General features: G+C 51.3%; 9 protein-coding genes across 29 annotated transcripts; 5 read left to right on the top strand and 4 right to left on the bottom strand.

Annotated features, from left to right (window-relative positions):
• Positions 1-21454: 21454 nt before the first annotated feature.
• On the bottom strand, positions 21455-30648 carry NFATC4 (nuclear factor of activated T cells 4). 2 transcript variants are annotated; one of them, XM_014868617.3, is made up of 10 exons: positions 30398-30648; positions 28205-29300; positions 26596-26758; positions 25815-26014; positions 25320-25492; positions 24694-24834; positions 23734-23789; positions 23333-23459; positions 22602-23183; positions 21455-21878 (listed from the first exon to the last, which is right to left on the bottom strand). In XM_014868617.3, the coding sequence occupies exons 1-10, from the start codon at positions 30495-30497 to the stop codon at positions 21811-21813; spliced, it is 2706 nt and encodes a 901-aa protein (XP_014724103.1). In that variant the 5' UTR covers positions 30498-30648; the 3' UTR covers positions 21455-21810. The 2 variants fall into 2 exon arrangements, with proteins under 2 accessions (XP_014724103.1, XP_014724104.1); XM_014868618.3 differs by having other exon boundaries at positions 25815-25924; positions 30398-30635.
• Positions 30649-63869: 33221 nt separating this feature from the next.
• On the top strand, positions 63870-67951 carry RIPK3 (receptor interacting serine/threonine kinase 3). 2 transcript variants are annotated; one of them, XR_011501529.1, is made up of 10 exons: positions 63870-64132; positions 64359-64499; positions 64631-64940; positions 65431-65576; positions 65702-65748; positions 65956-66123; positions 66235-66302; positions 66601-66893; positions 67037-67097; positions 67609-67938. XR_011501529.1 is itself a non-coding variant. In XM_014868621.3 (10 exons), exons 1-10 carry the CDS (start codon positions 64113-64115, stop codon positions 67833-67835), a joined length of 1542 nt encoding a protein of 513 aa, XP_014724107.1. In that variant the 5' UTR covers positions 63870-64112; the 3' UTR covers positions 67836-67951. The 2 variants fall into 2 exon arrangements, 1 of the variants encoding a protein (XP_014724107.1); XM_014868621.3 differs by having other exon boundaries at positions 66540-66893; positions 67609-67951.
• A 798-nt stretch (positions 67952-68749) lies between these two features.
• ADCY4 (adenylate cyclase 4) lies at positions 68750-83859 on the top strand. 5 transcript variants are annotated; one of them, XM_070504155.1, is made up of 27 exons: positions 68936-69025; positions 69106-69178; positions 69313-69539; positions 70778-70975; positions 71101-71262; positions 71882-72031; positions 72469-72617; positions 72695-72806; positions 73778-73905; positions 74059-74217; positions 74457-74589; positions 74792-74965; positions 76954-76997; positions 77133-77219; positions 77435-77504; positions 77849-77946; positions 78595-78679; positions 78789-78926; positions 79563-79673; positions 79939-80123; positions 80328-80412; positions 80872-81030; positions 82318-82464; positions 82768-82875; positions 82993-83107; positions 83437-83561; positions 83644-83859. In XM_070504155.1, exons 3-27 carry the CDS (start codon positions 69381-69383, stop codon positions 83794-83796), a joined length of 3234 nt encoding a protein of 1077 aa, XP_070360256.1. In that variant the 5' UTR covers positions 68936-69025; positions 69106-69178; positions 69313-69380; the 3' UTR covers positions 83797-83859. The 5 variants fall into 5 exon arrangements, with proteins under 5 accessions (XP_014724099.1, XP_044621311.1, XP_014724100.1 ...); XM_014868613.3 differs by lacking the exon at positions 69106-69178 and having other exon boundaries at positions 68750-69025; XM_044765376.2 differs by lacking the exon at positions 69106-69178 and having other exon boundaries at positions 68887-69025; positions 77133-77193; positions 77439-77504.
• A 1668-nt stretch (positions 83860-85527) lies between these two features.
• On the bottom strand, positions 85528-93306 carry LTB4R2 (leukotriene B4 receptor 2). Of its 5 annotated transcripts, none has more exons than XM_070504147.1 (5): positions 92876-93306; positions 91711-91790; positions 89777-91355; positions 88597-88657; positions 86649-86786 (listed from the first exon to the last, which is right to left on the bottom strand). In XM_070504147.1, exons 1-3 carry the CDS (start codon positions 93304-93306, stop codon positions 90259-90261), a joined length of 1608 nt encoding a protein of 535 aa, XP_070360248.1. In that variant the 3' UTR covers positions 86649-86786; positions 88597-88657; positions 89777-90258. The 5 variants fall into 5 exon arrangements, with proteins under 5 accessions (XP_070360250.1, XP_070360248.1, XP_070360249.1 ...); XM_014868580.3 differs by lacking the exon at positions 86649-86786 and adding an exon at positions 87394-87532; XM_070504149.1 differs by lacking the exons at positions 88597-88657; positions 92876-93306 and adding an exon at positions 87385-87532 and having other exon boundaries at positions 85528-86786; positions 91711-91812.
• On the bottom strand, positions 85722-87390 carry LTB4R (leukotriene B4 receptor). Its single transcript, XM_070504150.1, has one exon. It carries the CDS (start codon positions 86811-86813, stop codon positions 85722-85724), a length of 1092 nt encoding a protein of 363 aa, XP_070360251.1. The 5' UTR covers positions 86814-87390.
• On the top strand, positions 90967-96553 carry CIDEB (cell death inducing DFFA like effector b). Of its 4 annotated transcripts, none has more exons than XM_070504153.1 (5): positions 90967-91273; positions 94208-94352; positions 95226-95375; positions 95607-95797; positions 95959-96553. In XM_070504153.1, exons 2-5 carry the CDS (start codon positions 94221-94223, stop codon positions 96095-96097), a joined length of 612 nt encoding a protein of 203 aa, XP_070360254.1. In that variant the 5' UTR covers positions 90967-91273; positions 94208-94220; the 3' UTR covers positions 96098-96553. The 4 variants fall into 4 exon arrangements, with proteins under 4 accessions (XP_070360254.1, XP_070360255.1, XP_070360253.1 ...); XM_070504154.1 differs by having other exon boundaries at positions 91143-91273; positions 95226-95339; positions 95959-96511; XM_070504152.1 differs by lacking the exon at positions 90967-91273 and adding an exon at positions 93450-93913 and having other exon boundaries at positions 95226-95339; positions 95959-96552.
• Positions 96526-102094, bottom strand: NOP9 (NOP9 nucleolar protein). 2 transcript variants are annotated; one of them, XM_014868577.3, is made up of 10 exons: positions 101694-102094; positions 101026-101481; positions 100124-100234; positions 99744-99885; positions 99430-99622; positions 98651-98791; positions 97861-97986; positions 97467-97703; positions 97153-97258; positions 96526-96805 (listed from the first exon to the last, which is right to left on the bottom strand). In XM_014868577.3, exons 1-10 carry the CDS (start codon positions 102055-102057, stop codon positions 96648-96650), a joined length of 2034 nt encoding a protein of 677 aa, XP_014724063.2. In that variant the 5' UTR covers positions 102058-102094; the 3' UTR covers positions 96526-96647. The 2 variants fall into 2 exon arrangements, with proteins under 2 accessions (XP_014724063.2, XP_014724062.2); XM_014868576.3 differs by having other exon boundaries at positions 100124-100276; positions 101694-102059.
• A 15-nt stretch (positions 102095-102109) lies between these two features.
• Positions 102110-109339, top strand: DHRS1 (dehydrogenase/reductase 1). Its single transcript, XM_014868583.3, has 9 exons — positions 102110-102370; positions 102799-102971; positions 104516-104656; positions 104801-104880; positions 107133-107265; positions 107588-107734; positions 108273-108342; positions 108678-108758; positions 108943-109339. The coding sequence occupies exons 2-9, from the start codon at positions 102822-102824 to the stop codon at positions 109077-109079; spliced, it is 939 nt and encodes a 312-aa protein (XP_014724069.1). The 5' UTR covers positions 102110-102370; positions 102799-102821; the 3' UTR covers positions 109080-109339.
• A 13083-nt stretch (positions 109340-122422) lies between these two features.
• RABGGTA (Rab geranylgeranyltransferase subunit alpha) lies at positions 122423-131395 on the top strand. Of its 7 annotated transcripts, XM_014868615.3 has the most exons (19): positions 122423-122567; positions 122870-123007; positions 124577-125160; positions 125479-125535; positions 125700-125810; positions 126184-126308; positions 126500-126687; positions 126941-127144; positions 127448-127531; positions 127620-127702; positions 127793-127888; positions 127995-128100; positions 128196-128247; positions 128419-128507; positions 128650-128738; positions 128832-128948; positions 129602-129715; positions 129983-130070; positions 130743-131395. In XM_014868615.3, exons 4-19 carry the CDS (start codon positions 125533-125535, stop codon positions 130889-130891), a joined length of 1698 nt encoding a protein of 565 aa, XP_014724101.1. In that variant the 5' UTR covers positions 122423-122567; positions 122870-123007; positions 124577-125160; positions 125479-125532; the 3' UTR covers positions 130892-131395. The 7 variants fall into 7 exon arrangements, 5 of the variants coding, with proteins under 5 accessions (XP_014724101.1, XP_070360246.1, XP_070360244.1 ...); XR_011501528.1 differs by lacking the exons at positions 122423-122567; positions 122870-123007 and adding an exon at positions 129009-129462 and having other exon boundaries at positions 124942-125160; positions 128832-128921; XR_011501526.1 differs by lacking the exons at positions 122423-122567; positions 122870-123007 and having other exon boundaries at positions 124942-125160; positions 129496-129715.
• The last annotated feature ends 632 nt before the right edge of the window (positions 131396-132027 follow it).

Here is a 132027-nt window from a genome sequence, read left to right as displayed (position 1 = left end):
TGCAGGGGCGCGGAGGGAGGAGGAGGGGGAGGGGGAGCGGGGCGGGGGAGGGGTAAGGAGGGGCGAGGAGGGTCCTGGAAACCTTTGCCTTCCACACGAGTGTTAGGCTCACAGCCAGAATCCAGGGGTCAAAGTTAATTTCCTTCCACGTTCCCCTTTCCCCAGTGGAAGGAGAGGAAGGGGAAGGAGGACCATTCGGCTGGGGGACAGGGGGTTGGTTCAGGGACCAGGCTTGTCTCCCGGTTCCTCCCTCCCACCCGCCCCTCCCAGGCCTCCCTGGAGACGGGGACCGGTGCCACTCCTTCCCTGGGAGGAAGGGGCTGAGGGAGAGCAGGGTGGGGAGCTGGGGCCTGAGGAAACTCCGGGCTGGAAACCGAGCCGGAAGGAGAGGGTCACAGCGCAGCCTCCCCACCCCGGAGTCTGGGGACAGCGGGGCTGGCAGGCAGCCCAGACCCTCCCGGAGCCCCCAGGGCAGGAGCGGCGGGGGAGCTGCTGAGTTTCCAGACTTGCATAGTTCATGAAAGCCCTGTTTAGTCAGTTTGAGTTATGCCGCGAGGGGAGGCTTCAGCATGGGGGTGAGGGTCTGGTTCTTGACAACCCCTGAGGGTTCCCTCAACCGCTGACCCACAGCCAGCCGCTGGGCATCAGTGGTCAGGGACCAGCCCCAGGCTGGGGGGCTGCCTCCAACACCGGCCCTGGAGGCGTCCCCAGCACAAAGAATACCTTATGCAGCCCTGTGGGCTGAACAGAACCTGGCCGTGGAGGGCAGAGTCTGCATCCGGGGCCTCAGAGACTTTATTTTCCAGACGGGAACCCAGAGCCAGGGTCTGACAGCCACAAGTGTACTTATGGGGACAAAGGGCAGTGGACTTTAAATTAGGCCTTCTCTGGAGCATCTGGGCTGTGGGGCCATCACTTGTTTGTGTGCCTCCGGGCCAGGGGCCAGGAGCGCCCCACGGCAAGGAAGGGGCCCAGCTGGGGGAGGGGAGAGGGCAGCACTGCTCCTAGTCTGGACTGGACTCAGGCCGTCTGTTCCACCCCACCCCCTCCCTGCTGCTTCTCCCTAGATTGGAATCCAGAAAAGGAGAGGGTGCTCTGTGTCACCTCTGGCTCCATGGCCTCTTGCTCGGCCTGTCTGATGTCCCTGCGCTGTCCCTCTCTGCAGGGCCTGGAAGCAAAAGACCCTCAGGGCAAACTTCCTCTCTCTCCTCTCTTCCCACCTCTAACTGCTCTCCCTTTATGGGAAGAAGCTCCTGCCTAATTGTGCTAGTTTCTCATCTGAAGCAAGGTGGGGCCTTATCCGCTGCTCCCCCAGGCTTCCCCCCCCCAATACATACTTAACCCTTGTTGCCCTCTTCCGACTGACCGGACCCCCAAGTGCAGTGGCATCTTAAAGGAGAACTCCCAGGGTTAATCCTATGTTCAAAGATGCCGTGTGGAAGGTGGGAGGGGGCCAGATTTAGGAGTCGGGAACTTGATAAATGGGTAAAAGAGGGTATTTTATTTGAACCCTTGTGCCTCCATTTCCTTAGTTCATAAAAATGAGGACAATAATACCTACAGCACAGGTTGTAAATCAGACCACATAAGTACCACACCTGGCACATTGCCTGGCACAGAGTAGACACGCAATATATTTTAATTTTCCCTTTCTAGATCTTGTCTCTTCTCCCCCACCTCAGCTCTGGCCAGGATGTCACCATACCTTCCCAGAGATCCCCTCCTTCCCATCCCTTCACATCTTACTGCCACCAGCCCCACTCCCAGACCAGGCTCCTCACCTGGATGTAGCAGATTTAGTTAGATAGGCTTGGTTCTAGTCCCAGCTTTGCCAGTGATGTTGTGCACAGTTCAGCAGGTAACTAAGTCCCTTGACCTCTCTGGGCTTCCTCATCTGAATTCATTCTTTGAGCCAAATTCATTCACTCATTCAACAAATTCAACACATATTTATTAAGTGTCTACTATGAGCCAGACCCTGGGAGTATAGCATTGACTAAGAGAGCTATCTCCCTGCCCTCATGGAAGGGGAGAAGAAAGAAGAAAACAGCCGAGATTTCATAGAATGAGAAATACCCTACTGGAATAAAATGAGGTGTGACAATGGAGAGTGTCCTGATGGGGCCTCTCAGGTGAGGCGATGTTTCAGCTAAAGGGAGAGCAAGAACACATGCACTGAGATGGCAACACAATGAGCTCTCAACAACTGTTCATCTAAATCTCTCCCCAGCTCAAATACATTTAGTGATTCCTTGCCTAGAATATTAGGTTAAAACTTGTTTGATTATGTTGGAGGCCCTGGCCCAAATCTACCTTCCCAACCTGTGTGGAAGGATCCCAGCTCAAGTCTAAGTAGAATTAGGTGTGTCTAGGCATGTCTGACAACAGGGGAGCACACCCTGCCAGGATCCTGCTTGCATAAGGAATGAGAAGCCTCCAAGCAGAAAACTGGTCTTGCTTTAAGGAGGGGCCGGCCGGGTGCACCTGACAGAGCAAGAGATCCTTATCCCTCCAAGGCTTCAGAGGGAGAGGCAGTTCTGTCACTCAAATACCTGCCTGCCTACCCCAGTTCCTGGAGATGGGGGTGGGGAACCTGGGACCCAGGCAGCCTGCTTGGGACCTTTGTGTGGAGTAACCCAGACGGGAGACAAGCTTCTCCCTGACTTTGCCAGAGTCCCTGAGCAGCTTGCATTCCTGCAGAGCTCTCATCAGAATAGACATGGCTTCCCAGGGGCACATAGAAGGGTCAGGACTTAAGGTAGTTCCAAGTGAGCAGGCGGAGGCAAGAGCCGAGGGAACTGGGGTGACTCCAGCAGGGAGTGGTGGCTCCCCCGTGTTGGTCGGGATCTGGGGAGGAAACATGGTCGTCTCACAAGGGATGACTGATGAAGTTAAAAGAATGGATCGTTTGTGGAGATGCGAGCAGGATTAAGGAAAACCGATAAGAGACTGCTGTAGTTCTCCGGGGCTGGGGTAGAGGAGGCTGTTACCCACCTGCAGACCTTAGGGAAAAGGGAAGAAGTGCTTCCTGCAACCAGCCAACAGACCAGAGCTGGAGCCATAGAAGACCACGAAACAGGGGCTGTGGCCACAGGGGAAGGTGCACAGCCACTGACGAGCTGTGGCTCAGCATGGAGGGGCTGCCCTCCAGTTTCCTGCCAGTGCCTTGCATTGGCCAAACTCGATCAGAAGCCAAAGGGCAAGGAAGTGGGATTGAGGCCCACTGAGGTCAGCCTCCTGGAGGCAGGGCAAGGTGGACAAGAACAAAGAGAACTGGAAAGGCCATAAGATAGTCAGCATACCCCTTCAGCCCTTAACACCCACAGGCTGAGGATGCCCAAGGAAGTTGGAATTATACTCACTTCCTCATAGCAGGAAACAGGGATGAATATCCTCGTGCTCACATTCAGAACGCAGGACCTACAGTCAAAGACTTGTGTTCAGATCCCAGCTCTGTCACTGTGTTGGCTTCCTGGGGCTGCCATTACAAATGCCCACGAAGTGGTGGCTTACAACACCAGAAATGTATTCTCTAACAGTTCTGGAAGCCAAAAGTCCGAAATCAAAACATATGAAGCTCCTGGTGCATGAATAGAGAGACTGTTCAGTGGAACAGACCAAGATTCCAGAAAAGGAGAGCAACTACATACCAAAATTTAGCATGTGACAGAGGCAGTGTTTCAGTCAGTGGAGATAAGATGTAGTTTTCAATAAATGATCTTGGGACAATAGGGTAGCCTTCAGATAAAACAGATTATCCACACTTCACCCCATACACCAAAGCAAATTCCTGAAGAATCAAGTATTTAAATATTAAAAACGAAATCGTAAAAATACTACAGCAAACCATGGAAGAATTATTTTTATTATTATATCTGGGAGAGGCAGGACTTTCTAAGAATCACCGTATCAGAAGTCATTAAAAACTTGTTTAATGCATGCAGTTACATAAATATAGAATTTTTTTCCATGGGAAAATAAACACCATAAATAGTGTCAAGAGACTAATGAAAAGCTGGGAAAATACGTTTGCCAGTTATATCACAGAGCAAGAGCTGATTTCCCTAATACGGTATTTAAACAGCTTTTATAAAACAAAAAGAAAAAAAACTAACTCAATAGAAAAATGGACAAAGGATATAAAGAGTCCACAAAAAAGAAATACAAACGCTTCTTAAATGTATGAAAAGATACTCCTCTTCACCGTCAATAGGAGAAATGCAAATTAAAACTACAGCAAGATAGCATTTTTCACCTGCAGAGTGGCCAGAATCAGCACTGCTTGCTAACACACATTGTCGACCTCTCTCAGACCCTGCCTTCATGTCCTCCTAACCTCCAGGGACAGCAATTAGCAAGATCCATCTCAATTTTAACTGGAGATACTCTGTGACCCAGCAGTCACACTCTAAGAATGTGTTTTACAAGTAGATTCTCACATGTGCTGTAAAAAAACATAGGAGAAAGGATATTCTTTGCAGCATTGTTTATTATGGTAGATTGGAAATAATCTAAGTGTGGCTGTTCCTATGATGAGATACTATCATTCAAAAACAGTGGGAGGTAGAGTTAGGCTCCTCCATTTGTCCTAATATGGAACTATGCCCAAGACGCGTAAAGGTGAACTTTATAAAGCCAAGAGCAAGGGAGGGGTGGCTGGGGGAGCCGTCTAGCTGCCAGCAGCCCCAGTGCAGCAGCCAGCACCCACATCCAGAGGCACATTTACCTCGAGCCTCAGGGAGCTGAGGCTGGGGGCCCTGCCTTCCCACAGGCCCTGACAGGCCCCAGCTGTATGTTCACAGGGTCCTGTGTTTTTGTAAAATTTGCAAAAGATATTTTAACCCCAACCACCGTGTCTTTCCCTTCAGGCTTCTCTCTGTCACACTTCCCTTGTGTCAGGTGGCATTGGCGTACCCAAGGGCAGTTTCGGGATCTGGCTAAGGGAAAGTGGGTTGGAGACACATTAATTGTAATTTATGTGGCCTGCAGTAACTTCCATGCAGAGTTGAATTGTTGCTTGCCATCCCTGTGCTGAAAGGACTTCCAGAAATAGTCCTTTTGCCCACTTTTGCCACCTCACCTGGGATCACACAAAGGTATAGGTCACACACATAAGCAGCTAATAATTTTTTTTTTTTAGATTTTTTTTTTCCTTTTTCTCCCCGAAGCCCCCCAGTACATAGTTGTATATTCTTCATTGTGGGTCCTTCTAGTTGTGGCATGTGGGACGCTGCCTCAGCGTGGTTTGATGAGCAGTGCCATGTCCGCGCCCAGGATTCGAACCAACGAAACACTGGGCCACCACCAGCAGAGCACGAGAACTTAACCACTCGGCCACGGGGCCAGCCCCTGCAAATAATTTTTTTTAATGCCATGCTATTCTTCTGGGTTTTAGAGTGTTTGTGGTATTTATCAGTTTTTTATTCTTTTTTTTTTTTTTTTGAGGAAGATTAGCCCTGAGCTAACTACTGCCAGTCCTCCTCTTTTTACTGAGGAAGGCTGGCCCTGAGCTAACATCATGCCCATCCTCCTCTACTTTATATGTGGGATGCCTACCACAGCATGGCGTGCCAAGCGGTGCCATGTCCACACCTGGGATCCAAACTGGAGAACCCCAGGCCGCCGAGGTGCAGAACGTGCGAACTTAACCACTGTGCCACCGGGCCGGCCCTATCAGTTTTTAAAATGTGTATTTAGTTTGATTTTTCTGTGTTTTGCACCAAAAAATAAAAGCAAATGCAGAATACCTTGCTAATCTCTGTCTTTAGTAAAAAAAATAATTAATAAAAAAAAGAGAGAGCAAGCTACTGTCAGGAGTGTCCCTCCTACTGGCTTAGACCTCAGGGGCCCAGGAAGCCCAGTACCACCCCGTTTGTCACCCCAAAATAGAACCTTTTATTAGCAGGAAACGCATGTCCTCTATTGGACAATGGCTCTTTGTCTCCCCAACAGAGTCCAAAAGCCAGAGTTTCTCATACTAAGTGGTTTGCTCCCTGACTGTCCTCAATTATATTACAAATGACCAGACTGTCTCCAGTGTGTCACTGCTGGCGAACATTCAGGTCATACAGTCTTTCATGCGGGCCCAGGCGTTTATGTAAGACACATTCCTAGAAGCACAACTGTCATATTAAAGGCTGTGCATGTTTAATTGTTCTCCAGAATTACAGTGCACCCATACTGTGGAAAATAAAAATAATGAGGTTGATGATTGCTCACTTCCTTAAAGTGGGGAAGTGGGCACAGGCTGCAAAACAAGAAATATGACATGATTTTGAAGTGAGGAGGGGAGGAGTGGAGAGGGAGTGTGGAAAGAAATTTCTACTTTCTGCTTCATAGTCCTTTACATTTTTAATATTTTTTAAATAAGCAGGTACTGCCCTTATAATTTTCTAATATTAACAGGAGGAAGGTACACCTGTTGTTATACAGGTATATCGGTACCTAAGGGGAGTTCCTCCTTCTGTTATGTATTTGGAATGTTCTAACTGACATGAAGTTACTATTTCCACCTCACTCACAGCCCCGGTTCTGAAACAGAGATCTTCCCTAGGACTTTGGGATGACTGTTCATCTTGGCTTGAGCTGGCAGAGAGAGTCTCTGTCCCCGATATCACACCAGATATCGTGACTTCCGCCTTGCCTCAGTCCGGGCATATCTCCAGCCCTTCCTAGAACAAGCCTGGGGTCCAGCTCACGAGGATCTACTCCCTGGCTGCCCAGGGACACCAGAGGACCCTGGTGGATCTCACATTTACCCCATATTTACTGCCATGAGACACTGGTGCACTTTGGGTAATAGTTGGAATAAACCAAGAGCAACAATGTTTTAGAGCTCTGTTGCTGCTGGGCTGGGGCTTTGAGGCTGGTTGGAAGGACTTTTCAGGTGAGTAGCTTCGGGGAGCCTGGAGTTTTGGTGGGGGGACAGTGAGCACACTGTGTGCTGGGGATGTACAGACACTTGCCTGGAGGGCCAGGCTGGTCAAATAGGGGCTGCAGAGGTCAGAGGCCAACACATGTCAAGCAATGCAGGGCACGCAGTGGGGAGCTTTCGGGAGGTGGGGAGTGTCTAGCTTCTGACTAATTAAAGCCACTCTGTGGTTATGGCCCTCCTCCTGCTCCCTCACCTCTCTCATCCAATCAATCATCAAGTCTTTCAGGGGCCTGCCCGGTGGTGCAGCGGTTAAGTGCGCACGTTCCGCTTCAGCGGCCCAGGGTTCGCCGGTTCGGATCCCCAGTGAGGACATGGCACCATTTGGCAAGCCATGCTGTGGTAGGCATCCCACATATAAAATAGAGGAAGATGAGCATGGATGTTAACTCAGGGCCAGTCTTCCTCAGCAAAAAGAGGAGGATTGACAGCAGATGTTAGCTCAGGGCTAATCTTCCTCAAAAAAAAAAATCGTCAAGTCTTGTAGATAGATTTCTCTTCCCTTCAACCAGTGAGTGCTGACTGCCTACCACCTGCCAGCCTCTGTCTAGGTGCTGGGGATACATCGGTGATCATGGTCCCTGCTCTCATGGAGCCCATGGCTGCAGCTAAACAAATAATTGCCTAATTATTTCATTATGATTGTATTAAGTGTTGTGAAGGAAAAGTAGCACCATATTACCCTTATTTACCTTTGTTTTCTCAACTCACCTCAGAAACCACCACCTCCCCGCCCCTTTTTGTACATATAGACTTTATTTTTAGAGCAGTTTTAGGTTCATAGCAAGTTGAGCGGCAAGCACAGAGCTCCCCCGCGCGTCCCTCCACACGTGCGCAGCCTCCCTCGCTAGCAGCATCCAGCACCAATGCGGGCTGTATTTTTGTTACAACAGATGAGCCAACGTTGACACATCATTACCAAAGTCCACAGTTTACATTAGACCGCCCCCCCCCCCCCGTTTTTTAAATGTAACAATGTATTAACACCAAGACTCACAGCTACAGGCAGTAGGGAGCCTACACAGTTTCTAAGAGGGAAGCGGCACACTTAAACTAGTGTTTTGCACAAGCAATTCACTCACTGCTTCTCCTTATCTGACCCATGAATGTGTCCTTATCTTCTCAAATTTATTTGGTTCAGGTACCACAGACACCACCCTTGCCCATGCTGCTGAAATGACCTTCAAAGTGGTCTGCCAGCCATCAGACCATCCCTCTCCTCCCGTTCGACTCTGAATCCAGATCCCCACTTAATTGAAGAACACCACTGTCTCTGTGGCATGAGCTTGCTCAGACATTTCCAGGAATTCCCCAGCAGCGGTTTCCACCATCATTATCCGTGGAACCTATTTGGCAATGGCAGTTGAGTGTAGGGATTAAAAGCATAGGCTCTGATATCTGTAGCCCAGAAACTACATCCTAGCTCCAGGAATCCCAACGTCCTCATCTTTAAAGAGGCTGATAACACTACCTAGGTGGGAGCCTGGGGGACGTTAAATGAGATCAAGCACATAAAGCACTTACTTTAGTGCATAATAAACACCTGATAATCATGGGCTCTTAGTGGTGTTGTTGTTATTACTATTATTACTCCTCAAAGAAAGTCCAAAATACAAGATATAAAATCAGTTGATATGATTCAAATACCGTGGTTCTACTAAATTACATCTAACCTCTGAGCCCAGTCTGATGTGCGCCGTCCCCCACCCCAATTCGCTGTTCACCTTTACAACAGACCCTACTGATCATTTACTTTGCTCCAATATGTCATGGAATCTCTGAACTTTCGTCCACGCTGTTCTTTCACTTCCTCTCTGCTTGTCTAAACCCTATCTGCGGTCTAAGAACTCAATCAAAAACCACTTCCCACTTCCTTCCGAAGCCTCTCTTGGCCATTCCGATCTCTTCTCTGACCAAGTAGCACTCAGCATCCTCACCAGCTGTTCCCAGCCTTTCCCTTCCTGTTCCTCCTCCTCCCACCCTGGAGAATTCACATGCCAGATACACTCTCCGAGTATTACCACAGTTGTGCAAAATGCTGGTTATAATGCCACTGGTCTCTCACTCTATAAAGTATATTAGAATGCACGTGAGTGTGCGTGACAATTATTATAGGCAAACACTTAAAGATGCTCTGTTTCGTCAAGAAGAATCACTCACAAGAGCACTAGAGTAATGGGTTGAACGGTGTCCTCCTCAAATTCATGTCCACCTGGAACCTCAGAATGTGACATTATTTGGAAACAGTCTTTGCAGATGTAATCAATTAAGATGAGGTCGTACTGAATTAGAATGGGCTCTGAATCCAACGGCCGGTGTCCTTATGAGATAAGGAGACACACAGAGGCACAGAGGAGACTCACAGAGGAGAAGAAGACCATCTGAAGATGGAGATAGAGATTGGCGTGATGCAGGCAAGGAACGAGCCAGTATCACTGGGAGTCATCAGAAGCTCGAGGAGGCAAGGAAGGCTGCTTCCCTTGAGCCTTCAGGGGTAGGGCCCCTGCTGACACCCTGATATTGGACTTCTGGCCTCCAGAACTGTGCAAGAATAAATTGCCGTTGTTTTAAGCCACTCGATTTGTGGCAATTTGTTATGGCAGCCCTAGGAAACTAATACGACTAGCTTCAACATTTAAACTATTTTTAGTAAAATGTTCACCACTTTATACTGCCTCAGATCACCCCACAGTGGCAAGTGGTTGAGTGACCTATAGGACACATGTGACCTCATCATATACCGTCCTCCACGGTTATCACCTAAAATTCAGTGGTCACAAACAGTAGCCAGGCAGGAGACATACTGGGTGAGTAGAGCCTGGGATAAGCAATAGCCAGTGAGTGGTGGAGACTCTGATGAGCTGGAGATGGAATGTCCGGTCTAAATGGACCAGTAGTTACTCAGCTCCAACAGCTTATTGCCAAATCTCATTTTCCAAGAAAAAATAGTAAATCTGATCTTTACGTGAAATCTAATTTTGTTATTATTTTGGCAACTGCGGTGGCCTGCAAAACATGGCCACAAATTCCTCCCATCCCTCTATGCACACCCTTTGCTGCTCCTCTCATCAGAGGGGGAGTCTATTCCTCCACCCTCCCCACCCCCCGATTCTGGCCAGGCCTGTGTCTTGTGTTGACCAGTCAGATACAGTGGGAGTGACATTTACAACATTGAGCAAGACCACAAGAGTCCTCGTGACTTTGGCTTTTGCCACCGTGGAATGCTCTGTCATGATGTAAAGGAGTCCAGGACAGCCTGAAGGAAGGGGAGCTCCCACACGGAGAGAGGCCACGTGGTCAGAGAGAAGCAAAGTCATCCCACCCATTCCAGCCATCCCAGCTGAGGCCTCAGACGTGGGAGTGAGGCCATTTAGGACCAACTAACCGAACCATCCACTGAATGCAGACGCCTAAGTGCACCTAGGTGAGACCAATGGAAGAACCACCGGGGTAAACCACAGAATTGTGAGGAAAAGTAAATCATTGTTGTTTTCAGCCACTAAGTTGGGATGATCTGTTACACAGCAATAGATAACAGGCAGAAATTGTTAAAGTGCCATACCAACCAAACACCTCATGTCACAGTTAGTGACCTCTTCAATGTGAAGCCCTGGAGGACAGGAATCACATTTTATTGATCTTGGTATCCCTGTGCCTAACATTGCCTGGTCCTTGCTCCATAATAAATCCTCTGTGAACAAATAAATATGGCTATATGACAGACTCCTACCTCAGCTGCAGCATCCATGAGGCATGTCATACACGCCTGTTTGATCCCAACAGAGACTAACACTTTTCCCTGCAGTTCTTCAGTCCTCATCAAAGAAATGTTTGTTAAATGATGAATTAGTAGTGCAAATTGCATAACAGAATGGAATTTTGGATGGCTAATGAACAATTAAGCCAATAAGAATTTTGGTGACAGCGTGTTACGTCTTGAAAGAGCAAGAGAAGGTCACCCTGACCAACAAGACCTCAGAGAAACAATGGGGAGTCTGGATGGTGGCAGGATGTGGAGGGTAGCCAGATCCACCAGAATTGGGAAACTCCAAAACCAGGCGAGACTATGGTCAGCCACCAACAGAGTGCTAAAGTTAGGAAGTGTTAGAATTTTCAGGATGGAGCAAATAATAGAAAATGGAATTGAAATAATCTCCTCTGCCTTGGAAAAACCTTTCATTTTCTCCATCATCACTCCTGTTAGGAGTAATAAAGTATTTCAACACCTGTTGAATCTAAGTGCTACAGGTTAGGCTGCACAGCCAGGGTGTGGGCTGTCCAGGTACCAAGGCCCACTTTCTTTCTCTTTCCTTTGCCACCACGGGGACAAGGAATGAAGAAGACTTCTCCTTGAGGCTGAGCAACATCCTTAAAGAACCTAAAGAATAAAGGAGAAAGGGATTCAGTGGGGCTCAAAACAAGTTCTGCCCCTCATCTCCACATACAACCAGCCCGTGGATCCCTTCCACATGCCCCGTTTCAGCAGGAGACTAGGGGCTGAAGCTTGGACATCCTGTATTTTATCTAACAACCTGTTCCTGTGGGAGGGTCCTGTGCACAATGCCATTTGTGACAAACCCCTGAAGTGTTAAGAACTGGGAGGGGTCTCAGACATTGTCTGGACAAGTCCAACCCCTGCATTTTACTGCTTGTCAAGTGGCCGACATCCAAACAGGAGCATGAATCCCAGGCCTTTGGTTAAAAGTTTGAAGTTCAGTCCCTGGGCTCTCTGGCTGCCTCATCTGAAGGCAGCCCTGGATGATTACTTTCGATCTGATTTTGGCTGTGGGATAAGGAATTGGCTGCAGTAACGTGGAAAATATTGCTGGACCTGGAGTTAGAAGATAGCCTTTAAATTCCGCTCTGTCCCTGGAGAGCCGTGTGACCCTAGACATTCCTTAGGCCCTCTGTGCCTCAGTTTCCTCATCTATGAAATGGGGAGGCAGTAATAGGAACGACTCCCCGGGATTGTTGGGAGAGGATTACGTGAGATGAGCTACGTAAAGGGCTTGACGAGGTGCTAGGAGCAGAATGAGGACTCCCGAAGTGTTATCTACTTCTGCTGCCGCTGTTCTGCAGTAAAGCACTTCCCTAAGACACATCACAAAAAAGGCAGCCATTGTTAGTCACCGCACAGGGAGGTACAGAGTTACAAATAGAAACACCTTCTCTGCTCTTTAGGACCTTGCAATCTAGCAGGGGAGGCAGGGAAAGCTCCCTAAAAATACAATTAACAAGGCAAATCTATGGTTACTAAGGGCCAAATGACTGATGATTCTGAGAAGGGGGAACCAGCCTGCAGGGTGTGTTCTGAGAAAATGCAGAGGATCTGGGATGTGAAGTTCACCAGGACCTGAGCAATGCTTTTTCTGATGTTTCTCCTCCTCCCGCTGCCCACCGCATGCTCCATCTTGTTACTGCTGCCCCCTGGTGTCGGTCACCTTCCTCGCACTCCTGGGTGAGAGCCCAGGACTGCTCACCCTGGGGCAGTGTGGGGGGGAGGGGCGCCACCTCCCCCAGGGCACAACGAAAAGGACTGGAAGCTCAGCCAGGTCCCAACAGGAAGGAAGAGGTCTCTCTTCTTCAGATTCTCCAGCTTGGACAAGGACACAAGCAGCAACTACATGTATGGAGGGAAAAGAAGAAACCAAGAATTACTATCCAGTGGAAGAAAGTGCTTGCAAAGTGACACATCCAAGTGGATGCAGGGTCTGAAAGCCGCAGATACAAGGGCTGTGCCTCTAAAAATCACAGAATCACAAAGCTTTAGAATGGACTGCTCTTCCTTCTACTACAGCTTCCACTTCACTCCCTTGCTGGCACCAAAATATAAATAGACTTGTGTTTTTCCTCATAACAAAAATTAAAATCTCAACTCTTTACAAGATTTGTGGTTAGGTATTTTGTAGAATGTCCCTCACTTTGGGTTTGTTTGGTGATTTCTCATGAACAGACTGAGGTTATGGGTTTTGGGAAAGAGTATCCCGGAAGTGATGTGTGCTTCTCAATGCATCAGATCAGTGATACCGGATATCAACATGAATTATTGCTGGTATGCTAACCTTGATCGCTTGGTTAAGGTGGTGTTTGCCTGGTTTCTCTACTGTCAAGTTGCCATTTTTCCCTTTCCATACTCTATTTGTTAGAAGCAAGTCGCTAAGTCCAGACCACATTCAAGGCGAGAGGAATTAAGTTCTATCTCGTAGAGAAAAGGGTATCAAAAATTTGAGGTTGAATTTTAAAACCTGCACAGTGGTAAGTATATTTTGGAGCAGATACTTTGAGGCTTTGCAAACATCCTGTTCTGCCTTAAAGTTTTATCTCCTGATTTTAGCATTCATTGACCGTCTCCCATAGCAATTATGACTATGATGGTCTGATGGTGATTTTCTGTTTCCCTCATTCCTTCTATATTTATTAATTGGAATTCTTGAATTGAAATTGAAATTGGAATTGAAATTTTTTCCTTCTCTCCCAGTGAGTTATATTCAATCATTATTTATATCACTATGGACATATATTTATTTTATTCTTCGAGTTATAATCTAATATTATCATTATTTATAATATTGCTCAAATTGTTTCAGCTTTGGCCACTGGGACATCTTTTGAGTTGGCTCCTGTATCCTTTCGATATGCCCTCCCCCCATTTTTTAGCACTTACTTTCCGGCAATGCAAGTTGCTCCAGGATTATCTTGTATTTGTCCTGCCCTAGTCTTAGAATTAGCCATTTTTCCAAGGAACCCTGGTTCCTTTTATTGAAGAATGGTATTTAGAAACCAACATGTGGATGCCAGGTGTGCTCATTGCTAATGGGGTGCCCCTTCTTTTAGATCCTTTTAGCAGATAAGGCTTGCAAATATATGCGTGTATCTTAACCCATATTTACACACCATATCTATATTTACCTCTGTGTCTATTTGAATGTGCATACAAACACATGTATGTACATTATACAGACATCTATGGATGATAGGTCTATATATAAAGATATCTATGTAAATTTATTACATATATTCTGTAATATATTACACATATTCCATAAAATTATGTATATATATGCAGATCTTCCTCGACTTACAATGAGGTTATATCCCAATAAACCCATCATAAGTTGACAATAACTCAAAAATGCATTTAATACACCTAACCTACTGAACATCCTAGCTTATCCTAGCCACCTCAAACACGCTCAGAGCACTTACATTAGCCTACACTTGGGCAAAATCATCTAACACAAAGCCTGTTTTATAATTAAGTGTTGAATATCTCATGTAATTTATTGAATACTGTACTGAAAGTGAAAAGCAGAATGGTTGTATGTGTACAGAATGGTTGTAAGTACACGGGTTGTTTACTCTCACGATCGTGTGGCTGCCTGGGAGCTGCAGCTCACTGCATCATAAGAGAGTATCGCACTGCATTATCACTTGCCTGGGAAAAGATCCAATTTCAAAATTCGAAGTATGGTTTCTACTGAATGTGTATCACTGTTGCACCATCATAAATTCGAAAAATGGTAAGTCAAACTACATAAGTCGGGGGCCGTGTGTATGTATATAAAATAAGCATGAGTTCATACTGTTATCTCTGACTCCACCCCGCTAGGGTTTATCCTAGCCTTCCTCTTCCCATACCAAAACAGCCACGCTCCTCTTTCTCTGACAGTGAGAAACCTACCTCCCATTAGCTACAATTTAACTACTTGTTTGTTATATGTACCAACTATAATGTTTATGTAGGTTCCTTTTGTCTTTTGCCTTACAGTATCCAGTCAAAACATTGTTTTCCAAAATTGTTTATTTTAGCTCCTTCCCCCCACCACCAACTTTTTCATATATATTTGTAATATAGTTAGATTCATATGTCTCATTCTGCATTCTACCTTGGGATTGAATGGAGTTTTTTTCTACTTGTATTTCTCTGTAGAGTTCTGTGGGCTTTGACAATGGCATGGAGTCATGTATTTACCACTGTGATACCACACAGAACTGTCCCATCACACTGAAAATTCCCATTTGTAGTCAACCTCTCTTTGTTCTCTAATCAGTTCCCTGGCAACCACTCATCTGTTTTCCATCACTATCATTTTGCCTTTTCCAGAATGTCAAGCCTGTGTCAGGAGCCCCAGTGCCCATGGTATTGTGAGTTTCCCCTGTATTACCATTTAACATTCTATCTGCACACTTCTCAGTTACTCTTCTAAGTTCCTGTGAAGCAGTATTTCCTAAACTGTCTCAAGCAGTGAGGCGTCACTAGAACGTGAGCTCCACAAGGACAGGGATGTGTCTGTGTCTTCACAGGTTTATCTTCAGTGTCTAGAACAGTGCCTGGATTAGAACAGGCACCAGTAAATATTTACTTTGTGAATATTCATATTTGTGGTACATACCCTCTCAGATGGCCCCATATGACCTTCACCTGCTGGTGTTCCCCCACTAAATCAGGGCTGGTAACCAACAGAGTACAATGGAGATGACATTGTGCAACTTCCAAGGCTAGGTTATAGTTTCCACCGTAGCTTCCTGGATAGCTGGCACTGGGGAACCAGCTGCCGTGTCATGAGGACACTCAAGCAGCTTGTGGAGAGGCCCATGAAACGAAGATGTGAGACCTCCCACCAATAGCCAGATCAACCTGCCAGCCATGTAAAGGAGCCACCTAGAAAATGGATCCCCCAGTTCCAGCAAAGCCTTCAGATGACTTGCAGACCCATGAAAGACTCCAAGCCTAAACCGCTCAGCCACACCATTCCCAACTCTCTGGCACTCAGACACTGGGAGAGGTAACTTTTTTTTTTTTGAGGAAGATTAGCCCTGAGCTAACTACTGCCAGTCCTCCTCTTTTTTGCTGAGGAAGCCTGGCCCTGAGCTAACATCCTTGCCCATCTTCCTCTACTTTATATGTGGGATGCCTACCACAGCATGGCGTGCCAAGCGGTGCCATGTCCGCACCCGGGAACGGAACCAGTGAACCCCAGGCCACCGAAGCGGAACGTGCGAACTTAACCGCTGCGCCACCGGGCCGTCCCCGAGAGGTAACTTTTTATTGTTGTTTTAAGCCACTAAGTTTTGGGATAATACGTTACCCAGTAATAGATAACTAATATAGTATTGTCCTACAGAAAACAGCTTCATGGTTAAGTACATTTAGGAAACACTGAATTACACAGTTAAAGGGGTTTCTTTACTGGAAGAATCTTCAGAGCTTTTAATATACTAATGCCCTTTGACAGTTTATTCCTTTTTCATCTTAACTCCTTCCAGTTTGGAAATGTAGTTGTAAGTAAATCCACAATCTCCCAGCACCCCATCTAATACAACACTGAGGTTGTCCAAGACAGCAGGAGACAGAGATCTCCTGAGGAGTGAGGGAGCTGGCCTTCAAATTCCTGCTCTTCCCTGCTTCAAAAGTCCCCTTTCCCTTGGGAATCCCACACATCATGGCTGCGTCCACCAAGCTGGCATCAGAGGACACCGCTTTCCCCTGCATCGCTTGGGCCCAAACATGGGTACCTTTACTCAACTTTCCATAACACAACTGAGATCAGAACGATTGACAAAACTTTGCAAGAAATTCAGTGTAGTAAGTTGAATTGGGTCCCCAAAAGAGATACGGTCAAGTCCTCGTCTCCGGTACCCTTGAATGTGACCTTATTTGGAAATAGAGTCTTTGAAGATGTAATCAAGTTAGGGTGAGCCCTAAATGATGTCTTTTGACTGGTGTCTTTATAATGGAAATCTGGACAAAGAGACACAGAGGAGACACAGGGAGAATGCCATGTGAATTCTCTGTGGAGAATTCCTCTCCACAGAGGCAGAGACTGGAGTGACGCTTCTACAAGTAGAGGACCACCAAAGACTGCCAGCTACCATCAGAAACTAGGAGAGAAGACTGGAACAGATTCTCCCTGAGAGCCTCCGGAAGGAACCAACTCTGCCAACGACTTGATTTTCGACTTCCGGCCTCCTGAACTATAAGAGAACAAGTTTCTATTGTTTTAAGTCACCCAGTGTGTGGTGCTTCATTCAAAGACATCCAAAAAGGGCTAAAAGGAATTACTCAGGGGAACATAAAATGGAATGCCATGTAGTGATGGAGCCACCACCTTGCCCACCCTTGGTCCCTGGCTTCCTGCCCTGCCAGGATCCTGCCTCACTGTGCTAGAGGCCACTTGGAGACACTCAGGACTAACTAGATCCCTCAGAGTTGAGGCCCAAAAGAGAGAAGCGCAGAGAGATGCTCCTTCAACTCTACCCAAGGCCTGAATGACAAATCCACATTTCCTGGCCCTGATACTCTTCACCCAGGATAACTGACTGGGAATGTCCATTCCTTTCAGAGAATGTCTTGTTCGCCCCTACAGGGATACATCCAATAGATTCTCTCAAAACACAGTCATGCACCATTTCTACAAGAGATACACAAGCAGCAGGAGAAGACAGCTTCAGTGGCCTTTTGATAAGGTCCCAAAGCCCCCAGTACTTCCCCACAGTTACACGCTTTTCTGTAATCGAGTTCCATGGACAAAGGAACCGTGTTTGTCTCATGTGTTGTATTCTATCCCCAGTAGCTACCACAGAGGCTGGCACACAGTAGGAGCTCAATAAACATTTCCAGATGAGGCAGCTGGGGCCCAGTTAGGTCTGAAACATGCTAGAGATCACACAGACAGTTGATGGCTGAGCTAGGACTTCAGCTCAGCACTTTGTCTATTCCCTGACACCCCACCTTAGCTTGCCCTGTCTAGCTGAGCTCAGCAGTAGGTAGAGCCCAGACTTCTCTTTCCTGAACTACTGCAAAACCCTTCCTTCTGTTCTCCCTACCGCTCTCTCTCCATACAGCTTCTATATCTTAAATCTCTCTCTCGTATACACACACAACCACACACTCTGGGAGACCCTCTGACCGAATGAGTGAATGACTCCCTGTTGTCCACACTCTTTAGCATGCCCTGTTAAAGCATCCTGAGTCTGATTCCTTCCCACCTGTCTGGTCTTGACCTCATACGCTTTAACCCCCAGGCATGACCCCCTCTCTCATTGTCCATCTTGTTCACCCAGAAAACTCCCCCTCCTCCTTGAAGACCTAGCTCAGAATCACCCGCCTTTGTGAAATGTTCTTTGGCCCTCCCCCTTGCACTCGGTTCCCACTGTTTCTATAGCAACATATCACTTCTGCCTCTCAGACAGCTCAGATGGAACCATCTCACCCTCATCTCCAGGCAGGCAGTTCTCCTCCACTAGTGACTGACTGTCCACGCCCCCAGGGCGAGGCCCAAGTGTGATATCCACATCCCTCGTGCGTAGCACAGGGCTTGGCACAGAGCAGGGGCCCTGGAGGACTTTGTGGGGAGTGGCTAAGTGAGTAATCAGACACGGAGGCCACTAAAACCAGCTCACAAAAGGGCAGCCAAACCCTTAGGCACGTCCCACATCTGGAACTTCCAGAAAGTGCACAGGATGCTGCTTCTGGTCAGCCTTCTTCACAACTTAGAAAGTCAGGTGGCAGGTTCCAGCGCATCACAAAACTCGCTCCAAGCAGCGCCCAAAACCCAGCTGGAACTCAGTGTGCCCTCCCCAGAGTTCCAGCCAGAGGAGGAGACTGGGTAAGTTCTGGGGGCAGCTGCTCCTGCACTAGAATTCCAGGCTCTCCCTGAAACCATCCTCAGATTATCTAAGGAGCAAGGCAGAGCCAGGCGAGGGGAGAAAAGAGTTGCATGTCAGGAAGGTGTGTGCCCTTACTCCTCCAAGTACACTTTTCCAGGTGACCCTCCACCCAGGGCAGCCCAGACAAGATGAGTGAGAAGGGGGCAGGGAGCTATTTTAGAGTCTTGAGGGGGACGGAGTGACACCTAATTGTCAAATGACTCTAGTTCTCAAACTTTCCCCGTGCTGAAGAATCACCTAGTGTACTCATCAAAGTGCAGATACCTGGGCCCTGCCCCCAGAGAATACAATTGAGGAGGTTGAGGTTGCCTAGGAATCTACATTACAACCCAAAACAAAAAACAACAAAAAAACCCCAATGATTCAAATGCAAGTAATCCTCAGACCACACTTTGAGAAACCCTGGCCAAGAAAGTCTTTTCTGGCACCAGCTGAGGATCCAGCCTCCTTCTCTTCTCTCCCAACTCCAGCCTCAGGGAGCTGGATGTCTGTAGGGATCCTGGGAAGAGACAATGACCCTGGGAGGGCAACCCGCATCGAGATTTCAATGGGAAGAGGGGACAGGCCTGGAAAGTGTGGGCCTAGAGGGCAGGACCAGGCCCTGGCAGAGCTGTCACAGGAAGGCAGATGTCAGCTGAACTCGAGGAAGAACTTTACGGCAAATTTATTGTATCACTCCCAGCTTGAGGTCTACCGTTTAGCAGGAAAGCTTGCATCATCCTTGGATAACTCTAGATTCCCCAGCATGGCTACGAGGCCCCTCAGAATCCAGCCCCTGCTTCCCTCCCCAATCCCTCCTCATAGCCCCCCACCTCTACTTCCCAGAACTTCACCTGTCCTCCACCCCCACCACACAGAACCTCTCACGGTCCCCTAAGTGTGCCAAGCCCTTCATCCGTCTGCCAGCCTCATTCGCCTCTCTCCCCCAGGACTTGGCCCATCTGGTGGCTCCGCGTGGCCTGCCCACCCCCTGCTCAGCCTGCTCAATTCCATCATGCCTCAGGTCTCAGTCTAGCAGTCACCCTTTAGAGCCCCGTCTAACTCCACAGCTGGATAGAGTGCCCAGCTCTCTGCTCCTTCTGTACCCCATATTAAAATGGCTCACTGACCCCCGACCCAGACCTGATGTAGAAATATTTACTGAGTTGAATTGTTGAATTATAATGAGCCGGGTACTTACTGTTGCCCTGGGAGGTTAAGAGGCCCTCCAGGGCCCGTGGGCTGGCACTTAGTAGCTGCTCAATAAATGTCTGGCAGTGCGTGAATAGCAGTGCCCTGGCAGAAAATGAAACTGGCTGCCTTGGGAGGCAGCGACCTGCCCTGATCAGAGAGCTGGGGGGGAGCTGGATGCTGGATCTGACACCCGTGCCCCAGGACCACTCCTGACAGGGAGGTTACAGGGTGATGGCTGCCTCCTGCTGGAGAGTATCTCTGAACAGTAGCCAAGGCCCAGCGAGCTGATCAGTTGATGTCAGTTTGGTTCACAACAGTTTTTGTTCAGGAAGATAAAGGCAATTCATTGCTAAGCACCAATGGATTAGACCAGACCAGGGTCATCTGCTTCTCTTGTTCTCTAGTCCAGAGTCCCCCTAAAAACATGGGCACTTCCAGACCTGTCTACACATGGAAGCCTCACAGCCTTGAGGTGAGGCAAGACTCCCCAGGACTAACTCCCCGAACACATTTTAGGCATAGCCCCCTGCAGCCGGGCCTGGCCAGCTCAGGCTAGTGGTACACAGTGCCTACTGTGTGCCAGGCTCCAGCGAGCGGGGCAGTCAAGGTCTGACTTTCCCCAGTCCACTGGGGGCTTGGCCCTATAGGCCAAGAGCAGGGACAGGGGCCAGCCCCATGGCTGAGTGGTTAAGTTCACATGCTCTGCTTCAGTGGCCCAGAGTTTTGCCAGTTCGGATCCCGGGCATGGATGTGGCACTGCTCATCAGGCCATGCTGAGGGGGCGTCCCACATAGCACAACCAGAGGCACTCACAACTATGTACAGGGGGGCTTTGGGGAGAAGAAGAAAGAAACAAAAAAGATTGGCAACAGATGTTAGCTCAGCTGCCATCTTTAAAAAAAAAAAAAGAGCAGGGACAAAGCAGGTTTCCAGCCTGTCCGTGGTGATGGGTGGGTATAACTGCAGGATAGGCCAGGAGTTCATACAGTGCCCTGCGCCCTAGGGCAAGTGGCAGTCAGAGCTACTGGGAAGGACGCTTGGCTTCCTACAGTCTATCTCTGAAGCACAGATCTTTCTAGAATTTCTTCTCGGTCCCTAAGGGTAGGAAAATTGAGAGTGTAGATGGACCCATGCCAGCCCTCTCTCACTCCCAGCCCTACTCCAGGGAAGTAAGCTTCAGGGGCCTGTGTCCCGTGGGCCAGGGTGTCTGAGGGTGGGCTGGGGGCAGGAGCCCAGGAGTATGGCATTCAACCTGCTACTGATTAGCTGTGAGACCTTGGGCAAGCCCCTTTCCCTCTCCGAGTCTCAGATTCCTCCTTCATAAATGAGGGACAGGGACTAGACTGGTGTTTCCTGACCTTGGCTATGAATCAGAATCATCTGGGTTGTGTCAGGAGAAAGGAACTTAATACAGATTCCCGGGCCCCATCCCAACACTCCTAAAGAAATCCGAATCCCAGGGAAGAGAGGCCTACTCAAGCCCTGGTCCCCCACCTCGCCCCAGCCAGGGAGCCTCTGGGGCCCCTTCAAACCCTCCCTAGGCCCCCTGCACCAAGAAACTCTTTGGGACTCAATGATCCCAGCCACATCCCATCTCTTTCCCACCTCTAAGCCTCCTCAGGCCAGGGCTAGACTCAGCTGCCCCACCTCTCTCTCTCCAAAGAGTGCTGGAGCCTGGAGCACTAGTCAGTGAGCAGTTTATTACCCATCAACCTGTCCCCAGCCTCCCGGCACTGCGGCCTGTCCACAGTCTAGACACAGACTCAGCTCATCAGTCCTCGCACCCTGCCTCAGTCTCCACCCCACCCCGGTCCTCCACGCTTTCCCTCCCCGTGCCCTCCATGGCAGCACCAGGCCCGGGGGCCACACCTCAGCGAGGGGAGGGGAGGGGGGGCAGAGGAGAGGAGGCAAAAGCTGGGGAAAGAGGAACCAGATTGGCCCCGAGCTTCTGGAACCACCGCCCAGGATGAAGGGCAGGTGGGCAGGGCTGGGAGGCTGGGGTGGGCTGGGGTTGGCTGGGGTTGGCAGCCGACGGCTCAGGCAGGAGGCTCTTCTCCAGGAGGCGCTGGGAAGCCACTCAGGTCTCGGCCAATGATCTCACTCACTGTAAAGGAGGGGCAGTTGAGAGGTTGGGCTAGAAGCGGGTCCCCTCCTTCTCCAGAGCCCCCCCAAGCCATGCCAGGCAGGCCTCAGTCTAAGATGCCTCTAGTTTTCTCCTCCACTGACTTCTCTTCCACTGGGTCTCAATTTCCCCAATGTGTCTTGACATCTGCTCCCAAGCAAATCTTGCTCAACTCCATCCACGTGGGCTCCCAGGCCCCCATCCCAGCCCTTTCCTGCTGGTTTGGCCTGCAATCTTGGGGCCAGAGGCTGGTGCAGCCAGTGGGAGGAAGGAGAGGCAAAGTAGGAAGGTTCCTCATCAGCAATCCTGCCCACAGCCGCCATGTTTAGGGGGAAGCCCAGGCAAGGGGAAACAAGCTTGACTGGGACCTCAGCGAGCCAATGCCCCTTTCTGAAATTCAGTGCCTGAGTCGGCAAATTGAGAGAGCTGACTCAATGATCTTGAAAGTAATTCTAGCCTGAGATTTTGTGATCTGGGGCAGAGGCAGGAGAGGGGCTGGGGCAGGTCCTCCACGCATCCTTCTGAATTAAGTGAACTGGGTTCAGGTGGCCACACGCACCAAGCACTTGCCTCCTGAGACCCTCTAACGGGCCCTGGGGGACCAAGGATGCTCAATCTCTGGCAAGCCAAGCTCCAGCCCTCAGCAAACATGCAGAGCAATCTCTTGCACACACTCACACTCACAGCCCCTGGTCCCACACCCACCTTCCTCCAGCGTGATACCCTGGATAGGGACTCCATCTCGGAAGCTGCTGCTGTAGCCACCCCTGGATTTCTCCTGCTCCGGAGCCCCCTCCCCAGGGCCATAGCTTGGCCCTACCTCACTGTACCCCTCAGCAGGTGGGGGATGAACACCACTCTGGGGAGGGAAGGGGCCTTCATTTGGTGGGGATGAAGGCAGTGGAGGCCGAAAGGTGGCTGGTGGAGAGAATGGCAGCCCCAGGGGAAAAGGGGAGCCCCGTCCTCCATAGGGGTCGCTAGGGAAAGGCCGGGGAAGGAAGGAGACTGGAGGTGGGCGGGTACAACCTGTGGTACCCCCAGTCTCAGGGAATATCCGCAGGCCAGGTCTGTAGGATGGCGGGGGCCCCGTCTGGGGGTATAGAGGGGGCGTGCCATAGCTGAAGCCTTCTGACAGGTAAGGAGTTTCATAAGCAGGGTCTTCATGGGGATAGGAGGGGTAGGGGGGCCTGGGTGGTGAGAAGTCCATGTCAGTGCCAAAGGGGGGTCCCGATGCTGAAGGGAAACCCCGGAGAGATGAGTCTGGCAGGGGCTCCTCCTTGAAGATCACTGGGAAGCAGAACACGTAGTGAGAGGTCTGGCAGTCCCCCCACTGCCACCCTCCAACCACCTTCCCATCCCCAGCTTTCAGCCATCTCTCCGCCCTGCCTCAGCTCCCCATATCCCCATACCCCACCACGCACTGTCCCAGAGCGCACCAGGCAGGAACTTGAAACTCTGGGTAGGGCTGCGCTTCCTCCGCCCATTGGAGACATAAAAGTAGACCTGGACCGGCCGGGACACCCGCTTGTTGCTGTACTCGGGGACGGTCAGGGTCAGCGTCACCTGGGGAAGAGCAGAGGATGAGGCAGGGGGCCCTCGGGGATCTAGTCTCAGCCCAGTCCTTCCAAAGACCCAAACTCCACCTCCTGTTTTTTTCCCATTTGCTAAGGAGCAAAGTCCATTCCCCAGAGCTGAGCCTGCCTCCAGAGCAGCCGGACTGCCTCCTCCAGAGAGGAAGTGGCTTCTGGAGTCCACTCCCATGGGCAAGGGACCCAGCTGAGAAGTACCTGATGTCTCCCACCCCCGCCCCCAGCGGGTACCCTAGTGACACTGGTACCTCATTGCTCTGCAACCGGTTCACTGTGGCCTCCTCCTCCCACTGCAGCTTTCCATCTGTGCAGGAGGAACAGAGAGCTCCAGGCCAACCCCAAGGCCCCTGCCCCCTGCCCAGTCCCCTGCCATTTCCCCTCCTGCTAGAGCCAAGGCTGGATTCAGAAGGCCCTACAAGGCCAGGCTCAAAGAGGAGCCCTCTGCGTGTTTATTCAATCCAGTAGAAGAGGCGGGGTTTAAAACTGTCCCCAACATACAGAGCAGCAAACTGAGACCAAGAGAACCAGGGACCAGCGGGAGTTAGTGACAGGAGCAACTCTTGAACCCTCCCACCCAACTCCAAGTGTCCCCTCCCATGAAACTGCTGAGAGGAAGGTCAAGGGTAGGAAAGGGTCCTAGCTTGAAGGAAGGCAATGAGACCCCAAGACTCAGGGCACCTCTGAATCTGCTCTGACATGGTCCCAGGGTCCTGGATTTGAATATAAGGGCTTTTGCTGGGGTTGAGGAGGGCAAAGGCCTCAGATTGGTGGGTGCACCTGGACCCCGCAGTCTTCCCTCTCCATCCCTGCAGCTCCATCTGGGGGCACCTCACAGGCTCTTGGAATCATAGCTGTGCCACCAGGCCCATAACTCAGGAGGGGCTCAGGGTGGGGCTATGGGGGTGTAAGTCACCTCTTCCTTTATCATATACCCTCTCCACATGGAGGCGAGTTATCTTAAAGCTGACTCTCTTTAATAAATAGAACGTGCATTTCCTACATTTGCTCACTATCCTGAGCATTCTGGACTGCTGTCCTACGTGTAGGAAGCAGACAGTGCAACAGGAAGGGCAGTCTGTCTGTCCCATTTTACACATAAGAAAACTAAGGCTCAACCAGCTAGTTTAGTGACAGTGCCAGAAACCTTTCGCCTGCCCATTCCGAGCCCTTCCTGCCTGCCCTGCCCTCCCCTCCCAGTGGGTACTCACCAGGGCCCCTCTCAATGAATACCACCTTAGAGTCCGGCAGGAAGTTGGAGCCTGTTAGCACTAGTTCCTCTCCTCCTCTCACGGAGCAGGCACTGGGGCTGTAGGCCTCCACCTGGGGCAGCTCCTGGGCTGAGCGCTGGGCTGCAAGGCAGGGCAGGAAAGGTCTAGCTGGGCCGGGTATGGAGAGGACAGCCTCCTGTGCCCGCTCCTCCTCCGGCAGGAACAATGGCCATAGGGCCCTGGAGGAGTCCTCCTTAGTAGCAGACACACAAGTAAACCAACAGTCTCTCTGGGGTCACACAGACCACGTAAGGAGCCACTCCTGGGCAGAGAGAGAGGTGAACAGGGTAGGCCAGAGAGCTACCTAAACAAGTGAACGGGGCCACCCAGGGACAGATGGAGGACAGGACCGCTCTGGTTCAGCCCGGAGACAGAGACTGTGGCAGGGGCAAATTAAAATACCGCTCCCACCCTGTCCATGATAGAAATGAGGTCTGAGTCCTTTACAGGGTTACCCAGGACAGACAGGGCACAGGACACCATGCAGAGGATGTGGCTAGACAGACAGACACACAGACAAGAGGGTCACAAGAGACAAAGAGATGGCACAGGGCGCGTTTGCTCACAGCACTCGATAGGCACAGATGCTGTCTGCACCGAGACGACCTTCCCGCTGCCCTGGGGCACGTGTACCCGGAATACCAGCCGCACACGTGTGTTCTTGCGCCCGATGTCCGTCTCACCCTTCCGCAGCTCAATGTCGGAATTCCGAAGCTTCAGGATTCCAGCACAGTCGATGCTGAAGGCAAAGAATAGATGGCAAGCCCTCCTAGTTGAAGCCAGAATGGGTGATGCTCCCCAAGAGGGAAGCCCCCACCCTCCATCCAAAGCCCTGAATGACCTTCCCTGGGGGCCTAGGGGGACTCTTTGAACATAGAGATGGGCTCTCCAGAATGCTCCCAGCCCCAAAAGTCCTCTAGATGGTGAGAAGGCCTGAAATCATCTTCTAGGGAAGACGTCTAGCTTTTTTGGGAAAAGGAAGAAGTGGGCCTAGCTTAGGCCCCGTGGAAAAGACTGGTCCTAAAGCCTGAAGACTGAGGAGAAGCGGAGGGGGGACCTACTTGGCTGCCATGTTGTTCTCAGGAAGCAGGGTCATCTCCAACACCTTGGTACCACTGACTACAGCTTCATAGCTGGCTGTGGCCACCATCTTGCCCGTGATACGGTGCACCTGATAGAAAGCATGAGGCCGCAGGTTCCTCTCATCTGCAGTGCCAATGAACATCTGTAGGGTCAGTGGCTTCTCACTGTAGCCTAGGAGCTGGCAGAGGGAGATAGAGGCCACCCAGTAAAATCCCCACTGTCTCATCCTTCATCCATCCCTGGGTTTTGAGTCCACCAGAAGATGAGGATGGTGAAAGATAAAGGATATCCTGGAAGGGATTCCCAAGGGAAATTGGGCACCAGTTGTAGAGAAAACGTGGCCTGGAGTTTACAGTGTTATTCTTGGAATAAGGCCTAAACCGGGCTGGGGAAAGGGGAAAATCTTCTAGGAGAGACTGGCCCAACTCAACAGAGAGACAACCTAACTCCCAGTGAACTTTGGCCTCAGCCTAACCCCTCCCCCACATCTGGCAGGCCATCATTTTCCAGAGTAGACAGGAGGCTCGTGTCCCATGGGATGAAGGGGTGGAGGGACAGAGGAGTAGAAAGTATATCCGGGTCCTTGAAGTGCACCCTTCCTCCCCCAACTTCAGCCCCTCCCCCAGGCTGCCTGCAGGATCATGGCTGAGAGGGAGTGTGGGAAAGGGCAGTGCCATGGGTCTGTACAGCTGGAGCCCATCTGCAGGGATCTGGGACTGGAGAGGAGAAAGGCTATCAGGCTGGGCCTCTGCCACTTACCTTGACTACGGGGTGACCACCAGGGGCAGCTTTGACAGCTCCTCGGCTGCCCTCTGTCTCATAGTGGGCCCTGTGGTGGGCTCTAGGCTGCACCTCGATCCTCAGCTCCAGCTGCTCATACTGGCTTGGCAGAGGCCAGTCAAGGGGGGGTAGGGCAGAGGTCCTGGATAGGAGAGAAGAGCAACGGTCACCTGCAGCCTCAGACCCTAGTCAGGGCAGCGCTGGGTCCCAGCTAGCTGGGATACGAGGGAGGAGGGGGAGTGAGTGTGGGAGAAAGGAAATCACAGCAGAAATAAAGAAGTCCAAAAGCCCAGAAGCAAGGGGAGATAGGGGAAGGCCCCTCAGAGCCCCCTGAGAGTGTGAAAGATGGCACCAGGCCTGAGACTCCCTTCTCCAGCTGTGAGCACAGGGTCTGAGGTGGCAAGGGTTCACCTGAATACAGAGGAACCCTAAACCCATCCTCATCCCCAGACCTAGATGGGACAGCATCAAGTAAAGAAGCACCACTACAGAACAGAAAAGGACCGTGAGATTAACCCCTTTGTTTTTCAAATAAAGAAACTGTGGCCCAGAGGGTAGAAGTAGTGGGCCAAGCGAGCCAGCTACTGACAAAGCCAGGACTGAGCACATCCGATTCCCAGGCCAGGTCTCTTTCCACTAGTTGGGGCTGAACAAGGTTGGTTCCAGGGAGCTGAGGGTTACAGATGTGCAACTTTCCTGTATGGAGCTTCCAGGTGCCCTAGGCTCGGGGAGGTCAACCGATAATCGCCCCCAGGTGATATTTGGCAATGTCTAGAGACGTTTTTGGTTGTCGCACCTCGGGGAGGGGATGCTAGTAGCATCTAGCGGGTAGAGGTCAGCGAAGCTGCTAAACCATCCTACAATGCTCGGCACAGCCCCACACAACAAAAGTTATCCTGCTGGAAATATCAATAGTGCTGACAGAGAAACCTGCCCTCCAGGACCCCAGGGGAAATGCGTTAAGGCTTCTTTCTCCAGGAAACTTTTCTGGATAGAACTGGCTTTCTCTGACATCCCAGGGTTTAAGGATTATTGAAATGGGCAGTGTTCTTTGAGGGTGAAAGGGGTAGAAGAGCTGAGAGAACTGCTTGTTTTTAATAAGAATTCTTTGACTTGCAAATATATGCTATCTTATTCAAATGAGCAGCTATACTTCTAAACCACAAGTCAGGCTCTAGAAATTAAGAGTTAGAGAAGGATTTCCTGCTACCCAGTGTAGGGCTGAAATCTAGCCCATGGTCCAGGCCCAGCCAGTGCCAGCCAGAACTGAGGGTGGGGGACACCCTAGAGAAACTCCTCCTTTACCTAAGTGGTCCTCCTGGGGGGGGGGGGCGCCTTTTTCTAATTGGTCCACAGGGAGGGATTGTCCTTTTTCAAATCCTCTGACCATAAGGGATTTTTTTTTTTTTTTGCTCTTTTTTTATTCTCCCTAAGACTGGGTAGATGGCAGCAGCCAAGCTGGTTGCAGATCCTCTTTTGAAATGCCAAGGGCACAGAACTAGGACCTTTCTTCAAACCCAGCCCTTGACCCTTCTGCTCCTTCAGTGGGATGGCTGGAGACAGCGGTGGTGGCAGGCACAACCCTCACCTGAAGATGGGGCTGTGTCCTCCAATCCGGGCCTTTGACCAAGCCAGTGGGGAGGGCACTGCCAGGTAGTCCATGCCAGCCACCTCCTTCCGAGGACCCCCCGGGGGAGCTGCAGCCTCCTCTGCTCCAGAAGGCAGCTTTCCATTGCATGGGGCAGGCTCCTCAGACCGAGGCAGGGCCACTGCCTGCTCGCTGGAAGTCCTCCGGGTCTTCTGTGGGATGCTCTCGGCAGGTGGGGCCCCCACGTAGTCAAAGGGGCCAGGGGAGCCAGGGTCCCGGGCCAGAGGCAATGGGGGTGGCGGAGGTGGCTCAGGCCCCTCCTCCCCTAGACTGCCTCGGCGGGACAGAGCTGGGGAGGCCGAAGATGGGGTTCCCGAGCTGGAATAGCGCCGCTTGCCACATGGAGAGGCAGGCCGTGGGGAGGCCGGGGTGGGCCCAGGAGCGCTGAGGAGTAGCCAGCTATCCTCCGGCCCCCGGCCTCCGGGGCTTGGACCATACAGGTTCCAGGGGTCATCCGGGGTCCACGGCCTAGGAGAGGCCCGGGGGGAGGGCAGTGGGGAGCCCAGGCCAAAGCGCGAGGCCGCCTCATTGAGCTCAGACTCCACTTCGTCGCAGGCCGCATACAGGGCTGCCTCATCGGAGGCATCTGAGAAGAAGCTCCACGAGGACAGGCTGCTGCTGCCAGGGCTTGGGCTGAAGAAGGGGCCCCCGCCCTGGCCCCCTGCCTCTCGGTAGCCTCCAAAGCCTTCTGGTGGGGGGTAATCCCTGGGGGAGCCATCCACCCAGGCATCTGGGTTGTCCTCCAGTGTGGCAGGTGGTTCAGGCGTGGGAGAGATAGAGGTGATGCGGATGCTGGGGCACTCAAGAACACGGCCTCCCCCAGCACCCCCGGAACCGCCTCCCAGCCCCCCCAGCCTCACTGACCGGGCTGGCTGGCTCTCCCAAGTGCCAGGTGAGGGGGCCGGGCGGGGTGGTGGTGAGTGCATGCCAGGCCGAGGGGGTGGAGGCCGGGGAATGCCAATAGGGGCAGCGCCATAGGGAGGGGGCTCCCCCAGGGCCAGACGGCAGCATGGCGGGGCATCCTCCGAGTCCAGTTCTGTCAAAATGGGAAGGGAGGGCGAGGAGAGAGGGATGCCACAGGAGATGAGGAGAGAGAGAAGCAGGTGAGATTAGATTCCTTGAGTGGCCAGCCCCAGCAAGTCCTGTTCTGCTACCCTCTCCTCAGCAAGGAGGGCTCTCTGAGGAGCACTTCAGAGCCACAGACACAAAAGCAAAGTTGGACCTCTGGGAAGGTGAAGGGAGATAGATCCAGGCGTGCCAGGCCCTTTCTCACTTGGAAACCCTCACACTCTGAGCCCCCAGCCCTGGAACCTGGGGTACCCGATGGGGCGGGTCTTAAGGTGAGGGAGGCGGGTCGAGAGGGACTGGAGCTGAGCCTGGAGGCGGGTTTAGGGAGGCGCTCGGCTGGGCTGGGGGCGACTCACACATGAACCCAATTAGCAGCGGTTCCCAAACCCCCAAACGGCGCTGGCAGGAGCCCCAGTTGCCATCGCAACGGTGGCCAGGGGAAGGGGGGCGCCAGGGCTGTGGTGACGAGGGGAGGTAGCTCCTCCCTCGCTCCCCCCAATCTGGGGGGTGGTGTAGCCAAGCGGGTGCTGCGTGCCGGGCCCGGCCCTGGGGAGGGGGGCGCGGGCAGTGCCGATTCCGTGCGAGCGCCGGCCGCCGCCCCCGGTTCAATCCCCGCCATCTGCCTCTCATTGCGGCCAGACAGGGGAGAGGGAGGGGGAGGGGAGGGGCCCGAGAGGGCCCCCCGCCCTGGCGTCCGGTCTGGAGGCCGGGGCTCGGTCCGCAAGGGGCAAGCTCCGGAGCCGAACTTCCCCATCCCCTGGCGGCGCCCCGAGCTCTCGGGACCGCTTGTTCCCCGCCCGCCCCCCATCCCAGTGACAGTCGGCCCAGCCGGGAGGCGGCGCGCAGCCAGCGGCACCCCCACCCCCACCCCAGTCAGCACCTAAAAAGGAGAAAGTGGTGCCCGGCCCCCAGCCTCACCTCTGCAGACCCTCGAGTCCCACGACTCCTCTCAACCTCTGACCCACTCATCCCCCACCCCAGGCCGCTGCCCTAAAATCCCTAGACTCAGGATCCCCGGACCCTTCCCTCACTGACCCCAAGACCCCTTCCCAGCCCCGCACTAACCTTCCCCCGATCCCCCCGCGCCCAGCGGGGGGGCCTCCTTTTCCTCCCCGAACACCAGCTTAAATTCCAGCTCCTCATCCTCGCAGCTTGCTGCCCCCATGGGTCCGGCCAGAGCCCCTAGGTCCCGGTCTGGGTGGGAGGGGGGAGCTCAGGAGGCTGCGGCTCTTCACCCGGGGCTCCCTCCCTCCCCTTCTTGAGACGCCCCCTCCTCTGCCGCTGCCGCCTCCCTCCGGACGCCCCCTCGTTATTATAAAAACTTTTCCAAACTTTTTTCCCTAAACTTCTTCAAAGCGCTCCCCCCCCCCCAGCCTGTCCCTGATTGGCTGCCCGGGATGCTTCAGCCCCTCCTCCAGGGATGAGATGGGAAAACCACGCGCCCCTCGTCCTCCCTCACCCTCCCTCCCCTGTCGTCTCTCCAGTACCTCCCCCTCAAAAAGAAAAGAACAAAACTGAATTGGAAAACGGTCCCTCCAGTGTGGTACGACCGGAATGATGCCTATTGGCCCGCAGTTGTGACAATCATTTCCCGCAGGGAGCACCACCACTACCACCCCCAACTTAGTCTAAGTTCAGGGGCTCCGGGTCCGAGTGCCTTAAAGGGGCCACATCCTGAGCCCACAGTGTAGAGAGCCCACCGAATACCCTTTCTTAAGTTCTGAAGAGTTGTGCAGCCAGCAACTAGCAAGGAAAGGACCAATCCTCCCTCTTCCCTCCAAGCCTGAAGCCAAGGATGCGGAGCGGCTTCAGGCCGCTCTAAAGAGAGAAAGGCCATTCCTTCCAAGTCCCTCGCCTGAGGCCGTCCTGACTGGGCCCTCTGGAAGCCTTCCTGCAGAATCAGCCCCTCCGCCAGCCGTCTCTCCCCATCCTCCAAGGGGGAAGAACATTTATCCGTCTTAGGGAACGAGTCAGATGTCCACGGCCTCCGGTGGGCTATGATCCGGGCCAGGCTTTACCGCTGCCCTTGTCCCAGCCTCCCAGAGGGGCCGTTAATTAGCCTCCACGGGAAGTCGGCTCCCTCCTCCCTAGATCTGTAGTCTGGAATGAATCCCCTATCCGATGGCATCCCGCTCCGGCTTTCCTGAAAATCCTGGCCAGGTTTACTAGGGGCCCGGAACCCTTCGACCCGGTGGGCCCCAGGGTTGGATACCTGTCACCTGGGCGGGAGGATAAAGGAAGACTCGGACTGGAGTTTCTAGGAAGGGCAGGCATGGAGGGGCCCTCGTGTAAGAGAGGACGTTAGATCCGAGATTGGTGACTCGTACCGCGAATGGGTGGGTGGGGGGCGGGTTGCTACCATTTCCCCTCACGCAGACCGTGTACTTTCAAACTTTTCTAAGAGGCCTCAGCGATCTTCAATCTAAATCCCTCCGGCTCGGGGCCGCGCCCCCAGCGCCGCCCCAGCCCTGCACCTAAAGGGTTAAGTGACGGCCCTCGGGTCAGACGTTTACAAACATTCGGGAGCCGGGTGGGACCGCGCCCGTTACTCTAATGAGAAACAGGCTCTGCGGGACAGGGGAAGAGGGAGGGCTGGCCAGCGCGGGCCCGAGCTCCGCCGCAGCCGAGCGGCTCCCCTCCCTTCCCTCTCGTCCTCCCTCTGGCCCGCCCTGGGGAGCCCCCCAGCCCCCGGGGACCCCGGTGACGCGCGGAGCTGCCCCGGCTCCGAGCCCAGGGCCGCGACGCTAGAGGGGCGGGGAGGAGAGGCCAAGCCGGCGGGGAGAGAAGAATGTGCCGAGGCCGAGCGGGAGGCGGCCTGGTTTGATTTTTCTTTCTTTTTTTCCCCCCTTTGGTTGGTCTCCTCAGGTTACATTTCCCTTCCAGCTTCATCTCGGAAATGAAGGAGAGACACCAGGGGAGGGAGAGCGAGGAACACCCTGAGCCCGGCGGCCAGCCTCCACCTAAGGGGTGGAGTGGGGGGGCGGGGAGGTGGAAGAGGAGGCGAGAAGGGCAGGGGTAGAGACCCGGACCCAGCCCTCGCTTCCTCGCATTCCGCCTCCGCGACCCCCCCCCCCCCGACCTCTCCGCGGCACCAGCAGACGCGCACATTCTTTTCAAATGTCATATTTCCTTTGATCCTCGGCAGCGTTTCTCCATGTGTCTGGCTCAGCTCCTGCCCGGCCAGCCGCCGCCTCCCCGACCCCCCTTTGTATATTTTCCGGGAGAACCCTCCCCCTCCTCCTGGCATCTGGAAGGCCCTGAGGGCTGGCGTCGTTGCACATTCCCCCAGCAACTCTGGCCTCGCCTCCCAGTGACTCAATTTCCCCTCTGCGGGTGTTGGGGGGAGGGCGAGGAGCAGAGGGGAGAGTCGTTGAGCGCAAATGTGGTACGAAGGAGCCTGAGGACTACTCAGAGCACCAAGCTTCTCTCAGGGGAAGTGGAGGGGGCCATCCCCTCAACTGTGAAAACCCTCCAATCTGTCTGGGCTGCAGCCTAGGGATGGAATTTATGACTTCTGCAACGTCCTGCCTGGGGAAGAGCGGGTAGTTGTAGCTTTAGGTTGCCCTACACTTCTGTCCCCCTGGCGACCACAGAAACCCAGCCGCCCTCCCGCCGGCTGTTCCAGGTTTCTCGCCCGCCTGGCCTGGGTCCTCGCTCCGCTGCCCCCTAGCGCGCACACCTGGGCACAGCTCGGCTTCTCACCTCGCGTTTGTGGAGCTCTTTGCCTTCTGCTCTACACTTTGACAAGCATGATTCAAGGGCCTTGGAGGTGGACATTATTTTTTTTTTTTAACTACACAAGATACGTACTCCTTGTAAACGATTCAAGCTATACAAAAATATATAGGAAACTGTGATAGTGCATCATTTTTATACATTTACTTATATATATATATATATATGTACACACACCTGCTCTGTTTATGCACATGAGACCATGCTACAAGGATTTTTCTTGACTTGCTTTTTCTCTCTCTCTCTCTCAGTTAACAAATGGCTTGGAGACTTTTTCCTGTCAGTATATGTGCATCTGAAAACGGTGATAGAAGTGCTCCTTTCTTCATTTGAAGTTAGTGACAGAGCAAGGTCTAGAACCCAGGCTCCCTGGGTCCTTATCCAGTGCTAATTCCACCTCAGCGCATTTTACATGGGAACCTGTCTTAGGCTGGGCTCGCCCCAAAAGCGGAGCCTGAGGCAAGAGCAAGAGGCAGGTCATTTATTGTGGAAAGCAATCACTAGGGACAAAAGACTGAGCGGGAAGAGTGAAGCTGGGAAAGAGGGAAGCCCGTGCAAGGGTGTAGTATTCAGCTGGTCAGTGGCTGCTCTGATCAACTGGAACCCTGTCCTCCTGGCGCCCTTCTGTGGAGCCATATAGAATGTGATTCAAGAGACAGACAGGGGAATGGTAATCCACTTGCTCTCACCCCCAGTGGTCAAGTTACCCCTTGAGTGTTAATTCCCTCACTATTTCAGGTTTGCACAAGTGTCAGAAAACGGTAAGTGTGCCACAAGCCTGAGGCAAAGAAGGCCCTGGACCAAAGGCAAAAGACAGGAGCCAGAGCTGGGAATGGGTTCAGTCAGGGGACACCTACAAGCAGTCGGTTGCCACAGTAACAGGTGCAGTAAAAAGATGGAGGGAGAGTATGTGAGGCAGATAACATGTGTTCTGTACAAGATCATTCATTTATTCAAACAAAAAATATATTGAAGAACCTCTATGTTCAGAGGCAGTTCTAGGCATTGGGTCCTTATATTTATAAACCAAGCCTCCAAGAATTGCCAGTTATTGTCTGCAAATATATTTAAGTTTTGATATCTCCCTCTTCCTTATCCCCATAACTGCAGAGAACTATCAATTTTATTCATACAATATCTATCTATCTATCTATCTATCTATCTATCTGTCTATCCTTCCTTTCCATTCCCTTCATTACCATCCCAGTTTAGACCTTGATTTTTTCTGACCTAGGCTCTCAATAACAAAAAATAAAAATTACTTTCGGTGTTAACCCCAACATGAAACACAATAATAATGGTCAGAAAGGAAATGCAGAAAGTAAAAATTTTCTTTTATTGACCTCATATGCTCATATGTATAATAATGCCAGTAAAAATATATACATTTTATATATTACAGTACAAAGAAAAAAGGAATGGATTAATAATTATAATTTTATTCATATGCTTTTTATTTTAAATAAAAAGGAAAAACATATACTTACATATTGGCCTGTTATAGAAATGAATTATAATATTATAATTTCTGTTCCAGGACTTAATTTTTGCAAATTTGTCTGTGACTTTGTCAAAACTGAATTTCACATGTAGACAGTATAGCCAGATTTGTTGATCTAGCTCACTCATGGTTTACCAAAGAAAACTTTGTAATAATTTTTTTGTTGAGATATAATCCACACACCATAAAATTCACTTTTTTTTTTTTTTTTAAAGATTTTATTTTTTCCTTTTTCTCCCCAAAGCCCCCCGGTACATAGTTGTGTATTCTTCGTTGTGGGTTCCTCTAGTTGTGGCATGTGGGACGCCTCCTCAGCGTGGTCTGACGAGCAGCGCCATGTCCGCGCCCAGGATTCGAACCAACGAAACACTGGGCCGCCTGCAGCAGAGCGCACGAACTTAACCACTCGGCCACGGGGCCAGCCCCTAAAATTCACTTTTTTAAAGTGTACAAGTCTGCAGGTTTTAGTATATTCACAAGGTTGAGCAACCAACACCATGTCTAATTCCAGGACATTTTCATCCCCTCAAAAAGAAATTCCATACCTATTAATAGTCACTGCCCATTCTCCCCTTCCAGAAACCTCTGGAAACCACTTATCCACTTTCTGTCTCTATAGATTTGTCTATTCTGGACATTTCATACAAACGGAATCACATAATATGTCACCTTTTGTGTCTGGCTTCTTTCACTTAGCATAATGTGTTCAAGGTTCATCCATGTTTTAGTATACATCAGTACTTCATTTCTCTTTATGGCTAAATATCAATTTTAATTTTGAAAATTTTCTTCACACTAACATATAAATGGTTAGAAAAAAATCTTAAGGATAAGATTGGCAAGATTCCTAAAAGCCCCATTTCACAATAAATTCCAAAGGTTGCAATGTGTCTTTGTTTCTCAAGGACTGAAGCTAACAGATTTCAAATGTCTCCTTCGCTGAAAAATTTTAAACACAAATAAACACTTCGAGTTTTTACATAACGTATCAGCTTCTATTATTGCATAACAAATCATTCCCAAAACTTTGTGGCTTCAAACCGCAATGATCATTTATTATTTTTCATGGTTTCTGTGAGTAAGAAATTCAGACAGGGTGCGAGGAAGGCTCCTCCTATGTACTCCACAGTGTCTGGTGGGGGACCTGAAGGCCGGGAGCTAGAACTGCCACATGGCTAGTAGTTGATGTTGACTATTGGCTGAGACTTTAGCTAGGGCAATTGGCTATCCTACATCCATGTGACTGCTCCATATGGCTTGGGTTTTCTCACATCATGGCAAGTGTCGAGAGAGAGCTCCAGGCAGAAGTTACAACCTTTTTACAACCTAGCCTTGAAAGTCATTGTATGCCATTGGTCAAGGCAGACACAAGCCCCTGGCCAGAATCAAGGGGTGAGACCCCACTTCTAGGTGGAAGAAGTACCAGTTACACTGCAAGAAGAGGATGCAGAATGGGATAAACACATACATGTGGCCATCTTTAGACAACACAGTCTGTCACAGTCTGCCCACTGGTCATAACAATTCACATCCTTCCCACGGTCATCTCCTCTTCATAAGACCCTGGAGTCTGATCCCAACATGGCACCACGCTCAGGCTCAGGGGCCCAGATTTCATCACCTAGATCCTAGACCTCAAGTCTGAGCAAATGTTGTGTAACAAATTACCCCAAAACGATGGCTCCTTCCAGGTATGTACTATCTAACTGAGAGAAAAAACATAACATGTGAAACGTTACAGACTAGTGAAAGAGTTAATAATTCAGGAGATGTGACAAAGCAATCCTATCAATAAGAGGTGTTCAGTTGGAAGCAACAGAAACGGACTCCATATAATTTAAACAAAAGAGTAATGTATTGAAAGGAGAGATCACAGAACTAAAAGAAAAGGAGAATCAGGCTTCAGGAAGGTTGGGAACCAGTGGTTCTGGGGATGCTAGTCAGCAAGACCCGAGGCACAATGTATTCGTGATACTAGGTGTTTTCAGTTCGTGGTATGTGCCAACTCCTTCCCAATTTCAGGACTTCACAGATGCTGTTCCTCCTGCCTAGGTCCCTCCTTACTCACAACCTTCTTTGCCTGACTAACTTCTCCTCACCTTTAGATCTCAGCTACAATCTTGCAGCATTCTCACAGCATTCATAACACACACACACCCCAATTGTCTACAAAATTGTGTAAATCCTTGTTTAATGTCTGTGTACCTCACTAGAGTGTAAATTCTCCAAGGAATTTTGTCTTATTTATCTACCAAAGTCCTCCACTTCTTTCATTTCCCTTATTTGACAAACACTTGTGGAAATAAATGAAGACCAATCAAATGAGAACAGGTAAAAGCCATTTATTCAGGGCTGGCTCTAGCAACAGAGTCAGCTGCCATCACTTGCGTTTTGGCGGAGACTCAAAGTCGGGTGACGGTGTGGGAAGGCTTTATGGTGGGAAAAAGGGAAGGCTCAGGTAGGTTCTGGTTGGAAACTATTGGTACAGGGAAGCTGTGGGAAGGCTAACCCGAAGGAGGGCATCCTATGTACTCGTTTAAGGATACGTCAGTTGGCTTTCTGTGGTTGGTCCCAAGTTGGAAGCAGGGATCAAAATTAGGAATGCTGTCACTTACTAATCAGGACCTGGCTGTTTGGGGAAGATTGTTACAGGGCTTATTGTTTGGCTTCCTGGGCTGGTTGCTAGAGATGGTGGTCTGATTTCCTACAAGTCTGACTTATAGATAGTAGGCTGGTTTCCTGGGCTGGTTACTGTAGATAAGGGTTGGCTAGTTGCTGCGGATTGTGGGTCAGAGTTCTAGGTTTATATACGATCTGGCCATTTTCCATCTGTTTATTCAGTCTCTCACGTTTATTGAACATCTCTTACGTGCTATAGACTATGCTAAGCTCTGGGATACAGCGATTGATAGAAAATAGTTGTTGACCAATTGAAGAGTCGGTAAGAGATGGTGTTTAAATACCTAGGTGCATCTGATAGGACTAGGCTTGGCTGTGTATGACACAAAAACCTGATATATCCGTGGCTTAAAGGAGATGGGAGTTTACTTCTCCTTCATAGAAAGGCTCTGTGGATAGGCTCTCAAGGACCAGGATGGCAGCTCCAAAACTATCAGGCTCCCAAGCTCCTTCTGTCTTGCTGCTCCACCCTGAACATTCCGCTTCATGGAAGACGGCTGCTCAAGGTCCAGCATCATACCCACGTTTAAACCAATAAGAAAAAGAACAGCAGAAGAATGCACACCTTTTCCCTCCCCACACCATTTATGTTTACTTACAACTGTCCAGAATTTAGTGATATGGCCACATATAGCTGTAAGGAGACTGGAAAATCTCTTTATTCCAAGTGGACATATGTCTAGCTAAAAATGTCAGGTTCTATCACTAAGGAAGATTGAGAGAAAGTCTATTAGGGTCAATCAGCAGCTTCTGCAAACTAGAGAGACAGAATTTGGGGGTTATCCATAAATTCAAATTACTCCTATTGTCTCTTTCCTCTAATATAGGATATTCTTGACTTGCCACATAATTATTCTCATTATTTATTACCCAGAACAAATCAAGTTTTTTTCACAGCGAAGAAGAAATAGCTTTATGAAATTCATGGTTCTTCTATCTGAGGGATGCAGTCCACAATGTTGTCTACAGCAACTCTGTGGAGTCCTCACTCTGTAACCAGGAACACTTTTCTCTCAGGTCTTAGCAACAACTGTGCTTCTCCTGAATCATCAGGCAAGGGGCAAAACCATAGAGACATTTAAAATGGCAGATGCTGAGCTTTCTGTGGACTAAGCATTCACGATATATATTGTAGACCACTACTGCAATTAATTTGGTCCAATCTAAAATTACGTTCTGTCTTTTTGGATAAACTCATGATCCAATTAAATTGACATGATCACATACATTAAATTTCATAATCACATAGAATTCCCCAGATTTTGCCTTAGAAAATTCCTGCAGCTCCTTCTGGGTATCAATCCTAATCACTTTTACGTGATTGCTTTATTGCTTCTCACCCTCTGGTTCATCCTGGTCATAGGATGAGCATAAGAGGGGAAGTATGGGGGATGGAGCAAAGCAAAGCAGAGGCTCACTCTCCCCTCTGCAGAGAAGACACAGTGAAAAATGTTTCAAAGGGGCCCATGGGATTGGGTTTTCCCGAGACTTCCAGTTCTTTCCTTATGTCCATATTTGGATTGTCAAGACCCTGATCTTTTTCCAGATCACTATTCTTATTTACACTGCAAAATCCTGGTGAGGTTGTAAACTTGTCTGCAATTCAGCAATGTGCAAGATCAGTTTCAGCATTCAGTTTATATATGACACCTACAGAAAGAAAGATGCATGCAGCAGTGCTGTATTTTCTTCTGGACTTTGAGGTGGATATTCTGAGTTCTAAGATTTTTGTTTTCCCACCTTTAACTGTCCAATACTATTGGAAGCAAAAATCTGACCCTAAAATTCCACATTCCTCATCACCTTTAATTTGTTCTGTAGGAACTGCCCCATGGTCCCTCAGAACCTCATCCAGCTTGCCTTGCTAGAATGTGGAAGGATTCTCATTTCCTTTTGCTCAATCTTTACTCCATATCCAATTCCATATGTCCCACATATTCTCTGAGGTTTTACTGCATACAGTCCTACTATAGATTAGAGAAATGGCTTATTGAACAATCATTTAATTCATCATCAGCAAGATACCATATTAAAGTTAAATGTTCTTTGTACTTTGAGCTGGTGACTGGTATTGTTTATCCAATAGCAGAAATACATGGTTCCGAGAAACAAGATGTGGTAGGCAGAATAATGGTCCCCAATTATTACGTGAGAGTCTGAGAAGAACTTTCAACAGTCTTGTTGGACAAGTTTTGTTGAAGTCTTATTTTGTTGAGGAAACAAAAATTGGAGTTCAAGACCTCTCAAGAAGGAGGGGCCCTGATAAATACTCTAGGATTTCAGTTGGAGCCCCTGAAGAACATACCCTAAGACTACAGGTGGATGAGTCAGGGTTCCATCAGGACACAGATGTCACACAGAAATTTGAACCAGTGAAGTTTAAAATAAAGAAGTATTAACTATAATAGGGTATCGGAGTACTGAGAGATTGGCTAGTCAGAAGAAAAGAGAATTCTAAAGAATACAGGAATAACAGATATGAGAAAGAGCCCCTCTGCTTAGGGCTGAAATAGAATATCTGAGAAAGGGGCCAGCCCAGTGGCGCAGCGGTTAAGTGCGCACATTCCACTTCAGCGGCCCAGGGTTTGCCAGCTGGGACTCCAGGTGTGGACATGGCACTGCTGGGCAAGCCATGCTGTGGTAGGCATCCCACATGTAAAATAGAGGAAGATGGGCACGGATGTTAGCTCAGGGCCAGTCTTCCTCAGCAAAAAGAGGAGGATTGGTAGCAGATGTTAGCTCGGAGCTAATCTTCCTCAAAAAAAAAAAAAGAAAGAAAGAAAAGACTATCAGAGAAAGACCACCCACTGTGCCTCATACCCCTCCCAGGGCTGAGATCCAGACCTAGTGTAAGAGTACTTAGCTGTGGCTCACTAGCTGGTAGAGGAGTTGCTGAGATGCTGCAAAGTTTCCCTAGGAGGGACCAGGGAAAGTCTTTCGTGGGAGGTGCCTCATCATTTGTCATTCACTGAGAAGCTACGCAAGGAGGCGCCAGGAGAAGCTGTTGGCTGCTGGGCACTGCCGACTGCCTTATACTGCAGGAGCCTGCCCTGAAGAAGTTGTACATGTCCCTGGAGCCTGGCCAAAGGAACAGAACTGGGAAGAGACCTCTTCCTCCTCCGGTGTTCCTCAAGCACCCTCTAATGACAATGTTTAACATTGCACCAGCTGGCAAGAGAAATATTCACAGAATTCAGCTCCAGTATTGCAAAGCAGGAAGGGAAGGGTTTGGAGCTGAGTTAATTGACAATTGGCACAAAGGACAATCTGGAACTAGACCAACCCACACTAAGACTGAAGCTGGCCTTCAAATCAACTCAACCTCATATTGGATTAAGGTGAGTTTCCTCTATTCTAATTGCCTGCCAAAAACAAAAATGAATTATCTCTGAAGAAACCTAATATTATCCAGAGACACAAATTATCTCTACAATTTTTCAAACAAAATATCTGTCATTCAATCAAAAATTACCAGGCATGCCAGGAGATATCATCAGATGATTGAAAACCAACAGAAAAAAAAGACTCAAAAGAAACAAACCAACAGCTGATCCAGATATTGGAGTTACAACACATGGACTTTGAAATAACCGCAATTAATGAGTCTAAGAAAATACATGCTTAGATGGAGAATTTCAGCAGAGAAATGAAATCCATAAAAATTATCAAATGTAAAATCCAGAACTGAAAAAATCTAATAAATGATATTGTCCTATTTCCCACTTTTCGTAGGACCTGATCCATGCCCAAGTCCCACTTAATTTTTCCCACTCATAAAATTGCTTTACTTAATAATTATTATCTTTTGAGTGTGTATGTGCCAGACATTGTAATATACGCATCATGTACTTCTATCCACCTGTTGACCTTGTTAAGTAGATACAAGTTCCCCCATTCGATACATAAAAAAATTGACACAGAGATTAAGGAATTTTCCCAAAGGCAACAGAAATGTTGAACTGAAGCCCTAACCCAGGTCTGTCAATCTGACTCCAGGCTCACTTTCTTCCCACTACATACTACCCTCCTCTTCCCTACTTGTCTGAGCAGATAGAAGCTACTTTCCTTCCTATCTCTTCAGCATAACTCAGTATCTTCACCTACTTCCTCTTTCTTCTTTTCTTCTCAGAAAAAGACGCCCTTACCTCTGTGCAAGGCTAATCCTTCTACCTGTGGCCCTGAAATCCATTCTTACTTGGGGTCCTCACTCCCCTTCTTAGGCCTGCGACTCTTCCCCCTCTGTTCCCACCCCCTCTTCTCCACGGCCTCAAGTCATCCATTCTAAAAAAAATCCCCCGATTCTTCTTCTTGCTTAATCTAACATCCATTCCTCCCTCCCTCTCTTCACTCCCAAACTTCTCAAAGGTAACCTGTGCTCTCTGTTTCTACATCCTCAGCTCCAACACACTCATTAATTCATTGAAAACGAAACATAAAACTCCTCTCACAAAGGTCGTCAAAGTCCTCTTGAATGTCAAACCCCACAGGCTGTGTGAGTCCTCACCCTGTTGATCATCTCTACCAGATGTCTCTGGCCTGCACATCGCATCTCTGAGTTCAGCCACAGCTGTGGTGGACAGTTTTGTGTGAGCTCTGACTCACCTCGCTCTGCCAGCATCTGACCTCGTCTGCACCTTGACTTTCACAATCTGCTTCAGGTCTGTATTAGTCAAGGTTCTCCAGAGAAACAGCATCAACTGGCGGGGGGAGGGTTGTGTGAAAAGAGATTTATTATAAAGAGTTGGCTCACACAATTATGGAAGCTGTGGAGTCCAGAATCTGCAGTGTGGGCCTGCAGGCTCAGATCCAGGACACCCGATGGTGCAGTTCCCACCCAAAGGCCAGCAGGTGGAGACCCAGGAGAGCTGAGGTCCCAGTTCCACTCGGAAGGCCAGCAGACTGGAGACCCAAGAGAACTGATGGCACAGATGAAGTCTAAAGGCAGTCTGTTGGATAATTCCTTCAGCCGATTGGGTGAGGCCTGCGCATTTCTGCAGGCTGCTTTGCTCAAAGTTCAGCGATTTAAATGTGAGTCTCATCCAAAAATACCCTCCAAGTTGACACATAAAACTAACCATCACAAGTCCTTCTACTACACCATGGGAGCTTGCTCATCACCCCTCTCCTAGCCCACTGTGATGCAATCAGGGGGGCGGGGGGGGGGGGAGGAGTCGGTGCCCCCAGGTGGAATCCTCAAAAAGGAGCACCGACACTGGCAGATGAATATTCCAGCCTCCCATCCTTCATGTGGGAGGTTCTGAGAGGCCTTCTCTAAATTTGGAGGTTCTACTGGAATGGAGCCTCTGTTGCCCTCAACCACAATTTTAATAAAACACCCTTCTATTGGCTTTTCTCCTATCCTATCTCACTCTCTCTATTCCCTCACTCTGACTTCCTGGGATCTCTCCTAAAATACCACATGCATCTAAACCCACCCTCAGGCTTTTCTTTGAGGGAAACTGAAACTTAGATGCCTTCTCAGGAACAGTGGACTCTGCTCCAGCCTCTCCGACCTCTGCTTCTCTCGCTGGTTTCTCTTCTGTTGGCCTGACGTTGACAACACAGTGTTCTCTGTCCTCTGCCTTCTTCCTTTCTCTCTCCATAGATGCCATTCATTTCAGCCTGGTGCTTGTCACTCTCCCTGCTCCAGTCTCCTGTCTTCTCCTGCCTGCAAGGGATCCCTTGAGGCTGCCCCACTGAGCTCTCAGCCATGTGCCCACATCCAAACATAATCCATTCCCACACAATTTGTGTCCCTTCCATGTTCCATGTCTCCGTTCGTGGCATCACCATTCTCACAATGTTCCAAAAAGAACATTCAAATATTCCCTCTCTCTCATCCCCCAGATCCTTCTATTAATACCTCAGAAATATCTCCAGACTGGGTTCCCTCCTCTCCATCCCCACTGGCATTGACTGTGTTCAGGTCCTCCTCGTCTCTCTCTTGAACTGCTCTAACTGTGGTCTCTATTTCCTCAGCCTTTAGATTGACTCACCTTTCAAAAAGGAACTACAGACAGGGAATTTGTGTAGCTTAGGCCAGGTTTTGGGTAGAAGAGGGTGCCCTCCACCCCTGCAGCTTTGGTGTGGAGGTAGAGAAGTAATCCAAATGAGCATGAGGGATGCTTAATGACCACTGTTCTCATCTGAAGATGTGCCATTCTGAGTTTTTCTCTGCCAAAAGTTTAAAGGGTTTTGCTTTGCTTTCACATTGGAAGCTGGGGAAAGGTCATGGGCTCCCTCCTCTCCGCAAGTAATCTCAAGGCCAAACACAGGCTGGGGGGAAAGCTCCGACCAGCAAGGCCATATGCTCCCCCTCCCCTACCTAAAACCTGTCGACGAAAATAATCCATAACTAATCTATAAATGAAAATTGGGGTGAGTTTATTCTGAGCTTAAATCTAAAGATTATAACCCAGGAGAGTCTTTCCACAAAGGAACAGAGCACTCCAAAGAAGTGGGGTTATACAGGGTGGTTATATACCCTCAAAGAGTATGTTTCACATATGATTGAAATGTCCCTTTTACAATAGTCATGAGGCTGCTCTGTCAGCACAGCGATTGATGGAAACAGCAGATAGGCCTGCTGTCTCAGTGAACCCCACAGGCTGGCAGGTCTGTTGCCTCGAGCTGGGTGGTCACAGATGAGCGCTGCAATCAGTTCCCAGCCTAAAGAAAGATGCATAATCTTTAAGGAGATGCCAACGTTGGGAGGGGGTGGGAAGTTGCACCTTTATCTCAAAATGTCTAAGCAGATATACAATGCATGCTCAATGGCCACAGTCAGGCCCTTTTGGAAAAAAAAAAGTCAGGCCAGATTAGGTTTATACCAAATGGCTTCCTCATATACTCCAATATATCCTATTGCTTGCCATTTCAATTTGTCAAACCCCAAATAAAAACCCTTCCTTTTAGCTTTTCAGGGAGTTTGGGATTTCAGCATTAGCTGCCCTCTCTCCTTGCTCAGTGCTGTGCAAAAATAAAATTCCTACTTTCTTCCACCACACCCAGTGTCAGAGATTGGCTTGCTGCCCAATGGGTGAGCGAACTCACTTCAGGTTCAGTATCACCAGTTGGTGGGTTGTCTTTTCATTTTGTTCATGGTTTCCTGTGCCTTGCAAAAGCTTATTAGTCTGATGTAGTCCCATTTGTTAATTTTTTGTTTTGATTCCCTTGCCTGAGTAGACACGGTATTCAAAAAGGTGCTGCTGATGTCAAGGAGTGTACTGCCTATGTTTTCTTCTAGGAGTTTTATGGTTTCAGGTCTTACATTCAAGTCTTTAATGCATTTTGAGTTAATTTTTGTGAAAGCTGCAAGGTAATGGTCTACTTTCATTCTTTTGCATGTGGCTGTCCACTTTTCCCAACATCATTTGTTGAAGAGACTTTGCTTTCTCCACCATATGTTCTTGGCTCCTTTGTCGAAGATTGGCTTTCCATAGACACGTGCTTTTATTTCTGAGCTTTCAATTCTGTTCCATTGATCTGTGTGTCTCTTTTTGTACCAGTATCATGCTGTTTTGTAGCTTTGTAGCATATTTTGAAGTTAGCAATTGTGATGCCTTCAGCTTTATTCTTTTTTCTCAGGATTGCTTTGGCTATTCGAGGTCTTTTGTTGTTCCATATAAATTTTAGGATTCTTTGTTCTATTTCCATGAAGAAATGTTGTTGGGATTCTCATTGGGATTTCATTGAATCTGTAGATTGCTTTAAGTAATATGGACATTTTAACTATGTTTATTCTTCCAATCCATGAGCATGGAATATTTTTCTATTTCTTTATATCTTCTTCAATTTCTTTCAATAATGTCTTATAGTTGTCACTGTATAGGTCTTTTACCTCTTTGGTTAAATTTATTCCTAGATATTTTATTCTTGTTGTTGCTATTATAAATGGGATTTCTTGTATTCTTGACTTCTCTTTGTGCTAGTTTGTCATTAGAGTATTGAAATGCAACTGATTTTTGTAAGTTGACTTTGTACCCTGCAACTTTGCTGTAGTTGTTGATTATCTCTAATAGTTTTCTGATGGATTCTTTAGGGTTTTCTATATATAGAACCATACCATCTGCAAACAGTAAGAGTTTCTTTTCTTCCTTTCCAATTTGGATTCCTTTTGTTTGTTTATTTATTTATTTATTTATTTTTGGCCTAATTGCTCTGGCCAACAGCTCCAGTAGTGTGTTGAATAGGAGTTGTGAGAGTGGGCACCCTTTTCTAGTTCCTGTCCTCAGGGGGATGGATTTCAGTTTTTCACCATTGAGTATGACATTGGCTGAGGGTTTGTCATGTGTAGCCTTTATTATGTTGAGGCGCTTTCCTTCTGTACCCATTTTATTAAGAGTTTTATCATAAATGGATGTTGGATCTTGTCAACTGCTTTCTCTGCATCTATTGAGATGATCATGTGATTTTTATTGCTTATTTTGTTAATGTGGTGTATCACATTGATTGATTGGCAGATGTTGAACCACCCCTGTGACCCTGATATGAATCCCACTTGATCACGGTGTATGATCCTTTTAATGTATTGCTGTATTCAGTTTGCCAATATTTTGTTGAGGATTTTTGCATCTATGTTCATCAGAGATATCGGCCTGTAATTTTCCTTCTTTGTGCTGTCCTTGCCTGGTTTTGGTATCAGAGTAATGCTGGCCTCATAGAATCAATTAGGAAACATTCCATCCTCTTCAATTTTTTGGAATAGTTTGAGAAGTATAGGTATTAAATCTTCCTTGAATGTTTGGTAGAATTCTCCAGACAAGCCATTTGGTACTGGACTTTTGTTTTGGGGGAGGTTTTTGATTACTGTTTCAATCTCTTTACTTGTGATTGGTCTATTCAGCTTTTCTATTTCTTCTTGACTCAGTTTGGGGAGGTTGTATGAGTCTAAGAATTTATCCATTTCTTCTCGGTTATCCAATTTGTTGGCATATAGTTTTTCATAATGTTCTCTTATAATCCTTTGCATTTCTGTGGTACCTATTGTAATTTCTCCTCTTTCATCCCTAATTTTATTTATTTGAGCCTTCTCTCTTTTTTTCTTAGTGAGTCTGGCTAAGGATTTGTCAGGGTTTTTTTTATCTTCTCAAAGAACCAGCTGTTAGTTTTGTTGATCCTTTCTACTTTTTTCTAGTCTCTATCTCATTTACTTCTGCTCTAATTCTTATTATTTCCCTCCTTCTGCTGACTTTGGGCTTTGTTTGTTTTTTCTCTTCCTGGTTCTGTTAGGTGTAGTTTAACATTACTTGTTCGAGATTTTTCTGGTTTGTTGCAGTGGGCCTGTATTGCTATGAATTTCCCTCTTACAACTGCTTTTGCTGCAACCAATAAGAGTTGGTATGTTGTATTTTCATTTTCATTTGTCTCCAGGTATTTTTTTATTTCTCATTTGATTTTTTCATTGATCCAATGGTTGTTCAGTAGCATGTTGTTTAGTCTCCACACATTTATGACTTCCCCAGCTTTTGTCTTGTAGTTGATTTCTAGTTTCATAGCATTGTGGTCAGAAAAGATTCTTGATATCATTTCAGTCTCCTTACATTTATTGAGGCTTGCCTTGTTTCCAAACATATGGTCTATCTTTGAGAATGTTCCATGTGCACTTGATAAGAACGTGTATTCTGCTGGTTTGGGGTGGAATACTCTCTATATATCTATTAAGTCCATCTGATCAAGTGTTTCATTTAATTTTGCTATTTTCTTGTTGACTTTCTGTCTGGATGATCTATCCATTGGTGTAAGTGGGGTGTTGAGGTCCCCTACTATTATTGTGTTGCTGTTAATTTCTCCCTTTAGGTCTGTTAACAATTGCTTTATGTACTTTGGTGTCCCTGTGTTAGGTGCATATATATTCATGAGTGTTATGTCCTCTTGGTGGAAAGTACCTTTTATCATTATATGCTGCTCCTCTTTGTCTCTCATTGTCTTTTTTATCTTGAAGTCTGCTTTGTCTGATATAAGTATGGTGACACCTGCTTTCTTTTGTTTGCCATTTGCTTGGAATATCATCTTCCATCCTTTCACTCTGAGCCTATGTTTGTCTTTAGAGCTGAGATGTGTTTCCTGGAGGCAGCATATTGTTGGGTCTTGTTTTTTGATCCATCTAGCAACTCAGTGTCTTTTAATTGAAGAATTCAATCCATTTATGTTTAGAGTGACTATTGATATATGAGGGCCTAATGCTGCCATTTTATCTCTTGTTTTCTGGTTGTTCTATATTTCCACTGTTTCTCTTCCTTTGAATTTCTGACTGCCTTTTTCATTGTGGTGGTTTTCTCAGTGTTCTCTTACCTTATGAATTGTGGCTCTTCTCTGATTTTTTGTTTAGTGGTTACCATGAGGTTTGTATAAAAGATCTCATAGATGAGATAGTCCATTTTTTGTTATCTTCTTATCTCCACAGCCTCAGCAGTTTCTATCCCTTTCCTCTTCCCCTTCTGAGTTATTATTGTCACAAATTTTTCTGTTTCGTGTTATGAGTTTGTGCCTAAGTTGAGGTATTTATAGTTACTTTTGATGCTTTCTTTCCCTTTATCTTTTAAGTTATAGTCAAGTATTTGCTACCCTGTTCTGAAAGAGAGCTGCAGTTTTCTGATTTTGTCTGTCTATTTATCTACTTGCTCAAAGTTTTATAGACCTTTGTCTTTTTGTTTCAGGTATGAGGACATCCTTAATCATTTCTTGTAGGGGAGATCTAGTGGAGATGAATTCCCTCAGCTTTGGTTTATCTGGGAAAGCTTTCATTTCTCCATTGTATCTGAAGAATAGTTTCACTGGATAGAGTATTCTTGGCTGAAAGTTTCTGCTATTCAGTAATTTGAATATATCATTCCATTCTCTCCTAGTCTGTAAGATTTCTGCAGAGAAATCTGCTGAAAGTCTGATAGGAGTTCCTTTGTAGGTTATTTTCTTCTGCCTTTCTGCCCTTAATATTTTTCCTTTGTGATTGACTTATGCCAGTTTTACTATCATATGCCTTGGAGAAGGTCTTTTAGCATTGATGTAGTTAGGAGTTCAATTGGCTTCATGTATTTATAATTCTGGTTCCTTCCCCAAGCTTGGGAAGTTCTCAGTTATTATTTCTTTGAACAAGCTCTCTGCTCCTTTCTCCCTCTCTTCTCTCTCTGGAATACCTATAATCCTTATGTTGCCTTTCCCAATTGAGTCAGATATTTCTCAAAGAATTCCTTTAATTTTTTTAAATGTTACTTTTATTTCCTCTTCCACCTGAAATATTTCTATATTTCTATTCTCTAAATCACTAATTCTTTCCTCCATAATGTCAGCTCTATTTTTTAAGGATTCTAGATTATTTTTTATCTCATTAATTCTGTTCTTCATATCTGGAATTTCTGCTTGACTTTTTTTTATAGTTTCAATCTCTTTGGTGAAGTATTCCTTCTTCTCATTAATTTTATTCCTGAGCTCATTGAACTATCTTTCTGAGTTTTCTTGTAAATCATTGAGTTTCTTTATGACAGCTATTTTGAATTCTCTGTCATTTAGATTGTAAATTTCTGTGAATTCAGGGTTGGATTCTGGAGACTTGTCATTTTCCTTCTGCTCTGAGTTGTTGCTATAGTTTCTCATGGTGTTTGATGAACCAATCCTTTGCTGATGCATTTGTGGTTGTATCAGGTCACAGATTCCACCTGCTGCCACTGGGGGGAAGCAAGAGCTGTGTTTCTGATCCCACCCCATCCGCTGGAAGCTGTGGGAGTATAGTGGCCACTCCTGCCAAGTAGGAAAGAGTTCATGTGCAGGCTCAGGACTGCTACTGCCTTTTCTTACAGTCATACCGAGGTGAATTCCCACTTGTGGGGCCACAGAGGTACTATGGGAACCCCTACTGGCAGGGAAAGCATTCACATGTGTGCATAGATCTGCCACTGACTCTTCTTATGGTCACATTGGCTGCTGTGGTTGGTGGGTGAGGCTTTTTTGAGGAGTCCAAGCCTGGGCCACTCAGTGGGACAGCAGCAGCACAGTGGGCTCTCCCACCAGCTGGGAAAGCTTTCGCATGTGGGCTCAGGGCTGCTGCTATTTCTTCTTACAATTGCACCAAGGTGCGTTTCCATTTGCAAGACCTCACTATGGCTGCTCGTGCTGGCCGGGAAAGCATTCATGCACGTGCACAGGGCTGCTGGGGAAGCGTAGGGGAGTGCTCACCTCTCTCCACTACTTCCTGGGGGCCCAGTCAATCCACCTTCAGATGTATAGCTGCGTGGGTCTCTCAGGTGTCCCGTTGTGCTGTGTGGGGATCCTCCAGTGGTCAATGCTTGTCCATTTAGTTGTAGTTCACAGGGGGAGAGATGAAGGGAACAGCTCACTCTGCCATGTTGCTGACATCACTAAACAGCAAGTTGGATTTTATCAAAAGTAAAACTTTTGTTCTTTGGAAGACACTATTAAGAAAATGAAAAGACAAGCCAGAGACAGAAAAAATGTTTTAAATGATATATCTGAAAGAGGGCTTATATCGAGAATATACAAAGAAATTTCCAAAGTCAGTAATAAGAAAATAAACAACTCAATAAAATACGGACATAAATTTTGAACAGACACTTCTAAGAAGATAGGTGGATGGCAAGTAAGCACGTGAAAAGAGGTTCAATGCCATTAGTCCTTAGGGAAAGGGAAAGTAAAAACACAATGTGATACCTATCAGAATCACTGGTATTAAAAACACTTGACCAGGGGGCCGGCCCCATGGCCAAGTAGTTAAGTCCGCACACTCTGCTTCAGCTGCCCAGGGTTTCACCGGTTCGAATCCTGGGCATGGACACAGCACTGCTTGTCAGGCCGTGCTGAGGAGGCATCCCACATGCCACAACTAGAAGGACCCACAACTAAAAATGCACAACTATGTACTGGGGGGTTTTGGGGAGAAAAAAGGAAAAGTAAAATCTTTAAAAAAAAACGCTTGAACATACCAGGTGTTGGAAAGGACACAGAAGAACCGGAACTCTCATGCTGCTGGTGGGAATGTAAAATGGGACAACCACTCTGGAAAACCCCTTAACAGTTTCTTGAAAAGTTAAATATTATACCTGCCATATAATCAAGCTGTTCCACCCCTAGGTATTTATCCAAGAGAAGTGAAAGCATATGTCCACGTAAGACTTGTGCATGAATATTCACAGGGGCCTTATTTGTAATAGCCCAAAATTATCATCCATGAACAGGTGAATGGATGAAGAAATTGTGGTACAATGGAATACTCCTCACCAGTAAAAAGGAATGAACTAGCGATACACACAACAATATGGTGAATCTCGAAATAATCACACTGAGTGAAAGAAGTCAGACAAAAAAATATACATATTATGTGATTCCATTTACATAAAAGAGAAAATGCAAACCAATCTAAAGAGACAGAAAGCAGATTAGTGGTTGCCAGGAAAGCATGAGCGGCACAGAAGGGCAGAAGGGAAGGATTGAAAAGGCTCACAAGGGAAATTTGGGGTGTGATAAATGTGTTTACTATCAAACTGTGGTGATGGTTTTAGGGGCATACACATATGTCAAAACTCATCACATTGTACGCCTTACGTATGTACAGTTTTCTGAATGTCAACTCTATTTCAATAAAGCTGTTAAAATATTTAATTTAAAAAAAACTAACAGTCTTACTAGATTCAAAATCCTTCTTCCAGATTCTATCAAAGGACCTCACCCATAAAGGGAAGTAGCCAGAAGAGCACAGATCTGGGTTTGAAACCTTCCTCTCCACAAGGTTGCTGTATGACCTTGGGCTGGTTACTTAACCTCAAGGCCTCCTCAGTTTCTTCATCCATAAAATGGGGCTAATAATCTGCCTCACAAGTGTGTTGCTAAAATATGAGTGAGATAACAGATGAGAGAGTCCCTAGCACATCCTAGGTCCCAGAATACATTAGGCCCCATTTCTGAGGTAGTCAGATTCCTTTCTGTTCCCTTCCTTTCCCTCCTTTCCTCTTTCCTTCCAGCTAGGGAGGGATCCTAGTAACAAAGACATTCAGAGGAGAGAACAATGCGGAGGAAACGGGGCAGAGGGCTTGGATTGTGTTCCCCTGAAAACAGTGCCCAAGAGCAGAACTTGAGACTGTTTAGAGGATGGTCCCAGGGAACAGGAGGGAGGGGACAGAAATGTGAGTCAGGGAAGGAGAAAATTCCAATACAAGGTACATATTGAGCTAGCTACTGATGTGGAGCTCTGTCCAGCCAGAGACCCTCTGAAAAACTCTAGAACACACTTCAGAATTGACCCTCCGGAGGCCAGGAGGCTGGGGCACTGACCCATGTCCTTCATGGGGTAAGGGTTGCCCTCAGAGCATTAACTCTCCGCTCACCACACTTCCCTCCACTGAGGGAGAAAAACAGAGACAAGTCCTCTTGCGTGGGACACAGGCAGGGACGTGGACCATCCACCCAGCTGCAGCTCAATCAAAGGTGGCCTGGGGCGGCCAGCCCCGTGGCTGAGCGGTTAAGTTCTCATACTCGACTTCACTGGCCCAGGGTTTCGCCGGTTCGGATCCTGGACATGGCACCGCTCATCAAGCCATGCTGAGGTGGCATCCCACATGCCACAACTAGAAGGACCCACAACTAAAAATATACAACTATGTACCGGGGGGCTTTGGGGAGAAAAGGGAAAAATAAAATTAAAAAAAAAAAAAGGTGGCCTGGGGACATGTGGCTTGGGGCACCAAAAGCAGCTGCCTCAGGCCCAGCACCCATCCTTGGGTCAACAGTGTGACCTTAACCTTGTTGAGCACTCTGTGCCAGGTCTTTCAACTGAGAAGCTAGAGACCCAGGATTAAAGCCCTAGATAAACAAACACATTGATAAAGAGAACAGATCAGTGGTTACCAGAGGGGAAGGGGCTGGGGGTGGGCGAAGTGGGTAAAGGGGCACATATGTATGGTGATGGATAAAAACCAGACTATTGGTGGTGAGCACAATGCAGTCTATACAGAAACTGATATATAATAATATACACCTGAAGTCACACAATGTTATAAACCAATGTGACGTCAATTTAAAAAAACAAAGCCCTCTCTCCTCTAGGCCACAGGGAGGGACACAACTGACTTGGGCATTCGCTCTCTCGGGACATCTGTCTGGGAGAGAAGAGGCAGAATACCTGAGGAGTGAGTCATTGAAGGGGCCCTAGGAGGAAAGGGTGGGGCTGGGAATTTACCAGAAGGAAGAATCAGCTATTTCCCTGAGCAGTCATGAAATCATTTTTCTCTGCTCTACATGTAAATTGTGAACTAGAAGTGTTCCTCAGATTGGAAACACAAAAATGTTTATTGTAATAATTAATGCCTATCACTTATTGAGCACATACCTTGTGCCTGGAAGTGTGCTGTGTTCTTTCATGCCTTATTTCATTTCATCCTCACGCTGCCCAGTCCTGTAGTTACTATAATTAACTGAAGCTCAGAAAGGTTGAGTAACTTGCTAAATGTCAAACAGCTCGTAACTTGGAGAGTCAGAATTCAGTCCCAGACAGCCTGACTTCAGAGCCAGTATCTTTGATGGTTAGGTTATACTCAACTCCTTATTAAAAAAAAAAAAAAAAAAGCAAAACATCCTCCAGCTGGGGAAGCAATTAGAAGCAGTGACTTGCCCCGCTGGGATGAGAGGGGCTGAGGGAGCACAGAAATTAGATCTTCAACATAACTGGACACAGTAAGCAAAGAGAAGGACTCCACACTGACAGAAGTTGCGTTGTGGTTATTGTAGGTGTGTGGACACGTCATTGATGGCTGCTTAAAATCTTTTTAGTCCCATCTTGCTAAAGCAGAATAAGAAATGACCCTTCCCAGCCTCCCTGGCCTTGAGGGTGCAGACAGGCCACTTAGGCTCAGCCACTGGGACACTACTGAAATGTGCTCTGTGGAGAAACAGATGATGAGCCAGGATTCTATTTTGCTGGGGCAGGCGGCCCTACGGGCAGCGTGGTTCCTTGAGAAAGCATCAGTCTCTCAGCTTTGCTAAGAAAAAGCAAGTTAAAAGGGACTTTTGACCTGCTTGGAATGCTAATAGAGAAGAGCATGCCCTGGGCACTAGAAGGGGCTCCCCCAAAAGAACCCCAAGGGCAGTGAGAAGCAGGGGCCACAGCAAGTGGGACTCTAATAGTTCTGGACCCAATTCCAATGTATGTGTGGGAGAGGAGATGCTTTCCCACACCAACAAGCAATTCCAGCCCCTCTCCGTTCCATTTCTTAATCGTCTAAAGATTCCCACCCTGCTGGCACGAGTCCTATGACTCTCCCCGTTCTGATTCCTCTTTGTATCTATCGCTCCTATCAATATTCGCTTTATTCACCTTACTTCTTAATAACGGTTTAAAAATGTCCACTTTGTAGGGGAGAGTCCCTTGGTCCTCCCTTTGGCCTCTCTCCATTCGCTTGTTAATTAACCTAATTTTTTTTGCTGAGGAAGATTCACCCTAAGCTAACATCTACTGCCAATCTTCTTCTTTTTGCTTGAGGAAGAGTCACCCTAAGCTAACATCTGTGCCAATCTTCCTCTATCTCGCATGTGAGTCACTGCCACAGCACGGCCACCAATGAGCGGAATTAGTCTGCACCTGGGAACTGAACCCTGGCTGCTGAAGCCACAGGCCACAGGCCAGCCCCTAACCTAACGTTTTTATTAGCATCTGTAAGACCCATGAGGGGAAGCTGAGGCAGCAAGTTTGATAAGGCTCCCTGAACTGTTTTTTGGTATTGTAGCAATGAGGTTATATGAGGCCCCTGCATGAAAAGGGCCCCCTTAACCACGGCATTTACCATGACCTGGGTAACAAGCATAGTTAGCAGGTGAATATTCTGGTCATCATAAAGCCAGTCCCACATGACTTGCATGTGAAGCTTATCAGCTGCTTCATCTGGGGTATTCCACTGGGCATTCATAGCGGGAGACAGACAGTTCCCCTTCTCAGAGTAAACAGACCTTACAGTGGCTTTTATCCAGTCCACCAGGCTGGCTGTACCCTCAGGAATAACTTCCTGTGTGTCTGGATCACATATAACCATCTGTGATTGTTGCATAGTGAGCTGTGGGTCCTGCACCAACCCAAACATGCTCTTCTCCTCTACAGGCTTCACTCTCCCTAAATTACCCTAGCAATTGTTTTAAGAAAGGTTCTTTAGGAAGCTGATGATACCGATCCGCAAAGTGAAGCAACTTCTTCACACTGTACCTCCTGGTTTCAATAGTTTCTTGGTTTTGCCCTCCTCCTACATATTGACTACCTTCTTGACAACCAGAGGTCCTAGAGGCACACTCTGTTGCTTCTGCATAATTTTTCCCTTTCTAGGCAGCTTTGAGGCTAGCAGCCAAAGCTCAGACTCACCAAAATCTGAGCTTGGTTTAATATGAAGACCAGACTCAGCACTTTCTTTTACTTTCATTTTAGCTATTACAGATAACAATAACCAAGGGATTGAATTTTTTGCCTTTTTCTTGTCAGCGTGCATTTCCTTATTCATCCAGTGAACCAACTTCCCAGGAGTTGGATCCATCTGTAAATTCCATTGCTAACTTTTACCTTTGGTAACTGAATACAGCACAGCCGCTGCCCCACACCATGGGTGACCACGTGGCCATCCAGGAATGAAAGGTTGTTCATCCCCCGCCCTTTCATCTTCTCTTCCCAAAGCATGTTTTCATAAGCCAAGACCCATCTAGGAGAGCCCATCACTGCCACCAACTAAAACTTCTGGATCCAGTTCCAATGTGTTTGTGCAAGCGGGCGGGGGAGGCCCACACCACCAAGCAATTCTCGGACACCTGTAGAGTGTCCTACAATTCAACGAATTCTGACACTATCTACCTGGAGGTTAGTTATGGGCTAATTCAACAAGGGCTAAGTCCTACAAGATTAAGGGCTCAGTCCTACAAGACTGCCCTTCCCCGGACTCCATGTCAGAGGCCAGTCTCAAGTCTTGCTGGTCACCAGAGCTTCTGACCAACTGGCTACAAATTGAAGGTTCCAACAAACCCTGCCTGGGTTTGATTAATTTACTGAAGTGGCTCACAGAACTCAGCGAAATAGTGTACTTACTAGATTACTGGTTTATTATAAAAGTATATAACACAGGAACAGCCAGATGGAAGAGATGCATAGGGTGAGGTATGTGGAAAGGGGCCCAGAATTTTCATGCTCTCTGAGCATGCCACTCTCCCAGCACCTCCGCCTGTTCACCAACCCGGAAGCTCGTCCCTTTGGGTTTTTATGGAGGCTTCATTACCTAGGCACAATTGATTAAATCATTGGCCATTGGCGATTGATTCCACCTCCAGCCCCTCCCCTCTCCCCTGAGACTGAAAGTGCCAACCCTCCAACCACAGGGCTGGTTCCCCTGGCAACAGTCCCCCATCCTTGGGTTACCTAAGGGCTTTCCAAAAGTCACTTCATTAACATAACAGAAGATATATTTTTCACTCACGTCACAAGAAATTCCAAGAGTTTTAGGAGCTCTGCACCAGGAACAGGGTCCAAATAAACATTTCTTATAAATCATAATATCACAGATCCCATTGCAAGTGGAACGTTTTCCCCATAACTCTTCTCTGCTCAAACCCTGGAGTTTGTCTTGTGACTTTTCCAAGTTGAGTGCAGCCCAGTCCCCAAAAGTGACAGCTCACTTACCCAGAGTCTTACCCCTTCCCCCTCTGGTGGGCTTGCTTTTCAGTAGCTGGAAGCAGAGATAAGGGTCCCCTGGAGAGAGAGCAGCCTTGCACCAGTGGGAGGGATCTGCACTGTGGCAGTAAAAAGGCTCTTCTTGATGTTTGTTTTTCACAACATAAAATGAGGTCTTTTTTTTTTTATTGAGGTTATGGTAGTTTACAACATTGTGAAATTTCAGTTGTACATGATTATTTGTCAGTCACCATACAGGTGCACCCTTTCAGTCTTTATGCCCAGCCCCCACCCCACTTCCCCTGGTAACCACTAAATGGTTCTCTTTGTCCATGTGTTTGTTTATCTTCCACAAGTGAGTGAAATCATACAGTGTTTGTCTTTCGCTGTCTGGCTTATTTCACTTTACGTTATATCCTCAAGCTCCATCCATGTTGTTGCGAATGGGACGATTTTGTCTTTTTTTATGGCTGAGTAGTATTCCATTGTATATATACACCATATCTTCTTTATCCAATCATCAGTCGATGGACACTTGGGGTGTTTGCACATCTTGACTATTGTGAATAATGCTGCAATGAACATAGGGGTGCATGAGTCTCTTTGAATTGTTGATTTCAAGTTCTTTAGATAGATGCCCAGTAGTGGGATGGCTGGGTCATATGGTATTTCTATTTTTAATTTATTGAGAAATCTCCATACTTTTTGCCATAGTGGCTTCACCAATTCCCATTCCCACCAACAGTGTATGAGGGCTCCCTTTTCTCCACAACCTCTCCAACATTTATTTTTTGTCTTGTATAGCCATTCTAATGGGTATAAGGTGATATCTTAGTGTAGTTTTGATTTGCATTTCCCTAATGATTAGTGATGTTAAACATCTTTTCACATGCCTGTTGGCCATCTGTATATCTTCTTTGGAGAAATGTCTGTTCATATCCTCTGTCCACTTTTTATTGAGTTGTTAATTTTTTGTTGTTGAGTTTATGAGTTCTTTATATATTATGGAGATGAACCCCTTGTCAGATTTATGATTTGCAAATATTTTCTCCAAAATGGTAGGTTGTCTTTTTGTTTTGATCCTGTTTTCCCTTGCCTTGTAGAAGCTAAAATGAGGTCTTTTTATTTCTTCATCTGCAAAACTTGACAATAGACCTGACCTTACAGGATTGTGATGACTTTCTGTGAAAGTGCTTTGTGAGCTATCAAGGGTAAAAAAGACTAGCTTTTATCACTTTTGATGACAATAATGACACCTGGGGGACAAAGGGTCGCACAGCCAATTTGGACTCCTTGTCATTTCCCAAGGTCACACTGTGAACTTTGCACCTTTGCTCACAATGTCCTCTCTGACTGGACTCACCTCTCCCAGGTTTATGTCTGTCAAAATCCCACTCATCATTGGAACACCAAGGGCTAACTTCAGTCAAGTATCTAAAGTGACACCAGCAAGCATACTTACAGCTGCAAGGAATCAAGAGGGAGCATCAAAGAGTAGATTTCAGGGTGAGGGTAGTGGGATATCTCTGGTCAATGTCCTGGGGGGAAAGAGGAGGCTGAAATGTAGCATTACTATATAACTTTCATGAATTCATTTTAGGAGTTAGACAATAGAGAAAAAAATACAAATATAAAATATAAGAAAATAAAAATCACCTGTTGACAAATAGAAATGGCAAGCCATAGGATATATGGGAGTATATGAGGAAGCCATTTGGTGTAAACCTAATTCAGCCTGACTTTGTTTTTCCAAAAGGGCCTGACATAGCTGTTGAGCATGCATTGTATATCCATTGTGTACCCGCTTTAAGCATTTCCTATGGCAAGAACAAATACCCTTAAGATAAAGGTGCAACTTCCCCCTACAAATGGCATTTCCTTAAGGATAAGCATCTCTCCCTAGGCTAGGAACTGATTGCTGTGCTCACCTGTGACCACCCAGCTCAAGACAACAGATCTGCCACCCTGCTGTGTCCACCGAGACAACAAACCTACTACCTGCTGTGTCCATCAATCGCTGTGCCGACAGAGCAGTCTCGTGACTATTGTAAAAGGGACATTTCAATCATATGTGAAACATCCTCTTTGGGGGTATATAACCACTCTGTACACCCCACTTCTTTGGTGCCCTTCCTTCCTCGGGGAAGGAAGGCCCCAGGCTATGCTCCTCACATTTTGGCTCAGAACAAACTCACCCAAATTTTCATTTATAAATTGGTTATGGATTATTTGCATCGACACTGTAAACCCACCAGACATTACTTTAAACATTTTTCTATTTGTCCAATTAGATATTTTTCTAACTGTACATATATATGATATTATATATACATGATACACTATGATGTATGATATATGATATACATATATACACTTCCTTTCTTCCCAGAAAAATTTAGTGTTCAAATTGAATAACTAAATGTTTGCTGATATAAATCTTCACTCATCCCTATCTAATACATGGGAATCATATTTTTAACAGGCCTTTTCTTGTGGTGAAATATACATAACATAAAAGCTACCATTTTAACCATTTTTTTATATAATTTTTTTTTTTGAGGAAGATTAGCCCTGATCTAACATCTGCTGCCAATCCTCCTCTTTTTGCTGAGGAAGACTGGCCCTGAGCTAACATCCGTGACCATCTTCCTGCACTTTATATGTGGGACACCTGCCACAGCATGGCTTGACATGCAGTGCCATGTCTGCACCCAGGATCCAAAATGGTGAACCCTGGGCCACCGAAACAGAACGTGTGCACTTAACAGTTGTGCCACTGCGCTGGCCCCTTTTTAACCATTTTTAAGTGTACAGTTCAGTGGTATTAAGGACGTTCACATTGTTGCATAACCATCATTACCATCCATTTCCAGAACTTTTTCATCTTCTCAAACTAAAACTCTGTACCCATTAATCAGTAACACCTCATTCCCTCTTCCCCCTAGCCCCTGGCAACCACCATTCTACTTTCTGTCACTAGAAATTTGATTATTCTAGGTACTTCATATGAGTGGAATCATACAATGTTTATCTTTTTGTGATTGGCTTATTTCACTTAGCAAAATAGCTTCAAGGTTCATCCACATTGTAGCATGTGTCCGAAACTTATTCCTTTCTAAGGCTGAATGATATTCCTTTGCATGTATACATCCCATTTTGTATATCCATTCATCTGTTGATGGACATTTGGGTTGTTTTCACCTTTGGGCCATTGTAAATAATGCTACTATAAACATTAGTGTACGAATATCTGAGTCCCTGCTTTCAGTTCCTTTGGGTATATACCCAGAGGTGGAATTGCTGGTAGCAGATCCTGTTCTAGACCAGTGAGCCACCCTCTCTCATTTCTGTGGGTCTGATATGATGCTGAGGTGGTGCTTGAACTCACTGGAAAACTGCTGTTTCTTCTTGTACTTCACACGTTGGTGTCTGGGGTAAGTTTTCTTTATCTCCTTGGTGAACATCCATTAGAAATTTCTTTAGGGAAGAGTCTGTTGGTGTTAAACTCAGTTTTCATTTATTTGAAAACGTCTTCTTTTTTAACCTTTGTTCTTGAAAAAAATAATTTTGCTAGGTATACAATTCTTCATTTACAGATTTTTTTTTCCCCTTTCTTTTGGCACTTTGGATCATTCCAGTGTCTTCTGGTTTGCACTGTGGTTGTGAAGTGTGCTGCTGGTTTAGTTATGCTCCTTTGTAGATTATCCATGTTTTCTCTCTAGCCTTTGAGATTGTTACTTTGTCTTCATTGTTCTGCGGTTTCATTGAAATGTATCTAGATGTGGATTTCTTTATATTTATCCTTCTTGGAATAAATTGTGCTTCCTATATTTGTGGATTCCCGTCTTTCACCAATTCTTAAAAATGCTCAGCCATTTTCCCCTCAAATATTGCCTTGCCCTCATTTTGTTCATGGGAATCCAATTTGATGCTTGTTAGACCTCCTCATTCTTTTTTTTTTTTTTTTAAAGATTGGCACCTGAGCTAACTCTTGCCAATCATTTTTTTTTCTTCCTGATTTTTCTCCCCAAAGCCCCCCAGTACACAGTTGTATATTTTAGTTGTGGGTCCTTCTAGTTGTGGCACATGGGATGCCACCTCAGCGTGGCCTGACAAGTGGTGCCATGTCTGTGCCCAGGATCCGAACCAGCGAAACCCTGGGCCGCCAAAGCAGAGCGTGAGAACTTAACCACTTGGCCACAGGGCCAGCCCCTCATTCTTTATCTCTTAATCTTTCTATCTGTTTGTCTCTCTTTGCTGCATTCTGGAGAATTTCTTCAGATCCATCTTTTAGTACACTATTTCTCTCTTCAGCTGTATCTTCTGTTTAACCTAGCATTGCAATTTTAATTTTAATGGTTACATACATTTTTAAATTTCTTGATAGTCTGTTTTTTTCCCTAAATCTATCTGGGCACTTTTTATAATCTCTTATTCCTTCCTCATTTTTTCTATTCCACCTTTTATTTCTTTTAAACAGTTCACAGTAGCTTCTTTAGATTCTTCATCTGATTATTCCAAACTCTGAAGTCCTTAAAGATCTAAACCTGTTGATTATTTTTCCTGCTGATTCTCCCTCATGGTGATTGAATCCTTATATACTTAATAATTTTGTGTGTGTGAGTTTCTACTTGGCTGAATTTAATCCAGAAGCTTGGATTGAGGATGCTGTCCTCTAAGGAGGATTTGGTTTGCTTCTGCAGGACTCCATTAATAATCTTGGGCCACTTAAAATTTTCATCTTATGGTTTCTTTGCTCAAAGGAAGAGTAAAAAATATCAACCAAAGATCCATGTGAGAGCAGGTCTCACTGGGAAACTAACATTTTTATTAATTTTAACATAGTGCTGCAGCCTAGACAGTTCCCCTTGTAGGTTCCCTCTGCAAGCAGGTGGACTTTTTCCTTTCTACAAAAAATGAAACCCCTTTGAGTCCCCCAGCTTGTTGGGGAATAAGAGTGTCTCACATTTAGCTCTTCCATCTTCCTAGGCCCTAGGGCTTACTCTCTGGGTTTTCCCTCTATCTCCCATACCCTCTACCCACTCCCCAAACCTCTAGGTCTCTAGTTAGTTGACCTCTCTGTTTACTTTTTGTTTCTTATTGTTTTATCTTGTTGGTTTCAGGGAGACAATCTTAGGAGATTACCTTTATTTTGGGGGGGAGCTCACTAATGAATTTAAAAATATGTCTGTTGTGCTTTATTTATTTAGATCTTCTGCTATGAAAGGATTTTCAGCACTCTATCATACTACTGGGAAAGAATTTTTAAAACAAACAAAAAATATATGATTATATGGGACATATTGTTTTATAACTTGTTTTCTTTCCACTTGGTATATGGTAAACACCTGTCATATTATAAATATGGGTCTAAAGCATCATTTTAATGGCTACATAATCTTCCATTGCATAATTTTTTCAGACTTTTTCCTATGATTGAACATTTAGGGTTCTATTTTTTCACTATTTTAAACAACAGTTTGGTGAATATCTTTACAGCTAAATCTTTGCCTATATCACAATCTTCTCCATTCTTTAACCATTTATAAAAGTAACGTGCTAATATAACATTTTCAAACACTACGAAAATGAAACTTCTCCATAATCCTTTATACTGTCACCTCAATTAATACTATTTGATCTATAATTGGAATCTCTTACTCAAACAAAAGATGAGAATTAGTTAGGGCTAGAATATGCAAGAAGAAAGACATACCCTCTGTCATCTCACCCCAAAAACTAGGGAGAAGGAAGCAGACCAGTTCCCAGGGATGGGCTGAAAGTAGCCAAAACAATCAGGAGCAGAGAACTGAAGGGATGAGAGACACCCAAATAGACCTCGAAAGCCTAGGACACCTGGGGTCAGGGGCACTGGGCCTCAGGAAAGCCAGGGCTCCAAAATCCAGGATGCAACTGTGCCTTACCAGTCCCCTCCTGCAGAAGCAGAGGGTCTTCTCAGGCACTCACTCCAGGCTCCTCTCCCTGCCCCTCCTTCTTTTAAAGGAGCTTGGTCTATTTTGAGCCAAAAAATAGTACAGGCTCTGAGAATACCCCCAAACCTATGTTTATAGTGGTTGACCCCTGATCCTCAGGGTCTTGTCCCAATCTAAAGAAATCCAGCCTTGGGGATGGCCGAGTGGCCGAGTGGTTCAGTTCGAGTGCTCCGCTTTGGCGGCCCAGGGTTTCGTAAGTTTGGATCCTGGGTGCGGACATGGCACCGCTCATCAGGCCATGCTGAGGTGGGGTCCCACATAACACAACCAGAGGCACTCACACCTAGAATAGACAACTATGTACTGGGGGGCTTTGGGGAGGACAAAAACAAAAACAAAAAACAAAAGATTGGCAACAGTTGTTAGCTCACGTACCAATCTTAAAAAAAAAAAGAAATCCAGCCTTAAAAAGATCTTTAAACACCCTTTGATCTCCTGTCCACCTGCTCCCCTCCGGTAGAGCCCAGGAGTTGAGCCCAGGGTCTTCTCCCCAAAGAGAATCATGAAAGGAATGGCTGTCCCCTCTGAAGGCTGTTAGCTCCTGAAGAGACATTTTGAGGACCTGCGGCACCTGCGTTTGTATTCTGTGAGATACACCACATCTCTACAGTAAAGTCTGCTTCAGGTGGATTCCGCCAGCTGTGCAGGTGCAGATGAAAGCCCACAAACCATAAAGAAGCCCAACCTCCTCTTTCCTCCCAATGGGCATGGAGCTCCAGCTGGGGTGATCAGCATCTTAAGGAAACTCCAAAAGTTTTGGCTGTTCACTTATTAATTCAATTCAACAAATATTTATTGACCCCTCCCACATACTAGCTTTTAAAGAGACTACAGTCTAAGAACTATAGCGTGGACTGATTCCCCCAGAATTCACGGTGTGGATCCCGAAGTTCCCAGGTACTCTAGAAACCGCAGTTAACTGCTGGCCACTTTTGATCCAACCAGCAGAGTCCATGGGCCACTGGACAGGATGGAAAGTGCATACCAAGGTGAGCACCTCCCAGTGAGAGCTGGCACATGACCCGCAGGGTTGGGTCTCCCCGCGAAGGACTGAGTGCCTAGGGCTGGCCTTATCTAGTTCCCACAACCTCCAGCCATGGTCAGGCCTAGGGCAGGTAAAATATGGACACCTTTTGTCTACCCTAAATCTTTAAGGCTCCTCAAGCTTCTGAGTTCTCAAAGGCCCTTGTCCGGAGCATATGCTTGTCAGGAACATGTATTAACCAGGGAATTGGCATGGAGGAGTTGGCATGGGGGCGAGGGGAGCAGGGAGGCGCCGAGGAGTTTCCACTGCAGCGTACGCCACAATGTCAGCAGCCCTGTGGCTGGGCTAGTTCGTCTGACCACAGTGCCCAGGAAGTGCTTCTTAGTCTTGCCAGCAGGGAAGTCACTACCAATGCCAGGGCCTTGCCAGCAAGAGCAGCTGTCAGGGACTGGGCAGGAACACAGACAGGGACCCTTCACTACACTGTTGGATGCTTCACACCTTCCTCAGCCACCTCACAACCAGCCGAGTGGCACACCGCTGAAGCCTACGTGAAAATAGGAAATCTTGACGGTTCAGAGCCAGACTCTGAAGTCAGTTCATACCGGCTTAGGCAAGACACTAAAACTATCAGCATCTTTGTTTCCTCATCCACAAAGAAGTAAGAAAAGCAGTACCTCTTCCCTTAAGGTTAATGTGAGACTTAAACAAGCTAATATACAAACTTGGTACATGTAGGTTTTATAGAAGTGTTAGCTACGATCTTAGGACACCTGTAGGAGAGCTGAGCCCTGGGCCACAAAGTTCTCAGCACCATCCCCTCCCCACCCCAGACCTGGCAGGTGGTGGAGCTGGGAATCCTGTGGGAGAAAGGAGAGACACCAGCTGTAGGAGTAGGGTGATTGTGGGTTCCTGGAAGGTGAGGACTCCTTCCGGGGTACCCTGAATACCCAGTGACAACTAACCCGACCGAGGCAGGCAGCAAGTTCAAGGAAACACTAGTTAGAAGAGAGAAGCTTTAGTTTCTGTTTTGCACTCTCCCCTCCCGCCTGGAGGCGGGACTGTAGAAGCGCCCAGAGGGGAAGGAAGTTGTTGACTCACTCGGGTGCAGGCCGGCGACCCGGGAAGCAGAATCTGTGGAGCGGCCTGGAGACTGACTCCTCTCCCAACCCCCTCTCCATTTCTGCCGCAAGCCCCTGCACCCAGAAGTCACTCCATCTTTTGGGCTCATAACCTCTTCTAGCCTGATGTCTTGCTCCAAGTTATGGTGAGTGGAGAGTGGCCTCCGACAGACACAGAGGGTGCCCTTTGGACTTGCTCAGGAATCCGTCTGTGCCCTGTGGCAGGGCCAGGGGGAGAGTAGGGCCGCCGTGGGGGAGGCCAGGGATTGTACTGGCAATGCCGAGTCCCGGGGGTCACGGAGGCAGGGGGATGCTGGGAGCAACACAGACTTGGCGCCATGGCCAGCTGGTGAATGAGGCTCCCTCTCTCAGGGCCAGCGGAGCCCCAGCCTCCCTGGTGCCCATCAAGGAATTGGAGAACCCAAAGTTCATTGGCCAAGGCGGGTTTGGCACCGTGTTCCAGGCGCAACACCGTTCTTGGGGTCACGATGTGGCGGTCAAGATCGTGAACCGGTGAGTGACCCAAGCTGCAGACGTGCTGGTATCTAGCCTAGGAAGCAGGGCGCTGTGTGGTGGGGCCAGAATGGGGAAGGGAGGGATCTTCCCAGAAGCAGAGCTGATTCCAACTCTCTCCTGGGGTGTAGGGAAGCTATATCCAGGGAGGTGAAGGCCATGGCAAATCTGCGTAACCCGTACATCCTGCTCCTGCTGGGGGTCACTGAGAAGCTGGAGTGGGACTACGTGTCTGGGCCAGCTCTGGTGACTGCATTCATGGAGAACGGTTCCCTGGCCGGGCTGCTGCAGCCCCAGTGCCCTCGGCCCTGGCCGCTCTGCTGCCGCCTGCTGCTGGAGTTGGTGCTTGGGATGTGTTACCTGCACAGCCAGAACCCTGTCCTTCTGCACCGAGACCTCAAGCCTTCCAACGTCCTGCTGGACTCAGAGCTGCACATCCAGGTCAGCCCATCCATACCCCAGCCCAGCCTCTGGATAAGGTCCTGCCCCTAAGCTGCTCCAGCCCCACCCATGGGACACAGGACCTGCTGCAGTCCTGGCTACTGAATGACCTCAGCATCTTCCTCCGGACACAGGGCTGCCCAAGTGTCAAAGTCCACTCAGGAGCTTTAGCCCTATCCTACCAGGTGACAGAGGCCCTGACCAACCCAGTCAGTTCCATAGGCCCACGCCACCAGGCCCTCCAGAGACCAATGACTAACCTAGCCCAGGAGAATCAGACCTTGACCCAGCCCCATGGAGAGGGGACCCAGACTTCCAACTCAAGGGCCCCACTGGTCCGAATGTTCCCTAGCTCTCCACACCTCCTTTACAAGGCTGGACCTGCATGCATCTCCCAGCGGGGCAGCGGGGTGGGGGGTTGGGGGGGGAATTCTAGAAGCTGATTGGCCCTGTCTATCCTCTACCTCTTCCTTCTTCCCTCCTTTTGCAGCTGGCAGATTTTGGCCTGTCCACATTTCAGGGAGGCTCACGGTCAGGGTCATGGTCTGGGGAGCCAGGGGGCACCCTAGCCTACTTGGCCCCAGAACTCCTGGCTGATGTAAACCAGAAGGCCTCCAAGGCCAGTGATGTCTACAGGTAATGTAATCAATGCAAACACCCATCCCCAATTTCTACACTTCTCTGGGCCCTTTTAGGGGAAGGCAATGGGAGAGAGGTCTTGCCAGTAGTCAGGCCAAGCCTCAGCTTTCTGTCTTGTGCAGCTTCGGGATTCTAATGTGGGCACTGCTAGCCGGAAGAGAAGCTGAGAGTAAGATTTTGGGCACACTCTGGGATCCTTAACCCGAGGTACCTCCTTCCACAAGCCCCCAGCCCTCCTCTTCCTGCTTACCTGCTCAGGCTGTCCTCTTCCGTCCTCCCCTTCCCTTAGACTACACTCCCTGCCCCTTTCCACGATGGAACAGGTGGCCCTTCATATCCTAATACCTTCTCTGTGTGTCCCCCATCCCCATCCCAGCGGTGACCCAGACATCAGTGGTGCAGGAAGCAGTATGCGAGAGGCAGAACCGGCCCCCCTTGACCGAGCTGCCCCCGCCTGGCCCTGAGACTGCAGGCTTGGAAGAACTGAAGGAGTTAATGCAGCAGTGCTGGAGCCAGGAACCCAAGGACAGGCCCTCCTTCCAAGGTGAGCTTGCCATTTAGCTGGCAGCTGGGGTAGGCCTGGATCTGTCTGCAGGGGGCTTTGCCTTGGAAAAGAAGTTTTGCTCTCCTGCCACCCACATTGCCTTCTCTCCAGAATGCCAACCAAAAACCAAGAACGTTTTTCACTTGGTAAAGGACAAGACAGATGATGCTGTCTCCAGGGTGAGTATCCAATACAACCTACCCCTACCCAGGAACAGGTCAGAGGTGACACACATTGCTCCCTTGGCCACCCAGTGACTCATCACTGACCCCTGTTCTTTATGCCTCTACCCTCATCTCCAGTCTCCCCATCCCACCTCTGAGTTCCTAGGCAACAGATTGTGGACCAGGAGACTCCTCCCCTGGCTTGACTCTGCTCTCCCACATCCACACCCAACAAGCCCCCTGTCCTTATAGGTGAAGAAGTTCATGTCTAACCACAGGGACAGCAACAGGATGTTGTCTGCCCCTGAGCCAGGCCCAGGAAGGACAGAAATGGATGGCCCTGGGGGAACCACAGGAAGCCATGATTCCATGGTCTCTGAGATGCTGGGCAACCTGAATCTGGAGGGGTCCCCCAACTCTGTTCCTGAAAAATGTACAAACCGTCCTGAGAGGATCAGGGCACAGGGACGGCAGGTTCAGCGTGACTGGCCAGCAGGGACATCTGACTCAACAGCCCAACCTCCCCAAACTCCAGAGAACGCACCTTTCAGAAGCCAGATCCCCACCTCAGCTTGGACCCCAGGTCCTAGGCCCCAAGGGAATCAGGTGAGATGTTGGCAGGACTAAGGGATGCACTAGGGCTCCTGTGAATCCTGTCCTCTTGCCAGGGAACACTTGGGGCTTAGGGGGTGTGCGGTGGGGGAACAGACCCCAGGACAGGGAGCCTGAGAGCAGCGTGTCGTTCACAGGGGGCTGAGAGACACAGCGCCCACCGGCCTCCCAGGGCACCAGGGACAGATCCGACACCAGGTATTCCTTCACTCCCCACTCCTTCCTTTCCCCTGCTTCATTCTTCCACCAGCCTATTCCTCAAGATGTAGATAGATCCAGGGTAACTTGCGGAGAGGGGAGAGAAAGGGCTTGAGGCCATGCACACTGACCTTCTCATTTTATAAATGAAGAAACTGACACACACTGGGATGGGATCCTGCTGAGGTCGCACAGCACGGCCTGGATCTGCCCCTGGGGCCTTCTGACTTTCCCCAGCACCAACTCTGTGAACTCCTCAATGCCACTGTTGCTTTGTCAGTCCAGAGGGCCTCCCAGTGGAAAAGATCCAAATATCAAGGTGCCAGACGTTGGTTGCCACTCCTCTTGAGCTTCTGCAAACCCGATTCTGAAGGGGCAGCTGGAAGGGGAAATACTTGCATTTCCCCAGGGTGAACACGAGGGGCCGCTGCCCCACGGCCCTGCGGCTCCTCCCAGCTTTGAGTTTCTGACTACTCAACCATCCCACCACCCGTCTCTGTTTCTCTTAAAGGGCCCCCGTCTATTACCGTAGTTGACTGCCAAGGGGTACAGATTGGAAACAACAACTACCTCTATATACAAGAAAGAACTACCTCGTCCACGCAGCACCCGGCATTTTGGGGCATGGGCTGGGGGCTGGCAGCACACCCCCGACAAGTAGGTTCTCAAGAAGGGCCACCGCAAGAACCTCAAGTCTGGAGTGGGCCGCAGGGCCCGTGTAACACTAGCAGGAGTTGAGGCAGCTAACCGAGACTCTCCGAGGGCCATCTGACTTGCACCTGAACTAACTTTGTGCCCCTAGGAGTCAATAAATGGAATTTTAGCCAAAGTGCTGCACCTGAGGCTACGGTTTCAGTCACGTCGGGAAGGGGCAGGGATGGGAGGTTAGAGAGCTGACACTGAGGGAGGGAGAGGCACTGTAGGCTCACTGAGGCCGGAAGTGGGACGCGGAGGGCTAGGGGCGGCACACCGGCATGGTACACCAGGTCAGGGCCCAGCCGGCAGCAGGAAGGAATCCTGGAGGCCTGGCTCCTGGGGCCGCCTAATCTCAGGGCGGAGCACTTCCTCTAGAGCAGGCAAGACCCACTCTAAACCTAAACTCTGGGCATAGAGGCTGTGTGTCCTTGTTGCCCCCCTTTTCTTCTGGGCTCCGGAGACTCAACAGTGGGGTCCCGGGGTGGGGGCTCTCCACGGGAATTCACAGACCAAAGCCCATCTTCTGCCCTGCATGATGATGCCCCCAGGTTCTCGGAGGTTGTCCCCATACTCTCACCTCCCTCCATCACATACACTCACACGCCCATTGCTTCCAAAGTGGGAGTTTTTTGATTCTCAGCTGGTGTCCCGGAGCAGAAAGCTAAGGCTGTGCAAAGCTACACACAGATGTGCCCCCTCCCATGGAGCTGGAGACCGGGGAGCCTGGATAGTTGGGCCGCAGCTATGGCAGCTGCCACTCAGGCCAGAGGCGAAGCGAATGATCGCCCTCCCTGCTCCTGACCTAGATCCTAGCCCCCATCGGGCCCAGCATCCTTCCCTACATTCTCGCCAGGCTTCACTCCATCCCTCCCTCAGTCTCCCCACATCCCAGCTCGTTCACCCCTATTTTGACACTTCCCACCCAGCCCGCCCCTCCCACTGGCATCTCTCCCATTGGTCCACATTCCCCTTCCTTGAGGGGACAGAAGGGGGAAGACAATGGGAATAGGAGATACTATCAGGGTGGGGGAGGAGGCCTGGGGAGTCGGGCACGGGAAGGGGCTGGCCAGTCATCGGGGGAAGTGGGAGTGGGCCTTGGCGCCGGCTGGGAGGGAAGCGCCTGTCGCCCAGGGCTCTGAGCCACTAGTCTAGCAGCGAGTGTCACTCGACAACCAGCCCCCGGGAGCCCTCCCCGGGCCTCGTCCACTCAGCTGCGGCAGCATCGGCGGGCAGTGAGTTGGGGAAAAGGGGAACCCTGGGCTCCTTTGCTTCAACCCAAATCCTGGCCCCCTGGTGATGAGGCTTTTGCTAGGGCACCTCCGCAGTCTGGGTTTGAGAGGGAAGGAGAGAAGGACTGGGCAGTGGACAGAGCTGGGAGGCCGCAGGTAGTGCCTGGAAGGAGGTGGGACCCCTCCGCGAGGTTGGGCGCGCGGGGTGGAAGTGGCTTGGACCAGGTGAGAGGGGCACAGTTGGGTCGGCTGGCGCGGCAGGAGGTAACCCGGCCCCTGGCCCTCCCCAGCCCCAGGGTCCGCCGCCCGCCCCCAACCCCGGGCCGAGGCGGCGCGGGAGCTCAGGGCAGGGGACACCATGGCCCGCCTCTTCAGTCCCCGGCCGCCGCCCAGCGAAGACCTCTTCTACGAGACCTACTACAGCCTGAGCCAGCAGTACCCACTGCTGCTAATGCTGCTGGCCATCGTGCTCTGCGCGCTCCTGGCGCTGCTCGCGGTCGCCTGGGCCAGTGGCAGGGTGAGCGGGGCGTCTGGTTCGGGGTGTGTCCTCGAGGGTAGCGGGAGGGTCACTGCCTAGGGGGCATTTTCTGGGTTGGGATTTGTGGGGTCTTTTTACGTGCTTTCTTTGCTGGGACCCGAGAAAGAAGCGCTAAACCTTGGGTAGTCGCTGCAGTGACCCTGGACAAGTCACTCCACCTCTCTGGGCCCCAGTCTCTGGGTCTACACAGGGATGTGGCAGAGCCCTAAATTCTTCTAATTTCTCTCAGAGTATTGACAGACCTTAGGAGCTTCTGTGATGCGCTGCATTTACTAGAATTAATCCAACACCGGATTTTCCAATTTTCCAGGGGGGAAATTACACTGGGCCCCTGGGAATCCGTTTCCTGGTTTTCTTTCCCTCTTAGGGGATGGGGAGCAGTTGTACCCACAGACTCCCAGAAGGCACCCTCATCCCACTCTCATTTAGTCCCCAAAATAAACCCATTTCCAGTTTCTTTTGGGGAGAGAAAAGGAGTCTTCAATTCCATTTCTGGAAATACCCTGCTGCAAATTTTCTTTTCACTCTCCCAGAGGCAAGGTGGGAAAATCACTGTACGTGACCCATCCCGGCTGGTCCACCTCGAAGTCCAGGAAGACGTGGGGACAAAGGGCGGGGACAGCAGCGGGACTTCTACGCCCTGAAGCGGGTGGCGGGAGCGCAGCCCTTGGCTTCGAGGGAGGATGGGGCGCCCCCTGCTGCTGGAGGACAGCTTTGCCAGGGGCCGGAAATCGAGCCTTGTGCCTGGCAAGGAATCTCCTCAGCGAATTGTCCAGATTTGGGTACAATCATTGCTAAGAGCTTCTGTGAGATAGGATTTTTCACCTGCTTAGGGATCCCAGGCTGGTGCTATGATTCCTCCGTAACAGATGAGAAAACAGGCTCAGAAAAGTCATAGATTCACAAATGGCCCATTTCGAGTGGGAGCCCGGTCTTCTAGGTAGATGGTCCAAGATTTGGGCGCCGCTGGAGCGTGCAGGTGATATCTTCGGTTGAACCATACTAGACTGCTGGCTCTGTAGATTAAAAACAGGTGATCCGCGATTTCGTATGGTTCTACCTAATACGAATGGCAAGCCAAGGGGCTCCACCTCCTTTTCATAGTTGAGTTTGAGATGCTTTTCAGCACTGGGCAGTGGGGCTGCCCGTTCTTCCTCCTCTCGTCGAGTCCCCAGACTCCACAGTCCAATCGGACCTCACGCGCCCCGTCCTCACAGGAGCTGGCCTCTGACACGGGCTTCCTGACCACTGTGCTGTGCGCGTTGGGCGGCTTCTCGTTGCTGCTGGGCTTGGCTTCCCGCGAGCACCGACTGCAGCGCTGGACGCGTCCCCTGTCCGGCCTCGTGTGGGCAGCGCTGCTTGCGCTAGGCTACAGCTTCCTGTTCACCGGGGGCGTGGTGAGCGCCTGGGACCAGGTGAGAGGGGCGGCAGGAGGAGAGAGGGGGAGGGGGAAGCTCGGGCCTCGAACTCGCACACAGGCCACAAGAAGTGAGCTGCCCAGCAGCCTAAGACTGCAGCTTCCTATGCCCCTTTCCCCCAGGTATCCTTTTTCCTCTTTGTCATCTTCACGGTCTATGCCATGCTGCCCTTGGGCATGCGGGACGCCACCGCCGCGGGCCTCGCCTCCTCACTCTCACACCTGCTGGTTCTTGGGCTGTATCTTGGGCCTCAACCCGACTCTAGGCCCGCGCTGCTGCCTCAGGTGAGCGCTCACATAGCCCAGGCTGCAACCCCGGGCCGGCTCCCCTGTGCGCTACTTGGTTCGTCTGCGGTTCAGCCACCGTTTGCTAAGCCGTGCCTCCATGACCCGGCGCAATGCTGGGCGCAGGATACAAACATAGATAGGCCTCGTCCGTGCCCTCTTGGAGCTGGGACACCAGTGCAGCACGATGCCTGCAGACACCAGAAGAGGACTCTGAGCCCACGGGTTAGGGAGTTCCCCAGGGTACCAGGGGGGTGGGGACAGATATGGATGATGGAACTTTCACAGAGAATGTAAAAATTGGAGCTCGAGTAGTTTTGTGCTTCGGTGAGGGTAGGGGATGGGGATGGTGGAGTGGTATTCCAGGTAGAGGAAACGTATGTGCAAAGGTTTCTAGACCTGTTGGTGCAGCAACCAAGAGTCTTCTGGAGCAGGGGGAATGGAGGAGGAGAAGCGCCCCCTACGGATCCCACAGTGTGGCACCGATTGCCTCGACATAATTCGGTCTGTAACTGTAGAGTCCTCCTCAGCCATCTTGGAGACCAACTCCAGCTACACACATAGCCACCCCTACCCCTGCCCGGATCCAGCGCCTTCTGAAGCTGACCCTCACCCACAGCTGGCAGCAAACGCGGTATTGTTCCTGTGCGGGAACGTGGCTGGAGCGTACCACAAGGCGCTGATGGAGCGCGCCCTGCGCGCCACGTTCCGGGAGGCGCTGAGTTCCCTGCACTCGCGCCGGCGGCTGGACACCGAGAAGAAGCACCAGGTCCTCGGAGCCTGGGAGGCCGGGCGGGCCCAGGGCTGGGAGAGAGGCGTTGTTTAGCTCACACAACCGGGCTCCTTCACAAGCTGAATGACTTTGAGAGGATCACTTCCATTTCCTCTTTTGTAAAATCTGGCTAGTGCCCACCATGGAAGGTTGTTCTGAGGCTCAAACTGAAGCTTGTGAAAGCACCTTAGTATGCTAGGATGCTAAACAAAGGACTCTAATTCCTGCACTGGTGCTGGGAATTCAGTCCCTAAAGATGATCAGAGCAGGATAGGGTGCTGGAGCCTGGCTGTACATGGTGGGGAGGACCTGGGGAGCGCCCTGGGGAACACTTAGGGGGACTGGGGAAGTGTGTGGGCTCCTGGGGGTTTTGGCAGCTGAGGCGTCTGGCTTAAGGATACAGGGGGGTTGGTGCTCATAGTGACCTCCCCCAGGAACACCTTCTCTTGTCCATCCTTCCTGCCTACTTGGCCCAAGAGATGAAGGCAGAGATCATGGCACGGCTGCAGGCTGGACAGGGGTCACGGCCAGAGAGCACCAACAACTTCCATAGCCTCTATGTCAAGAGGCACCAGGGAGTCAGGTATGAGGAAGGATGGCTGGAGGGGAGGGGCCGTGGGCTGTGGCCCCGGCCCCACTGATGCAGTCTGCCCTGCCCAGCGTGCTGTATGCTGACATCGTGGGCTTCACGAGGCTGGCCAGTGAGTGCTCCCCTAAAGAGTTGGTGCTCATGCTCAACGAGCTCTTTGGCAAGTTCGACCAGATCGCCAAGGTCAGAGGGGGCCTCCCTCCCCACCCAGGGACTTTTAAATGCCCCACCATGGAAAGCCCCTTCCAGAGGAAACTCCTGCCTCCTAGGATCCCAGTCCCACTTCCCAGCCATATGGGGTCCCAGATCTTGCAATGGGAGTAGGAAACCCTCTCAAACATCCCAAGTCATGGGGCTGCTCACCACACACCACAAACCTGGAGAGAGCTCTTAAGGTCTCCACAGATGCCCCAACCACCATACCCCCAAATATGCTCAGAGCCCCAGCATAGGTGTCTCTGGACACTACAACAAAATCTAGATTTTTAGATGCTCTAACCTTAGGAGGCCCTTCCAAGGGAATTCTCTGCCCTATGCAACCTCAGCCCAGCCACCTGCTCAGACCCCAGGGAGGTCCCCAAGCAACCTCATCTTGAGTCTCTCTCAAAAAGCTTCAATCCTGGGGCCAGCCTGGTGGCGCAGCAGTTAAGTTCGCAAGTTCTGCTCAGGCAGCCTGGGATTTGCTGGTTCGGATCCCTGGTGCAGACCTACGCACCACTTGTCAAGCCATGCTGTGGCAGGCATCCCACATGTAAAGTAGAGGAGGATGGGCACGGATGTTAGCTCAGGGCCAGCCTTCCTGAGGAAAAAGAGGAGGATTGGCGGCAGATGTTAGCTCAGGGCTAATCTTCCTAAAAAATCTTCAAGCCTAAGGCAACTTTCATATGCTCAAATTTGGATACACCCTACACATGCCAAAGCTGGGGAGAGCCACCGATATCCCAACCCTTGGGAAATCCTTCTGAGAAAGTCTCCTGCAGGGGGGACCTCAGCCAGCCCCATACCAAGTTAGGGGAATCTCTAGACCCCAGACCGCCCCAACCTCAGAAGTTCTTCAGGAATACCACATTTGCTCCCACTTTTCCCAGCTCCCTCCTGCCTCCTCTGGCCTCTAACCAGGTGCCCCCCTCCCCCCTGCACACACACACTCCCAGGAGCATGAATGCATGCGGATCAAGATCCTGGGAGACTGTTACTACTGTGTCTCCGGGCTGCCACTCTCGCTGCCAGACCACGCCATCAACTGCGTGCGCATGGGGCTGGACATGTGCCGGGCCATCAGGTGAGCTCAGCTGGGCGGGCAGGTGGAGTACCGAGGGTTGAATGTGCGAGAGGAGCAGGCAAGGTGGTGGAAGTCCTCCTGGAGAGCGGGAGGGGTGTGGCATGGGCTGGGCTGAGGGCAGCACTCAGATTGTCCCCCATACACCCTGCTCAGGAAACTTCGGGCAGCCACTGGTGTGGACATCAACATGCGTGTGGGTGTGCACTCAGGCAGCGTGCTCTGCGGAGTCATCGGCCTGCAGAAGTGGCAGTACGATGTCTGGTCGCATGACGTCACACTGGCCAACCACATGGAGGCCGGTGGCGTGCCAGGGTGAGACCTGGGGCTGCAAGAGACTACAGCAAGAGGCCAACCAGGCTTCCCACATGCTACCTCCCATTTCATAGTTCCCTAAAATGAGCACAAGCCCATTTGGGGCTTAGGGAGACCATGCAGCGTAGGGAGGGGAGCTGGGAGACACCTCCTGTAGTAGACCCTTGGGAATGATCCTTGCAAGAAATGAGAGGTCTGGGGGCCCCTCCCTCCTAACTCCCACTGCACCCTCCTTCCAGGCGTGTACATATCACAGGGGCTACCCTGGCCCTGCTGGCAGGGGCTTATGCTGTGGAGGATGCAGCCATGGAACACCGAGACCCGTACCTTCGGGAGCTAGGGGAGCCTACCTACCTGGTCATCGATCCCCGGGTAAAAGCCCAGCCTGAACCCCATGGGCTGGTCGGCCCTACTCACCCACAGCCAACAGGCCTGATCTTGTCTATACCTAAGATTGAGTTCCTGCGTCCTAGTGTGTGTGTCAAGGGGGAGGGGAAACAAGCCTTTAAGGGGTGTGGGGAGAATGGGGAAGGAAGGGTCTGTGATCTTGACTCTCAGCCCTCATACATCCCAGGCTGAGGAAGAGGACGAGAAGGGCACTGCAGGAGGGTTGCTGTCCTCTCTTGAGGGCCCCAAGATGCGTCCATCACTGCTGATGACCCGCTACCTGGAGTCCTGGGGTGCAGCCAAGCCTTTTGCCCACCTGAGCCACGTAGAGAGCCCTGTGTCCACCTCCACTCCTCTCCCAGTATGTGCACCTCTATCACGAGCCCCAGAACTTACATAAACCCACTCCCATTGCCCACTCCCAGCCACCCAGCCCCCACCACCAGGGAGTCACTTGGTGACATCCCCAGGTCCTGAACTGTCAAGTTACCCTGGTCACTGGTTCAGCCCTTCTTTGCCCTTCTTTCCAGAGAAAGGGCAAAGATGACTGATGGAGGAGGCTGAATCTTCCTCACTGGCTGGCTTTTGGAGTTAGTACTTGATGATGAGCGGCCAGAACCCCCTCATGCAAGGAGCAGGCCGTGGCTCTAAAGGCTAGCCCCGGGACTGGTTCCTCAGCCTCTTCTCTCTTTTACCTGATCTTCCCAAACCTGTTTGGCATTTCCGGCCACCTTTCTGCAGATCGCCCCAGAACCTTCTGTACTGGGTAGATCTGGGTGGATTTATGGAATGACTCCAGAGTATCTTTTCTGTGTTCCCTCCCCCTTCCTCTTCCATCCAGCGGGGAAGCAGGCCAGAGGTCAGTGAACCTTGGGAACGGGGGGGACACTGGCATCAGTGGTTCAGAGGAGTACTTAATTTTAAGTGTCAACATGGAGGAGGGGAGAGGTCAGAAGAGTTAAGCCAGCTGGAGGGAGAGGAAGGAAGAATTCAAGACCCAGCTGACTGTTGTAGCATGAGGCCTTCAGGGTGGGGTGGAGGAGAAGGTGCAGTTCGCTGGGAGCCCAGGGACTGTGGACAACGTTGGGTGCAATCCCCATGGTGGGCATGCCCCCCAGAACCCATGCCAAACCTCCACCCCCACCACCAGTGTGCAGGCTAAGAAGTGTCAGGGTGGAGGAGTAGGAGCCCTTTGTTCAAGGGTATCTCCTGAGGCAGGACCTCACCAGCCCCGAAATTCACTTCTCAGCCTCTGAAGTCCCAGGTTCTCGGTCAAATGCTGGAAATCCTGAGAATCACAACTGGCTTACCCTCAAACAGCAGGAACTTTGGGGTGATGGGGCAGGGTTAGTGGTGGTATATACCACTCATCCATTCATTCCTTCCACCATTTTTGAGTAACCCTATGTGGCGGGCACTAGGCTAGTTCTTGAGAAGACAGAAATGAATAAGATGTTTTCCCTGCCTTCAAATAACTTACAGGCATGTGGGAAGGTACAGGTAGGTAGTTTGGAAAGTTAGGTCCAGGCATACATACATAGATGGGCTCTTACCTGGAACGTACCGCTCAGTCTCTGTCTCTGTCTCTCCTCTCACATTACACAAGGCTTTGGTTGGGGGCGATGATGTGGCCCCTTGTGACCTTGCTTCCTCACATGAGCCAAGATGAGCAGGGAAGAACGGTCGCCATACTTCTTGCCCTGGGTGGTGGCTACGGGGCTTCACCCTCCTCCTTGGCGCTGTCCTCACCCGCTTTACTTCCTGTCATTTTCATATCTCTGCACACACCGTGCGCTCCTTTTCATGCAGAAGAAAATGACTATAGCCAGGTTTGTTTCTCTTCTTCTCTTTCTTCTCCATTTTTTTGTTTTCCACCCCAAATGCTTCCCAACTCAGCCTGACCATCACAGAAGGTCAGAGAGAAGTCGCAATGTTCTGCATTGTCACTTCAGTTTACACTCACAAGGATTTTTTTGGCACCCCCGGGTGGTGATGGGCAAGTTGCTGCCTTTGGAATTGGTGCAGTCCTTAGGGAAGATGAGATACAAAAAATCAGTAGCCACCGAAGCCTATAGACGATGCAAGGTTGGCTCGTAAGTGATAGCAACTGTGAGGAAATCAGAGTATAAAGACCCTGGGAGTCTAAAGAGTCAGGAGGAATCTTTAAAGAGTAAATGTGGTTTGAACCTTCCCTTGAGGGCAGGTGGGATTTGACAGAGAGAAAGAAAGAGAGAAGTCATTAGAGGCGGGGGAAACAGCCAAGGAGGCGTGCATTTGGGGGATGCCTCACTGCAAAGAGGCTCCAAGGACGCTCCCCATCTCCCCATCCCCTCTGTGTTCTCCCAACAGGAGAAGGCCCTGGCTTCCTTCAGCCCCCAGTGGAGCCTGGACCGGTGAGGAGGCCCAAGTGACTTTGACAGTGGAGCTGTCTGGGTGGTCTACCTCCAACCTTCCTAGGGGGCTGCTCCTGCTTTGCCCAGATGCTTTTGAGGGTCTCCGTGGTGACAGGCTGGACTCTCACTGTGCAGGAGCCGTACCCCCCGGGGACTAGATGAGGAATTGGACACCGGGGATGCCAAGTTCTTCCAGGTCATTGAACAGCTCAACTCTCAGAAGTACGGAGATGAGAAGAGGGCTGGGGGGGCTGAGGCCCCGGGGTCATGTGGTAGAGAAGGGATGGCGCTCCCCTGATGACCTGGAGGAAAAGAGGGGCTTCTCAGCCCTAGCCCAGGGAAAGACTCGCCTGACCATGCCCTCCTACCCTCTCTGGCCCTGCCCTGCCCTTTCCTCTCCGGGGCTTGTTGCCCCCCCCACCACCACCTCTCACCAGACAGTGGAAGCAGTCGAAGGACTTCAACCCACTGACACTGTACTTCCGAGAGAAGGAGATGGAGAAAGAGGTGGGCTGGGAGGAGGTGGTGACACCAGAGGATTTCCCAATCTTAGTTCCTCAGCCCTGGGGAGGGAGCAGGCTCTGTGGTCCCACCTCCCCTCCTCAGGTCTGCTCAGTTTGTGATCCCCGGGGTGAGGGTTTGTGCCTCTCTCCCAAAGGAAAGTCACCCTGTAGATTGAATTACTGGGTGGTGATGGATGGGAGGAGGGCAGCACTGGTAGGGGCTACCCGGGATGGAACTGGAGGGTGGCTCAGTGAGTCTAGGGGACCAACTCCTGGCCTGGGATTAACACCTTCAAGGCGATGGGCAGCACTGGTGCCCCTGTCTCCCCCCGAACCCCTCCCTTCCAGTATCGACTCTCTGCACTCCCCGCCTTCAAATACTACACAGCCTGCACCTTCCTGGTTTCTGTCTCCATCTTCATCGTCCAGATGCTGGTGACAAACAGGTGAGAGAGCTGATTCTCAAAAACGGACCCCCTGGCTCTTCCTGATCCCCCACCTACGTTGTCTTCCTTTGCCCACTTTCCCCTGGCTTCAGACCCGCAGAGGAAATACGTGTTCTGGGAACCGGTGATAATCACCGCCCTCGTCTTATCATTGTACATCCTGTGTGCTTTCCACATAACCAGAGCATTTTCACATGCCTGTCTCTCGATTCTAACAATATCCTCATGAAGGAGGTGTGTTCCCATCGAGAAGCCTAAATCTCACAGCAAATAGCTTAGAAAGTAGGTCCTCACTCTTAGCCCACTGCCGGAAGAGGGGACGACTTATTCCAAATTCGCCCAGGTGAAAGAGCTTTGGCTTGAAGGCCCAGAGACCAGTCTGACGCAGCTTCAGCCACTCTTGTGAGCCCCCTGCCCCCTTCCAATATTGTCCCTACTTTATTAGTTCCTGTCCCGCCCCAACACTGCCCTAGACCCCTCAGCTTTCCCAGATCAGCAGCATGTAATATCTTTTATCAGCACAGACCCCATCGGCAAAATCAACCCAGGACCGCTTCTCCCCATCTCCCAACCAGATGATGCGGCACCCTCCCAGCACACAGGGAGCCTATTCTGGCTCTTCAAGGCCTCACTTTTGTTTCCCTTTAGGCCCCCAGCTCTGGCCATCACCTATAGTATCACCTTCCTCCTCTTCCTCCTCCTCCTCTTCATCTGTTTCTCAGAGCACCTGACGGTGAGATGGGCTAGGGGGGCGGAAGTAGCAATCTGAGGCCCCTAACCATGACCTGGCCTGAAGTAGGTGCCCTGGCCCCATGGCTAAGACTCCCATGCTCTTTCCACAGAGGTGTGTCTTGAAAGGCCCCAAGGTGCTACACTGGCTGCCTGCACTGTCTGGCCTGGTGTCCACACGGCCCGGACTGCGAGTCGCCCTGGGCACCGCCACCATCCTTCTCGTCTTCGCCATGGCCATTACCAGCCTGGTGAGGGCATAGGGGACCCTAAGCACCCCCATCAGGGTATGCTGAAACTGCCAGAGGCTGAAAGGGAACCCCTGGATGTGGGGAGCATCTGAACTAAGGCTAGAGGATGCTGGAAATGTTGGACAAGTATAAAAGAAAAAATGGCAGTCATCCACATCTACTACTTGGGCATAATCATTGCTAATAATGCTTTGGTGGACATCCTTCCTGTCTTTTTTCTATGTAGGCACATATTTACTACTTAGCTGACTCACTATGACTTTATAGCTGAGTTTGGCTGATTTTTGAACTCGGAATCATTCCTGGAATTCTTTCCCTCTGCACCCTAGGAATCTCCCCCCCGCCCCCGCCAAGTTACAGAGAGGAAGCTGGGGCCCAGAGTGGTTAAATGGCTGACAAGAGATCACACAGTGAATCCGTGGCAGACTAGAGCTCATGACACCCACTCCCCCAATCCCTGCCCCCCCAAGCAAGGACCCCAGTGCTGAGGCTCCCTCACCAACCAGAAATAGCAGAATCCATCCCTTTGGAGCAGTCTGTCCCTGACTCATCCCTGGGCCACCTGAAACCCAGCACAAGCCACCCTTGTGCCCAAGGAGCTGCCTGCACCCCTCAGCTCCTTATCTCCTCCTGCAGTTCTTCTTACCGCCAGCATCGAAGTGCCCTTTCCAGGCTCCCAATGTGTCCTCCATGGCTTTGAACCTCTCCTGGGAGCTCCCTGGGTCCCTGCCTCTCATCAGCATCCCAGTGAGTGTTCCTCACAGCCGTGAATCTCCTTCTCCAGAACCTTCCTTGGCCCCTCTCCCCCCTCCTTAGTTGAAGAACACGCAATCCTGTGGATTGGGACAGACATAAGCACACTTGGTGTGTGTTTGTGTGCATGACACCTCCTGCCCCTCATATAGGACCTGGGCCCTGGGAGGGGCAGGACAGGAGCCCCCAGGATGTTCCCCTGCCCCTCCCTGGAGGTGGGACATGCCCCACCTCCTGATCCCCCTGCCTGGCCCCACAGTACTCCATGCACTGCTGTGTGCTGGGTTTCCTCTCCTGCTCCCTCTTTCTGCACATGAGCTTCGAACTGAAGCTGCTGCTGCTCCTGCTGTGGCTGACGGCCTCCTGCTCCCTCTTCTTGCACTCCCACGCCTGGCTGTCTGACTGCCTCATCGCCCGCCTCTATCTGGGCCCCGCGGATTCCAGGTGCGCACGAGCGCTGGACAGAGGTGCCCAGGCCGTCTGGGACGGGGGTGAGATGGGTCAGAGCAGAGCTGTCCTCACCTCACTGCCCTGAACCACCCACAGGGCAAAGGGGGAGGGAGGCTGAGGGCTCCGTGGGCCTGAGAGCAGGGAGGAGGCCATCGGGAAGGGGCAGGGCAAGAGACAATTCTGACCCATCCTCTTCAGGCCAGGGGTGCTGAAGGAGCCCAAAATGATGGGCGCTATCTCCTTCTTCATCTTCTTCTTTACCCTCCTTGTCCTGGCTCGGCAGGTAAGTCACCCAGCTCAGCCCTCCAGAGCCTCCCTCTGAAGGGTGAGGCGGGGGTCCCCATATCTGTGACTTGGTCTCTCTCACCTTTTCCCTGAATCTTACATCTCTGGGTTGAGCCCAAGTGGTGTGCCCATTGGAAGCTTTTAAGTGAACCTTCCTGCTCCCTTTCTTTCTCCTTTACTCCTCAAGGAGAATACCCTCAAATTCTCCCCTCCCCTCCTCCCTCCAACCCCTGATGTAGGAAAACCACGCTTGAGGAAAAATCTGCTGCCAATTCTATGCACCCTAGTTTGACTCTGGTTTCGAGGTGCTCTCTCCAGGGATAATGGCACCTTAAGCCTTATCTGTAGTCTGGGGGGTGGTGTGGTTTGAGGCGTCATGGAGTCGGGAGTGAACACGCAGGAGCTGGGGTTTCCCCTGCACTGTGTCTCCCCATGGCCCCCTGCTGACCCTCCCCAGAATGAATATTACTGCCGCCTGGACTTCCTGTGGAAGAAGAAGCTGAGGCAGGAGCGGGAGGAGACAGAGACAATGGAGAACCTGACCCGGCTGCTCTTGGAGAATGTGCTCCCTGCGCACGTGGCCCCCCAGTTCATTGGCCAGAACCGGCGCAACGAGGTGACTCCTCACCCTTGACTCCTGAGCCGCAGACGCCATAGGGGCCAATTTCAGATAAAAGTCTTGGCTTTTGGCTCATCCTCTCTGGGTTCCCCCACAGCAGGTTAGGTGGCTGCCCAAGCCCTTGTCCCTGTCAGGCGCCTCCATTTTCACAAGATCTCAGGCCCTGTCTTTGACGAGCACCGAATCTCTGTGTTCCAAGTTCCCACTTGGAAGGAGTGTCCTCTCCCATTCATGGTCACTCCATGCCTTTCAGAAGCTTCGTGGAGTGTTGATGGGCGTGTGTGGAGAACGCAGTCCACCCATCTCTCTAGACCAGCACTGTCTGGTCTGGTAGTCATTAGCCACATGTGACCATTTACATTTACATGTAATTTAATTAAAATAGAAAATTCAGTTCCTCAGTCACCCTGGCCACATTTCAAGTATTCAAGAGCTGCTCATGGCTAGTGGCCACCATATAGGACAACACATATATAGAACATTTTCATCAGCACAGAAACTTCTACTCTATGTTGTTGCTCCAGACCCTCAAATATCTTGCCATAGTCAGACCGTCAGAAGGTCACTCACATATTTGTACCATCTTGTTTGTACCACCAGCACCTCGCTCTCTCTGCTATGGCTGTGTTCTTGGCCTATATTGAGGGGTATTAAAGAAACAGCTCAGGGGCTATTTCACAGCCTCATGCCCCCACCGACCTGCTCTCTTCTCTCAAGATCAGGAGTAGCTCCACTTCTCCTGATTTCTTCTCTTATAGACCTGGAAATCCTGTAACTGATCCTGTTTCTGTCTTCACACTGGCTACTGGAAAGCTCAGAGCCAGAATCTAGGACTAACTAGGACTTCATGGTGCCTGTTTTGTGAACCAGCCTCAGACCTGACTCCCTCTCCACCATCTTTCCCTACTTGTCCCTCTGCTCGTTTCCCCTGTTATTTTCTCTTTCAAATTGTAACTGTCTGTAAGCTGACAACTGACAACACCTCCCAGTAATTAGATAGGATATAAAGATAATGCCCATTGATGTGATCCCACTTCTAGAAGAGACTCCCTTCACGTTGCTGTGAGGTAATCCTGACCCCAAACCCCGGTCTCTCCTCGAATCACAATGAGACCCAATCTTTGACTCCCATGTCACATCCCTGGGATAACCTGGCCTTGTCCCCCCTCCTTCCAAATCCTTCTTAAACAGAGAGGGAGGAGTGTGGACACAGGGAGGAGGGCCCTTGCAGACCCAGAGAGGAAGAACACGGCATCCCCCTCACCCAGCCTCCCGCCCTCTTAGGATCTCTACCACCAGTCGTACGAGTGTGTTTGTGTCCTCTTCGCCTCCGTCCCAGACTTCAAGGAGTTTTACTCTGAATCCAATATCAACCACGAGGGCCTAGAGTGTCTGCGGCTGCTCAATGAGATAATTGCTGATTTTGATGAGGTGAAAACTCCAAGGGTCCTCGAGGCCCTATGTCATGGATTCTAGAATTTCCTACCAGTCCCTCCTTCCACTTTGCTCTCCCAACCATGAGGCCCATCCTCCCCTCCCCAGCCCTCCTGCTCCTCCTCTGATCCCCCAGCTCTGTCCTCTCCACCAACTCTGCCCACTACCCACTCTCCCTCCTGCCCCCATCCCTAAGCCGACAACCTGGTCTTTTAGCCTCCAAAGGCCTGGGGCTGGGTTTCTGGGAGAGAGGAGGGAGCGAGCAAGAGAGGCTGAGGACACAGCCTCCTCTCTATACAGCTGCTCTCCAAGCCCAAATTCAGTGGCGTGGAGAAGATCAAAACCATTGGCAGCACCTACATGGCAGCTACAGGCTTAAATGCCACCTCTGGACAGGACGCACAGCAGGTACCACATCCTTTCCTTACCTACCAACCCTTGTCTGGACTCTCATTGGTGGGCTCATAAGTGGGACTTATTCCTTTGCCCTCCTTGACCCATTCTGGTGGGTTGGCCCATTGCTAGGATGCTGAGCGAAGTTGCAGCCACCTTGGCACCATGGTGGAATTCGCAGTGGCCCTCGGGTCTAAGCTAGATGTCATCAACAAGCACTCATTCAACAACTTCCGCTTGCGTGTGGGTGAGGCCCCTCCCTTGCTGGAGCAGTCTGGGACTTCCTCCTCGCCTCCCCAAGCTCTTCCTCCCCCAAGTCCTTTGTTAGGTGCTCCCCAGCTCATCCCTGGACCCCCCTCCAGACTCACCCCTGGGATGGAGCATGAAGCTACTGGGCCAGGAGCTCTGAGGCTCACCCAGTCCTGTCCCCAAGCCCCACTCCTCCAACCCCACACTCCTTTCCTCTAAGGCCCCCAGGCCCTTCACCCTAGTTCCTTGAGCTTCCTCGCTTCCTCTTCCACTCTCCCTCCTCAAATCCCTCCCACCAAAGCCCCTCTTTACCACACCTCTTGTCAGGGTTGAACCACGGACCAGTAGTGGCTGGAGTGATTGGGGCCCAGAAGCCACAATACGACATCTGGGGCAACACGGTGAACGTGGCCAGCCGCATGGAGAGTACAGGAGTCCTGGGCAAGATCCAAGTGAGGGAGCCACACTGGAGGCAGGGGGCAGGGGGACAGGATGGGGCCACCCCCACAGCCCCTCACTCCCCTCCATTTGCAGGTGACTGAAGAGACAGCTCGGGCGCTGCAGTCTTTAGGCTACACCTGCTACAGCCGGGGTGTCATCAAGGTCAAAGGCAAAGGGCAGCTCTGCACCTACTTCCTGAACACAGATTTGACACGAACTGGACCTCCCTCGGCCGCCCTGGGCTGAGACCCACCGCCCCCTCCCCTCCACCTCTAGGATCCTCAATAAAGAGACTCTGTTACATCTGGAGCCAGTTGATGTCAGAGCTGCTGGTATATCTAGGGATCCTTCTCCTCCTTGCCTCTCAGCAGGACACCTTCTTCCAAGGCCAAATTGAGTGCTTGCATGTGTGCAAGTGGGAGCATGAGTGTGTTAGAAAGGAGTTATTCTTTTACATAAGCTCAGGAAGAGGACTGCCTCAGGCTGCCTGAGGCATAAAGCATATGCCTTGGAAGCATAAAGAATTTTAGTCATGTGACTCAAAACATGGATTTGTCGGGGCTGGCCCAGTGGCACAGCAGTAAAGTTCACACGTTATGCTTCAGTGGCCTGAGGTTCACCAGTTCAGATCTCGGGTGTGGACCTACATGCCACTTGTGAAGCCATGCTGTAGCAGTGTCCCACATATAAAATAGAGGAAGATGGGCATGGATGTTAGCTCAGGGCCAGTCTTCCCCAGCAAAAAGAGAAGGATTGGTGGCATATGTTAGCTCAGGGCTAATCTTCCTCAAAAAAAAAAAAAAACCAAAAACATGGATTTGTCCTTTCCTGCTCCCCGCCCACAAATATTAGAAGGAATCTCCAGGAAAATGTCATTTGACCTTTATTCATTCAACAAACACTAAACAAGCACCACTATGTGCTTCCTATGCAGCATAGGTGGGAGGCCTGAGAAATAACCTGTTAGGTCTCTCCCTGTTTTAGCTGCTCTTCTCAGATTGACCCACCCAGCTTTCCAGCGAGGACCTGTAGACAGTTTGGGGGTTCTGTTCTCAGGTCCCTCAGATGCCCTTGGCTTCCTTCTGCATCCTTCTGCACAGATGCTGATATTATGTAGGGTTTGAAGCATCCACAGCCCATTCCCACCTGCTCATATTTTGGGGTCCGTAGGGGAGATCTCAACATCCTAGGTTTGCGGAAGATGTTGCACATGGATTTTTGGGTTTTCTCCTAGTTGCGCTTTCTCTTTTTCTGGGACAGATTCAAAAAGTACACCACTGCCACTGCTGCTACCATCTTCCTAAATGCTGTCAGGACAGAGCCAGTTCAAGGCTCTCCAAGACAAAAGTCATTCTGAGGAAAGAATGACTCATCTCTCACTTTGGGGAGTCTTCGTTTCCTAAGGGTGGTCAGGGTCACATGGGCCCTCAGCCCCACCCTGTACCAGCGCATGTTTTGGGGGCTGGCGGATGCTGATGTGCGGAATTCTTGGGGATGACATCTGATGACCTGGTTCTCAAGTGAAGCCTCCTTGGGAGATGGGGGGAAGTAAGGCAATCCCCGAGAGCATCTCCCACTGAGAGGAGGAAGATTACTGGCAGAAAGTTGGAGTCATGCTAACAATTATACCCATCCCAGGCTTCAGGGTAGATGCCCCACGGCTGGGCTAAGTTTCCTCCGAAGGTCCGATGGGTCAGGGAGTCTGGAGAGATGAGCCCAAATGGGTGGTCTTCCTTGGTCAGCGCCTTCAGGAGTCTGCGGACCTGTGTGGCTCTAAGGATGATCTGCAGATGGCTTGCCTCAGAATAGAGGAGGGGAGGAGGGGTCTGATTTCTACGTCTCTGTGTCCCTTCCACAACTGAAAATCATGGGAAACTAAAGGATGTGACTCTCAACTATTGAGAAGGTCCCCCATAAGGGCGCCCAGGAGCACCCCAATCCCCCATAATACACACGCCCCACATACAGAGTTGACCCAATTTCAGACTCAGTTTTAATTGTAAAGCTGCCTGGGGAGCCAGGCTCTCACTCCGCCCTTACTCGGCCCTCCCGCCCCCCCTTCTTCCGCTCCACCCCCAACATGAGTTCTCCTCCTGGGGTACAGAAATTGGGTCAGGCTGGCGAGGGGGCATTCCGCCATCACCATACCCCCAGGCCCACTTGGGTTCGCTTCATTCGAGAGGGTTGGTGGAGAGAGTGAGGCTCTCGGAGGGTGCAGGCTCGGGGGAGGTGGGGGCGCCCTTTACAGTCAGGTTCAGGGTGCCCCCACGGCGCGTGCTGGACATCTCGGAGCCGGTGCCCTCCAGCATCTTGGCAACGAAGCCCACGCCCGCTGAGCGCAGCAGGCCGCCGCCGGCGCACGCGTACAGCACGGGGTTCACGCTGCTGCTCAGGAAGGCCAGCGCGATGAGCACCTGGCGGGCCAGGAACAGCCGGTGCCCCACCAGCCCGGACCCAGAGGCCTTGCCAGCCAGCGCGCGGCCCGCATCGGCCAGGTTCACCACGTGGTAGGGCAGCCAGAAGGCAGCGAAGGTCAAGATGATGAGCACCACCAGGCGACCCGTGCGGCGGCTGCGGCGAAAGCGCCTGGCCTGCAGCCTGCGCCCGATGTCGGAGTAGCTGGCCACCACGACCAGGAAGGGCAGCAGGAAGCCAGTGATGGCCTCGAAGAGCAGGTGGAAGGCCCTGTGTCCCTCACTGGGGTACACTGGGAAGCAGATCAGGGTCCTGTTGTTGCGTCCCGAGGTTACTTTGCGGTATACGATGACGGGCGTGGCCAGCAGAAAGGACACCACCCAGAGGCCTGCCAGCAGCCGCCAGGCAATCCTCTTGGTGCGGATCTTCTGGGACACAAAGGGGAGGGCCACTGCCAGCGAGCGGTCCAGACTCATGGCCGTAATAAGCAGGACACTGGCATACATGCTGACTCCACAGACATAGTGGAACAGGCAGCAGGCAGCTGATCCAAAAATCCAGGTGCCTCGGGCCAGGAAGTGGAGGAAAAAGGGGGCAGTGAGCACTACAGCCAAGTCAGCCACAGCTAAGTTCAGCACCAGCAGGGCAGTGACAGAGCGCTTCCGCATCTTTACCAGGATGCTCCACACCACAAAGCCGTTGCCAGGAAGGCCCACAGCCAGCGCCACTGACAGTAGGATGATAGCCAGCAGAGGGATGACCATGCCACTTACTGAGGAGGGTGTTACAGGAGATGTAATGTTTGTGGCCATTGCAAAGACCTGGAGAGTGAGAGTGGACACACTCATGAGGGTGGGGGACCAAGGGTTTCTTGACACCTTGGACACACTTAGCCTGAATACTGGAGTCTGTCTCCAAGATCAGCAGTGTCAGACGGACTTGTGCAATATACTGCCCTCATCACTGCCAATTGACCTGTCTTAAGGGGATCCAGCTGAGTAGAAAGACTGACTTCCTGACTGGGCCACAGGGCCCCTTCCTGCCCACAGACCCAATAGCAAAATATATGGCAACGGCAACAGCAGCGGCAGTATTTCCACACCCTTTCAGCTTCCTTCCAAACTGGGGGCTTTCCTTACCAACGCTGCACCCCTCCAAAGGCTAGCTCCTCTGTACCCTGCCAGGCCCCTAGCCACCGCAGTCCCATTGACTTCCTCCAGTCACCTGCCTACTCTCCCCAGAGATGCCCAGGGTCCACCAGGAATAACAGGGATGGGGAGAAGTTCGTGGATAAGAGACAAGAACAAATCCTCCCAAGTCCTTTTATCACTGGTAAGGCTGTCTTTGGAAATTCCTCAGTACCTTCTCTCATGGCTGCACCCGCCCCACCATCACCTCTCCTACTCCCAGGATACTTACTTACAGGCTCTTCCGGGTACTGGTTGGAAGCTGGTGCCAATCCCAGGGTCAGGGCAGAGTGGTGTAGCCTATCCCCAGATCTGTCCCAGTGCCAGGGGCCTGGCCCTGGGCCTGGGTGCTGTCAGCTAAGTCAGCCAGAGAGGAAGTACTACGGAGCAGGGCAGGGGGAAGACACATCGTCCTCAGGGAGGGGCTGAAACTCCTACTCCCTCCCTTCACTACAAGAGGGAATAGTCTTTGTGTTCCAGAAGAGCCCAGCTGGGAGGAGGACTCCTCAGGGGTGGGGCCAGATGAGAAGAGCCCAGGAAGGGGCAGTGAGAGAGGAAAGAGGGGTGCGGGGAGTGAGTAGGCTGGGGTGTGACCTCAGATGCAGGTCTAGACTGGAGAAGCGAACAGAGTAATAAATTGTGTCATCCAAGAGGAGAGAGGGAAGCCGGAGATGGGAAATGGGCTCAGATTAAGAGGCCGGAATACAGGCTATCTTTATATTGTGTGAAGGGTGTAGATTTTTAAATTAATAGGAAGTGTAGGTTGGAGGTGTGGCTAGGTTCGGAGTTTGGGTTAGGCAACATCGTGACTTAAAGAGGACAGTACCCTGTCCTTGGCTTGTGTTCAAGCCATGAGCAGAGTCTGGAGAGAGGTCTCTCTTCCTGCACCCCCAATCCCTCCCCTCATTCAAAAGGACTGGTTCCATTCTAGGTCAATCACTTTTCCCTTCTCTCTGGTAGAAGCGAAAGTGCAAAGAGTCTCTTTAGTATCACTTAAAATGCCGATTTCTCCCCCTTCCCCCAACCGTTCGCCTTGTTCTTGCCCATGTGGCTGCGCTGCCACATGAGTTTGGATTTAAGGTCTGGGCGCTGGGCAAGGAGGTCAGCACCACCTCTTTCCTACCTTCCCACAGCCGACTGTCAGTCCCACCTTCGACACACAGAGAAAGTAGGGGCTGAGTTTAGGCAGCAGGCATGAGGGAGTGGGGACAGTGCCCTGCCAAGAGGAGAGACCAGGAATGTGGAAAGGGAAACAGCCCCTAAAAGGAGCACTCTTTCCCTTGCCCGGAAGGAGGGCAGTCTCCTCTTCTGGAGCTCTCCTACAGAAGCTAAGAAATGGAAAGTCTTTCCTTCAATCTGACCATGAGGCTTCCTGCTTCCTTTTCAAATCTGTCACTTCTCAGGAAAGATGCAGAGTGTACCGGTGGTCACTGAGGTCCCTTACCCTTTGCAGTGCCCCCACTTCCTCTGCTTTGAGAAGAGCCACCGCCGCGTTGACTCAGTAGCTGTCAGGCAGAAGATATGATGAAAAGCACTGGGCTGAAACCACAGCAAGAACTGAAGGTAGAGCTGAGGAAGGGCTTTCTGACCACACGGGCATATGTAACAGAGGAAGTTAGGAGCCTCTGACCCGGTGCCCGAGGACAGGAAGAAGCCCCCGCAGTCGCTGTTTGGGGATAGAAGCTTCTGACTCAGAGGCCTGTTCTGATGGAAACTGGGTTGTCTTTGCCTCCTCTCCCAAGCTGCCTCCCACCTCCATCTCTTTCAATGGTCTTTCTTCTTCCACCCCAGACTAGATACTCTAGGCATACTCCCTGCACCCCCCCCCCACGTCTAGAGCTCCACCCCTGGAGCTTTGGTGACCCTGCTGTGACCCTGAGGATTGGATTTCCTTGGCTCTCTCTTGGCCTCTGCCTGGGTGGTGTGAAGAAGCATGAAAGCAGAAGTTGGGGTGATGGTCAGGGTGACCCCTGAGGGAACCAACCATCTCCGTGTGCCAGGGACTGAGGGGACCGGGACAAGAGCCTTCCAGTGCCAACACTGGGAAAGTCCTGGGCAAATCGGGAGGCACTGGTCACCCTGACTACAGGTGTGTGCATGTGGACGTCCCATAAAAAGAATCTCATCTTACATCCCCAAACTGAAAAGCATCAAGGTCCAGAACAGGTTTGAGAGCTAGAGATGGGAAGCTTCCAAAAGACGGGGGGCTGAGAAGTGTTGGGGAGTGGGGGTGAGGAACAGCTGGAAGGCTTGAGAGGAGTCAAGACTTGGCAGAGAGAAAACGGAGAGAAAGGACAGGTGGCCCCTCCCTGAAAAATTCTTTTTGTTGTCCAAATATCTACACCATTCCCCATAGCCCCTTGTCCCCAACCCCCAAACATCCCCTGGGTGAGCCTGTGCCTGCTCCTGGGAAATTTTTGAGTCAAGTGACCTTTGGGGGGAGAGTTGGATTCAGAGAGAAAGATAAGTCTCAGACTCCCAGGGCCCCTCCCCCACTGTACCAACCGCAAGACAGGAAAACATTCCTTTCAAACCCCACACATTGACTTTCCCCTTCCAGAGCCAAACCCTTACAGACTCCAGAGAATGGACCTCAGCCCCACTCCTCATCCAAGCGTCCTTACCTTTCCTTCCTCTTTCTCTCTTTATTTTCAGAGTGGTTCTATGAGTTGGCCTCCGGGAACCAGGCCACCTGGGCTAGGATGCCACTGAAGGCTGGTGCTGCCCAGCCTTGGCTTGACCCAGCAGGGAACCAGGCAGCTTCAACACAGCTCAGTCATGATGCACCACCAGGGGGCGCAAGCTTAAGCCATCATCTAATGGCTGCCCAGCGTATTTCACCATAGCTGTTGGCGACAAATAAGCAGCTCTGGCACATAAGCATATGCCAGCCTGCGAGTACACAATATTCACTCACATGGACCATCACCACGACAACCCCTCAGTTTGGAAGAACCTAGGCCTGCCCCAGGTGTATAATAATTCTGCCCACATAGTTCCAAACTACATCGGAGAAGGATCCGCAAATGCTCCAGAGCGGTTCCCTGAGTTCTGGGGGGCGACGGAAGGAGACAGGAAAGAGCAGGCCCGGGTGCAGGGTTTGGTGTCAAGGGTTCCATCCCTGACTGTCCTTCTCCGCCCCGCCCCCGGGGTCTCCATTCCCCCTGCTCTGCCCCACTACTTTGAGTCGAGAAGTAGCTCGGAGCTCCAGGGTCCCCTCTCTAGAGCGGCCGCCCCCTCGGGCCTCTCCGGAACCCTCAAAGAGCCGAGTGAGGAAGCGAGGACCTGCCAGGGGCAGCAGATCGCCGGCGGTGAAGAGGTAGAGCACCGGGTTGACGCTGGAGCTGAAGAAGGCCAAAGCCGTCGTTCCAGCTCTCGCCGCTTGGCCCGCCCCGCCGAGCCTCGCCAGGGCCCCTTCGGGCGGCGCCAGCGCGGCCACGGCCTGCAGAATATTGACCGCGTGGTAGGGCGCCCAGAGCAAGCCGAAGGCGAGCACGATGGCGCTCACCAGCCGGCCCACCCGCGTGCCGTGCCGCCCGGTGCGCCAGCGGGTGCCCCGCAGCCGCGCCAGCGTCACGCTGTAGCAGCTGAGCACCAGCCCGAAGGGAAGCACGAAGGCCGTCAGAGTCTCGAGGCTCAGGTGCGCGGCGGCGTGGGCCGGCGACGGGTGGCACAGCTGGCACAGGTGGTCCCCCCAGAGGTGGCGGTAGACGGCGGCAGGCACGGCGAGCAGCAGCGCGGCAAGCCAGACGGCGAGCAGCAGGCGGCGGGCCAGGGCCGGACTGCGCAGCCGCGGTGCCAGGAAGGGGCGCGTGACGGCCAGGCAGCGCTGCAGGCTGAGCAGGCTGGTGAGCAGGACGCTGGCGTACATGCTGAACGCGCACACGTAGTACACGGCCTTGCAGCCCGCCTGGCCCAGAGGCCAGGCCTGCCGCGTCAGGAAGGCCACGAAGAGCGGCGTGAGCAGCAGCACCGAGCCGTCGGCCAGCGCCAGGTGCAGCACGAGCGTGGCCGCCAGCGGTCGCCCCCGTGCGGGCCGCCAGCCCGCCAAGCTCCACACCACAAAGCCGTTGCCGGGCAGCCCCAGCAGTGCCGCCAGCAGAAGGAAGGCCGAGCCTGTGGTCCGTGAGGCCTTCCAGCTCAGCAGCGTCTCATTCCCCGGGGGACGGTAGCAGACCGACATCCTCCTGCGCCTACAGGGGGCTGGAAAAGCCATAGAGCGCGTTCAGTGGTGGCGCAAAAGCCCATGTTGGCGGGGGGGCGGGGGGGCGGGGCGGGCGGGGGTGGGGGATGCCGGTGAGAGGGACTGCACCTGCCCCTACTTCCCAGCAGCCCGCCTCTCCTCTCTCAGGACCCCAGCCCCAACTCAAGCCTACTTCTTGGAACCCAAATCCTTGCTTTCAGTCAGCTGACCTCCCCAGTCCTAACTCCCAGGCTGTCACTACCTCCACCTCCACCCCTCTAGCCTGGCCCCTCCTTCTTTGTTCAGCTTCATTCCTTATACCTCAGGGCAAAAGCACATGGTGGGGAGTAACGGCGCGTTGGCAGATCTGCTTACCCAGCTGGGAGCTGGCAGGGTTGGGGGCAGCGAAGGGCCTGGGGAAGCTGAAAGGCAAGGTGTCGCTGCCTGTCCTGTGCCTGTCAGGTTTGCAGAGGGTGAGGTGAGAAGAGGGAGGGACAAGGTGGGGCTCCTCTCAGCCTTTGCTGGGGCCCCTCCCTCACCCGACTCCTTCCCATCACTAACCATCCAGGCATGCGAGAACCTGCCTCTCCGGAACTGGAAAAGCTTAAGGGGTGCAGACATGCTTCCCTGGCTGTGTGGGTGAGGAGGGACACTGCAGAATCCTGACCCTGGGTCCTGCTTCTGCATTCATCCCTCCCTCAGCTCCGGTCGCAGTGCTTCTGGCCTTGAAGCCTGTATGCTTCCTGGCCTCCCTGGCTGCCCTCACAGAGAAGGTGACCCAAACCACTCACTCCGCCAGCTGCTCTAGCCTCACCTTTCTGCACTCCTGACCCTGCTGAGCCCCCTTTTCCTCAGCTTCCCACATACCCCTCTCCTGTCTTGCCTTGGGCCCTGACCCAGTCATTCCTCCCCCAGGGCTCTCACTGGGCTGTCAATGACAGCTTTCAGTGGCAAGCACAATGCTAAGTTCTAGGGGAAAGGGGAGATGCATGGAGGTGTCAGGGCCTTATAAGCTGGTTGAGGACTCATAACACATCTGTGAAGAGACCACACAACAGGGCTACATCAGGATTCGGAACAAGAGGAAAGGAAAGAGTGCAGTGGTGGAGACATACTCTGGGTGGAGAAGTCAGGCAAAGCCTGGAAATGAGGAAATTTGAGGGGGACTTGGCAGATTGATAAAGTTGAAGGAAGGGGAAAGAAAGGCCCCTGCCCAGTCAACAGCCAGAACTGAGGGTTCCTCAGGAGCCAGGACACCAGTATTGTCTCCGTTTGGGTTCCCTCCAAAGCAGAGCCTGAGTAGAGGGCGTCCGTACAGGTGATCCTGTATGTGAGAGGTCAGCTCAGGAAGCAGGAGTGAGGAGCAGAGGAAGAGAGGGAAGAGGAGAGCCAATGAGGGCGTGCTCTTGAGTCCCTTTAGTAGGCATCAGGCCTGAGAAGGACACAGAATGCCTTCCAGAGAGACAGAGCCTGGGGCATTTATGCCAGCTCGCCCACTGTTTGCGGGCTGTCCTAGAGGTATTAATACCCCTAGACACACCTGCAGCCTGTACTTGTCGGGAGGGCTGAGTAAGCTGCCACAGCTTCAGGCGAACTCCTAGGAGGAAAGCAGAGAGACATGTGCTCACGTGAGGGGTCCACTGTCAGCAAGAGTCTTGAGCTTCCACACAACCATCCATCACAACTGCAGCTGAAATCAGAGATGGAACGGGGCACCAAAGCTAAAGTCCTGATGCCATCAAAGGACACCTCCCGCCCCTTCACATCTGCCTCATGCCCATTAAGTGGCCAAAGGAGAAAGCCGAGAAAGTGACTAGTCCAGTGTGGCTGAAGCAGGTAGTTCTGGAGAATGCAGCCAGAGAGATGTTGAGCTAGCCCCTGCCCTAGACCATGGAGAAAAGAGCAGGAGAGTAGAAAGGCAGAGTCCCAGACAGGCTCCTGTTGATCCTGGATCCATGGATCAGGACCCATCCTCTCCCCACCCCCAACCCAGGCACACTGCCTCACCTCCCATTTTCTCCAAGCCCTGACCAAGATCCCATCCTCAGCCCCGCCTCCCTCGTCTTAAAGCTGCAGTTTATGGCTTTCATTAGGTGGCAGCATGTACGGTGCAAATCACACATAATGCGGCTTCTCACAGTTTGGGAGCCAGAAACTCTTCCTAGAAATTCCCTCCATAGAAAGAAAAACACCAGACACCACATTCCATTCTCTCACATAGTTCCCATTTACCCTCACATCGGGTGCCGCCACCAGAGACACACACACACACACACACACAAATTTCCAGGCTTTTGCTGGGCAACTCTGGGCCTTAATCCTTCCTCTAAGACCCCATCTAGGCCCCTCCCCTGCTCCCTCCCCTTGGACTTTGCCCTTCTTACTGGCCAGGCCTGGGGGGCCAGAGTCCGGGCTTGACTCATCCCCCACCTCCCTGTGGCTGAGGTCCCAGCTCTGTAACAGAAAACACCACCACTTCAGCCCCAGCACAGCAGAGAACCACCCAGCCCAGGACTCTCCTGCGCCTTCCCGCCACCATGGAGTACCTCTCCGCCCTCAACCCCAGCGGCCTGCTCAGGTGACTTCTAACCCTCCTCTCCACTCTCCAACTCTGGGGATACAGGCAAGGCAATGGAACTCCATTCAGACCCTAGGAGCCTGGCGAGCTGCACCCCTCCCCTCCTCGCCCCGGCTTTGCACTGGGGGCTTGTCCAGCCCTGAGCCACCGCTCCCCCACCCCTTTCCATGGTCTCTCCCTCTCCCTAGGCTACAAACCCAGATCCCTCCCTCCCTCCCTAACTCTCCAGCCCATCATCCCCATTGCACCCACCAAACCCCTCACTACTTCATGACCTTTCTTCCCAACTACCAGGTCAGTATCCAATATGAGCTCTGAGTTTGGCCGTAGGGTCTGGACCTCAGCTCCACCACCCCAGCGACCTTTCCGTGTCTGTGATCACAAGCGGACCACCCGGAAAGGTCTGACAGCTGCCACCCGACAGGAACTGCTAGACAAGGTAAGGGAGCCAAGTCCCTGGGTTCTGTTACAGGGACAGCCAAGGGGCTCAAGAAGAGTGAGAATTTGGAATGACAGCAGAAAGGGCTGAAGGGGGGGGACTGAGGGGGGCAATGACCTCTGCTGCACTTGGGTCAATTCATTTTTCCCCAAGGAGTGGGCTTTTCCTTGAGGGTAGGGGAAGGAGTAGATAGGGAGGGATGGAGTTCAGAAATCAGTATAAAATGGCGAGTCATAAGATAAAACAAGTTTAAATCCTAACTCTGCCACCTCCTAACATCAAACTTTGGGAAGTTATTGAACCCATCAAAACTCAGTTTCTTTATCTATAAAAAGGGAATGACATAGCTACTCCTTAGGGCTACTGAAAGGAGTAGAGGATAATGTGTGTACAGTGCTACATAGAAGACTCAAGGATAAGTCAGTGTGAGTGAAAACAGCTCTGGATACCTCTGTAAGCATGGGGGAAAGTGAGGAGGGACATTGGAGATCAGACCCCATGTGACAGGCCCCACCAGCATAATGCCTTCCACCCCTAGCCTATACCCATTCCTGAACGATAGACTTCCAGAGAACCTGGCCAGCTTATCAGTTTCAAACCAGCAGGAGTGGCTTAGAGGGAAGCACAGGGAGATGACAATGACATGGTAGGAGCAAAGCAGGAGCAAATAGGAAAAAACCATCTGCCCTCAGTGAGGGTTCCCCAACGACTAAGAACACTAGAGCCATTTGAAAGGATGGCAAAGCCCCGGGGCGAAGAGCTGGGATATCAACCGGTGTCTGGGCCCAGCAGAGGGATGCGGGCTGCTGGAAGGGAAGTAGCACGGGATAAGCTCTGCCCCTTCCCTCCTACTTCCCGCCACCGGTCGCCTAGGCATTGGAGACCCTGCTGCTGAGCGGAGTGCTGACACTGGTGCTAGAGGAGGACGGGACAGCCGTGGAGAGCGAGGACTTCTTCCAGCTGTTGGAGGATGACACGTGCCTGATGGTACTGGAGTCCGGGCAGAGCTGGAGCCCCATCAGGGTGAGGCCCACACGGGGACTGCTATAGGTCACCAGTCCTTCTCTCTCGCAAGCCTGTTCTCTTGCCTGACCCTGATCTTGGGGGCAGAGGCAATGGGAGAGATGAGTTGTCAAGGACACCTTATAGTGGACAAACAATCCAGGCAAGGGCAGGTCTGTCCTGGTGCTGATGGGGATTAGTGGTGGGTGTCAGTATGTGAGGGTCCATTGCACTGATGGGGGTGCCCTACAGAGCGGGGTGCTGTCTTATGGTCTGGGCCGGGAGAAGCCCAAGCACAGCAAGGACATCGCCCGCATCACCTTCGACGTATACAAGCAAAACCCTCGAGACCTTTTTGGCAGCCTGAACATCAAAGCCACATTCTACGGGCTCTACTCCATGAGTTGTGACATACAAGGACTCGGCCCAAAGAAAGTACTCAGGTCAGAGACCAAGTCATACTTCCCCATCCCTAGAGTTGCAGTCCCCATAATTCCCTCTCCTGCTCTCTCCTACCCCTTGTGGAAACCCCCAGCTCCACGGCCTCCTCCCGGCTTCCCCTACCTTCCCCTACCCGTCTGACTTCCTGCTGTCTGCCCTTCAGGGAGCTCCTCCGATGGATCTCCGCTCTGCTGCAAGGCCTGGGCCATATACTGCTGGGAATTTCCTCCACCCTTCGACATGTGGTAGAAGGGGCTGAGCAGTGGCAGCTGCAGCGTCAGGGTCGCCTCCATCGCTACTGAGAAGGGGCTCTGAGCTTCTGCCACTACTCATTCCAAGAGACAGACTGTAAGGACTCTGACAACATCAAGTTTGGGGACCCGCAGACTTGTACAGACAGTGCAGACCAGATAACTTACCTGATTCCCCCACTGTCCTCTGACCCCATTGTAACAGACCCCATAAGCATAATGCCTTACACCCCTAGCCTATGCCTATTCCTGAAGAATGCTGTCCCTGCCTAGCCATCTCTCCAGCCTCCCACATAGCCTGAAAGGCCACAAGCCTGGCCCCAGGCATCTTGATCCCACCCTGACTGCTGCTGCATCTAGATGTCCTTACAACTCTTCCTTTCCCTAAGCTCCCCAGTGCACTGAGGACAGCCCTCTCTGACTTTACCTTGACATCTCTATTTCTTTGAAACCTTCCCCCCAAAAATAACAAACACATGTCCAATAAAAATATAAAAATGTTTATCAATAAGTCTTTGACTCCAATTTAAACTAGGAAGAGGACAGGATAGATACTCCCTTTCCCCTCCCCCATCAACACCCAGTCCCAGATCCAAAGGCCTCAGTCTTCAAGTATTGAGTTCAAAGCCCGTCTCCGCTTGGCCACTGCCCCCTGCTGCTGTTCCCAAGCCTTTTGCCGCTTCAGGAAGGTAGTCAGGGCCACATTTCGAGCCACATGGTGGCCAAAAGGGTCTCTTAAGAGCTCCTCGTTCCGCTCCCCTGCAAAGGGAACCATTCATGTTCAGTATCACCATGCAGTCACCCACCCACGCTTGAAGAGACTCTACTTGGGGTGAAGGTCCCTCCATTTTTCCTGGACCCTGTGCCTGCCTGGGTATAGACTTAACACCTCAATCTGCAAAGAAGAGACGCTGGGAGAAGGGGTGGGCGCACAGGGCTGCACGATCAGCAGAGGAGAAGCAGAGAGCTGACTGCTAAGAACCCAAGCCGAGACCACCCTTTGGAACTGAAGTCTCTGCTGAATTTAAGTCCACTACCCAGCCACCCAGCTACTGGAGTGAGGGAAAGAAAGTCTGGAAAGATCAGAGAGAGGTGCCAGTACTCACCCAGCTCTGCAGCAATTTCCTTCCGGGCCCCCAAGGCTGCTCCACTCCAGATGGCATCCAGCACACGGCTGCCATGGCGACTACAGGCCAGAGCTACATATTGTCCCTGCATTGAGACAAGCAAGACAGGTCCCTCTATGGCAGTCCACAAAAGTGTGTTGGCGGGGGAGGTAAAGTTTTTGGAAGTTTAGAGGTTGAGTCGTAACAATCTAGGAACTACATATTCTCTGTGACTCTGAAGGACAGTCCTGGGAAGCTCACATTCTCTCAGTGGATGACGGCAGAAGAATCAAAGCAGAAACCAGAAGTCTAACCTTTAGGGTCTTCAGCACACGGCGGCGCTGCTTGCGCGTCACGGAGGGGCTGCTCAGGACGGTATCGAGCACATGGGAACCAGCAGGGCTTTGGGCCAGACTCAGAAGCTGCGGTCCTGTCAATGCACCCAGACTTCGAAGTATAAGATCAGGAGTGGAGAAGTGCAGCAGATGCTGGAGCAGTAGAGACCCAAGAACCGTCACTTCCCCCAGGGCCCTGGCTGTGGCCATTTCCACCTGGGAGGACAGAGACAGGGAATTTAGGAGGTAACCACCAGACTGCTGCCTTCACTGGGATGGAGCCAAAGATCTCACCACCCTCACCTCAGTGGTGAGGGGCTTCCTGAGCCCTGGTCCCCAATTAGTCACTGGCTTGGCCTCTCCCCTACCTCACCTGGTGCTCTGCAGGCACTGCCCCCTCGTCCTCCATCAGTCCATAGTACACCTCATAAGCCATCAAAGTGGCAAAGAGAGGCACACAGGACACTTGCCGGGAAGAGGGCTCTGCACAGTGGAATGCCTAGAAGGGAAGACAAAACATGATGACTCTGAGAACCTCCTCATCCCTAACCCGACCTTCTGACAGGGGAAAGCATTCAGGAGAGGTGAGAACACCTAACTCCACAAGAATGTAAGCTGCGTGAGGACAGGACTTCGCCTGCCTTCTGTATCCCCAGCCTCTATACAAACAACAGGGGTTGAATAAACATTTATGTCTTAAATAAACTTCTCTCTTCATTCTGGGAGGTAGTTTTCCTTGCAGGACTGTGAGATGCTTTGGCCTCGTTCTGCCCTGTATCTGAACCCCCTGAGCACGAGACCTCTTGGGTCCCAGAGATACAACCACTGAAGATTAGATAAGTCTAGGGGCTGGCCCCGTGGCTGAGTGGTTAAGTTCCCACACTTCACTTCAGCGGCCCGGGGTTCTCCAGTTCGGATCCACGGCACAGACCTATGGACCGCTCATCAAGCCAGACTGTGGCAGCATCCCACAGAGAGACTAGAATGACCTACAACTATGTACTGGGGCTTTGGGGAGAAGAAAAAAAAAAAAGAGGAAGATTGGCAACAGATGTTAGCTCAAGACCAATCTTCCAAAAAAAGAGAAAGAAAAGATTAGCTAAGTCTTAACAGGTGGAATTTGAACTGAGGGCATAAATGGGTTGTGGGTAACACTCACTCACCTCCAACAACAGCTGCAGGACTTGGGCTTGGTGGGTCCCAACTCTGCGGCAGGCCCCCACCAGGGCAACGACGACCCCTGGGTGACCTTGGGCTAACACAGCTTCCAGGGCAGGGCTCAGCTCCCTGAACATGGGCGATAGCTAGCGGAGACATGGGGTAAAGAATCTTTGGCATTCTGGTAATGGTGGGCTAAGTTATTCAAAGAAAGCTTCCTGCCAAAAACAACTAAAAATGCTAGATAAAACATAAAAGCATTGCCATTATCAGAACTTTGGTTTGGCCAGATAAGGAAGGTCCAAGACAAGAGAGCAGGATTGGAGGTGCTGCCTCACATGTAGAGGAGACTTTAAATGGCCACACTCTCAGGGTAAGGGAAAATGAAATCTGCCCTTCCACCCTAACTCCCAACCCAGGAGATCCGGGGAAGCATGCCTTGGTGCTAAGCAGCAAAGGAAAAGAGAGGCCATGGCAACAGCTCCAGCCCTCATGCGGATTTGTAGCCAAGATGAGTGGGCCACAGAACCTCAAGCTGTGAACTTGGGTTAAGCCAGTCTCCTGCTGGTAGTGGCGCCTGAGAGAAGCCAAAGCAAATCCTCTCTGGGAAGAAGGCATCTTCACCCTAAGCTCTGGGAAACCCCCAGGGAACAACTTTTCAAGAGAAAAGGCCAGCACACTGTCAGAGATACAGAGGCAGGCACACAATAAAATAAGGCCAACTGAATGAGAATAACACAAACAACAGAGTGCAGAAACAGACCCAGTCAAGTTCCCCACTCACCAGCTCAGGGGTAGTGACCGCATCCAGGAAACGCTGCAAAGGGAAGTTGGCAATAGGATGTGCAGCCAGGGTCTGCAGCTGCCCTTGGAAGTGATCCTCAAAGAGGCTCTGGAGCCTCGGGGGATCCGACACCAGCAGCACCTGCTCTAGCAGTCTGGAGCTCGTCTGATCCCGCAGAAACAGCAGGAGGGGACTAGGGACAAGCAGAAGGTGAATGAGTACTCTTAACTCCACTCCATCCAAAATACCCACATCACCTCATTCATTTCACACAGGTCCATCAACCTGGGTCAATCCTGAGGCCCTGACCATACCTGCCATCTGCTGAAGAATTGCGGCTACTCAGGTAGCCAATCACAGCATTGCAGAGGTGGGCACAAAGCTGGGGCAGTTTGCGGTGTAAGACCTGTAAGCCCACTTGAAGGCAGAAGCTGGAGATCTTGTCAGTGATAAACACTGTGGAGAGAAGGCAGAAATAATAAAAGCAGCTTTCCCCAAATCCAGATGACCTGGACAACCTCAAACCTCAAGTAACACGGTACAAGGGACTATGGACACAAAGAGTCTATACAGAATCTTTGCAACATCAAACCAGATCAGATTTGAAGAGGAATAACACTGATCTAAATATGGGCCTTGTTTGATAATAACTCCCAGAAAAGTAGATCCTAGAGCCTCCCATCTCCCTCCTTACCAGCAATGTCCTTCAGAAAGCAGGAGCTCAGGTCCCGAAGGCAATTCAGGAAGGTTTCAGGGACCTCGAAATCAGTTGGCTTACAGTCCCGAGTTGGGGCCCTTTGTGCTTCTGAAGGAAGATCAAGAACGTGTGCAGGAGTGAGATCACAAACTGCCATCCAGGAGGGAGAATTCCACAGATGAACAGGGATTCAGCTTGGAGATGCAGAACGCATATGGTACAACTCAATGTCTCTTCTCGTCTGGATCAGTGAACTCAGATTACATTTGTTTTAATTTTTCTAAAAAACTTCAACCAGCTTCCCCATGGTTCACAGGAGACAGTCCAAACTCCTCAGCCAGGAATTTGAGGTGTTCCAAAATCAAGCCTTACCTAAACTCTCTACCCTTATTTCCCAGAGTTTTTCCAAATGTGGGCTGCTGCCTGAGTGTATCACGAAATCAATTTAGTGGGTCTCAAGAGGCATTTTTTTAATGGAATACACAGAACAGAATAAATAAGGAAAGAAAACATCAAAGTGGGTTGCATGTAGTAAGAGCAATGTTTCCTGAACTTTTGCTTGAATCTAATATGTGTATATATACACATATGTATGTTGAGTCTTGTTTAAAAAAAATAGATTTCTTACTGTGAGTGGTGGTTTAAAAAAAGTTTGAAATCCAATGCTCAAATGAATCACCTCTTCCCCTTGCCCCATTCTTCTAACGGCTGTCCCCTAAACACATCTAGGCGTCCTCACCTCTGGGCCTCTGCACACACTAACCTTTGGCCTGCTAAGCCCTGTCCTAATTTCTCTGCTAATTCTTCAAGGTCATGAAGAAATACTCTTCTGCTCCCTCTCTCCTTCTGAACTTCCTAAATTCTCCTTTAGGTCCACTTCCCTCTCTTGTAATACTTACCAGGTGACTGGGAGCCACGGTGCCTGGCTCTCTCAGACTCCAGGAGAGTCCCTCCTAACACCTGCAGCAGAGTTCTGACCACGAAGGTGCCATGTGTGTCTCCACAGTAGAAAAGAAAATCATCACACACCTCAGCAGCGAGTCCCAGGACTAGCTCCTCCAGGGTCTCTAAGGAACCATCCTTCCTATCTCCATCCTCCTCTTCCTCCTCCTCCTCCTCTGCAGGGGTCCCCAGCAACCGAGGCAGCTGCAGCAAAGCGCTTTGCAGTACATGGACCCCGCATCGATGACAGGCCACAAAGCGCAAGTTGGAGCGCAGAGCAGCCCATACTCGACACAGCGGTTTCAGGGGACTGAACCCCAACAGTTCCTGCAGCATCTCACTGCCAGTCCTGTTCGTGGCCAAGGCTAGGGCCTGAGCCTCAACCTCCTTCAAAACATTGTGCACCATCAGCTCTGGAAAGACAAGGAAAGAAATATTTTAAAGAGACTGAGAGGAGGATAGGGTTATGTTCTTGGTTAGGCCAAGCTGGGGGGCGGGGAGGGCTAGAAAGAGGATATGGGAGATGAAACTAAGTCTCCGTGCCCTGGAGACCCACGAAAATTTCCTCGCCTGTCCGGATTTTATGCCCAAGTTCCTCTCGGTCCCACGCGAAGTTGCTCCCTACCTCGTTCTTCTCCGGTCTCGGGGGCGTCTTTCAGCGCAGACAGCGCCCGGCGGAAGTACCCCAGAGCCTCGGGGCTCAGGTGGGGCAGCGCGTCCCGAGCCGGCTCCGAGCGCCCGTCCGGAGGCGGGCAGGGCGGTCGCCGGCGGCCTGGTGGGGGGCGCCCCGACCCCTTGGCCCCGCGGCCTCGTTTGCCGCCAGCTGGGAACCGACGCCCCGCCTTGTGCGGGGAGCGCGGCCCCAGCCCCATGAGCGCTCCGGGACCGGCTCCCTTGGACGCCGGAGAAGCCTCCTGCCACCAAGCGTGGGCCAGGCCCCGACAGAGCTTAGAAAAGCCAGCGCGCTCGCTGCGCAGAGTACGCGTCATAGTCCAGCGACCGCTCGAGCCGGCCGGAGGGGGTGTGTCTCCAGACCGCCCCGCCTCCATGCGCCTGTCCTGGCCCCGCCCAGAAGTATCCCGGAGCCGCTGATGCGCTCTTTGATCCTGATCTCCACGTTGCCCGCTGAACCTCGGGCAGTATACGGACTTCCACGCCAGCCTCGGACTCTGACCGCGTCGTAGTCACCTCACCCCCCCCCGGCGGGAGGATCTAAATTCTCGATTCCGAGAACCTTACGAGAGAGGCGGCGCGAGAACTCCCCAGGCAGCAAAGGAAGTCCAGAGGCAGCAAAGTTGGCAGGTAGGAGGAGTGGGACTTCTCCCCACTTAAGGTCCAGGGTCCCTGGGCTGCGCGCACACCTCCGATCCAGAAGCCCCTTCTCCGGGCTCCGCCTGACTGGGCCGGGGTTGGGCGAGAGCTCCAGATGGCCCAAGACTTTGTGCGGATGCGCCATGAAGGACGCCGCACAGAGCTCCCCCCAGTCAGCCCTACTCAGAGTCCCAGTAGGTGCCCTGCACAGCGCCACCCAGCCCCGTTCTTCACTCCTGGGCCTCCCGAAAGAGACAGCCAACCTTGCCCTGTGGCCTGCACTCCGCTGTCCCCCTCTGAAACCTCTCTCCCCTCAAAGGATCCCAACCTTGGCTCCCCCTCCTACCACTTTCGGGGTCCCCTCCCCATAGAATAGACCATCTGCAGCCTTCCTTCAGAGCAAGTCTTTGCTTCCACAGATTTCCCTCTTTGCTTGTGAGTCATGGCAGCTCCCATGAAGGGCCAAGTGTGCGTGGTGACTGGGGCTTCCAGGGGTATTGGCCGCGGCATCGCCTTGCAGCTCTGCCAAGCTGGTGCCACAGTGTACATCACTGGCCGTCATCTGGACACGCTGCAGGTCACTGCTCAGGAGGTGAGTGCTTCCTCTGGAACCACAGGGGCAGAAACCACCTGAGGGAGCCGGTCCCGTTAACCACTCCTAATCGGTTACCTGAAACCATAATACTCAACCCAACATGACTATTAACTCAAATTGGGTAAATAAACCCCATAAACAACTTCAGATCAGGTCAAATTTAGCCACCAAGTGAGTTTTATGAAAAAACTCTGTGTTAGCTCTGTGTTAGGGATTTTGGAATTGCAACTAAAGAGTTGTGGACCTGTGCTTTCCCCTATTTTAGGCAAGACTTCATTGAACTGTACGTTTTTATTTGACTTTTCCGCTGGATATCAGTTACATAAATATTTGGGTACATTTGGTTTGCTAGGTACTGCATGAAGCACTGGGGTTAGCAAGATTAATAATATATAATTCTGCTTTTAAAAGATAGAGGCTAGCAGGAAGTCAGAGGCAGAAATGGATCATTTCAATGTAATGCGAATGAAGTAAGTGATAAGAGGGAGATAGGCGCAGAATGTTCTGGGAGCACCAGTGGGTATCGAGAGAAAATGGGGGAGAGGTTAGGGAAAGCATTCTGGAGGAAATGGTTCTTGAACTGAGTCTTGAAAGGTAAGAGTTAGGTGAAGGAAGTTAAGAAAACCATTCCAGCAAAGGGAGCTACACGAGCAGAGGGACGATGGTGAAAGAGTGTGGATATTGTGAGAAATAATGCCAGAGCATAAAGGTACAAGGACGGAGTGGTAGGCGAGAGTCTGCAGAGAGGACACAATGGGTATTGGAAGAAGCCAGTAGAGAACTTTGGCCTTTTTCTCTAAGAGATGGTGATCCCGTTGGAAGATTTTGAACAGATTTATGTTTTAGGTAGTTCATACTGTCTGGAGTATGAAGAATTAAGTTAAGGCAGAAAGACTGGAGGTCAGGTGAGCAGTTAGGAGGTAAGGAGGTCAAAGGGTGGGACCCAGAGCCTGGATCTGGACAATAGTTCTTGAATAAGGTATTCTTCCTCTGAAGTTAGAGGATAGGGGCACATTTGTAGACGGTGAGGCAGAACGGGAAGTAGAAGTAGATCATGCCTGAGAGCTTTGATTTCCCACTTACCAGGCAGGGGTGTTGGTGGAGTGAGGGTAAGAGGGCTGGGATTGAGTAGGGGTTCTATGTGAGTGGTGAAGGTGGGAGCTAAGGGCATGCAAGATGGGAATGACCAAGGATGAAAAAAAGACAGATGCTCATTTCTCAAGAGCAGCCTCCATGCCTTGTCTGTCCCTTACCCTCCACATGCAGAGTGCAATGCTTTGCACATGGTAGGCCCCAGTAAATGTCTGTAGATTTTAAACCCGGGATCCCAATCCACTTTGCTCTATAATGGGAGGACCTAGCATTCCTGAAACTCCTCAAACAGACACCAGAGGGCAGTATTGCCCACCATGTTCCCTCAGCTATTGGCTCTGATTCCTATGACTGGCTTCTCAGCTCCCAAGCTGGGAGTTAAGGGGAGCTGAATTTTGTCTCACACTCATGTGCTACCGTGAGCTCATATCCCCTCTGTCCCCCTCCAGGCGCAATCCCGAGGGGGCCGCTGTGTGCCGGTGGTGTGTGATTCAAGCCAGGAGAGTCAAGTGCAAAGCCTATTTGAGCAAGTGAATGAGGAACAGGGCCGTCTGGACGTGCTGGTCAACAATGCCTATGCTGGAGTCCAGGTAGCCCTTTGAACTTCATCCGAACTCCACACTCCTGACCTCCCCCTCTGACCCCTGAGTGCTCATTGTCCCTTCCATTATCCAGCCCCTCATACCTTCCTGCCTTCAGATCATCCAATTCATCACCCTTCCTATGCCTTCCAGGCAATCCTGACCAATGCTAAGAAGCCATTCTGGGAAAGCCCCGCCTCCTTGTGGGATGATATAAACAACGTGGGACTCAGGTGGGTGTTCTCCATGCCCTGCTGCAAGGGCCTGGGCTTCCCTCACTCACTCAGCAGGCCGAGGGCACAGGCCTTTCCCCGTACACCCTCTGCGTTTCCCTCTGCCCTCCCCCTGCTCTTTCTTCTCTCCTGTCCCATCTGTCTCACTTACCTCTGGAGAAGTTCCATCCAGGTGAGGCTGTACCTGGGAACATCACCTTTTGCCTTGTTTCCATCAGTAATTTTCATCTGAACCTGCCTTGGGGCTTTCTCTTGCCTCGCTTTCTGCCTTTCCCAATGCATAACCCAGAAGGGAGCTGCCTCCCTCAGTAATGCACACCGCCCACAGTCGGTATTTTCAAAAATGGTTAGAGGAAGAAATTGTGTTGTTTTAGATCGAGAGAAGGTCACTAAGAAAGAGTGGGTGCCGGCCATCTTGGCCTCCACATCCTCACTCCAGACCCACAGACAAGGGCACTCCCAGGACAGCACTGGGAGGGCAGAGCTGTCATGGGGTTACACAGACATCTGGCACAGGAGGTGAAACACAGCCTGAGTTCACCCAGCATGATATACATCAGTTTTGTCTCTGTTTATTACTTTTGGAACAGTGGTACCCTGAGTGGTACCCTCTCAGAAACTACACTCTTGATATGATCAGCCACCTGTGGGAGTAACCAAGAGATTATCTGCAAATCTTTGACTACAGTGTTTAAGACCACCCACGACTTCAAATCTGGTACTCTAGTGGCAATCCCAAGGAAGCAGATTAGAAAGCAACTGTGATTTCCAAAGTGGAAGAAAGAGAATGAGGACAGAGGGCAATGGTCAGCCCAGAGGCAAGAAAAGAAAACCCAGTGGCCAGCCTGGTGGCATGGTGTTTAAAAAGAAAAGTGAAAAAAAAAAAAAAAAGAGGAAGATTGGCAACAGATGTTAGCTCAGGGCAAATCTTTCCCAGTGAAAACAAAAAACAAACAAACAAACAAAAACCCAAGAAATATTTATGTGAAAAAACCTGACAGACTATATACTAGGCTGTTAATAGTAGCTATATCTCAGTCAAGGGAGGAAGGAGTGGTAATGAGGGGAATAGGATTATACTGGTCTTCACATTTGTCCATAATTTTTTTGGTAAAAATACACACAAACTTGGTAACCAGAAAAAATTTCCTTTGCATGGGAAACAGGACCCTCCAAATGAAAATCAGTAGAGAGAGTTATAGTTTCAAAAGGAAAGCCCAGCCTAAGGTAACACAGAGGGAAGGCACAGTAAGTGTATATGTGAACCTGTGTGCGGAAGGTAAGAGGAAGTGTCGGTGGGCTTCCAAGAGGCTCACAAACTGGCCTTTACCTTGGAGAATTCACCAGGACTTGGGCCAGGGTCTGGGCCTCTGCCTTGTAGGCTCAAAACCCTTACCAGGAAGAGATAAGGATGTGGAAGGTACCTGTTTGCAGGTTAAGGAATATGGCATTGCCCATTTCTAGTTCTTTGGGTTTTGTTTTTCTTTTTCTTTTCTTTTCCTTTTTTTTTTTTTTGGTGAGGAAGATTGGCCCTGAGCTAACATCTGTTGCCAATCTTCCTCTTTTTACTTGAGGAAGATTGTCGCTGAGCTAACATCTGTGCCAATCTTCCTCTGTTTTGTATGTGGGACCCCCTAACAGCATGGCTTGATGAGCGGTGAGTAGGTCCATGCCTAGGATCCAAACCAGCAAACCCCAGGCTGCCAAAATGGAGCACACAAACTTAAACACTATGCCACCTGGCCAGCCCCTCACATGTTTATTCTCATTGAGCTTTAGATTATTTTGTCAATTTCTCCAAAAGTCTTCTTGAGATATATCTCAAATTGACTGAATCTATGGATTAATTTAAGTAGAACTGATGTTTTACATGTTGATTCTTCTTTGAACAGATTGTGTGTGTACTTGTTCTTTTATATCAGACAGAATTTTATAGTTTTCCCATGTAGATCCTATATATTTCTTATGTTTGCCCCCTGAGCTATTTTAGGTTTGTTATTGCTATTATGGAAGAGCTTTTTTATTCCATTACATCTTCTAAAGACTGCTGTTTCTCATCCTTCAACAGTTAATTTTACCCTTGTTCCTCCCAGAATGTGGCCTCCATCCCTTAATTTGCCAGGTCTGCGGCTACCCCACGGGGCCTCCCAGCTGCTACAGCCGCTAGGGGCAGAGGAAGCCACCAGGGCTACAGCACCCAGGCCAGCCCTGAACACGGTCCATTCCTTCTCCTTCTTTGCCCCACCTTCTAGAGGCCACTACTTGTGCTCGGTGTATGGGGCGCGGCTGATGGTACCAGCTGGCCGAGGGCTCATCGTGGTCATCTCCTCAGCTGGGGGGCTGCAGTATCTCTTCAATGTTTCCTATGGTGTGGGCAAAGCTGCGGTGAGGACCCAGTGCCACGGGGTTGGGGAGGTATAGGACAGTGACAGTACCCACAGCTCAGGAGGTCCAATCCCCAGTGGTCAGAGTGGTAAGGCCGACGGCTGGCCCTTACCTCTCCCACTGCCCCTCCATGGACAGTTCCTTTTCTTGGGCTCCTCTCAGCCAGCCAGAGTGGCGGTGCCCTGGGGAAGGTGCACAGGTGGACAGGGCTCTTGGGAAGGGCAGGGGGTTGGGGCATCCTCAGCGGAAGCAGGGAGGGCAGGGGAAGAAGGTGACCTGGCCTGGTACCCTGGCTCTCACCCTGCCTTCTGTCCCTCTACAGTGTGACAGGCTCGCTGCTGACTGTGCCCAGGAGCTGCGGCGCCACGGGGTCAGCTACGTGTCTCTGTGGCCAGGGTTGGTGCAGACAGAACTGCTGAAGGATCACTTGATGAAGGATGACAACACTGAGGATTCCCTGTTTAATCTGGTTGGCAAGGGGAGGGCAAGGGAGGCAGAGGATGCAGGGGAGTCAGCCTCACCATCCTCAAAGACAGGACAGTAACAAGATCAGAGAGGAAATACCTGGTGCTTACAGTGGCAGGCACACAGCTGAGCACTGGTCACACGTTATGTCCTTTAATCCTGTAGGGGAGATGCTATCACCATTTTATAGATGGCAAAACCGAGACCCAGAGAGGTTAAGAAACTTGGTCAAGGTCACATATGCCATAAGAGGAAAGGCTGTCTGGCTTCAAAGCCCATACTCTTCACCCCTACACTGAACGAACCTAGAAGGTCCAGATATATTTGGCCTCCCCAGGTCCCTTCTCATAGGAAAAGCAGTGGGTCCTGGTGCTGGGCTGCAGGGCTCACCTGGATGTGGGGAGGAGTGACTCCAGCGTTTTGCTAAGTCCCACGGGGGCAGCAGTGAGGGTGTCTCTCGTGGAACAGAAACTGAAAGCAGGGGAGAGACTTGGGCTGTGCTCTTGGAGATTAACCTTCACGTCTCTGCCCCTGTGTTTCAGGTCAGAAATCGCTTCTCATCCGCAGAGACCACAGAAATGAGTGGCAAATGTGTGGTAGCTTTGGCAACAGGTGAAGAGGTTGGGGACAGCTGGTGACGAGAGAGGGCATGGAGGATCTGCGTGGTGGTGGCAGCCAGTTCTGGGTCCTGGCTCCAGAGGTGGTTGAGGAATACACCCTTCTTTTCTCTCGCTTCTGGAGACCCAAAGGATTCAAATGCCCGGTTTGAGGTTTGAGAGCCTTAGAAACAGGTGTGACCAGGAGCCAGAGGCCCAGGAGCCTTCTTAGGAACAGAGAGAAACAATTCAGGGCTCCTGTGGTGTGTCAGTGGTTCCCTGTCCCCTTGGGCCCAAAGCTTGTCACCCTGCACCACTGCCCTGCCGTCTCAGCTGTCTCTGTGCCCACAGACCCCAATATCCTGAGCCTGAGTGGGAAGGTCCTGCCGTCCTGTGACCTTGCTCGACGCTATGGCCTTCGGGATGTGGATGGTAAGAGCTCAGCCTGGCAGCAGCCTGGGCCTCTCTTCCTTCTGTCCCCTGCTCGTTCCTTCTCCCTCACTCTCTCCCTGCTCCTTCCTCCCTCACGCCCAACTCTGTCTCTTCAGCCAAAGTGAGGGGTGTTGGATGGGGGGGAAATGGGGTCTAATCCTCCTCCTCTTCCTGTTGTCCCCAGGCCGCCCCATTGATGACTATTTCTCTTTGAGTTCCGTTCTCACCCGTGTCTCCAGCCTGGGCTGGCTGGCCTCCTTCTTGCCCAGCTTTCTCCGTGTGCCCAAGTGGATTTTGACCCTCTACACCAGCAAGTTCTAAACCTCCTGGCCTGATGTCACAACTCTGCTCGTCTTCTCATTCAGGCTGGGTGGTTGGCCTGTCTCAGTGGAACGTGGCGGCTTTCCTGCCTGCCACATGCCCGTGATAGGAAGAGAAGGCCTCTGCTGTGTCCTGGGGGAGCCTTGAGGCCCTTAAAGGTTCATCTGTGTTTCTTGGTCTTCCTTGCTCCTACAGTTTACTTTTTGCCTTAGTATTGAAAAATTCTCTGGGGACTAATAAAGGTCTTATTTCTTCTTTAACATGTTTTTGAGTGCTGATTCTGTGCTTAGCAAAGTGTTAGGTACTTGAGAGAAAGACTCAAAGATAGCAAAATGTTTAGGTTCTTCTTTCGGAGCTCCATCCCCGGGACAAGGCCCCTTTCCTCCAGAGCTGTTCCTGCTCTTCCCTGGAGAGCTGCCCATCTCAGGGCACCTGCCCCTCACGGCGAGGCCAGTTTCCTAGGTGCCAGGTGGGAAGCTGGGTCCCTCCACACCAGAAGCGGGCACACCCCAGGCTCACGCTGCTTTCCCGCCCCCTCATTCCACCCTGGCTTCTGGGATGCCTGCTGCCTTCCAGCTGGGCCTGATCTCCAGGTGAGCCTGATCCAGGAAGGGTATGGTGTTTATGATTTCCTGGAATTTGGGAGGAAAGTACTGCCCGAATCCATGTGAGGGCACAGGAATCACTAATGGCACCGACACTCTCTCCTCCCTCCTTTCAGGTCCTGCATTGGTCTCTGAAGAACTGATGGCAAGAGCCCTGCAGGGCGGGCTTGCCTGCCGGCAGCCTAGACAGCCATCGAGGTCGGGGGACGGCTGCTGTGAATCAGGAGCAGAGATCATTTCCAGTCTTCCGAAAAGGCAGGGTGAGAGCTCGGCCTCCCCCAGGCTGCCCAGAGCATCTGCAGAAGCTGTGATCTTCCTGTGGCTTTCTGGGGACAGCCCCCCGTTACTGTTTCAGGGGTGTGCTGGACAGCTCACTGGCCTGTGGGGCCTGATGATGCGCATCTCTTCCAACTCTGAGTCACTGACTTCCTGTTGGATGCTTGAAATCAGTCATAGTGAGAGTATATATACCACAGAAATCAATAAAAGCTGCCTATCAGGGCTTTTTTTTGTTTAGAGAGATGGCTTACCAGCACGTTACTGGGACTGTGCACTTGAAGGCCACCGTCTGCCAGGGCACTCCCATTTAGATCACAGTGAGCAGGTTTCTGCCCTCTCGCCCCCTCCACTCACCAGCCTAATTCAACTCCTCTCACTCCCTGAGGTTGGTGAGGGGCAGAGGCAGTTGCCCATCTGCTAGACGAAGGAGAGGACCACAGGATCTCCTCCAGCCTTCCACGGCCATCATTAGAAGACATCACGGGAACAAATCCTTGCATGGTGGCCTTTTCTCCCAAAGGCCACAAGGTATTATGGGAAGAACGTGGGCTTCAAAGCCATACAAATCTGCATATAAATCCTGACTCCACCACTTTGAAAATTGAATGAAGTAACATATATGAAGCACCAAGCAATATGTAGCCATTGAAATTGTCAGTTGCTTCTCCCCACAGAGATTTAAGAGCCTGCTCTGCAGCAGGCACCATTCCTGGTTTTGGGAGAGCAGAGAACAAGACAAACCAGGCCACAGGCCACAAAGGACTTTCATTTCAGGGGCCTGCTGGTGGCACAGTGGTTAAGTTCACATGTTCCGCTTCTTGGTGGCCCGGGGTTCGCCGGTTCGGATCCCGGGTGAGGACATGGCACTGCTTGGCAAAAAGCTATGCTGTGGTAGGCATCCCAAGTATAAAGTAGAGGAAGATGGGCATGGATGTTAGCTCAGGGCCAGTCTTCCTCAGCAAAAAGAGGAAGATTGGCCATAGTTAGCTTAGGGCTAATCCTCCTCAAAAAAAAAAAAAAAGACTTTCATTTCAGCCTGTTCTGAGAAGTCATCTAGACCTTCTTACTGAAGGAAGTGAGCGCACACTGGGGCTCCAAGAGTTCACACCACACATAGTTTGATCACGGGTTTCTGGTTTCCTAAGAAACCAGAAGAAAGTGTTCCTTACAGTCCACCACCCTGCTTCCCTCCGACAAGATTAATCAATCTTAGAAACATGAGCGATAGAGCACGGAGCTCTGAGAGAACGAAACATGGACAGTGAGTTTTGATTGAAGGCAGAAAAGATTCCAGATCTGAGAAGCCCAATAGAAGGGAGTCTTAGGACATTTGGAGGATCAATATTCATTCAAAAAACCTTTACTTAACACCTGCTCTCTGCCCAGCACCATGCTAGGCACCAGGGAAGACTCGTTAAATTTGGTGAGATGGGTGCTGTAGTGAAGTTTACACAGAGCACCCTGAGACAGGAGGAAGCAACTAGCTCCCTTAGATAATTGAAGGAAGTGATACTGTCCAGAGACTTAAAGAATCGGAGAGGCAGGAGAGGGGAGTGTTATAGGAGATCATAGCAACCTTCTTGCTAGGCTTTAAGCTTAGCAAGAGCAAGTTACAAATGGGTGGCTGAGAAATATGTGATCTGCTCATTCTCATAAATTACTGTACTAGATTGTTTGTGCTTTGGAATCAAAGGCCAGGAAGGGAGTATCTTATCAAGCATGAAGGCAAGGGACTTAAGAAGCAGGGCCCTTGCAGGAATGGAAGGCCATCTGCATAACTTGCTGATTGTTCCCAGGATACTCCCTAAGGGAATGGCCTTGGGTAGGGCCCCGGTCTGTTGAAGGGAGGAAGACTAGAACTGCTGAGCTTTGACTTGCATATCCCTACTGGCATGAGTTCCTGCTATGCTTGTATTTCTTTGCCTGCAAATAAATACGTGGCAATCAGAGGGACCTCACCTCAGCCCTTGAGGCTGATGGTCCCCTGTCCCATTGAATAATATAGATTGTGTTGTGTCTATTATATAGACTGTGTTCTGTCTATTAATTCCGTCCACCCCTTCAGCTGGCTGCCTAGCTGGTCTTGGCAGCAGGGGAGGTTTATTTTTTTTTTTAATTGAAGAAAAAAAGCAGGTACTGAGACACAAACGTGTGGCAGAAGCGCTAGAAGTTTGAGGTGGCTTAAATATACATATGACGGGATAGATTTCCAGAGAGCAAGAGGAGTAAAGACAGATGACTGCGATTTAAACTGTGGGTGTAGGTTTCCACTGAGGGATTCATCTTAGATGCTGAGTGACATACTAAAGAAGTGCACTCAGGGGAGGCCCGCGGACGGGGGAGAGGCCAAGCAAGCGCACCATCTCAGCTGTGGAGGGCGTCTTAGTGATGCCAGGAAACAGCCCTGGAGTGTAAGGCCTCAGAGTAGCCCCAGCCTGGGACAAGGGAGCCAGGCTTTCCTTCACCACCACCACCACCACCACCCCTACCCCCACCCCCACTGAACACTCACAAGTTATGCTGTGACCCAGGGGCAAAGTAGCTCCAGGAAGCCAAGGGCAGCCCTCCGAGAGAGCCGCAGATGTCAACCTTGAGAGCACACTAAAGGGAGCATCATGCCCCAAAATGGGAAAGGGCATCCAAGGGGATCCGGGCAGAGCACTAGCACTGTCAGCTACAGGAAGATTTAAGCAGGAGAGTAGTGTGACCAGATTTGTAGTTTTGAAAGTTCACTGGGGTGGAGATATGGAGAGGATGGAGCAGAGGGAGGAGAGGCCGGCATCAGAAGAGCCGCCAGGAGGCTGGCCGGGTATCCCAGGATGTGATGGGCAGTGGAGGTGTGGGCTGAGGAGAGACTGTAGGAGTCAACAGACTGGGAACGTAGGAAGGAAGGTGGGGTAGAGCAGGACTGCTGTGGTGGTACCACTGGCCTGGGGGACCCTGAAACCAGCAAAAGGCATAGGAAAAGAAAGGATGTGCCTGAGCTGTGAAGGACAGAGGTGCCAGTTTGCCTGAGGTTAGTCTGAGGGGCTGGCTGAGATGCAGACCCTACCCCCATCGGGGCAAACCAAGGGGCTTGGCTGGTCCTCAGAAGATGGTTAATCCCCCAAAGGGGCACAGGGAGGGATGGAGAAGAGATTTTTGACTTGTATTTTTTTAATTTACGTTTTTAAAAGATAAAACTTTCACATGGGTCAGAAGCCAAACCATTCCTGCTCCCTAGTGCCCAGTCCTCAAGCCAGAGGCAGCCAGTGCTACCATAGCACTGGGTGGCCACAGAGAGAGCCTGTGACCACACAAGCAAATAGTAAGCAGATTCAGGGAAGAGATATGACTGCGTGCAAATCTGGGCCTCTCTTTCTCCAGCTAAAGGGTTGTCTTTTCCAGCTTCTGAGGCCTATTCTGGTCCTTGTATCTTACACTTCTAAGCTAGGAGCAGCTCTGGGCCCACCGGCCCCACCCCTTCCCAGGTCCTGATGCAGCTGTTCCCATCACCAGAAAATTCCCTACCCTGCCAGCAGGGAGGGTAAGAGAAAAGGAACTGATGGCTTAAGGAACGGAGAGTAATGACTGCAGAGAAGCAAAGTGAATACCAAGGAGCCTAGCCCGAGTGGCCCAGCCAAGCCCTGCCCAGCCTCCTCACAGAAGCGGACCCACATTGCAGCTGTGAGGTGCATGTCACACCTGAGGAGCTCCCCAGGGGTTAGGCGTACCCAAATGAGGCCGACTGTGGAGTGCCTGTCCCCAGGGTATCCCCATGATGAGAGCGCTGACCAACTGGCTGACACAAAGCAGGAAGGTGATGGAAGCAGGGCTGGACCAAGGGGTCTCAGATTCCAGCTTTCAGGAGAAGTCACTGAGGAGGAGTTTCCATCAACTTCTGAGGCCCCTTTGGGTGATGTGAGTGAAAGTGGGGTGGGGATCCAGACACGAGGAATGAGGAGCCCACACAAGGGCCCCACAGGAGCTGAGCTCCGTGGACAAATCAAGGTGAGGTGCTCGGGCCAAGACGTGCCCTTTTTCCCTCCTCATCCTCCCTCCTACCCACCCATGGGCCCCCAAAGTCCTTGACACTGTCTCTGAGATGTTGTGCAAAGTCCCTTCAGCTCCTTGGCCTCCCATCCCATCTCCCTCTCCCTGGGGAGAGCCCCCACTGTGACCTCAGAAGTCGCTTGGCCTCCGCTTGCCCCTCTCCTGTCAGCTGTCTTGTCCTCGCCCCCAGGTTGTCACGCCTCCACCCTGGACCCTCTGCCTCAGCCCTCTCAGGCTTCCCATCCATCCACTGCTCCTCCTAGCCCCTTCGCCCCCCCATCGCCTGCCCTTCCGTCTCCCAGGAGCTGGCGTGTGTTGCAGCCTCCTCTGTGCCCAGCCCTAGGTAGGGCCGGGGCAGACAGGCACAGGCAAGCTTTGTGAGACAAAGGTCTGGCTCTCGAAGTGCCTTCAGTTATCACCACGAACTAATTCGGCAACCACGGGGAGAGCCAGGGTAGGAGCCAAAGGAGTAGCAGAAGTCAGTGCATCGGGTTCCTCCCCAGGCTACACACAACTCTTGTTCCTTTCTGGTTTCACCGTCCTGGGAGTGTTGCCACATCCTTATCCCTGCCTTTCTCTGCAAAACTTTACCTCTGTCTCTGTCTCTGCCTCCAGGCAACCTTGCCCATCATGGTCTGTCCCGATTCCCTCCCAGACACCAGCCTCTGTCAGCCCCACCCACATATACACACACAGTGGGTACCCCGGCCCAGGGGCCATCTGCAGAGCCTCATGGCCTCCCTTTTGACCAGGCTGCCCTGGCCTATGTTGAGCTGCAGAGGCAGAATTCACCCCAAGACTGAGCAGGGGCTAAAGACAGGCATAGGCTGGACCATCTCTGGGCCGCTGCCACTGCTCTCTGCACAGAGGCACCTCATGGAGCTCAGAAGTGGGCCGGCCCCAGCCAGGGCCCAGCACAGACTCACTGGGAGCTAGGTCAAGGGGTCACAAGGCCTGCCTGGACTTGTGTGCCACAAGAGGAGAGGAACTAGAAGCCACCTGTGCTTAACTCGATAATGGGGGAATCTGGGAGAGAAAAGGACCCCTCCTTAAGTCCTTGGAAACGGAGGAACCTGCACAGAATGCTGGGAAGAAGGCAGAGGGAGGAAGTGGGGTCAGCTTTGTGCAATTTCTGTTAGCAAGTAGGAACACATGTAAATGCCCCTATCCTCCAGTGAGCAGGTCTTGGCTCCCCCTTCCTTGGAGAGGGGTTTCCAGAAGAAACAAGCAAAGCTGGAACTCCACAGACAGCAGTGTCCCAGCATCCTCAGAGGGGCTTGTGCAAGAGGAAGCAAGATGAGTCAGCTCCGGGCTTTCGCTGTCACTTTAACACCGCTGAGCCGGCCACAGCCTAGTGATGTAGGGCTGAGAGGATTAGTGTTCATTGAGTGCCCACAATGACCTAACCCTCTGCGTGGGTCTGACTTCATCTTTTTCCATCTGCATATGGGGCAAGTACTCTCTGACACCTCAGGAAACTGCAGCTCAGAAAAGCTCAGGAACTTGTCCAGAATTTCACATCTTTACAGCAAAAGTGTATGGATTCAACCAAATACATGGGACTCCAAGCACCGGCTCTTTCCCCCGCATCATGCTGCCCTCTGCTGCTTGGCGTTTTGGGATTTTTTGTTTGGTTTTGGAGAAGCTTTTCTTTTTGGCAGAGAAGATTGGGGATCGGGCAGAATGGTGAAAAGCATTCCCAAGTTCACTCGGCCCGAGGACCCCCTGGCCAAATTCAGAGTCACCCTCCTCTCCATTTGACCACACTTCCTTTTGTCCGCACCTTTGCTTGAGCTGTTCTGATCCCCGGGGTGCCACACACTCCCCCTCCTGCCCCATTTCTACCTGACAGAATTCTTCCCACAAGGCCCATCTCAGCCTCCTAGAAACTTCTGGTTTCTTCTGTTATTGCTCCTGTCCCTTCTGGGAACCTATGACTTGGCTCTTGAATGGTATTAGAGCCATAAATGTCCTCATGCCTTCGCCTAGAGAAGGTTGACAATCCCCACCCCCCCCCCCGCCCCCGTCAGCGGCTGGGTTTTGGACCCTTCCCCCTCCACCACTCTCTGCCACACACACACACACACACACACACACACACACACATATTCACAGAACCTTTGACCCCGCACACAGAACAGAACAGTGCTGGAATGTCCAAGCCACCCAGAGTGTGGCCAAGCTCACAGGCACAGTGGGACCCACTGGTGAGGGCCCCACCCTCCCTCCCTGGGCCTGGGGTCTGGGAAAGTACTGTCCATCAGGGCTTTCAGCTGTGGGCCTGGGGCCTCTGTGGGGGCAGGTCCTGGGGAAGCTGGACAACCCTCGGCAAGCTCCCTGAACCTCAATTCCAGGTCCTCCCTGTCCCACCCCTCCCCTCAGAACTCAAGCCTGAGTCATGATTGGGTACAAAGGGGACACAGGGGCACAATCTTGCTCCTGTTAGCAATTCCAGGCGTTCTCATTTTTACTGAACTCTGAGGTTCCAACCACTCCCTGTCCACTCCCTCCCCACGGCGCCCTGGACGTGAGGCCTGGAGCGTAGCCACCCTTGACCTCGCCCCAAGCTCCCTGCCCTGGGATCTTAGAGTCTCCAGCTCCCGCTCCTGATCCCCACTCCAGCCCAGTGGGGTGCAGCATGTCTTGCTCTGATGCCCATGGCCCACCATTCATTCATTCACTCATTCATTCATTCACTCATTCATTCATTCTTTCTTTCCCAGGCACCCCCTCCCCCAACCCTAACTCTGTCTCAACACTCTGTTTAATTTTCCTCGGAGCACTATGACTCTGAAAACACCTTTTGTGTGCATTTGCTTCTGCAGAGGCTGTCTCCCCAGCGCACGTGTAAGCCCTAGGAGAGCAGGGCCTGCTGTCTGGGGCCCTGCTGTGCAGTGAGTTGAATTGGTGCTCAATGATTACTGCTTGATAATTGGCTGAATTATGTCAATGTTTGTTGAGCAACCAGCACAGTGCAGACACCAGGCTAGGTGAGGGGACATGCAGTCAAATGAGCCTCCTTGGGTAATTCATGGTGGGAGTGGAAGGGGGGGCGCTGCACCCGACAGGATGAGCTAGAATGTGAGCAGCACAGGCCCCACTGCATTCTGCTGGAGCAGAACAGAGGACATGTGCCTCTGAGCCCCCAGCCAGGGCCCCCCGGTCGTCTACAGCCCCGGCTCTAAGCTCACTTCCCTGGGAAACCTCCCCCAGCCCAGAGAGGGCAGCTCTCCCATTTGCAGTTCGCCCAGCACCACGTACCTCTCCACAGGGGCAGAGCTGTAATCTTACATTTGCTGATACGGTTACTCCACTTCCTCTCTGCACTATTTCCATCATCCAGAAAGTTCTGTCGGTTAGCCCTGCTCTGGACTGTCTGCCACAGCCCCCATGCCTAGCATGGTGTCCAGCACTGAGGGCACTAGTCACTCTCTGTTAATGAATGGGACAGGAAAGGGGTAAGGGCTCGGTCCTCTGCCAGGGAGCAGCCCCTCCCTCCCAGAACTGGTCATTTCTCCCCCGTGCTTATCTACCAGCCAGAGCATCCCTTCTTGCCCCTGGCCGTCCCAGCCTCACCTTGTTCTAAGGCTTCTGTTTCTCACATGGGTGGAGAACCTTGGGCTGCTGCCTCCTGGTGCCATTCACACTGTGTCCGCCCCATACCCAAGGTGTCCCCTAGATTTGTACAGCAGTTGTTGCCACTCAGGCCCTGCCAGGCAGCGAGCTTCTTGGCCACATGCCCAGCCCCACCAATGCTGTGGGCAATTTTAAGGCGATGTCGCATCTTCACCAACCACTGGGCAGTGCCTGCCTCCTCTAACAGAGGCTCCAGTTCTGGCTCAAGACGTTTTTCCAGCTTTTCAGCCCCATTTCCTGGTTGTGATTCCTGCATCTCTTCCCCTAGAGATGCCAATCTGAGTCAGCACTCACCGCGCCCTGGGTGAAATAGGATGCTCTATTGTGGGGACTTTCCCTCCGGGGCCCATCTGTCTTTCGGGCTCACCCTTGGAGCCCTGTGTTTCCCTCTTACTGCCAGTCTGTTCCCTGTCTTCCCCAGCCAGGAAGTGTGCTCTGGCCACATGGCGGCAGTCCTGGCCATTGAGGGATTTCCCCAGCCTAGCAAAAGGAACTGGGGAGCAGGGAGGAGAGGAAAATATCCAAGAACTCAGACCAAGTGCCCAAGGAACCCCAGGACCCCAGGAGAACAGGCAGTGAAGAGGATCTTCCTGGGCTTTGAGTCATTCTAGTTCCCTGGTCCATCCCAGTGATCAGAACCTTTCAGAACTTTGGGGTGGGGAGACTCTAGTCCTTAAACGTCCTCTACCACATTCTCATAAAGTGGTTGACCAACACATGCTTGATTACCTCCCATGAAAGTGAGCTCATCATCACTCATTGAGGCCCATTCCACCTTTGGACAGCTTTAATTATTGGAAAGTCTTTCCTCATAGTGAGTCTATATCCACTGACTGGTCTTTGTTCTTTGCTCTCAATATACACAGAATCAACGTAGTTTCTGTTCCAACTAGCAGCCTTTCAGGGGTTTGAAGCCCTCTATCATCTGCCCCTTGAGTCCAACATCTCCATGTCCTCCCACGTGGTCATGGGCTTTCTTCACCATCCTGATTTCTCCCTCGGGATCTTGCGATTTGTCCCCGTCCCTCTTAAAGTGGACCACACACTCCAAATGGAGTCTGACTATCACAGATCTGGGTCTACCCACCCCGTGATTCTGGATCCTAAAGGTCTCTTCATGCAGCTGAAAGTCATGTCAGTGGTTTTGGCAAGCAAGTCACAGTGTCGACTTTGACCAACCCTGTGCCAACCAGCCTCTCCCTATCTGCACACACTCGTGTTATTCCACCTCCCACACCTCTTGCTCTTGTGCAGATGATGATTTGGGGACCAAAGAACCAGACTCTACCTCTGTCCCTATTAAATATCATCTAGTCAAATCTCACCCCTCAAATTATGTTTAGATCCTGATTCCATCATCCAGCATTCCTCCCAATACATGTTAGCTATCTTCAGATATGAGGATGGCACCGTGTGCTCATCCAACATGGCTCTGGAAAACTGATACCACTAGGGACTTCCCTCCAGGTTGACAAAGACACATTAAACAACCTTATTTGGAGATGAATGTCCTACCAGTTGTAAGTATATCGCCTACCCTATCATCCCACCCACAGTTCACCATTTCATTCCTAAACGTGTCCTGAGATGGGCTGATGATGCCAAAGTACTGCAATAATCATTGGACAATCTGGTTTCCAGCCCTGGCTCTACTGCCAAAGTGCGTGTGAGTTCATATCACGGAGTAGCTCTGAGCCACTGGGAAATGAGCAGGGGCCAGATGATCTGTCAAGCTCTCTCCAGCTCTGACATCCTGTTCTGTGGTGGTCAGAGTTAGAAAGAAAGGGTCAGGAAGCTGGGGGCAAAGGGGGGGGGGGCGCGGTCCACGTTGCAAGAGATAAGAAGCAGGCACTTCTGCCCACGCTGTGGGGAACCTTCATCTCCGCCCTTCCTGCTGTGCAGCAGGTGCCCTGCTCAGCTCTTCCCCTTTGTTTCCTGTACCAAAACTTAAGCTGACCCCCAGACTTCTCACATTTAATTTCCCATCAAGTGCCTAGCATGCCCCCACCCAAATGTCAATCCTGGATCACTTGATAACCTGCTGACCTAGGACCCCAAGAAGATCCGGACCCTCAGGCCTGAGTTCCCCTTGCTGGCTGCCTCCCCACCAGGCCATCCAGCACAGCCACCCCAGCTCCCCAGAAGCCTCGAGGCATTTCCACCCTCCTCTCACTCTCCCCCAGCTCTCCGCCTTTGCCTATAGCAGAGCATGGTGGGCCAGGCTGGGATCCAGAGAAAGTAAGAAGGGTGTGTCTTCTGCAATCAGACAGACAGAGGGTGAGACCCGGCTCTGTTGCTTGAGTCGTGTGGCCTTGGGCAGAGTCTCAGTTACTTGTCACGGCCATCAAGCATTCAGTCATTATTAGTTGTCATTAATACTGGCTTCAACGCCACAGAACTCTTCTTTATAGCCCATTTCTTCCTCTGCTCTCCCATTGAGGCTTCTCTTCCCCACACCCCCAGTCCTGCCCTCACCATGACTCTACCAAAGCTTGTTTGTGGGTTCCCTCAGCTCCCCGTCCTGAGTGCCCATTCTCTACCAGGTGTAATTACGACCTGCGCATACCTGCACCCACGCTGACTACTTCTGCCTTGACCTCTCAACCCCTCGCCAGGCAAGTACTGCTCATTGTCATCAGGACATCTCCACATCAGACCAGACATGTGAGAACCAGCCTTTCTCTTCTCACGTAACACTCCCTCCCCCAACCCCTGTTCCAAGACCGCTGTGGACACCACACATTCCCCAGTGCCACAGCCTTACACCCCGCAAGTCTACCTCAAAGCCTCCTATGTCCCTACAGGTGTCTCAGCCCACCCACCACCATGCCCTGCCTACTGCTTCTCCGAAATAGCCCCCCCTCACCCCTACTCCTCACCCCCTAGCAAGACTCCAGGATGTGGATCTGGGATTTCAGGTCGTGCCTAAATATCCCTGAGGAAGTGGTTTTCTGACCCCCTTTCCCACTTTCCCCTCCACTTCCTGTATTTCTGGGACCCAATAACCCCCTTCCCTATACCTGTGGCTGGAGAGTTTAAAATAGGAGGATCAGGGGCCTGCCCCATGGCCAAGTGGTTAAGTTCATGTGCTCCACTTTGGCAGCCCAGGGTTTGCCTGTTCGGATCCTGGGTGCGGATCCAGCACCACTCATGAAGCTGTGCTGAGGCAGTGTCCCACATAGAACTAGAAGAACTTACAACTAGGATATACAACAATGTACTGGAGGGCTTTGGGAGGGAAAAAAAAAGAAAAAGGAAGATTGGCAACAGATGTTAGCTCAGGGCCAATCTTCCCGACCAAAAAAAAAAAAAAAAGAGGATCAAATGATCCTGATTTGATTTGTGCTTCATTCTACTATATATGTTGTGCTTCTCTGACAAGTTTTATAGGAAGAAAAAAGAAGCATCAGGAGTTTAAGAAAAAATTGTAAACCATTACCTATCACCAGATCTAGAACAAATTCCTCTTGACCTTAGTCTGGGTCAGGTGCCCCTTCCGCGGGTCCCCATTGGCCCCTCTCCTACTCTAGCTCACATGTTGACATGTCTGTCTCACCCATGTGCCCTGTCCTATCCAATACTAGCCAGTAGCCCTATGTGGTTATTTAAATTTAAATAAATTAAATTAAATTAAAAAGTCATTTCCTCAATTGCACTAGCCACATTTCAAGTGCATGCTCAGTAGTCACATGGGGCTAGTGGCAACTGTGTTGGAGGGCACAGATATGGAACATTTCCACATCACAGAAAGTTCTAGTCTAGCACAGCGCCACAGTAGACTGTAAGCTCCGGGAAGGCAGAGACTGAGTTTCTGGTCTGGTGCTGTATCCCTGGCACCAGCATGCTCTCAGGCCCAGCTCTGATGCTAAATAAACGATTTCACACACTGCCACACTGCACCAGGCACAGCTCGGGTACCTGCCTCTTCCTCACTCGCCTGCCTCCAGACCACGGCTTCTAGACAAGCTTTGATGGGACCCCCACCCAGGGCTCACGGTCTCCTTCCTCCCTCCACCCCATCTCTGGTCCATGACTGGCTCAGAGTCCTAGAGGCATCGTAAATGTTTGTGTGTGTGTGTGTGTGTGTTGGGGAGTGGAAGTACAGAAAGGATTGGCAGGGGAAGAGGTGATCTGCGTGAAAAGACACCAGGGTTCCAGGCCTCGAGAAGCTCAAGTTCAGCCTCTGGCAATGGCTGCGCCCACCTATGCAGTGGGCAGAACCCTGGGCTTTGGTTTGAGTTCTAGCTGTGTTTCCTCCCAGCTGTGTGACCTTGGGCAAGTGACTTATCCTCTGTGAACCCACTGTGTGCTTCCCTTCCTCAGTGTAAAAATATGGATAATAATACCCACTTCATAGAGGTAGTGAGTGCATTAAATAAGATGTCTGGGGCTCAGGCAGTACTCAATTATTGCTTGTTCCCTTCTCTACACAGAAGGCAGTAAATCCCTTCCTCAAACATCGTTCAGATCGCGGCCCTCAGACACTCAGCTGGTTCCCACTTATCCCACATGGGATGCCAAATATAACTCCGACAGCTCCTTTTGCCTTAAAGCAAGAGGCTTGTGATTGGTTCCACTGCTCTTATCTCCCAAGGCACCTGGCTCAGCTTCTGTCTGCCAGCAAGCTCAGTCTGTTTGGCTTTCTCTCCCCCACCTTCACGTCATCATTCATGCCTGAAATGCCCTTCCTGCCCTCTCTTTCCAAAACCAGGCCCTACCCTCTCCAAAGCAGATTTTTTCATGAGACTCACTTCCTCTCTTAAGCCTGCTTGACTCAACCTTCCCAGTTTCAAGATTGCTAATCACTAAAAAATATTTCATGCCTGTTTCAGCCTTCACCCACCCCTTTCTCCTCCCTCAGTGACTATGATGTAAGACGGTTCCTGGCAAATCTGCACCTGTGATCATCTGTGCTCCCGGGTATCTGGCTGTACATGTGAGTGTATGTAGAGCAGAAAGAAAGGGCAGGTGGTGACCAACAAAAAAAGTGGTTGATGCTCAGGTGGGACGGCTGGATCAGATCAGACAGAGGTCCCATTTGGCCATGGGTGGGTGGGCATGTGACTGCATGTGGCCCTTAGCAAGTTGCTTAACCTTTCTGAGCCTCAATTCCCTTGTATATTTGTCACAAAGATCAGAAATAATATCATCATTATTATTATTACTTTTATTGAGCCTTTACTATTCTAAGCACTTTACATAGATCCTTTTATTTAATCTTCACTTCATCCCTTACAGGTAGGTAGTATTATTTTTTCTATGTTACCGTTGAGGAAACTCAACACAGAGGTTAAGCACCTTACCCCAGGTCACGAAGCTAAGAAGTGGCAAAGCCAGGATCTGCACCCAGGCAACCGGGCTCCAGAGTCCATGTTTGTAAGTACTCTGCTTCCTGCCTTCCATGTGTAATCCTGTGTGTGCGCAAAGCTCCTGACACAGTGCCCGGCACAAAGGTAACCAATCAGTGGTGTCACGCTTTTCTCACTGGGACTGCAGGTACACAAGGCCAAGAATAGTGTTTCTTTTCCTCTGTAACTCGGCACAGGGCCTAGGAAAGGACAGCACACAGAGTAGGCACTTTACACACATTTCCAGGTTCCAGGAAAGGAGTGGAAGAACTATAAAGCATTTAAAGCCATACTTTCTTACACGATTGTGAGTTATAAACACACACATACCACATGACACACGCTTCTCGCAAATACATCACACACACTCACACATACACATTCACTGGCCACCTGGAACCCCATGAAGTCTCCCCAGGAAACCTTCCTGAGCTGGTCCAGGCCACACGATCTCTCCCATCCCGGAATGCCAACAGCACTCACTATTAGGCCCAGCCAAGCCAGTCCTCACTACGTAGTGTTTTGGTCATTCATTCAAATAACTACCCAATAAGTACTAAGAACCAGGGCCAGGTATTAGAGAGGAAAGATCAGAAAAGTGTTGCTTCTGTCCTAAAGGAACTTTGAATCTGATAGGAGATGCTGGCATACCAACCAAGACTTACGGCAGGCCGAGGGAAGTAAACACTATTTTTTGACAGCACATTTGAAGTTCTTTTAAATCAGACTGGGACATTTCGGAAAACTTCCTGGAGGTGACACTTGAGTTAAATCTTAAAGATGAGCAAGAGTTACCCTGGCAGAGGAGGCGTGTGGAGGAAGGAGAGTCGAGAAGAGGAAACAGGTTAACACGTTTGGGAAACTGCAGGTCGTTGATGAAGAGTTCTTAACAGGGACAGGCAGGACGTGAGGCCAGAGGGGTAGGCAGGGCCCAGGTGCCAAAGGCTTGATGTGCTAACCTGAGAGATTAAAGACTGTCCTGCAAAGCCGTCAGGAGCCATGCTAGGCTTTTCGCAGAGATGGGACATGATCGAATCTGCATTTTAGAAACACTGTTCCAGCAGTACAGAGGATAAACTGATAACAGAAGGCACAGGGTGGAGATGGGGGAACATTGAAAATACTCTCAACAATCTGGGGAAGAAATGAGCTTCAATTCTTAGTGCAGTGGGAATGGAGATGGTATTCAGGAGGTATTAAGGAAAAGTGGGGAGGGAATAGTGCCATTCACTACAGCAGGGAAAAAAAGACCAAAGTTTAGACAGGATGGAGGGGAGACAATGATACCTTTTGACTTTTGGAGTTCAAGGTGTCTCTGGGACAACCAGGTGACATCTAATAGGCTTTCGAATGTGTGTGCATATATATATACAACATATATATATATATATATAAATGTGTGTGTATATATTTTTTCATTATTAAAGCTTGCAAGGCATCTGGGCTGTGCTATGAGTTTGAGTGTCATCAGCTTGCAGGCAGTAACTAAAACCATGAGTGTGGATGAAGTCACCCAGAGACAGTGTAGGCCAAAAGATGTGTGGACCCGAGACAGAGCTCTGGGGTTGAAGGCGTGGATTTGTGAATGTTTTACCAGGAACGGCATTTGAAATGAAAAGGGGGTGAGGAAAAGACCCTGGAGATCACCGACATTTAGGGGAGGAGAAGATGAAGAGACGAGAAAAGAAGGGCAAAGGTGCAGGAGGAGAAGCCGGGACAGGGTGTCAAGTCGAAGGAAGTCGGTAGCGTCAAACGCCCCAGAGGTCAAGGAAGATAATGACAAGAAACTCCATCCGTTAGATTTTAGGAGGTGGCCAGTGCGGCCAGAGCGAGGTCAGCGGAGGGGTGTGGGCGTGTTTTTCTGGCTGTTGCAGAAACCTCTCCAACTGACTTGCTCTTTGAGCAAACAGAACTGGAACCGCAGCCCGCGCCGCTTCGACGCGGGCGCGCATGCGCACTCGTACACAGCAGAGGGCCAGCAGGGACTTGGCGTTTCCCGACAGCGCGCCGAGACCCCGCGCACGCGCCTCCGGAGCCCGCCTACTCCGCCGCGGGCCCCTCTCCAGGCCTGCAGAGGGCGCTGCGCCTCGGAGAGCCGGGGCGTGGCGCCGCTCTAGCCAGCGCCCGGGCTCGGTGGCGGGCGCCGCAGCTCCGCGTGCCCCACGCCTCCTCCTAGCGCAGGTGGGTCCGCCCGCGGGGGGCGGGAGTGCCTGGGAGCCGCGGGCGGGCAGGTAGCGGCAGCGTCCGGGTGCGGAGTCGTCCCCATCGCCCAAGTGCCCCGGCTCGGGTCCGGCCCCGACAGATCGGCCTGTGGGCAGGGCTGCACGGGTACAAGTCCCAGTCCGGGTGGAAGCCTCCTCCTGGATGTGTAGTGCCTGTCCCGGGATCCCAGTAAACCCCGAGGGGATCTCCGCCCTGGCTCTCGTGCGGCTTCCGGGGGACAGCTGGAGGCGGGGCTACTGGGGGCGGGGCTCCCATGATTGACACCTTTCTCCCCAGGTTTCACGGGCTACCACTGGACCCCTTCCCTGTCCTGAACCCTGAGCCGGCACCATGGTGAGAACTCTGAGCCCAGCCCCTCACCTTCGCATGCCCATGCCCTCGCCCCGCTTGGCCTTGCCTCGGTTGCCCTATCTAAACCTGGGACACCGCGGTGGGGGGTACGGTGGCTCTGCCTCTGCAGGGCAGCCCCCACCCTTCCAACTCGCCCATCCGTTTAGCACGGGCGCCTGAAGGTGAAGACATCGGAAGAGCAGGCGGAGGCAAAAAGGCTAGAGCGGGAGCAGAAGCTGAAGCTATACCAGTCAGCCACCCAGACTGTCTTCCAGAAGGTGGGGCCTCAGAGGTAGCCCCCTCCCCAGGTTGCCGCCTTAGTATAGCAGAGAAGCCGAGAGCTGGGCCTCAGAGTCAGACTTGGATCTGTACCAGGGTTCTGTCACTTACTAGCTGTATGACCTTTGGGCAAGTTATTGAATCTCTCTGAGCCTCAGTCTGCTCCTTTGTAAATTGGGGCTAATAATTGCACTTACTGTGTAAGGCTGTTGCGGAAATTAAATGAGAGAATGCATGTAAACCCATAAAGCACTTTGCACAGTACCTATCATATAGTATGGGATTCACAGAATATTTGGTAGTTTTGTTTGTGTTATTTAGCTCTACATAGGAGGATGTTATGACCTCTGACCCTGCTACCCATCTTCTCAGCGCCAGGCTGGTGAGCTGGATGAGTCAGTGCTGGAACTAACAAGCCAGATTCTGGGAGCCAACCCTGACTTTGCTACCCTCTGGAATTGTCGACGAGAGGTGCTCCAGCAGCTGGAGGCCCAGAAGTGCGTAGGGGTCAGGGCCCCAGGAAGGCAGCCCTGGCCCTGCCCCTGCCCTGTCTGGGTTCAAGGATGGAGGAGAAATGGGGCAGCCAGGGGCATGGGCAGAGGGCAGTGGAGGGCTGCGTGCAGAAAGTCAAGGGCGAGCTGAGGTAGGGTGTTGCAGGGCCCTGACCCCCAATCCCCTCTGGATGCAGGTCCCCAGAGGAGTTGGCTGCCCTGGTGAAGGCAGAACTGGGCTTCCTGGAGAGCTGCCTGAGGGTGAACCCCAAGTCCTATGGTACCTGGCACCACCGCTGCTGGCTGCTGGGCCGCCTGCCAGAGCCCAACTGGGCCCGGGAGCTGGAGTTGTGTGCCCGCTTCCTCGAGGTTGATGAGCGGAACTGTACGTGTCTGCAGATTCTGTTCCCACAACCCTCACCTGCCACACGTCAGTAAGGCCCTGAGTGGGGAGGGATGGCCGGGATAGGCACACTAAGCTGATGGCAAAAGGGATGATGGAGCCAAATGCATCCTTCAGGGAGTGCATAGAGGTGTTTCTAGGGGCCTCCTAAGGGAACTCTAGGGGTACCAACCAGGCTCCTCTTGCCCTCCTTCTAAGATGTGCTTTCACCACCCCCACCCCTCCACCCCCCCAGTTCACTGCTGGGACTACCGGCGTTTTGTGGCTGCACAGGCAGCTGTGCCCCCTGCTGAGGAGCTAGCCTTCACCGACAGCCTCATCACCCGAAACTTCTCTAACTACTCCTCCTGGCATTACCGCTCCTGCCTCTTGCCTCAGCTGCACCCCCAGCCAGACTTTGGGCCACAGGGTCGCCTCCCTGAGGATGTGCTGCTCAAAGGTAAGCAGAGTCAGGCAGTGCTGGAGATGATTCTGCAGCCCACCCTTCCAGCCCTGATGCCTAGCCCTGTTCCTGAACCTGTGCCTCTTGGGTTTGTTGAGCACCTACTTCATGTCTGGTGCTGAGGGTGTATACGATTCAGCCTCTGGCTGCAGGGAGCTCAAGTGTCCAAGGGGAAAGATAAAACTGATGTATGCAGCCCCTGTGCAAGGCCGGCGTATACTTGAGCCCAAGAACTGGAGGTGCTTCAAGGACAGGGTGGGATGTCCTGACCACAGCCCCGTGCTGCCTTGGCCTCTGCAGAACTGGAGCTGGTGCAGAACGCCTTCTTCACTGACCCCAATGATCAGAGTGCCTGGTTCTACCACCGCTGGCTCCTGGGACGAGGTAAGCAATTGGGGAGGAGGCTGGGTGTTTAGGACTTGGAAGGAATGGAAGACTATTTAAGGAGACCTGAGGTTGTGTCTTCCCCCAGCTGACCCCCAGGATGCCCTGCGCTGCCTGCACGTGAGCCGGGACGAGGCTTGTCTGACTGTCTCCTTCTCTCGGCCCCTCCTAGTGAGTCCTGCAGCTTTTGCCGGAGAGCATCGTGGATTGTGGGCCTGGGGCTGTTGGGGCTGATGGGTCTCTCTTTGTCCCCTGTGCCAGGTGGGCTCCGGGACCTTGCTGCTCATGGTTGATGAGTCACCCCTGGCTGTGGAGTGGAGGACCCCAGATGGCAGGAACCGGCCCAGCCATGTCTGGGTATCCTAGGATTGGTGGGGCAAAGTTGGCGGCCTGGGCAGGGCTGGGGTGGGACAGTCAGAAAAGTGGTGAGGTCCGGGGTGTTTCCTTGACCCTGTGCTCCCAGCTCTGTGACCTGCCCGCTGCCTCCCTCAACGACCAGCTACCCCAGCATACATTTCGTGTCATTTGGACAGCAGGCGATGCTCAGAAGGAGTGTGTGCTTTTAAAAGGTGATGCAACCTGCAGCCTGCACCTCTTACAGCAGCCCCCCATCTCTTTCCTCCTCTCATGGGTGTCCCCTCCTACCACCGACTCTTTCTCTCAGGCCGCCAGGAGACCTGGTGCCGGGACTCAGCCACAGATCAGCAGCTCTTCAGGTGATGACAGGGAAGCACACGGACAAGGAGAAGTGCTCTGGACTCTGGGCATCAGGCAGCTGGGGTGGGAGGCTGGGGGCTTGGGCAGACTGTCTCAGCTGGACACCAGGGATAACTGGTACTCCAGGGCTGTGAGCATCATCCCCTCCCCCCACCCCCGCCCACCCGCAGGTGTGAGCTGTCGGTGGAGAAGTCCACGGTGCTACAGTCTGAGCTTGAATCCTGTAAGGAGCTGCAGGAACTGGAACCTGAGAATAAATGTGAGGCTCCATTCTCTGAGCTCCTGTCCCCTTCAGAAGGCCCCTTTCCAGGGTGGTCCCTTGGGGAGAGCACAAGGGGTCTGAAGAGATAGGACAGAGGAGGATCCAGGAGAGACTGTCCTTTCCCCTGCCCTGTCCCCAGGGTGCCTGCTCACTATCATCCTGCTGATGCGGGCGCTGGACCCCCTACTCTATGAAAAGGAGACGCTGCAGTACTTCCAGACCCTCAAGGCAAGTGGGGCCTGCGGGAACAGGCAAGGGGGAGGCCCAGTGCGCAGGAGGAAGGCAGCTACCATGCATTCCTTGCTACCTTGTCCCCGCCAGGCCGTGGACCCGATGCGGGCGGCATACCTGGACGACCTGCGCAGCAAGTTCCTGCTGGAGAACAGCGTGCTCAAGATGGAGTACGCCGAGGTGCGCGTGCTACACCTGGGGCACAAGGTATGGGCTGCCCGTGCACCTTCCCTGGCCCTCAGCTCGCTGCCCTCCCTGCGTCCTCAGGACCTGGCCGGCTTGCATACCCACTGCCCAGGCTCCAGCTGAGGCACCTCTCTCCGGCTGCACCAGCCCCTGGCTTTGCCTTCAGTCTCGGGGACCCGTGTGGACATTTCTTCCTCTGCCCATTCCCATGTTTCTTTCCCTGGAGCAGGCCCCGATACCTAAAGCCTGAATATTTCCAGAGATTTCTGACAAACTTTCCAGACTCTGATTTTCCTCTATTTGTAGTCCTTCCCAACACATGTTTTATCACATCATGGCAACCCGCCTCCACCCCCACCAAACTGATCCCCCAGACTTGCCAGGCCCGCTTCTGCCAGTATCCGCGTTTACCCAGCACCCTCCTCGATCCCCTGTCCCTGCCCCCACTCCATCCACTCCACTGCCCACCCCACCCCCAGCACGCACATCTGTCCCCTGTCCTTGACGTGGAGCACGCACTGCTGTGGGTTGTAAGGTAAGCTTCCCACCTGCTCCATCGTCTCCTCAGCTGGGAACCCCAAGGGCCTGTGTGGGGCACAGAGGGCAAGTGCCTGATGGACGATGGCCGAGGACCCTCCCCTGGTCTCCTTGGGTGTCTCATCCCCCTTCCGCAGGATCTGACAGTGCTCTGCCATCTGGAACAGCTGCTCTTGGTCACTCACCTTGACCTGTCGCACAATCGTCTCCGAGCCCTGCCCCCAGCCCTCGCCGCGCTGCGCTGCCTTGAGGTACAGCCCTCACTCCTCTCTCACTCTCCTGGGTGGTCCTTTTCCCCTTCCTCCACCTCAGAAATCTGCCTACCCTACAAAGAGATGTCCTGGTCCTCCCAGCCCCTGCAGATGACCCTGCCTTCCCCCCTCCGTCACCCCACCTGACCCCAGGAGCCCTTCCACGCAGTGTAAGCTGATCACCCTGGGCTCCCCGGCTGCTTATGCCAGTCCCAGGCTGACAGCTGCCTGCCCTGCCTTGTCTTCCCTGCCGTTCCTGCTCCCCAGGTGCTTCAGGCCAACGATAACGCCATAGAGTCCCTGGACGGTGTCACTAACCTGCCCCGGCTGCAGGAGCTCTCACTGTGCAACAACCGTATCCTTCCTTCTGGGCATCTCTTAGACAGCGGGTAGGGTGAGGTGCCACACTGGGAGGGGACAGACAGCAAGCAGAGTGGGTCCCCCGCCCCGGGGGAGTGGGAGCAGGGCTCTGGCACTCTAGGCTAAGGAGAGGGGATAGCCTGGGGCTGGACGGGCCATCCTTGACTTGCACTCGTGGAGTTTTGCAGGGTGGAAGTGGCTCCTCAAGCCAGAGTTCACAAATGGGCAGCCTGCAGAAATTCCTGGGTACCACGTAGTATTTTAAAAATCAAGAAGTTAAATATTTTAGAAACCTACAATTCTGATTCCTCTTAAAAATTGGAAGTTGAAAGCAGCCTTTGGGCTGCATTTCCACTCGCCAGGCTGTGGTCATCACCGAGTTGTGGATGCCTCTTTAGCCGGGGCTAGCTTTTCTCTTGGCCATAGTCTCCACCCCACCTTCTTGTACCACACCCAGCCTGCCTCCTGTGCTTCCTGCCTGAGCCCTGTGGACAGGGGTTTGCAGTCCCTGCCCAGAGCCTTACTCCCTTCAGGGGAGCATGCAAGATGCCCATCAACCAGGCCACCAGGCAGCAGTCCCTGCTCTTGAGCGAAGACAGTGCTGGGTGCACAGGACCGGACAGATCTGGGGGAACCTGCCAAGCTTTCCTTGACTCTCCTGCCCAAGGCCTCCAGCAGCCTCCAGCGCTCCAGCCTCTTGCCTCCTGCCCCAGGCTGGTCCTCCTCAATCTGCAGGGCAATCCCCTGGGCCAAGCAGTGGGCATCTCAGAGCACCTGGCCCAGCTGCTGCCTTCGGTTAGCAGCATCCTCACCTAAGAGACCCAACCCCACCCTTGCCCTTTAACTTATTGGGATGGAATAAAGGATGGGGAAGCCCCCTCAGGCTGCTGCTGCGGCTTCCACCACCACTGTTACTCCTGCCACCTATTTTGGAAAAGAACGGGAGAGGGTTAGGGTGGGTCGGCTCACCTCTCCACTTCCATTTTATGCTGAGTCCTGCTGTTCCCTGTCATGGAGAACCAAAGCCTCAGTGTTTGGGGCAGAATCTGAGTTTACCTCTTGTTTTGGGCTGGGGACGGGTCCAGGATCCAGGCTGGGATCAGGTTTGGGTTCAGGTTCTGGTTGGGGCTGGGCTACAAGGCAGCTGTAAGGCTCTCCCATGACCCCTGCCCCTGTCAGATGCCCTCTCTGCCCAGAAGCCCTGGCTCTCATCCACTGCAGCTGAGAAGGCTGTTCCCAGAAGGGGTGGGTCAGGGGGCCCCTGCTCCACCCTCTTAGAACATTGAATAGCATTCTCCCATTAAAGAGCCTTTGAAAATACTTGATCCCATTTGATCCTCACAAGCTCTCAGGGATGCAATGATTAGGCTCATTGTTCTGATGAGGAAACTGCTGCTGGGATGCGTCCAGTGTTGCTGAGCTCAAGTGCTGGAGCCGAAGCTGTCTTGACACCTGGGTCTGGCATTCCAGACTCACTTTCTTGCCTCTGTATTGATATGGAATAGTTGAGCAGAGCCTGGCCTCAGCTCCCTGAGGCACTGAGCCCGGAGTCTGCTCCCGTGGTCTCCCCCCTGCTCCCACGAACACGTGAGCGAGCGTGCACACACCAAGTCCTGACTTTGAAAGCCCTAAGGCACTGGAGCCTCCCGGAGGGGGAAAGGGGAGCGGCTCTGGGGTTAGGGCACTGAGTCAAACCTGGCTGGGTGGGGAAAGAGGAAGATTGATTGAAACAAGAGGGAGAGAGTGTGACAAGGCATTTTTCTAGTTTTCTGGGAATCGACCTGGACCCATGTGCTCACACACGTCCGGATCCTCAGGGCCCTCCTCCTTTCTGTATCCATAGTGATACACAAACAGCCCCTCAGCGGAGCCCTCTGGCTGACCAGCCTCACACCTGCCTGGAATTTTGATCTCTGCTAGCGTGTCCTCTGAGAGTGTTGGAGCTGGGGGCA

Source organism: Equus asinus, chromosome 2 (assembly GCF_041296235.1).
Source record: "Equus asinus isolate D_3611 breed Donkey chromosome 2, EquAss-T2T_v2, whole genome shotgun sequence".
In the NCBI taxonomy this organism is placed as follows: Eukaryota; Metazoa; Chordata; class Mammalia; order Perissodactyla; family Equidae; genus Equus; species Equus asinus.
This window is presented reverse-complemented; position numbering and strand designations above follow the sequence as displayed.

Bases quoted from the DNA above. Each gene is read 5' to 3' on its own strand.
- CIDEB (XM_070504151.1), top strand. From the start codon at position 93,873: ATGGAGTACCTCTCCGCCCTCAACCCCAGCGGCCTGCTCAG. The intron at 93,914-94,207 runs GTGACTTCTAAC...CCCAACTACCAG, and splicing joins AACCCCAGCGGCCTGCTCAG to GTCAGTATCCAATATGAGCT. The intron at 95,798-95,958 runs GTCAGAGACCAA...TCTGCCCTTCAG, and splicing joins GGCCCAAAGAAAGTACTCAG to GGAGCTCCTCCGATGGATCT.
- DHRS1 (XM_014868583.3), top strand. From the start codon at position 102,822: ATGGCAGCTCCCATGAAGGGCCAAGTGTGCGTGGTGACTGGGGCTTCC. The intron at 102,972-104,515 runs GTGAGTGCTTCC...GTCCCCCTCCAG, and splicing joins TGCAGGTCACTGCTCAGGAG to GCGCAATCCCGAGGGGGCCG. The intron at 107,266-107,587 runs GTGAGGACCCAG...GTCCCTCTACAG, and splicing joins ATGGTGTGGGCAAAGCTGCG to TGTGACAGGCTCGCTGCTGA.
- RABGGTA (XM_014868615.3), top strand. The intron at 126,309-126,499 runs GTGCGTAGGGGT...CTCTGGATGCAG, and splicing joins CAGCAGCTGGAGGCCCAGAA to GTCCCCAGAGGAGTTGGCTG. The intron at 128,508-128,649 runs GTGAGGCTCCAT...CCCTGTCCCCAG, and splicing joins ACTGGAACCTGAGAATAAAT to GGTGCCTGCTCACTATCATC.
- NFATC4 (XM_014868617.3), bottom strand. From the start codon at position 30,497: ATGGGGGCAGCAAGCTGCGAGGATGAGGAGCTGGAATTTAAGCTGGTG. The intron at 25,493-25,814 runs GTAGGTCCCCCC...CTTTGCCTTCAG, and splicing joins GAGAACAACATGGCAGCCAA to CATCGACTGTGCTGGAATCC. The intron at 23,184-23,332 runs GTGCGCTCTGGG...TCTGCTTCCCAG, and splicing joins GAGTTTCAAGTTCCTGCCTG to TGATCTTCAAGGAGGAGCCC.
- ADCY4 (XM_014868613.3), top strand. From the start codon at position 69,381: ATGGCCCGCCTCTTCAGTCCCCGGCCGCCGCCCAGCGAAGACCTCTTC. The intron at 77,947-78,594 runs GTGAGAGAGCTG...GTTTCCCTTTAG, and splicing joins CAGATGCTGGTGACAAACAG to GCCCCCAGCTCTGGCCATCA. The intron at 78,680-78,788 runs GTGAGATGGGCT...CTCTTTCCACAG, and splicing joins GTTTCTCAGAGCACCTGACG to AGGTGTGTCTTGAAAGGCCC.
- LTB4R2 (XM_070504147.1), bottom strand. From the start codon at position 93,306: ATGGGTCCTGATCCATGGATCCAGGATCAACAGGAGCCTGTCTGGGAC. The intron at 91,791-92,875 runs GTGTGTCTAGGG...CAAACCTGACAG, and splicing joins CCGACAAGTACAGGCTGCAG to GCACAGGACAGGCAGCGACA. The intron at 91,356-91,710 runs GTAAGCAGATCT...TGGCTTTTCCAG, and splicing joins CCCTGCCAGCTCCCAGCTGG to CCCCCTGTAGGCGCAGGAGG.
- LTB4R (XM_070504150.1), bottom strand. From the start codon at position 86,813: ATGAGTGTGTCCACTCTCACTCTCCAGGTCTTTGCAATGGCCACAAAC.
- RIPK3 (XM_014868621.3), top strand. From the start codon at position 64,113: ATGTCTTGCTCCAAGTTATG. The intron at 65,749-65,955 runs GTAAGATTTTGG...TCCCCATCCCAG, and splicing joins AGCCGGAAGAGAAGCTGAGA to CGGTGACCCAGACATCAGTG. The intron at 66,303-66,539 runs GTGAGTATCCAA...CTGTCCTTATAG, and splicing joins CAGATGATGCTGTCTCCAGG to GTGAAGAAGTTCATGTCTAA.
- NOP9 (XM_014868576.3), bottom strand. From the start codon at position 102,057: ATGACGCGTACTCTGCGCAGCGAGCGCGCTGGCTTTTCTAAGCTCTGT. The intron at 98,792-99,429 runs GTGAGTGGGGAA...TGTCTCCGCTAG, and splicing joins CGGTCACTACCCCTGAGCTG to CTATCGCCCATGTTCAGGGA. The intron at 97,259-97,466 runs GTTAGACTTCTG...GTCTCAATGCAG, and splicing joins GTGTGCTGAAGACCCTAAAG to GGACAATATGTAGCTCTGGC.